This window comes from Mytilus californianus, unplaced genomic scaffold, assembly GCF_021869535.1.
Source record: "Mytilus californianus isolate M0D057914Y unplaced genomic scaffold, xbMytCali1.0.p SCAF_10, whole genome shotgun sequence".
NCBI classification, from domain to species: domain Eukaryota; kingdom Metazoa; phylum Mollusca; class Bivalvia; order Mytilida; family Mytilidae; genus Mytilus; species Mytilus californianus.
In genome coordinates, this window is record NW_026262582.1 from 8,937,316 (window position 1) to 9,081,494 (window position 144,179).

At 32.2% G+C, this 144,179-nt stretch overlaps 2 protein-coding genes and 2 long non-coding RNA genes across 7 annotated transcripts; 3 read left to right on the forward strand and 1 right to left on the reverse strand.

Annotated features, from left to right (window-relative positions):
- The first annotated feature begins 3,117 nt into the window (after positions 1 to 3,117).
- Positions 3,118 to 54,107, forward strand: LOC127717564 (A disintegrin and metalloproteinase with thrombospondin motifs 6-like). Of its 4 annotated transcripts, XM_052223253.1 has the most exons (20): positions 7,829 to 8,056; positions 9,202 to 9,407; positions 11,853 to 11,930; positions 15,038 to 15,203; positions 17,106 to 17,202; positions 23,353 to 23,431; positions 27,436 to 27,507; positions 29,491 to 29,642; positions 33,374 to 33,411; positions 34,203 to 34,308; positions 36,449 to 36,607; positions 40,287 to 40,431; positions 40,643 to 40,759; positions 41,088 to 41,139; positions 42,573 to 42,725; positions 42,956 to 43,069; positions 45,974 to 46,120; positions 46,340 to 46,476; positions 51,124 to 51,136; positions 53,170 to 53,305. In XM_052223253.1, coding segments are annotated over exons 1-20 (2,196 nt in total). In that variant the 5' UTR covers positions 7,829 to 7,893; the 3' UTR covers positions 53,172 to 53,305. The 4 variants fall into 4 exon arrangements, with proteins under 4 accessions (XP_052079211.1, XP_052079213.1, XP_052079209.1 ...); XM_052223251.1 differs by lacking the exons at positions 7,829 to 8,056; positions 51,124 to 51,136 and adding an exon at positions 3,118 to 3,377 and having other exon boundaries at positions 53,170 to 54,107; XM_052223249.1 differs by lacking the exon at positions 51,124 to 51,136 and having other exon boundaries at positions 7,835 to 8,056; positions 53,170 to 54,107.
- Positions 54,108 to 70,277: 16,170 nt separating this feature from the next.
- LOC127718666 (ankyrin repeat domain-containing protein 50-like) lies at positions 70,278 to 104,310 on the forward strand. The gene is made up of 6 exons (XM_052224718.1): positions 70,278 to 70,316; positions 70,905 to 70,997; positions 75,815 to 75,913; positions 97,634 to 97,732; positions 103,778 to 103,906; positions 104,290 to 104,310. Exons 1-6 carry the CDS (start codon positions 70,290 to 70,292, stop codon positions 104,308 to 104,310), a joined length of 468 nt encoding a protein of 155 aa, XP_052080678.1. The 5' UTR covers positions 70,278 to 70,289.
- On the reverse strand, positions 92,381 to 95,263 carry LOC127717565 (uncharacterized). The gene is made up of 3 exons (XR_007989234.1): positions 95,227 to 95,263; positions 93,172 to 93,248; positions 92,381 to 92,805 (listed from the first exon to the last, which is right to left on the reverse strand). It is a non-coding gene; the product is annotated as an uncharacterized LOC127717565 (long non-coding RNA).
- Positions 104,311 to 140,421: 36,111 nt separating the features above from the next.
- LOC127719039 (uncharacterized) lies at positions 140,422 to 143,394 on the forward strand. The gene is made up of 3 exons (XR_007990128.1): positions 140,422 to 140,657; positions 141,920 to 141,970; positions 143,127 to 143,394. It is a non-coding gene; the product is annotated as an uncharacterized LOC127719039 (long non-coding RNA).
- Positions 143,395 to 144,179: the final 785 nt, after the last annotated feature.

The window sequence follows — 144,179 nt, forward strand, 5'->3', positions numbered from 1 at the left end:
AGAATAGGTAAAACCTAGTATGTATAAAATAATCTTAAATTATTTGTATATAAAATTACATATCATTTTAAGTAAATCAACATTTTCTACACTAAAGACCCAACCCCAATATCTAGTAGCTTATTTTAATTCCTGTATGTTTTTATAAAACAGTATCAAAAGCCTTCCGAACGTCAACAAAACTGGCAAACATTTGCATTTCAGTATTTGTTTATGAGGCAGTTAAGTATGAACATATGGTCTGCCGTTCTAGCTTTCTTTGTAAATCCAATTTGACTATCATGTATAATACTATGTCCTGAAGACATCTGTCCAATCGTAAACATAAAATGTTTTCCAATTCCACTTGTTATTGCAATTCCTCTATAATTGTAAGGGTCACTTGCATCACATCTTCGGTAGCCAAGGGTTACGATCCAGTCCCTTTCTCTCCACCCGTAATACCGCCAAAGAAATATCCGTGCAGCACTAACACAAAGACTTATAATTAAATACTAATCAAACTAATTCTATAAACTAGTTCCACACGTGACAGTTTCTAAAAATAGAAATAGAAAAGAGAATATCCAAATATAACGGATTAGAAATATAGATTCTTACATTGATACCAGTGGATTATCGGATTTATCCAATCGAGATAGTTAAAATTTAAATATAATTTAACTATCGAGATTGGATAAATCCGATAATTCACGAGTAACTATGTAAGAATCTGTTTCTCTAATGATTAAAAAATACATTTTCATTTTTTGTTGAACCAAAACCCCCTTCGAGTGCCTTCCACATTTCACAAAGTTGTCAATTTCATTAACACCTGTTGGCATATTTTGAGCTGATAAAGGTTATGACCCTTAAATTCATCCAATCATCTTCTGAGATCACCGGCAACCACACGTTGATTAAATTTTTTTATACAATGAGTGCAGAAAGGTATAAATTGTCAAAGAATTAGAGAAATAAATTTATCTGCGAAGAGCAACATACCCGACTGTATTACACGTGACCTTCTGTTGTGTCAGTGTTACAACAGGTTCTAGTCGTTATACAGTCTGCTCCTTTGTAAGTCCGTAGAAGGTGCAGACTTATTAAAGTTATTGTCTGCTTAGCAATGAGGCATCATCAAAAGTATGCTATCACGGGCATGTTTTTTTTATGGAAATGATAATACAGCATGAACAACACGATGGGTGCCACATGTGGCGCACGATCTGCTCACCATTCCGGAGCACCTGGGATCACCCCCGGGTTTGGCGGTGTTCGTGCTGCACAGTCTTTATTTTTCTATGATGTGATTTGTGTACTGTTGTTTGTCATTTCGTCGTATTTTGTTTTTTGCCGTGGCATTGTCAATTTGTTTTCAACTTATGAGTTTGATTATCACTTTGGTATCTTTCGCCACCATTTTAAGCTTTCAGTTAGAAAAATGAAGCCTTCATACCTCACGAGTAAATTATCTTGTTGATAAAAACGCAAACAACGACCATCGATATGATCTTGATTTTGGGAAGGAGTCTTCAAATATTGTTTCAATCCGGATCGTTTCTTGATATGCGAGTAATTTAGAATCCATTGTGCAACACCCGAAGCTCTTTTCTGGGATAACTTTCACCGGCGAATTATTCGCAAATAATCAGTAAATAAATTTAAACAAGCACATGGTCATGAACCTATCCTCGTCAGTGATTGTCACTGTCACATCTTTATATATTTTTTTTTTCATTTTTTTTTTTCGGTGTTGATGGCAAATCTTTGAGGATCTTACATTGATTCCAAACTGTTTAGTCTTTTTGCGATTTAGTGCTGGACATATTGTACATCGATAGCTGTTTATTGGTGAAAAACCTATATACCTTTTGTTTTAGTTGATGTCTCTGTGACGTCTACTCTACAGTTCCTGCTATTCAAATGCAATATATGTTACACGTACCAAATTCAGGATGTTTTTTTTAGATAAAGTCTTTTCTATTTATGAACCTTTTTATCCTCCAATAATTAAAATTTTAACTCAATATTCGCTACAAATTTATCAGGACATTATAAACACATCCAAACCAATACGAAACGAGCACTTGACGATACAGGAAAAATAAATTTGTATCTTCCTATGACTCTTTATGTCATAGCAGTCTTATTTCTGAACTATTGATTTGTCAGGGAACAACAGTTTTCACTGTATGATGATATTCCCGTACCTAAAGAGTAAGGGTGGGTACCTTGATTTACCTCTGTTCGTCACCTACCTCGTCTGTATTTTACATGTGCGTCCGTCCGTCATATTATAAGTTGCATTTTGTCTCATCAACTACAGACGATGATCTCTAGAAATGTAACTACTTCTTTTGTACTTGAAATTAAATTAGCTATACGATATGTGATATAACTTAAATCTGACGAACATCTCCTTATTTTTCTACTATACATGCATTGATTTCCTTGGCCTCAATACGTCACTTATCGCCGTCACATATGCTCGGCAACAACAAAAGATATTAAAGTCAGGATATTCTGTTACAAGCTCTGACATTAGAAGCAATCAGTTTAAAGTACAGTATTTTAACAACTCATGAAGTTCAGTGATGAAGACTTTCTATGTTTACTTATTTTTTCAGTTCAAAAATGTGGTTTAGAAATATGCACTTGCAATGTCCGTCGGGCAAATCTGTGCTGAAAGAGAGGGGAGAGGTCCATTTTATATAAGTATCGTAATAAGTATGTATTAGCAAATGCTAGTGACATGCGTACTCTTTATATTTATCGTTACCAATAAATCTCTGAGGGGTGACTATGTGACGTTTTCCAAGGCAAAATGTCTTCCTTCCAAAAACATACCCTCTTTTTCTAGTAAGTGGAAGCCGAGATTCTCCGCCCTTCAGCACAGTCGACTAATCCGAAGACCCAAATATGTCACGTAATTGAATTGTTGCTATTTTTTTCTCGCAACAAATATATGCATGAAATATTGATGTTAAACATGAATCCCTCATTCTGTCGGTAATACACATTTGTAGCAGGCACTTCAGTGGTTGATACATTAAGATATTGACCGACATAAACACGTAAACAGAAGGCCACTCAGTATACTTTTAATATTGAATATTAATGAGTTTTTTTCCGTTTGCGTAATCCGATCCAGAATCGATGTGAGATAGTGTGTGTTGATCATGTGCTATAAATAGAAGCGTACAATGAAGTGCACGTGTAGAACTACTCTCTCTATAGAAATATTAATAGTATTTTCATTATGAACACCTTATTTTTGTATTCAATATGGATTTTTACAATATTAACGTCGATAAAATGTAAAGTGAAAGATAAACCACCTGATATATCAGATCAATATCGTAATTGGGACATAAATGATAATCCTGAAGTACAAAGTAAGTAATTTTTCTAGTTAATTGCAAAACTTATGTACTTGTAGTACTTAAAATAATAGGTAAAATTATGTGGGTGGTTATAAGCCATAGACTTTATCATACACATCCAACTGTGTATTATACATACAGGTTATGTTTATAATTATATATGTAATAAGTGTGTATTGAATATATTTGTATTCGTACTGATATAGTTCTTTGTCGCTAAGATTTATGATTTTATCGGATTTTGTTCATCATGTTTCTACAATTGATTTATTATTCTGCGATTTCAACATGTTCAATAATATTCTTATAGTTTTTTTTAAAAAAATACTTCTTCTCGTACACTATTTTATGTTCTTATTTTTTTCAATATTTTAAGGAAAAATAGTTTCATCCTATTATCATGATTATATCTAACTCATGCTTTGTTCACCACACTAAAAAAAGTTTGATTTTCTTTCTTTCTCTCTTTCTTTTCTCCTTCATCATGTTCATATTTTCTTTCTTTATATGTGATATTATTTACTCGTAAATATTTATTGCTTTCATTTACAAAAATGTAACGCAACCTTTATATAAATAAATTTTAAATTCAAACATATATAAACTATGTATACTAATAAAAGAAGTGTTTACAAGAACGTCTCTAGGTTACAAGAACGTCTCTAGGTTACAAGAACGTCTCTAGGTTACAAGAGCGCAACTATTAGCAATGCATTTTCCTTTTGGATACCAAAGGTGTTCAAAATTTTATTTTTTTAACATTGTTAAAGAATAAACAAATATAAAAAATGTATAGCAGTTCTAGTTGGTACTAAAGCAAAAACAAAAAATATATGGCATGTGGAAAGAGTGCCCTTAAATACAGTTATAATGGAAGCTTCCAATGTTTGCATTCAATAGAAAGGCAAGTTTTGAATGGCTCCTTAGTTGACAGGTTAATTTCTACATTTTAAAAAATATAAATGTAATTTCCCGGAATTTTTTTACCTTAACATGTGTTAAATGGATAAGCTTTACAAATAAAATATATTTCCAAATCTGTATTACCCAATCAGAAGTCTCACGCTATTTTATTCTAAGTACCGTAAATAATGCCAGTAATTAATAAGATTATTGCTTTCTTTCACCCAATCCAATAGTCTATAGACCAGCAGTTTTTTTTTGTTTTTTTTTGTCATTTGATGAATTCACTGTAAACATTCCACACATTTAGACTATACCAGTTAGACACTTCAAATGGCTACAAACATAATAGTACGGACTACAGGTGCTTGGGGAATGAACTCCCCCACGACCAACAGCACCATTCTGCATACTGAAGAAATTTAGAAATTTTATTGTGAATTAATTAAAAAAGAAAATAGCCAATCACCTGTGGTATGAACTTAAATAATGCTCGTTCTGCTTTTCTGGGGTATATTTAATTAAGTATAATTTGATTTCATTTTTTTTTTCTGTATACGGGGTCAAGGAGGGAACTTTTCAAGAATCGTGGGTATATTTGTTTAAATTTAATTTTATTCGATTTTTCGGTTTGGGGTTCTCTTGGGTTGTTTCATTGTTCACTAGAACTTTACACTTTTATTCGGTAAACCGCATACACTTATAAGTCAGTTTGAAATGACACAGTCATAGTTAAGTGAATCATACTTCTGTTAAATCGATTTTCTGGCAGTTACAACGTTTGATTTGTATTACAAAATATCTCTTTTTCCTGTAATACTGTAATATTTTGTTCTGTTGATGGTAGTAGGCAAATCTCCAATTATGTAATGTAGCATAAAAATGTAATATCAGCAGCCGTGATACGATTATATACAATGATATACGGTGATTTACTGCACGATTTGACAGCAGGTCAGATATTCATTTCGAGAGATCCGTAATAAGGTTTCAAAAGGAATTAAAATGTGTTCTTGTGTGTCTGTGTGTGTGCGTCAAAAGAGGCGGGATCAAGAAGGTTTTGGTACATTTGTACCTGATTTGACCAGTATTTTCGAATTTTACAAAAAAAAAAACCTCAAACACCGGCACCCCTCCTCTGAATCCCCCAATTGGTCGTCTAAAACTTGTACATCAGTATAACTGAATTTTTGTTTCTAAATAAAGTAATCACATAAAATGATAATAACTGAATGAGTTTAACTAAATTTAGTTTTGTATGGCTCCCAGTTAGTAAAATGCAAGTGTTATATTTTTTGTTGTTGTCCCGACTGCGATAGTAGACGGGCATTGTTTTTTCCGGTTTCTGGCTCTGCCTTACGTTCGTCCATCCGTTCCGTATCAGGTAGAAGTTTTGGTTAAAATAACGTGTTTAGTACTTATGCCAAATTATATATAATATATAATTCTTATTCCATGGTTTACTCAATATGGAAATGTGATAATGCGAGGGGGGCACGGTGTTCTGTTAACACGTATTCTTGATCTTTTTACTTTCATTTACTAGTATTTATTTCAATTGTTAGTCTCTGAGTTCAAACTTTATTTTTATCCTCCTCCCCAAGGACGAGTTACCTTTCTCAACGTGTTCTTCCCCCTTTCTTTCATTTTGACCATCAACATTGGGACTTTGAGATGTCCATCCCCTCCCCAGACGATAATGTCACATAATTAGTGGTCAAGGAAACACATTTAATGACTTTATAAACTTTTGTAATTCGTCATAACACTATGTGAATCAGAGCGAATACCGACATGTGAATCAGGGCGATAACATCAAATACAGACAATTACAATGAAACTAAATGATATACAAAAGCTTTACATATCGGAAAATACATAAATATTACATATACAAAGGGATGTATCCGGTTATCTGTACTTTTGTCATCTTATGATTCATCAGGAGAATATTAAAATGTTGTCATTTTCAGTTGCAGTAAAAATATCCATCCCTTCTGCTTTTTTGGCTAGATCATTCGCCGCTTGTAAAAATACCGTTGAAAATTCATGATGTGACGAAAGTCAACACATCTTGGCCACTCGATCACCCAAGGAGAATCCATGAGATTATATTTTATGTGAAAGACCGCATCGGTTGTATCTTGGTAGTGTGGGAGGTCATGGGTTCATTCTCTGATCGGGTCAAACCAAAATCTTGCACATATATATGTATATATGTAGGTAATTGCTGCCTCTATGTTAAGCACGCGGCATTTGGAAGTAACAACAAAGACTTGTCGACTTGGAGTTCGAGTAATAAAGGGTGACATGCCTTCCTATGTTCTGTTACGAACAAGCACGTTAATAATCCAGCTCAGTGATTCAGTCTTGTACAAAACAGGGCTTATATATAGATATAGGAAGATGTGGTATGAGTGCCAATGAGACAACTCTCAATCCAAGTTACAATTTATAAAAGTAAACCATTATAGGTCAAGGTACGGCCTTTATATTACATCAACATGTTCTCGTCCTGATATGCATGTAAAGTTGGCCACTGGACGTTAAATCAATTCATCCATCTGTAGTTGACAAGAGATGTTCCACTTGAAATCGAGTTCGATTGAACATCAACACAAATATGGACTAGGTAACGATCAATCTTTAATATTTTGAGAACAAGGGGAGGACACACGTGCGCTTTGTTCTGGCCAGTTGTTAGTTTTCAATTGTGGTTATATTTTGAAACGCTTAGAGCCAATCTAAATAATGTTAATGTGTCTTTCAAATGAATATGCTAGAAATATTTGCAACTGGAATTCAATCATGTATATGAGGTTTCGTACCTCAGTTATTTCAAGGTTAAATGCCAAAATTAATAGCATCTATATGAGTTGATAACGTGTTTAATTGTATTCTTCATATATTTTTGCACACTTTCAGTCCTGTGATAATTATTTATTTTATCTAAACTAAGAAAAGAATGATTAGATAGATACAAGTAGTGTGTAATCGTTGGTTATATGTTGATAGTGGTTACTGCTGCCGTGTGTTTGTCTTAAATATTGTTTAGCTTAGTTCTTCAATTATCAGATTTGTTTGTTCTCCAGGGATAAAAAAAATAAATTATAAACAAATATGTTCGTATAAACAGAATTTATCATCTTTTGACGTTTGTGGTGATGAATCATGTGAAGTAGTAGAGTTAAAGTTACTTAGAACTTTGACACAGGAGGATTGGCCAAAAACTGGGAGGGGTCATTTGATGTAGCCGTGTGATAGGAAAAGAAATAATAATTCAAAAATTATTTTCAAGTTATTCCATTATATATATTAAATTGAATTGAGCGGTACGAGTCCAACATAATGTAATTGATTATGATCTGAAAGTTAAACTTTCATTGATAAAAAAATAAAATATAGGAGACCTTGTAACAATAATTGTACGTTATTTGTTCATATTTATAGATTACCTTTATTTTACCTGTATTAGGTGAGAAAATCAGGTAACTCATATCTAAATGTCAAATTTCACGCTGTCTTGATTTACAATGTTTACAACGGCAATACACATTCAACCCTGGAGTCAGTCATCCGGAAAACAGCGCAATATCTATTGTACAAGATTATTTATTGAAGTCACATGATTATTATAAGTGTACTTACTCACTTCCTTATATTTTCAATATTTTACAAATGTAAGATGTTTCACTTGGAGTTCGTTTTATGTTATTTTATATGGATTTTCGGTGGTTACAATTGTTTCAAACAAACTGTTTTAAACCAGGATGTTAATTTCAACTCTGGTAAGTTGTTTATAAATGTACTAATTAAGATATATGGACAAAATAAATACGATAAAGGTCACTGTGCCTTTTCATTTGCTTGTAATTTTGGTAAAACAACAGCATATAGCAGTCGGCCTGCGAGTATCAAAGTGTAGTATACGGGGGAGAGGCTACGGAAGATAAAGAAAAAAAGTTAATCGTTTGATTACATAAAATAAGCAATTTTATTGATCAGTGCCATATACCTTTTGGAATATTCTGACCAAGAACGTGTATGTTTATATAATGCCTATGAATAATACTTAGGGTTAGCGGGAATTTTGGTTCAACCAACCTTTGTCAAAAAATTACATTTGTGAAAGTTTTCGAAAGAAACGACATGGTTAGAGGTCCACAGGGACACATAATGATTTTTTGGAGGGTCCCGAGATCTAGATTTTTCTTCTTGGTAAATTTTGATATTATATAAGAATTTTGCAGATGTAGAACTCAAAAGCTCTGATTGTTTGATTCGAAGATATTGTACATTGTAGCAATCTCTGTCCCTGCTCAACATCACTAATGACATAACATAGTTGTTGATCTAACGATGTAATTTGATTTGTTGAGAGAAAAAGATATCAAAAATATGCACAAGCTTTTCACATAATTGTTAATTGATCGATTGCTCACTGCTTAACGTCGCTCGCGTCAGCGCGAACCTACTATACTGCGCCAAGTTCCACATAGTTAAAACATGATAGGTAAAAATAATTTAGTAAGCGAGTATTTGAAATGTTTTGGTATACTATTTCGTAAGGGCTACGATCCATATACATTTAATATGAAAATGAGAAGATGTGGTATGATTGCCAATGAGACAATTCTTCACCACAGACCAAATGATGTAAAAGTTAGTAACTGTAGACCACCGTACGGCCTTCAACAATGAGCAACACTCACACCGCATATAAAGCTATACAAGGCCCCGAAATAAGTTTAATTACAATAGCAGCTATTTTTTGTCGATTTTTGAGAATTTCTGGAAGTTATGGCAAATCTAATTTCATCCAGACCATTGCACGTACGATTTATTTAGTTGTGGTATTATGGTGAAAAAAAAGACTAGGAAGGGATAGGATTTGATTACTACTTACTTAACATCCACTTCTTTCTGATTTCAGGTTCCATACGAGTAGAGTTATTAGATAACAATATATATAGACGTTCAGTTAGTTCTAAATACGATATCTCATTAAAATTTTCTCTCTCATCGAAACCTGTGATATTAAAATTACAACAAAATGCTCAACTGAATTCCAGAATTCCAGTGTACGTTTTTGCACAAAATGGCTCAATAATAAGAGAAGATTTACACACAGATTTACACGTAAGTATATATACACACATGCATACAAAAGCATAAAACTAACTGCAATATGATGTACTTTGTATGACATATGTGCATGCTTATATTTGGCAGTATAGAGCACAAATTTAACCCAAAAAAAATCCAGTTTTTATAGTCCGTTCACTTCGGTGAATTCAGCCTCGAAGGCAACAAGCAAGTAGATGGTGAAAATGATCAAAAAAGGATAAAATATTAAAACAAAAATTATACCCGAAAGGGAGCATCGAAGTGAGTGTATGAATTTAAAAAAATAATGTATTTTAACATGCATGAACTAATATATATTGTTAATCTTAAATATATAGAGTTTCTCTAGTACCCACTGGCGCTTCAAAGGAAAATACTAATTATGTAAATATACTTGTTAATATTAAAAGCTTATAACAATGTAAAAATACCGATGTATTTGCTAAATGATGAGAGGTCATGTCCATGTATCTACTTGAAAACACTTAATATATTACTTTGATCATTTAGTGTCTGGTGAATGAATGATAGTTTAAGCGTGTGCTTTTCGTTAGAAGTATGGTCAATTTCCCCTAAATGTGTACCACCCAATGGGATCAAGATACTAAAGATGATAAAACTAGTGTTTGAACATTTAAGATATATTGAATAATTTATTTTTAAAGAATTTTATGACAATTATCCATGCATTATGTATATCCATATTAGAATTAAAATGTTATTCAGCGCTTTATACACATTGCCGTTAAAAACAAGGATAAAAATTATTGTATTTACCCCCAATTTTACATCGAAACAAAGAACTCATAACAAAAATAGATTATTTAGTATACATAGATTTACTACCATAAATCAAAGTCTCACTCTACAAGCATTAGGAAATTAGCTCTAACCAAAACCATAGATGTATACATCTATGCCAAAACCAATATTTTATGAATCTTCTTCTACCAATACGCGGCCACCACAATCAACTTATTGATGGTGGCCGCGTATTGGTAGAAGAAGATTGATAAAATATTGGTTTTGGCATAGATGTATACATCTATGGTTTTGGTTAGAGCTAATTTCCTAATGCTTGTAGAGTGAGACTTTGATTGGTTTGCTTGCTGTGTTTGTATAAATGATTGCTCAAGCATTGTAATTAGAATTATCATCGGGGAAGTACTTGAACTTTATCAAAAGCTTTCAAAATTGTAAAGTTTGGCAATTTTGTCATTGAATAGTAGTTCCTGTATAATATCAAAATATCAAAAAGAAATATTACAGGCATGACGGGTATAGAAAACTTATTCCTGAAGGAATAAAGAGTTTATATAGGATATTTGTTCCTGTCGCCATAAACATGTTGATAAAGGGTATAGAATATTTGTTCCGATAGGAACAGATATCTTAGATTTTTTTTTATAACAAAGCTTCCAGAAGAACATCTGTTAGGAGGAAAAAATATACATAGACAACCTTTAGGCATTTTTATTGAGCGCAATGATATTATAGATTTAAGAACAAATTGAAGAAGTTTTCAAAAATTATCCTGGTTAGGTAGCTATAAATTCGGATGAAATTGACCTACCTATATTTTTGAAGTTTTCAGTGAATATATGTACAAGTCATGTATGTAAACTATTGACCTTTTCTTCTAGAACAGAGCAACAATTCAACAAATTAAACCATTTAAAGCATGTTTTGAAAAACATGTGTACCTTTCTCGTGATGTTCCTGATATTATGAAGTATCCCTAAACATTAATGATGCATGCAGAAACACCCATTATAGAGATTTTTCTTAAATCGACTTGGAAATGACGGGTGCTATATTAAAAAGTAAATTTCGACACCTCCACACCTCCGCAGCAACATTGGTTTTTTGAAGAGTTAAATAGTATTTCGTAGACCACTTCTTGTCTTTTTATAAAAGTTTTATCTGTAGTTCTGGTATCGTCAAACTTATGTATACTGTGTGTATATATATATAGGCAGAATTCAGTTAAATATTATCAAATATTTGGAGACAATATGTAATGGACCCCTCCCTAAAGCCATTTCACATGGCAGGGAAACATTATGTATCATTTATTTTTACATGTTATTGTGCATAAAGTGTCAAAGATTATCAATTTTATGTACTTTGTTAAAAAATGCTTTAGATTATTAACTCCGGAGCGTGGAATTCTGTCAATATAGTACTTCCGGAAATATTTGGAAAGAAAAAAAAAACGATTTGATAAATATTTTGCCAGGTTTACAGAGGAGTGGGTTCCGATAGGATAGTTAGTTGGATATTATGATTAGAGTTGGATTAAATTCTCTGAATTATGCAAATTAAGCGTGAATCCTTTCTACACAATTTAGCTATTTTGTTCGCAAATAACTGATTGATGTGATTTGAAATTTCCGTATGCTAATATAATTGTGTTCTTTATTTTCTTTATTAAATATTTTAACACATTATTTGCAGGATGTGAATTATTATTACGACACCTCCAATGGAGCCTCGTTCTACATTGAATCTATCGATGGCTTAAGGAGTCATATGGTACGTATACATACATTTAGATTGAAACACAGTGGTCATTCAAGGGGGTGACATGAACTATACGATAGATATGACCAATTAGAATTCAACACAAGGGTTTACTGGACATAGGAAAAATAACACCTTGAAAACCTTGTGGTGAGGTGAGTTTTCTTTTTAATGCCCCCACCGTAGCGGAGGGTCATTATGTTTTACCATTGTCCGTCTGTCCGTCCGTACGTACGTCCCAAAATTGGTTTCCGTTCTCTTACTTTAGTTTGCATCAACCAAATGTTATGAAACGTATACACAATACTTATTACGACAAAACACAGATCAAGTTTGAATTTTGGTGGCCTCACTTATACCGTTTTAGAGTTATGTGTCTTTACAAATGGAACTATCGCCGAATTTTTTCGTTTTTGTTTGTTTTTATTTTCGCGTGGAAAGGGTGTGCCTGACTGTGCCTGTGGGATGTATAAATATGCAGCCTCGTTTAATTTGGTGCTACATGTAGAAAAGGGTTGGGGTCCATGTATGTGGCATGATTCCTTACAATATCATTGGTCAATCGCAAATGAAGAACATGTCGGGTATACTCTTACTGCTGAAATTGAACAGGTGTCGAATTTTAGAAGCCCACCAAACTAAGCGAAAAAGACGTAGATTGAAGCAATACAGGTGATGCCAAAAACAGAAGTCTGTTAGATCTATCCAAAATCCTACATTATCTTTACATATGAGAATTTAAATCCCGTTAATGTTGCCCCTAGCATTACATGTATTTCCCGTCCTATAGCTTAACATTTTCTTACCTGAGGTATATACTATAGGACCTTGGAATATGATTTACAAACAATTCTGACACTACTTAATGTAAGCTATGGACCACTGAAAATTTGCTGGTACCAACTTTCCTAGAAATAAATACAAGAAACGAAAATTATGAAAATGACTTAATTTATATGACAATTAAACATATTTGGTTGCTGAGATCAGTAATATTAGATAGATTGTGGTAACTCCTTCCGGACACATTGTACTTATATAAAAATGGTCATTCTAATATCCTTGACCTTTGCAATGTATAATCTTGACCTTCGTTTCTGGTTTATTACTAGATATGGAGTTTTATAACAGTTTACATATATAAGTACTGCCATAAGGGGTATATACATGAATGACTATGGTTCACCTAAAAATCGTACGACAATGTGATTCATTCTGTAAACGTATTTTAAGTTGGCACCCTTTCAGCTACTTTATGTAGTATGCGATTTTGAGAAATGATAGATTTTTGGACCAAAACGTAGTTTACACCCTGCTGTTTTTAACATCATTGTCATGGTAATATGATAGTTAAAAGTAAGAATTCAAGAGGGTCTGCATGGATGGGGTTTACAGAATGGAGAATAATTGACAAAAGATGCTGAATAAAGTGTAAAAAATAAAGAATAGAGATAAAGAATAAAGGTATGAAGGACCCCCATATCTAGACCCTTAATCAGCGAGCTCATTTTCAAGGAATACGTTCGTTTTGCAAAATTTCTTTGCACTGAGACGGTTAAAACATGATAACGATGAATAGCAAATATGAACAAAATGAAAACTATTTTTACATAAGAATATAAAAGGATATCGTTGATTGATTTTTCTCAGAAAATAAAGATGAAACATGTGAGTCATTTTTTTGTTTCCTTATTAGTTGAATGCATACACAAAGAGGTAAAATTCCCGATGAATAAATTCTTATAAATTAAATTTCTATACGCCCTGCTTAAGGAAGTTAGTGCTTCCTCCCGCCCGTCCGTCCGCTTGTCTCTCTCGTATCTGGTTTATCTTTTGGCTAAATGTAGTTTACGATGAATTGGTCACATCAACTAGAAAGATAGTAATACGTCAATATGATGTGATTTTTTAAAACTAAATGGCAAACTTGATTTTAATACAGGTTTCTCTATTCTCTGAACCGGGTAATGTGAAAGTGCGACCAGGACAAGGTTTCGTATAGACAAATAGTTTTATCTTTATCTATTTAAAAAAAATTTAAAGTTTTTTTTTAACTGTGTACAAATAAATGTCACAAGTACAATGTCACAAGTACAATGTACAACATAAAATGTCTCTATTTGAAAAACATTTGATGCAGATAAATTGCATTTATTTATTTAAGCTTATCAAAAACTCACTAAAAGCTAGCTGTATTTGTTTAAATGAATTGTATTTCTTAATGTTTTCCTTAGTGGGGAAACCTGCCATTAATTTCCCGAATGTAAAACAAAAGTGATTTCATTTTACAAAACCCAATGGCTCACTAAAGAATGTTAAACTTACAAGAGTCTTTCAAATAGATATAAGAAGATGTGGTATGAGTGCCAATGAGACAAATCTCCATCCAAGTCAAAATTTATAAAAGTAAACCATTAAAGGTCAAAGTACGGTCTTCCTCACGGAGCCTTGGCTCATACCGAACAGCAAGCTATAAAGGGCCCTCTTTCAAATACCAATTATGTCCGATGTCTGTATTATCATCTCTGACAGATATTTTGCTCTTCATGATAGTTGGTGCTAATAGCAGAACTTTGCATAATAGTCTATATCTATAAATAGACTCGGGTCTTTTTATGGCTTTATATATTGTTAAAGACTGTATGTTAACCTCTATGGGTCTTTTATTTGTTGAATTGTTTGATTGCTGTCCCATCGAAGTATACCTAGCAACTCCTCTTATTAAGATTTTCAATGTTCATGACGAAAATGTTATATTTATTTTACAATTCTGCAGGATGACCGTCGCGGATCAAAATATGGAAAAGATCTTTTGTAGTAATAAATGTAGATTGAACTTTTAGCCATATACGTTTTTATTATACTAGTATAGTTAAATTGTAAGATAAAGTATTGATAAATATACTTGATTAACTGGTCTTTGTTTATAAAATAAAAACGGTTTTCTACCCCTAGACATACATTGTATGATTTGTCAAAACGCTTTGGAAGTTTTGGTTTTATATGCAATTCAACTTTGCATTTCTAACTGCTTGGATTCGAGCACCACCGATGAGTCCCCGCGTCTGGTGCCCTAAATTAAAAATCTTTTATCTTTGATGAGCTTCTTTTGCTTTCAGTATGGTACATTCCACTTAGAAAATGAGGAATACATCTTAGAGTTTAAAAACAATAATTCTTTTGTGACACATAAGGAGTCTCAACAGCCAAAGAGTATCTATCATTTTAAGATATGGAAAACGCCGTCACTGAAACATAAAAATCTGAAAGACCCAATATACACAAGTAAGTGATATAATGTAGAATGTATTAACTTATTTACATGTATACACCAAACGCCGCGTTTTAAAACACGATTGAAAGTTTATTACTAGTATTAAATTAAAGTTTGAACCGCTTTTGTTTTATACGTGTATTTTTATACGACCGCAAAATTTTTGCGGCCGTTTAATGGTATGACGTTGTCGTCGTCCACGTCGTCGTCGTCCGAAGACAATAACTTCATTATAAGTGTATGGATCTCTATGAAATCGTACCACAAGGTTCCATACCACAATAGGAAGGTTGGTATTGATATTGGGGGTTATGGCCCAAACCGTTTAGAAATTAGGGACAAACAAGGGGCAAAAAAACAGACAATAACTTGAGTATAAGTCTATGTATCGCAATGAAATAGTACCGCAAGGTTCCATATTTAAAAGGGAAGGTTGGGATTGATTTTGGGGGTTATGGCCCTGACTGTTTAGAAAAAGGGATCAAAAACAATACTTTTCTAATTGCTTATTTCTTGACTAATTTCAATGGGGTTCAATTCAAAATCTTGAATTCTTGGGGTTCTTTATTATGCTGAATTTAACCGTGTACATTGTATTTAGATTTTGAATTTTGGGTCCGTTTTTAAATTGATCCACAATGACATGATTGAGGTCCTAAGGGTCCAAAATTAAATTTAGAGCGATTTTAAACAAAAATTAAATTCTTAGTGTTCTTTGATATGCTGAATTTAAACATGTATTCAGATTTTAGATTTTAGGCCAGTTTTCAATTGGTCCAAATCGGGGTCCAAAATTACACTTTGTTTGATTTCATCAAAAAATCTAACCATGTACTTAGATTTTTGAATTTGGACCATAATAGGTAAATGTCCAATTTAAAATGTTTAAGTTCATAACTTATTTCTCTTCAAATTCTACGACTAGAAGAAATTATACAATCCTGGCTATGCTGATCTTGAATCGGACAAGGAACTTCCTTTGGTATAGTTATACTGCGTGCATCTCCACAACTATACGAGTTGGGAAATGGTTGCAATTATTGTTTTTATAGGGTGGTGGTTGAATATCATACAACTTCACAATATACAGGTAGTCGGTTGTTTTTAATCCATTTGGCGATATCGGAGGCAAAAGAAAAGGTAAAGGGGCTTTGCGGGAAAAACGTTAACCTGTATTCTGGAAATGGTCTTCTTGTTATTAGCTCTCATTTTCTTTTTGTTTATATCATGTTATATAGTCAACGGAATCTCGTGCTTTCTGTGACAATGCAAGCTTTATTTAAGGCTTTTCTATTTGGTTTTAGTGCATGCTAATCTTTGTCGGAGGCTAAATGATACCATGTAGATATTCGTTTCCGATAGTCGCATGAGCATAGTGTTTTGCTTTATTAAATGACACTCCACGTACATTCCTCTCATAGAGCTAGGCTTTTTTATTGAGGATAATTCACATGCCCTCTTATACATCGTCATCGCCACCTCCTTCGTCAATATTTCATTTAGTTATTTTTGAAATATGTCGATTTTCCTGCTATGCACCTGCTCTCGTGTCCGAATCTTATGATTATAATGCATAATAATTAGTTTTATAGTGATCACTAGCATATCAAGCTTTTGACTCCAATCTTAAGATTGCCATATTTTCTGGTGAAGGTCTTGTCACAGTGGTTCTCTCTGGATACTCTAGCTTCCACCACCGATAACAACTGCCGTAATGCTATATCCAAGTACTAAAAATGGCGTTAAAAACAATCAATCAATCAATCAATCAATCAGATCTTATACATATATATTTTCTGTGTTTACATGATCTCACTACAAAAAGTCTGTAACATTTCATGACCGCGATTTCTAAAAATGAATCAAAAACTAATCAATGAAGTATATGACGATGTTTTTATTTTAACTTTCAGATATTGAGAAAACCTTTCCAGAGCACCGCAGAAAGAAACGAGCACCTTCTTACAACGTAGAAGTACTATTTGTAGTGGATTATTCCATATATAAACAGTAAGTTATAACGACATTGTTTTGCCTGGTCGAAAGAGGTCTAAAACTTAATATTATAGGGTAATTGCATTACTTTTATACACTTATTGACTGGTTATGAGGGTAAAGGCAAGCTTGTTGTCCCTTAGAAATCAACTATTGGTCGAGGCGAGGTATCGAGAGGACAGCACATTTGCTATTATCCTCATAACCAGTCATTACATGTTTATTATACCGAAAAACACAACTTTCAAAGAAATCCAAATACACCATCTTGACAAACATACATGCACATGATGCACACACATTTTTAAGTCCTTAAATTTGTGTTATTTGAAAGTATCTAGTTTACAGTAATTAAAAGCAGGGATTCTGTGTTGAGAAGATACTGTTTTGTAAATATGCAACAAAAAGGGCACTTGTTGCCTGATGATGAAACTTTCATGCATACGATTGCCAGTAAAATCATATACTATTGTACGCTAACTTTCGGTTATGTTCTGTTCAAAAAATTACTTTGCTATGCGATATTATACATTTATTTCCCGTGCCGGAGGGAGATATGAAGATTTGTTCACCCAAGAATATTCATATTTCACAAGGGCTCTGCCCGAGGGAAATATGATTTTTCGAGGGTGAACAAATCTTCATATCTCCCGAGGCAAAGGGAAATGAATGTTTTATTCCACTGCCTATGCTTTGTTTACTATCAATACATTAAATATTATTTTGCATACATTTTTTTTCTTATCCGCTTGTTTTTGTAAGTCAAACTAAACACGACATACCCATTGATAAACAGTAAGGATCAAAATTTAATTATAAGATTTTTTGTTTTATCGTCTGAAATAAATTTGAACATGTTCATGAGTTTAGCTATCGCTATTTTAAGAAGAATAAGAAGTTCAAAACGTTATGTACATTAACCGCGCGTAACGTCGCACGAAGTAATCCCGACATTTCAGAGGGGAATATGATCCTCAGAATGGAATATGAAGATTTGTTCAATGACACGTGGGATAGTCTCAACCAATCAAATATTGATTAAACTATCAATATGTTTAAACAGTGGAATAATATAATTTATTTGTTATGCTATGAAGAATGATTACATTGTTCATGCTCATTTGAGTTTAGTTGACAGATTAAAACATTTCATTTGAACGGTTATAAGATGACAAAACTTTCTTGTGATGCTGTAATTCCTGATCAGGTCTACGTCATCATCATAGAATAATCTTTGCTTCTTCCTTTTCTTTTCTTCTTTTTATTTATAGTTCGTATAATATCCAAATAATTTGTTCCTTTACACGCATACTCATAATATTATTATTTTATATATAATCATATTGTATTACATGTATTTATGGGGAAGATTTACTTGTGTCTCACCATTTTGCTTAGATTTAGCAAGTACAATATGTTTAAACTTAATCCCTATAAGGTCAAATGGTTGTAGGAATGATTATTTGAAATATAGGGCACGTAATAGCCTGGTATACTTATGTTTTCTTTGAAGAAATATCTTCGGCTGTAGACACATTATTTACCCAGCGATATTGTGTTATAATTTTCTTTCTATACAATGTCCAGGATGGTAACAGTGTAACCTGGGACTATTATACTAACTGGGACTATTATACTAATTAGTATAATAGTCCCAGGTGTAACTGTATTCAGTTTTGCATCATATTCCTAATATCAAACATTACATTTTTTAAAAATTTATCATTTATGACATCCTGGTTGATAATCTTCAACAATAATAAACGTAATGCAATTGTCAAATGCATTCTTACACGTAAGTTATAGATAATAATATGGTGAATAATTTGTACGATTTAGTACTCTTTGACAGTTTCCTTTTCGCGTGCAAATCGATTTAATTTTTCGATGCATGTTGTTTATGTGGATTAACTTGTTTGTTTTAAGGCTGCGCTATCGACATGAGGGTCTGAATAGGGTTTACAAAATAGTGAATAATGGGCAAAACAAAAATTTAGAGAAAAATAGGACAAAAAAAAACATAGAATAGAGCATGATGGGGTGCTTTAATATAAAGAATAGAGAATAATGGACAAAAAATATAAAGAATAGAGAAAAATGTCAAAACAATTAAAGAATAGAGAAAAATGTCAACAAATTTAAAGAATACAAAAATGTAGGACCCCGCTCGCCATCCAGACCCTCCGACATGCTATTTAATCTTGATAAATTTCTCTGTGACATGCTGTTTGATGGCGATAAAACTTTTTTTGGTTATCTTATATTTGTGTATGCTATTGATCAAACTAAATTAACAGACAGTTAGATTGATAGGTGATAATGTACCAATATTTGATAAGGGCATCTGATATACGCACGGGTTGAAGGATATATAAGAATAACAACAGGGGTACAAGAGAGTGTGCCAAGGAGGTTCGGTGAGGCTATACAACCCTTTAAGATTTCAAAAGTAATCATTTAACTCGCTACATACTACTGTCATGTCCTTAGTCGGAAACCTCGTCAAAGTCGGCAAATACAGGATGTTTGAAAGGGGGGCGTAGTTCTTTAAACCTGACGAAAAACGTTGTTTGGACGATCTTATGGTAAAAATTATTTCCAATAAAAAAAGAGGGGGTTCGACCTCTAGGATAAAGACTGTGTACATTTGTACACGATATACCTAAATCCCATTGGAAGTTCATTATCTGAACTTATGATCAACACAAATGTTTACACTTTTCACATTTGTTTAATACACTATTAAGATTGAAAGATTGGCAAATGTTTCTTTAGATTTTGGTACCGGTAAATCAGTCATTAAATTCAGCAATTAAATAGTGATCTGTTATCAGTTATAAACACTGTTCATGATACTATAAAACATATTTAATATAGGATTAAACACCTTTTTAAAGGAATTTATTGGTGTATAAACTCGACCAATTCACTCACAAACAAATAAAAGTCCGAAGGACTTTTATGATAAGTTTGTGAGTGACTTGGTACAGTTTATGGTTCAGTGACTGCTTGAAAAAAAATTACAGTATTTTGTCATGTGAATTTCTCACTTACTAGTATTATGAGTAATAGGATAACTATATTTGGTATATGGGTTCCTTGCAACGTCTACATGTCCATCTGACAGGGTTAACCTGCCTCGACCTCAATTCATGGATCAGTGATCAAGGTTAAAGTTACGTGATTAGGTCCGTTTCTCGGATACTACAAGCAGCAGGTCAACTATATGTGGTGTATGGAATGATTGTAAGGGGTACTGGTGAACTTCCAAGTTATTTCAATAAGGGCTATGATGTTTATTGCAATTCATGCCTCATCCAGTAACATACACCCTTTAAAATAAAGGACGCATGCGCAGACCATCCGGTATCAGATGTTGCTGACGATTCATCTTGAATAGATAAAAAAAAATAGTTAATTATGTTAAATTTCTCTTAGTCTGTTCTTACGCTTTAACTCGTAGATATTTTTCAGGATGACTTTTCAACGGTATTTTTATATACTTTATAAATTTCTCTTAGTCTGTAATATTATCTGAAGTGCCCTAAAGATTGAATCGGTAGAGATTTACTTCAGTGTACGTGTTCTGTGTATTTGTTTATTAGGCGGAGTATTGGAAGCTTGCTTAGTATCTGTCAACATGTTCTCTTTATCTTCCCTCACTGTGATGACAAATTCTAGATGAATATCGTATCTTCATGCACGTCTTGCATATTTATCATATTTTACAACAAATTAAACAACACTTATCTCTAATGCACAACCGTTTTATTTAATGACACATGTTTACTGTTCTAAAAATATCGTGAGCTACTCTTAATAATAAAATTGAGAATGGAAATGGGGAATGTGTCAAAGAGACAACAACCCGACCATAGAACAGACAACAGCAGAAGGTCACCAACAGGTCTTCAATGCAGCGAGAAATTCCCGCACCCGGAGGCGTCCTTCAGCTGGCCCCTAAACAAATATATATACTAGTTCGGTGGTAATGAACGCCATACTAAACTCCAAATTGTACACAAGAAACTAAAATTAAAAATAATACAAGACTAACAAAGGCTAGAGGCTTCTGACTTGGGACAGGAATGTTATATAGTACTAAAATTTTTCAAACAAGAAAAGGTTAGCAGAACCGTTGGAAGAATAACCGAATTATTTCCTCGCGCATTTTACGTGCACGTTCATAAAGTCGCGTTTGCCGAAAAGGCATGGATGTCAGTTATATGTTTCATGGTCTTGTAAATTAAATATTGTTTTACACGTTTGACCTGTGTACTAAAATTTTTCAAACAAGAAAAGGTTAGCAGAACCGTTGGAAAAATAACCTAATTATTTCCTCGCGCATATTACGTGCACATTCATAAAGTCGCGTTTGCCGAGAAGGCATGGATGTCAGTTATATGTTTTATGGTCTTGTAAAATTAAATATTGTTTTACACGTTTGACCTGTACTACTGAATTAAAACACAATCTATCCATTGCCATCATTGTTGATCAGTCTGGCAAACATATAACGAAAGTTCCTTTTAAAGTATCAGACAGTTTACTTCAAACGGATTTAGTGTAGTGGTTTGATTGGTTAGTGTATTGTTTAACGTCCAGTGGCAGATATTTGATGCATATTCTAATGAGATTAAATTAATATTATTTTCAATTTGTACATTGTGCATGTAAGAGGGTCAGGATGGGGTCCTCATGTCTCTATTCTTTAGTTTTAGAGGCCGTTTTCCTCTTTTCCTTCTTTTAAAAAGTCATTTTACTCTATTCCTTATATTTCAGCACCCCATTAGTTTTTAATCTTCTTTTTTTTTGCCTATTTTACTATATTCTATATTTGTTAAGCCTTCATTCTCAATTCTGTAAATCCCCATCCAGAACCTAATGTAATTTCCACTAAGTCCGTCCGGGATGACGGTTAGTAAATTTAGACTGGGACTTCTAAAGACGATGTGTTGAATAGGACCAACAAGTTGGCCTTGCAGTATGTCACCTTGAGACCCATTAAAACAGTTGTTTCAACTGATTTTTTAACACAGAACGTGGTATTTTGTCTATACGAGGTAATGGATTTATCGACCCCGATCTGACCGGGCGGTGCTGCATGCATAATGATTCTACATCCCTAACAGACAAATGGACAACCCTTGCAGGGAAGCGTATGACACCGAATTGCGCCAATTTTGAAAATATAATTTTTATCATTTGTGCCAATTATTAATTTTTTATTTGCGCCAATTTCATTTGAACAGGTAAGATCTGATACATTTTAGATAATTACCGTTACTAAGGTTAACCCCATGTAGTAGGTAAGTGGTGTTTAATGAGAACATGTTCCTATTATACATGTATGCATATGTATTCACATACATGATGAGTTCGTTGATTTAAACACTTCTGTTATGACATGATGGATCTCTTACACACAGAAGAAAAACGGGGAAATAAGTCGATAATTTTCTTATTGAAATTCTTTAAGGAGGGTCTGGATTTGGGGGGGGGGGAGGGGAGTCCTTCAATTCTGTATTCTTTTAATTTTTATGTCCTTTATCCTCTATTCTTTATATATTAAGACCCCATTATTCTCTATTCTTTATTTTGTTTTGTCTGTTTTGTCTGTTTTTCTCTATTCTTTATATTTTTGCCCTTTATTCTGCACTTTTTACCCATTATTCTCTACTCTGTAGACCCTATCCAGACCCTCTTATAGGCATTACAACATTCTTAAATCCCACTTAGACCTGCCAGTTGTGAACAGGGGGCAGATGGCAGACGGAATGGATATTTGTGTTATAATATCAATAAATTCTGTACAACTTATATGTCTCATGACTTGTGTTTAACTGTCAATTGGCGAAAATGAAGTGCAGATTGACACAAAAGCAAAACAGGGAAGGAGTTAGGGTCAAACTCTCTTTTGGTGAAACTTATTAAACCCTGGAATGTTGTGTCCGAATAGTCCAAAATACAGTTTGAAGGCATCATCAAAACTTTTCTATGAAACTTTTACAAAAGCTTTGTTGAAATAGACATTGTACACGGACACATTAATTGTTTTTTAACCACGGGAAAGGCAACCATTTGGAAATATAAGTCAGTTCTGACTAGGCATGACTTGTTTCATTTGTGATCATTTGTAACTAACGTTTACATATTCTGTTTCAGTTGGTATGACAAAAATAGAGGATCCAGCGCTAAGGCTATCCATTCAATACGTCAGATATATGCCTTTGTTGTCAATGGAGTAAGTAAATTATTCATTTGAAAAATCATTAAACGGATGCTTTTAAATATTTTACTTATTTAAATAGATGAATTAATAAATCAATAAAAAAAAGGATTGATTGAAAAATAGAGGATCCAGTGCTAAAGCTATCCAGTCAATACGGCAGATATATGCCTTTGTTGTCAATGGAGTAAGTAAATTATTCATTTGAAAAATCATTAAATGGATGCTTTTAAAGATTTTGTTTATTTAAAAAGATGAATTAATAAATCAATAAAAAGAATTGATTGATAAATGCGGAAGAATATAAAAACGAAATGAATGGAAAAGAATAGATAAAAGTATATTGGTTCAAAGACAAAACATCCCTACATGTTCTTAACAAAGCAATATCATTTTTATTGCTGTTATTTATCTCATATTACAATTAGACATTCAACACGCAGGAAAAGCTCATAACTCATTACATGTTCAAGACAGACCAAAAGAACCGATTTGATCGCATTTTGCGGCTTGACGTCAACCACAATCAATCTGAGCAAACGAAGAACAAGTGCCGGTTAATTTAAGATATTTACAAACTACGAACATTAACAGGCAAATAAGCTGAAAATTAGAAATACTACTTGTTTACCCGTAAACCTCGTTGTAAAATACAAAAATGAAAATAAAACAATTAGACATATTAATATGCTACGTAATCTTCAAACTCAGATTTCTAGTAAGTAGAAGCAAAATAATTGAAATACATTTATTTTTTTTTTGTTATGATGGATACACGTTGAACCCATTTTGTTAGACATATTTACATGTATATATTATAAATTTTCATGTCCTTCCTTCCTTACCTACCCTACTTTACTTTTTATTGAGACCCAATCATTAAACTAAAGTCGATTGATGTGTAAGTGATGCGGGAGTGTTTTCCCTGTTGATAAAGCGGTTTCTACTTGTACTACGAATAAGGATAGTTTGAACCTCTTTTTCTGTTCTATTTTTTTAGCTCACCTGGCCAAAGGGTCAAGTGAGCTTTTTTCATCACTTGGCGTCCGTCGTCGCCTGTAAACTTTTACAAAAAATTTCTCCTCTGAAGCTACAAGGCCAAATTTAATCAAACTTGATCACAATCATCATTGGGGTATCAAGTTTGAAAAATGATCAGCAAGACAATATCTTCAAATTAGTCAACATGACTGAAATCGACTTATTGAAGTTATTGTCCTTTAACGACGATTTTTTTACATTTCACCCTATTTTTGCCTATTATCTTTTGAAATCTGTAATTAATAGATAGAAACTTTAAATAGCACAAATGATTGATCAGCAAGACAGATCTACAAATAAGCCATAATGGCCGAAATGTTCCGTCGACTCGTTATTGGAGTTATTGCCCTCTAAGAAAAAAATTTAACATGTTTTTTTTTTTGCATTTTTTGCTAATTATTTTTGAAAAGTATAATTATAGATAAAAAAAACTTTACAAAGGTAAAATCAGCAGCAGAAGATCTACAATTATGTCAACAAGATATTGTCAGTTAATTCTTTATAGATATTGTCAGTTAATTCTTTATAGATATTGTCAGTTAATTCTTTATAGATATTGTCAGTTAATTCTTTATAGAGTTATTTCCTTTAATGATGATTTTTACTCAAAAGTTGGCATTTGTTGAAGATGCAGGTGAGCAACACAGGCTCTTTATATCCTCAATATTTGATTTAACATGTTTTGATGTTAATATCTTATTTTATGTTTTATCCTGCAGGTTTGACTGTCTTGTATAACTGCTTGTAGTGTTTTTATACGCCCGTTTACGGGACGTATTATGGTATACCGTTGTCCGTCTGTCCGTCTGTCTGTCCGTCCGTCCGTCGTCAACATATCGGACATTAACACAAAAACGCTTCAACCAATTTGAATAAAACTTTGATGAATTGTTCATATCTATTGATGTGAGCTCCCTTTCGTTTTTTTATAAAATTTAGACTTTACGTTTCTGAGTTATGGGGTTTTATTCATTAAAAAAGAGGAGATTTTTCCAGTTTTCGGACAATACCTTTAAAGTGCTTTGAGCTGTTTTCATTGAACTTTGGTGACTGGTTTATATCAATTAAGATAACCTCCCTTTAGTGTTTCACAAATTTCTGATATGACATTGAGAAGTTATTGAACTTTATTTGTAAAAAATGCGACGGGCTTATCATGCGCTCATGGCGCAGCTGTTTATTTGTTCTTCCGTTTGTTTGTTCGTTCATCATAATACGTGTAATATTTGTATACGCAATTTGTTTTAAACCAGAGATTAGATTTCGCATAATCTTTATTATAAATTACCCAAAGGCATCGTGTACCTCAAATTTTATCTTTTGATTCAAATATAATTTAATTTTGGATGTAACACGTCTTCTGATTGGCTGAAAGTGTTTTGTCTATCAGCTCCTAGACATAATTTTGTCATGTGACCGCGACGTCATCAACGTTTTTATCATGATTTACTCCTTTTTAGAATTAAATTATAAGAAATGACTTTAATAATTTTCTGTCTATTCGAAATAACATAAAAAATGTGGTGCACACTTTTAAATAACCCGCTACGCGAGTTATTCAGTGTGCACCATATTTTTTATGTTATTTCTTCATAGACAGAAAAAATATTACAGTCATTCCTTAAGTGTTGTTTGGTTTTTTCATACTAAGACATGGCCTTTAATTGACATATTTGCAAAAGGGGATAGTTAAGTATGTTCCATACCATGATTAATAACTTCTCAAACGGCGACTTTTATTTAATTTTATGTTTCATTGATTTGTTTCTTACATAATGCCTCAGTATTCTATGTCAATCCCATTTAATTTGTTTATGCCCCCGCCGCAGCGGAGGGGTAATTAATTATTACCCGTGTCCGTCCTTCCGTCCGTTCGTCCGTTTCAAAACGAGTTTCTTTTCTCTAACTTTAGTTTTCCTCAACAACATTGTATGAAACTTATGCACAATGCTTATTACCACAAAACACAGATCAAGTTCGAATTTGGGTTGCGTCACTTTTACCGTTCTTGAGTTATGTCCCATTATAACGTCATATATAGATATAAGAAGATGTGGTATGAGTGCCAATGAGACAACTCTCCATCCAAGTCAAATTTATAAAAGTAAACCATTATAGGTCAAAGTACGGTCTTCAACACGGAGCCTTGGCTCACACCGAACAGCAAGCTATAAAGGGCCCCAAAAATTACTAGTGGAAAACCATTCAAACGGGAAAACCAACGGTCTAATCTATATAAAAAACGAGAAACGAGAAACACTCATGAACCACATCAACAAACGACAACTACTGAACATCAGATTCCTGACTTAGGACAGGTGCAAACAATTGCTACGGGTTTAAACGTTTTAATGGTACCAAACCTTATGCATATTATTTGGTCGGGGAGTGGTGTTGTTCCGCAGTAATACATGGAATTTACCATATACGTACATATAAGGAAGCTGAGTACTTATGATTTCCAAATTTCGTTGACTTTTGCAAACATTTAAACTCATCGACAAAACAATTCATGAACTCTTAGATTTTGCTACAAGAATGCACACTCATTTTGTTATGTTGCACATGTACCGTTGTCATAGTATAAAATAATGTGTTCATGGTATAGATTATACACTATAATTTGTAATCTGAGATATACATTTATATACCAAATTTTAATATGCTGGAGCCCAATTAAGGAATGCAAACAAAGTTTTGGATTTGTAGTAATTTATGTAAGGGTCTGGATGGGATTTCCAGAATACAAAATACGAGGTAAAACAAAAAAATAAAAGAGAAAAGTTGACACAGAAAATATTAAGAATAAGGAATAATTAGGTGCTAAAATAGAAAATGTGCTCAACAAAATAAAGAAAGAAAAAGTAGCCTTAAAAATAAAGAATACAGTTATAAATAAACCCCATCCAGACCCTAAGATATGATCTCCTTTGAAATTTATTTCTATATACATGTAGCTGTTTTTCATTGATTTACAGATGGATGGTAGATACAAATCTATGTCATCTAACTTTATTGGCATTGTTTTCGCCGGACTGATCGTTTCAAAGGTAAAGTATGAAATATATATATAGCATGACTGCGAATCACGACGAGGGAAGAACAAATATTTGCTTCCGCAAATTTGCAGATTAACATTGTTGTGCTGATATTTGTTTTTCAGCCGTGTATTACATTCACTGGTGATCAAATGCATGGATCTGTCGTAGAGTTGTCACTTGTTTAGACGTACGTATCAAATAATTATTTCTGTGACTGCATCTTACGATCCTTTACGATAGAAAATTTAGCTAATCTGCAATCAAATCCATTGAGCGATTGATTGTTGGTTGCTTAACGTCCAGTGGCAAATATTTCATGCATATTCAGGTCGAGAACAAATTAACAATAAATACAATAGGTAGGTTCTGTAATAGAGGCGTCCGGGATTAAGGTCGGAGAAATTTGGACTGCCACGGGAAATAAGGGTATATTGGATAGGGACAGAAATTTAGCCTTGCAACGGGTCACCTATGGACCCCTCAAAGAGTTGTTGCAAGGGTTCTTAACGTGCAAAGAGCGTGGCACTCTCTTTACACGAGGCATCGGATTTAACGTCCCCATTCTGACCGGACGTGGCTGCAAATTTGTACATCCCGCACAGCCAACGGACGCCCCACTTTGGCAAGGGTTTAACTGCCGGTCGGAGGAAGACCAATGGTGACCATACTTCTATTCCTCAGTCACCCTTGGGGGTCAATCAAATCCATCTTCATGCCTAATATATCATGTACTGTGTTACAACTCTAGATTCTACTGACGAGGAAAGGTAACACTAGTCCACTGAAAGCTGAATTTTAGTTCAGTCTAGGTGGCCAAGTGGTCTAGAGCGCTTGACACAGTGCAGATGGTGTTGTCTCGATATACCAATAGCATGTGTTCGAATCCCGTCGAGGGAAGAACAACAATTTGTTTCCTCAAATTTGCAGATTTAACATTGTTGTACTGATATTTACAGTAATTTTTAGACTAATTTGTATGTATATATATATATATATTCAATTTAGACTTGTATTTATATACAAATACACTCGTTAAATCGAGAGGATTACGGAAAATCCAGAAAATCCTGTTACATCGTCACTGTGGTAAACAAATTCAACAATGGTAACATTGACCATTTGTCATAACTTTGCTTAGAATAATATTATTGACGACATGAAATAAATATCTACACCACGTTTAAGAATACAAATTGAAGGTTCTGTCATGAGAATGTCTACGCTTTCTCAATGTTGTAGTGGGAGAATTAGTATTGTTGGTATTCGGCTCAGTATCAAGGCAGTGCTTCGGTACTGACATGATTTATAACAGAGTTATCTTAAATTATTCGTTATTAAATTAAATGAAATATGAAGTCACCAAAGTTCCAACTCCCTCCGGTAAGGTTGACCTCAGATACATTTGGTCATTTAGCTTCTAGCTTCTAGCGTATTCACGTATTTATATGTCTCAGCTTACTCATTTGAGGGTTTGGGCGTTCCTAGTGAATGCATATCCACGAAAGCACGCCGTCGTTCAAATTTGACAAAGAAGAAAAGGCAACATGGTAAAAATTATTCGTTTGAAGTCCTTTATACTGCATTGAAAAGGGCTACATTAATTTATCAAATATATTGATCTAAACTTACAATAAAATGTGCGTATATTTCGTAGACGAGATCAAAAATAAATAAAAGAAAGTGGTAGATGAATTCAATTTGGCAATGTACGTTACTGTAGCTATATATGTGATTTTTTTTCCAAAATTGAAAATAAGAAGATGTGATATAATTGCTAATGAGACAACACTCAACCAGAGACCAAATGACATAGAAGTTAACAACTATAGGTTACCGTAAGGCTTTCAACAATGAGCAAAACCCGTACTTTTTATGACAATATTTTATCATACCTTTTAGGACTTTGACGACAATTTAGAAACCATTTTCATTATTTTTTTACACAACCACTCCACCAAATAATATTAACGTATTGTTTTATTTACATTCCAGACGCCATCGGAATCAGAATGGACGGAATCATTAAAACAGACACACGAGACCCCAAATTTAGTGAATGCACACAAGGCATTGGAAAAGTTCCAAAAATGGGTACAGAAGCAAACCGATCTACCATCAAATGACCATGTGATGTTATTAACCAGGTAAAAACAAGTCATTAGTCATCTAATTTATCTACCATTCAATGACCACGTGATGTTATTAACCAGGTAAATACAACTCATTTGTCATATAATGTATCTACCATCCATTGACCACGTGATGTTATTAACCAGGTAAATACAACTCATCTGTCATATACTGTATCTACCATCAAATGACAACGTAAACCAGGTAAATACAACTCATCTGTTATACAATGTATCTACCATCCAATGACAACGTGGACCAGGTAAATACAACTCATATGTTATATAGTGTATCTACCATCCAATGACAACGTGAACCAGGTTAATACAACTCATCTGTTATATAATGTATCTACAAACCAATGACCACGTGAACCAGGTAAATACAACTCATTTATCATATAATGTATCTACCATCCAATGACCACGTGATGTTTTAACCAGGTAAATACAACTCATCTATTATATAATGTATCTAACATCCATTGACCACATGATGTTATAAACCAGGTAAGTACAACTCATCTGTTATAAAATGTATATATCATCCAATGACCAGGTGATTTAATTAACTAGGTAAATACAACTCATCTTTTATAACTGACTAACTGTGCACCACTTATTGCGGACCTGTTCCTTTGTTGTTATGAGATACAATTTATGACTAAAATCATCAAAGACCCATCGAAACAACATCTGATTCAAAAATGTTATAGCACTTGTAGATATTTAGATGATATATTTGCTCTCAATAATGACGACTGCAGTATGTAGACTAAAGAGATTTATCCTGCCGAACTGACATTAAATAAAGCTAATACTAACAATGAACACTGCCCTTTCCTGGATCTTGATATCTTTATCTTTAACGGGAAGCTTAATTCCAAAATTTATGATAAAAGAGATGATTTTTCATTTCCTATTGTTAATTATCCATTTTTAGATGGTGACGTTCCCTTGTCGCCATCTTATGGTGTTTATATATCTCAACTTGTTCGATTCGCTCGTGTATGTAACAACGTATTTGATTTCAACGAAAGAAATCTCTGTATTACTGAAAAATTATTACACCAGGGGTTTCGATATCACAAACTAGTCAAAACATTTACTAAATTTTATCATCGGTACAAGGACATCATTCGTAAATATAAATCAACATGCAGACATCTAATACGTTCAGGTATTTCACATCCAATATTTTATGGTAATTTTCTTTACAAAGCACACAAATGTCGGCATTCACCTCAAAAGCTAACCAAACCTTTAAACAGACTTATTCGGAAAGGATATAGTTACGATACTGTTGTCAAGTCATTAAGGATTGCATATTTTGGTATTAATATTGATTCACTCATAGGGTCTTTGCATCGGAAATAAACACATTTATTCTAAAACCAGTTGTTGGCATGATACGGGTTATGTTCTTCTCATATATTTTATGATGGTATGATACTAAACCCCTAACGGGAGGGATTGTACTTGATTTTCATATGATGAGGACATAATCTTTCAATCAGTTTAATTGAGGTCTGGAGCTGGCATGTCAGTAACTGCTAGTAGTCCTTTGTTCATTTATGTATCATTGTCATTTTGCTTAGTTTCTTTTGTTACCTATTTTGACATCCGATTCGGACTTCTTTTATACTGAGTTTTACTGTGCGTATTGCTATTTGTTTCTTTATTCTACAATAGCTAGATGTATAGGGGGAGGGTTGAGATCTCACAAAACATGTTTAACCCCGCCGTATTTTTGCGCCTGTCCCAAGTCAAGAGCCTCTGGCCTTTGTTAGTCTAGTATGTTTTTTGGTTTAAGTTCATTGATATGTTTTGGGGTTTAGTGTGACGTCCATTTCACTGAACTAGCACACAATTTGAGTTAGAGGCCAGCTGAGGACCACCTCCGGGTGCGGGATTTTCTCGCTGCATTGAAGACCCATTGGTGGCCTTCGGCTGTTGTCTGCTCTTTGGTCGGGTTGTTGTCTCTTTGACATATTCCCCATTTCCATTCTCAATTTAATATAATGTATCTACCATCCAATGACCACGTGATGGTATTAACCAGGTAAATACAACTCATCTGTCATATAATGAATCTACCGTCCAATGACCACGTGATGTTATTAACCAGGTGAATACAACTCATCTGTCATATAATGTATCTACCATCCAATAACCACGTGATGTTATTAACCAGGTAAATACAACTCATCTGTCATATAATGTATCTAGCATCCAATGACCACGTGAACCAGGTAAATACAACTAATCTGTTATATAATGTATCTACCAATCAATGACCACGTGAACCAATAAATACAACATATTTATCATATAATGTATCTACCATCCAATGACCACGTGATGTTATTAACCAGGTAAATACAACTCATCTGTTATATAATGTATCTACCATCCAATGATCACATGATGTTATTAACCAGGTAAATACAACTCATCTGTTATATTATGTATCTACCATTCAATGACCACGTGATGTTATTAACCAGGTAAATACAACTCATCTGTCATATAATGTATCTACCATCCAATGACCACGTGATGTTATTAACCAGGTAAATACAACTTATCTGTTATATAATAAATCTACCATTAAATGACTACGTGATGTTATTAAACAGGTAAATACAACTCATTTGTTATATAATGTATCTGTAATACAACTCATCAGTCAGAAATGAAGATAAAGAGAATTGCATATTGTCTAAACACTTTATATTGATTAAGACCATATGCTTACCTATACAAGTTACTGCAAGTCTCTATAGGATTTGCATATCTACGGTATGTTACCCGCTTGGTGCACACTTCGATGTACCATGTTGCCTAAACTACTTCTATAACCTATGTCGATTTCACTGTGATCTATTCATGCATGGGATTGTGGGATTCAAAGAAAATTAAAATTAAAAAAATACAGAACTGTTATTTCTGAATCCTATTATAATGCACAATTAAAAGAACTTTGAAAAATGTATAAAAGTAAAATTAAATAAAATCGCGCGAAAATTTCATGAGTGATCCTATCGCACATCATGGCAAAACAGTATGTAATTCCAATGAAAACACTGAAGCTGGATGGTATTCTGATATTTGTACGCTTCAAATTCAGAATTATAAGGATTAAACACATTTTTAGAGGTTATTGAGCCGCTTTACATAAAAGTCTAAATAAGTCATTTTGTAATCGCCCCAATTTACAAATCAATAACCTCTAGAAAAATCCGATTTTGGTGTTAGATTGCCTCATTCATACATATAAAGCCTCATCTGTAATACATTTAATATTGAAGACAAGTTATTTTGAATTTTAACACTCTTAATGAATGGTTTGCATGATGAGGGCATTTGTAATATATGCCTTATGATAGACAAGCTCTGTTGAGTTTCGACCCTCTTTATGAATGGTTTGCATGATAGGGGGCATTTGTAATTCATGGCTTATAATAGATAAGCTCTGTTGAGTTTCGACCCTCTTAACGAATGGTTTGCATGATGGGGGTATTTGTAATACTTATTGATAGACAAGTTCTGTTGAGTTACGACCCTCTTAACGAATGGTTTGCATGATGGGGGCATTTGTAATACTTATTGATAGACAAGTTCTGTTGAGTTTCGACCCTCTTAACGAATGGTTTGAATGATTGAGGCATTTGTAATACATGGCTTTTGATAGACAAGTTCTGTTGAGTATAATTAACAACTTTTGTCTTCTTTTTTCGTAACAGATATAGTCTGTCTAGTCTTCAGTCCTCATCTCTGCAAGGTAAGAATTGTCTTAGTTAGTAATTAAAGAATTCAAAAATTACACAGTCAGATAAAATCTCATTATGATTGAGCTAACCAATATCAATTAAAAATTTTATTACAAAAAGGTGGTTTATTTTGATGGGGTTTTTCAAAATTGTTAGTTTCATACCTGTTCGTCAGGTTTAATGTTCATGCTTTCCTTTTCCCTGTTACAGATCATTCTTAAAGATCAACTTAACGCATTGATAGAAATATTTGCTCGTTTTTATCTTGATCGAGAAATAAGCGAAAAATAACTTCCTACTTTTTTGGTCTTTTCTGTAAGTACCGTATTCCAACATTGGTTGAGCTGCTACATTTTGTTGTTTAAACTTTAGTATTTGTGATATGGTTATAATAGAAAAACAAAGGATATGGGGTATCCATCCATGACATAAAATCAGTACATGCACAGCAAAAAAAAAAACACACAAAAAGCAAAGGAGCAGCGCTTTTATTGCTGTTCTTCATGTGATATGGTTATGTATATTATTTTTGATTTTATACTATTTTATTGACAACCTTGTACCGTTTTACTTTTGCAGGAGACAACTTGGTACCGTTTTACTTTTGCAGGAGACAACCAGTCCTGGTACCGTTTTACTTTTGCAGGCGACAACCTGGTACCGTTTTACTTTTGCAGGATACAACCTAGTACCGTTTTACTTTAGCAGGAGACAACCTGGTACCGTTTTACTTTTGTAGGAGCCTTACACTGTGTCATGATGATGCTAACCCATTATTTTTTTATATTGGCCCATATTTAAGGTTATGCCTACGTCGGGGCCATATGTTCACAATCTAGTCAGTCTATAATGGAGGAGAGTGACGACTATAGTATGATTACAGTAGCTGCTCATGAACTTGGCCATAGGTAAATTTCTGTCTAGGAACTTGGTTGTAGGTATTATATGTAAAGATGGAGATAGATGCTATTTTTTGGGAGAAAATATATAAGATGAATGAGTTATAAGATTGATCTATAATGTGAGGTCAAATATGTTTTGGGTATGCTGATAAGATAAATTTTTGATAGTATGCTTTACGTTATATGTACATAAATAAAGATCATTCTTAAGCTTCTTGAATTCTTTAAGATGATTTGATATATTCAACACTTTGCATATTCAAGGTTTGCCAATTTCCATGATCTTACAAATAGTAATGATTTTAAGACGACCTCAAAATTTTTGCTGCTGTATAATGGTATGGCGATGTCGTCGTCCCAATTTGGTTTCCAGAAAATAGCTTGAATATAAATGTATGGATCCCTATGAACCTCTAACTCAAGGTTCCATACCAGAATAGAAAGATTGGGATTGATTTTGGGGGTTATGGTCCTAATTGTTTAGATTACGATCAAAAAAGAGGCAAAAAAAAAGCATTTTCCTTGTTTCAGGACAATAACTTGAGTATAAGTCAATGGATCTCTATGAAATTGAACCACAAGGTACAATACCTACAACAAAAGTTTGAGATTGATTTTGGGGGAAATTGCCCTAACTGTTTAGGAGTTAGAGGCCACAATAGGGACCAAAAACAATACTTTGCTAATACTTTGTATAAATTGTTTATTTCTTCACCAATTTCAATGGGATTTGAATTCTTGTATTTAGATTTTGGATTTTGGGCCTCATTTTCAAATTGATTCACACTGAGCTTCAAAGGGTCTAAACTTAAACTTTTGTTTTATTTCAACAAAAATTCAAAATCTTGGGTTTTTTTTGCTGTGCTGAATCCAACCGTGTTTTAAGATTTTTAATTTTGGGATCTGTTGTCAGATTGGTCCACTTAAAGGTAGAAAGGGTCCAAAATTAAATTTTATTTGATTTCAACAAAAAATGAAGTCTTTGGGTTCTTTAACATGTTTGATAAATTGAATCTGTATGTATTTAGATTTTTTTATTTCGGGCCCTTTTTATACGCCCGTTTACGGGACGTATTATGGTATACCATTGTCCGTCTGTCCGTCCGTCCGTCCGTCCGTCGTCAACATGTCGGACATTAACTCAAAAATGCTTTAACCAATTTGCATAAAACTTCGGATAATTGTTTATATCTATTGATGTGAGCTCCCTTTCGTTTTTTATCAAATTTAGATTTTACGTTTCCGAGTTATGGGGTTTTATTCAGTCAAAAAAGGGGGATTTTTCAGTTTTCGGACAATAAGTCAAGAATGCTTCCACCTTTCTTGCAAGAAATTGTAGTGAATTGTTTATATATATTGACATGAGCTCCCTTTGGATTTTTATAAATTTTAGATTTTACGTTTCCGAGTTACAGGGTTTTATTCATAAAAAAGGGGGGATTTTCCAGTTTTGGGACAAAAACTCACAAATGCTTTCAGCAATTCTTATGAAACTTTGGTGAATTGTTTGTATGTATTGATGTAAGCTCCCTTTAGAATTTTATAAATTTTACATTTTACATTTCTGAGTTATGGGGTTTTATTCATTAAAAAAAGGGATGATTTTCCAGTTTTCGGACAATAACTCAAAAATGCTGTCACCAATTCTCATGAAACTTTGGTGCATTGTTTATATCCATTGATGTAAGCTCCCTTTTTATTTTCATAAATTTCTAATATGACATTGAGAATTAATTGAACTTTATTTGTTTATAGTCTGACAACAGATTTATTAAGTATTGCACAACAGCAAGAAATCTTTAATTGAATATAAATTCAATTCATATAACCAATTTCAAGTTCTTTGACTACATTTATTCAGAAACCTATAATATGTCAAATATTTAATTACAATCCAAATTCAGACCTGAATCAAGCTTGAATATTGTGTCCATTTTTGCCCCAACTGTTCAGGGTTGGACCTCTGCGGGCTTATCTAGCTGCGCTCAGCGAAGCAGTTTATTGAAGTTTGTCAAAATCGGGCTCCAAACTTAAACTTTGATTTTACCAAAAAATGAATTCTTGTTCAGGGTTCGACTTCTGCGGTCGTATCAAGCTGAGCTCTGCGGAGCATTTTATTTAAAAAATTATGTATTTATAATTGTAGTCTTGGTGCTAGTCATGACGGAGAGGGGAATTCCTGTCGACTAGATGCTTACTTTATAATGGCTGCCACAAATCAACCAAGTATGGGAAATCCTAACCCCTGGAGATTTTCATCTTGTTCTGTAGACTACTTTCATCAAACGATTCGTCGACTTGATTCGTAAGTTTCATATTTGAAACACATGCTGCAAATGATTGACAAAAATCTGTTTACCTAGTACTTGTGATAGGAAAAAAGTAAGAAGGATAACTTGAAAAAGTTCACAAACCATAGTAGAAAGAAAGAATGCCATGGTCAAAAGAAAAAGAACATTACAAATAACATAGAAGAAAAATAAAACCCCACATAAAACCCCTGGGAATGAACCCAGGTAGCTAGTAACGGTAAACACAGCTTTTTTCAGAATTTGGTCTTCAATATGAGTTTATAGGTACAAAATGGATGAACCAATATTTGCATTTGGATGTCCTAATTTTATTGAGCTCAACCACATTTGAATGTTACTAATTTGAGTCGAAACTGTATCGACCAACTGTGAACTGATTTTATCAGTACATATCATCAAAGCTGATCAACAATAGCTCACAATTGTTCGCGTATAATACAGCCTCTCTCGACTACAATTTATCGTTGGTCTTCAGATTTCGCCTCAAAATCAACTACAAGTAAAGAAATGTCCAGTCTAGTTGGGGGTACAGAAGAGAATTGTCAAAACTGCACAATTAAACTTCAACCCATCTCACTCTAGTAGTCATTTTAACTCGGAAAGTGCACTATTGTGTGGTGAAGAATAAGTAAATAGTGACATTGCAATGATTCCCAAATATCACAACTATCCACCAGAGGCGACAGGAGGTGGATGAAATGAACTTTACAACTCTCCATCCAAGTAAGCATTTATAAAAGTAAACCAATATAGGTCAAAGTACGGTCTTCAACGCGGAGCCTTGGCTCACACCGAACAGCAAGCTATAAAGGGCCCAAAATGACCAGTGTAAAACCATTCAAACAGGAAAACCAACGGTCTAATCTATATAAAAAACGAGAAACGAGAAACACTTATGAACCACATCAACAAACGACAACCACTGAACATCAGGTTCCTGACTGAAGTTCATTATGCGGTGTAGCAGTGACTTATTATACCCCATGCAAGGAGTTGCGGAGGGTATAATGTTTTTTACCCGTCCGTCAGTCCGTCAGTCAGTCAGTCCTGTTTCTTGTCATCGCAACTCCTCTCAAACCACACAACAGAATTTCACGAAACCTTTTTAGATAATAAGGACATACTATGTAGTTGTGCATATTGACAGGAAATTGCGATTCAATTCTTTTTCTAGGAGTTACGCCCCTTTGAACTTAATTACTCTAATGTACTACTGCAACAGTTTGTCATCGCAACTCCTCTCAAACCACACAACAGAATTTTATAAAACCTTTTCAGATAATAAGGACATACTACGTAGATGTGCATACCGACAGAAATTACGATTCAATTTTTTTCCAGGAGTTACGCCCCTTTGAACTTATTTGCCCAATATACTACTGCAACCTTTTGTCATCGCAACTCCTCTCAAACCACAAAACAAAATTTCATGAAACCTTTTCAGATAAGAAGGACATACTACGTAGATGTGCATATTGACAGGAAATTACGATTCAATTTTTTTCCAGGAGTTACGCCCCTTTGAACTTATTTGCCCAATATACTACTGCAACCTTTTGTCTTCGCAACTCCTCTCAAACCACACAACAGAATTTCATGAAACCTTTTCAGATAATAAGGACATACTACGTAGATGTGCATATCGACAGGAAATTACGATTCATTTTTTTTCCAGGAGTTACGCCCCTTTGAAATTATTTGCCCAATATACTACTGCAACCTTTTGTCATAGCAACTCCTCTCAAACCACACAACAGAATTTCATGAAACCTTTTCAGATAAGAAGGACATACTACGTAGATGTGCATTTCGACAGGAAATTACGATTCAATTTTTTTTCCAATGAGTTACGCCCCTTTGAACTTATTTGCCCAATATACTACTGCAACCTTTTGTCATCGCAACTCCTCTCAAACCACACAACAGAATTTCATGAAACCTTTTCAGATAATAAGGACATACTACGTAGATGTGCATTTCGACAGGAAATTACGATTCATTTTTTTCCCGGAGTTACGCCCCTTTGAACTTATTTGCCCAATATACTACTGCAACCTTTTGTCATTGCAACTCCTCTCAAACCACACAACAGAATTTCATGAAACCTTTTCAGATAATAAGGACATACTATGTAGATGTGCATATTGACAGGAAATTATGATTCAATCTTTTTTTCTGATACAATTTTTTTTTCTTACACTTATTTTATTTCTCCAATAACAATGTGGGGACGTGGGGCGCGCTCACTAGGGTTCTTTAATTGTTTGAGGAATACACAATATCAAGTTGTCAGGAAACTTTTACTAAAAAAGGTGTTGTCGTTCATAGCAAGTAAAGATTGATAAGTGAGGAAGTATTATTATACCCCCGCTTTAAAAAAGAGGGGGTATACTGTTTTACCTCTGTCTGTCCGTCAGTCTGTTCATCCATCCATTCGTCAGTCCGTCCATCCGTCCCATGAATATTTTTCGTCGCATCTTTCTCAGGAACTACATTACAAGGATTTCTGAAATTTGTTTTTATTGTTTATATTAGTCAGCTAAACCGTGTGATGTGTTTTCAGATTCATTACTCAACAACTTCCTGTTTACCTTATACTTTAAGCGGGCGGGGGTATCACAAGTTTGTGCAGTAGCTCACAGATTCACTTGTTTTCTTTCAAATCTGTTATTTTACCAATTGGGTCCCATTCCTGATTGTGACATTTCGATTGAGTATGGATACGCAAGGTTGGTGATGCATGGATAGCAGCAGACTCTTACTCGGTCTCGATCTTTTTGAGATCAGACTATTCTCTCAGTTTTTAACCGGATTTTCGAAGGAAAAATCGGTTGTTGATTTGGGGATGTACGGCAGGCGGGCGGGCGGGCGGTCGTCTGCCAAACAGTGTCCCATTGTTTGTTACTTTAGTTTGTCTTTTTAAAAATGTATGAGATTTGAACATTGGTAAACTTATGTTGTCTATATTTCTAGATGCTGTTTTCTGACAAAAAAATGCAATTTCATTTGTGGGGAACTCATTTTTTTTTATTGATTATAGTTGTCGAAGTTCATGTACATCACTACTTAGTAAGTTTGTACGTTTTCTACATTACCAGATATATTTTTTGACAAGGAAAAACAGAAATAATAAGTGTGATTCGAATGGATAGTTTCATTCTTGTGTGGTACATGTACAAGTAGGAAACCTTACAGATGAATACATAGTAGAACACGTGTTGTGCTCGATAAAGCTCATATTCCAGAATTATAAAGACATTATATGTTGCAGAGATGCGATGATTTTGTAAATTTTAGATTGAAAACATTTAATTTTTCGAACGTAACTTTTACGAACAGGGTAATAAGGATATATGAATGATGAGTTCTAAGAGATGTTTCGATGATACACTGACGAATAACCAGAGGAAAGGCATCTTTATTTCTGTTCTTACCTGAAAATCCCCAAGAATTAGAAACATCTGCAAAAAACATATAATAAACCATGAATTTATCAATTTTTAACTTTATTTAAAATTGACTTATTCCTCTAAATATTCCCATTCGTTATATATCTTACATAATTCGTTATATATCTTACATAAAATAAAATTGGACAAGTAGCCCATCAAAAGTCAGAGAGGAAATTTTCACAAAAATAGGTCGTTATTGGTTTAAGACTCTATATTACAGGAAAAGGAAAAACTGTTTAACGTCTTTTGGACCTCAATACAACCCTAATGAAATAGTGCCATATTTGTCGAAGTTACCAGGAGAGCTATACACAGCGGATGAGCAATGCCAGAGTAGAAATGGGGACAAGTCATCGTTATGTAGGGTAAGAAATATCAGTTTCTGTGCCATGATTCATTGTAAATCTGATTTGTGATGAAAAATTCAGGTCTACTCTAAATAATTTTATGATTTCCTTTTAATACTGAAATGTTATTGAAAGCATTACCTAAGACAAAATTTCCAAAGAGACAAAGTTGTGAATGAAATACCTTACAATTGTGTATAATTAGGGGACAATTGTTATGTATTTGTAGGAACAATACAAGGGTGATTACAGACAGATGTGCGGATTGATGTGGTGTCGTGATGATAAAACTCAAGGATGCAATAGTATGGTGCCAGCTGATGGGACACTATGTGACAGCAAACATGTAAGAATAATGTTTAAACTTAACATGGATCAATAATGTTCAGCCTAACTGTTTCGTTTTAATGACTCTTGTGAAGTAGTATCAAATCAAAATTGCACAAGAACCCAAGAAAGGGTCGTGTAGGATGTCTTATGATCCTTCTCTAACATCAGAACACATTGCTGTAAGAGCAAAATATTATCCAAAAGAATAAGTCTCCACGGAATAAAAGCTGAAATTGATCCAAAAGGCATGTGAGCTTGTTTGCTAAAGCCCCCTAATTATATAAGAAGAAACAAATATTTTTGGGTATTTTTTTTTAATGTCTGTATGCTTTTATACTTTACAGTGGTGCAGGAATGGTGTATGTACTTACTCAAGTGCAGCAGCTTCAACACCAGGTATGTTTACAAAGAACAATATAGTTAAAGATAATGGTATAAAATGATACTGTCATTGTTCCTTTATGTTTAGTAGTAAAACGCGAATATATTAAATCAGTAGACACATTGTGATAATTACATGATTTAATCGAAATGATCAAGGTATTCAAGTAACACTTTATATATATATATATATATATATCCAGCTACTAACACTGTTATAATTTTTTTTATTGAAATTTGTCTTTATTACAAAAAGTGTAACCTTCTGTTTTGTGTTGCTAATTAACGATTGTTTGGCTATGCGGGAATTTTAGATACTTTATGCATTCATTTCTAATTTGATTATAAATGATCGATACATTTGTGAACAAAGTTATCATGAGAATATGCAAGGCTAAAAAGCCCTTGCAACAATTGTACTTAATATTATTTATTTAGCTGAATGCGTAGCCATTGCTGCATCTTATGTATGATTACATTGTCACGTCTTAGTTGGAAAATTGACTTGCGATAGAAAATATTGATCCTGCTTTCAAAATGATGTGCCGCCTTTTATTTTTTTTTTCTTAGACTGGTCATTTTGTTGGTAGCTGTATTGTTCAGGGTTTTATGTTTTACAATGTTAAGTTTTTCGACATATGCCTAGGACAGGCAAAGGAGCTCCATTTGTTTGTAGTTGTTGTGCTAGTCAGACTGGTGTAACTCCAAGCAAATTTATATTTGTGAACGCCCAAAAATCACATTGTGTTGGATGTGAATAACCTGATTAAAATTATGAGAGAGAAATCTGCAAATAAGAAAGGATAAAAGTGAAATATCAGAAATAAATGTGTAAGATATTTGAAATTGAGGCGAACTTTTAATAATTGTAATCTTCAGAAACATAAATTGCTTTACAGTCATTCACATTTCTATTGTCACAATATAAATTATCAACATATTCTTTTTGACAGGAAAATAAAGCATGGAATGTTTGGTGCTTGTTCACTCTTTCCCCCAAAAATATTTACTTGCATGTGATCTCGGTATCATATGTTTTTCTATTAAAAATATCTAATCAAAATAAAAAATTAATGCGCGCATTTATCAATACAAATCACAAAATCGATCACAAAATCGTAACTTATTAATGGTATGAAAAACAATCTGTTAGATTATATATATTTATGGAACGGAAGTGCGACTTTAAACTTGAGCTGAACACAGCCACATGTTTTCGTATGTAAAGTTACATTGTTTTAATGTCACCTACAAAGGGAAAGAAAAAAAGATTTGCTATATTATGTTTGGAGCCCTCTTCTTGATTTCTTTCCACCACAATCATCAGCAGACCTAAACGTAATGACTTATGTTGAACGCAATGAAATGAAAAATGCGTTTTAGTCCATTAAATCAGATCCAATTTCATGCTGGGCAGATTCTTGAAATTATTATTTTTATAATTACAGCAAGGTGTGCTCATGGTGATTTTGTGGGTTCTATGGATCATCTTGGTAACACATGTCCACAAATTGTGGCGAAGGACAAAACAGAATGCTACAGAGACAGAATTGGAATATCATGTTGTGCATCGTGTGCTAAAGTGTCATCCGGAGTTACAGGTAAACTATCTAAAAGATTGATTTATCATGACTTTTCAAAGGCACCATCAATTTTCTATTGAGCAAATTATCTTTTTAATATTGACATTATTAACATCTATTATTTTATTTTTCTCGAAGGATGTAGGGATAAAACAGAAAAAAATAAGAGCTATATGACTAAGAATAACTAGATCCTTTCAATTATTTTTAGAAAACTTTTCGATTTAAATTGAATATATACTTTTCAGAAACAATTACAAGAAAGCGTCCTAGGTATCGACGAACCACTGTCAAACAAAATTACTTGCCGCCAACGACACCTTTAAAGGGTTTAATCTTGACAACAACAGAATATAACAAGGGTTTAAACTTTTACTGAATTATCTTACTTTGCTTTTCATAAGATACCTCGAAATCACGTTTTGCTGCAGATGTATCAAATTATAGCCCTGCTTATGAAAATTAGTCTTCTCACCAATCTGTTTCAAATAATCGTCTCTTGAAAGTAGGGAAATATGGTCATGCCCTTTAAACACCTTTATCCCACCGGAGCATGGTCGCCTATAATGTGACTGTTTCTGGTAAAGGTTCTCGACCGGTTCAAGCCAAATATATTGAAATATATATGTACTTACGTGTTTACTTCACAACACTAGATATTAATTTCATTATACAAATAGAGCAAGGAATGGTCATCTCGAGGACAGAGTTAAGTGTCTTAGTAGACATTTTTATCTTTTGGCGGCTTATCTAAAATATTCCTAAGTAAGGACAATATTATAATCTTGCTGAATATGTATTATATATTTGCGACAAGTTGTTATCAAGCTAGCTACTTGTACCAATCGATCATTAATAAAATGCAATTAAATGTGTTTCGTTTATTTGTAGCATAAATCAGGCCGGTAGTTATCTATTTGAATTGTTAAATATTTTGTCCTTTCAAAGTTTTTATAGCTCACTCCACGGTATGAGTTTTCCATTGTCGAAGGCCATTCGGTGACCTGTATTTGTTCACATCCTCGTTGTTTTGTCACCATTGGCTAGTTGACTCATTGGTAATTATACCACATCTCTTTATTTTCATATGAATTTCAACTGTGAATTGCATTATCCCGTGGTTGACTTTCAACAATGAATTTAATAAAATCAGTTTTTATGACATGCTTGTTGACAATTGTGAAATCTACAAATATATTTTTTGATTTTAAACAAACTCTTATTCTATAACTGTGCATTTCTTTCGGTGTTTTTTTCTTCTTTTCAACCTAAATACACACAACAGAAAACCTAAAACCAAAAGTATCAGGCAAAGACAACTCAAAACAAACATACAACATGTGTAATATAAGACAAGAAAATACTATTGAAACCTTACATTTGGACACATGGAATTAAAACGGTAATTTAACGTATCATTAATGAATAATGTTTATAATCTTGTTCGTGCTTATAGGTGAAAAAGGAATTGTTAATTGACTTTTAAACATAATTTGTTTGTCACTCAGAAAAATTTAGTGTCCGGATTGTTATTTTTTTCTTCAAATAAAAATGTATTTTGTTTCTAAAACTTGTGTCTTAAATTTCCTGCATTGTATCTTTTTCTGAAAATACTTACTCTAGATATCTTCAGCATTTTGTTGTTCACCTGAACTTCAGTACTTTTTGCAGAAAAAGTAAACGCTGTTTATGCTTATTGTATATGAAAACATCAACGAATATTATTTATATTGATATGGCAGTTAAAATTCTTGCCTCCTAGAATGTTGCTGTATATTTAGTAAATAAGTATCAATATATCATAAAAAATCAGTTTATTAACATATATTTTAATCATGAAAAAAATTTGTTTTTAGATATGCAACCTTTCTTTTTTGGTTTGAATATGATAGTTTATGGCAATTATGAAAACTCATATGGAATGACAATAATAGTACAAATTGTACTGCACAAGATGATCATGATGATCATGTTGTAAAATAAACAAACATTATACGCAAACAATATGCCATGTTTATGTAATCCCCGTTTATGCCTAAGTGCTCAATATTCAAAACCAATAGTTAACATGTCCATGCTTGAAACACAATTTAATCCAATGATCAAATATTGCAAATTATTATGGCACCATAATCTCAAACTTTTAACTCCAGAAAAAATCATTCATAAATAGTGGTATCAGTCAGGAGTATTAATAAGGAATGTGACCAGTTTTCAGACCCAATTTCATTAACACACTAACCGCGCCACATTATGTATGTGCCTGTGCCAAGCCAGGATCCTGTAATTCAGTGGTTGTCGTTTGTTGCTGTATATCATATTCGTATTTCGTTCATAATATTTTAGATGAATCAGGCTGTTAGTTTTGTCGTTTTTTGTTTGTTTTAAGTTTGTCATTTCATGGACTTTTATAGCTGACTTTGCGGTATGGATTTTGCTCCCTGTTGAAGGCTGCTCCTTTTTGAAGGCCATACGGTTACCTATAGTTGTTAACTTCTATGTCAATTGATCTCTGGTGGAGAATTGTCTCGTTGACAATTATACCACATCTTCTTATTTGCATATTGAATAGCAAGAATGTCCTGGGCCCCATTATTAGAACTAGTCGTTTTGGCTGATTTGAGTAATCAGAATACTAACATGTTAAGATTTACTTTTAGGACATCGCTGTATTGGTCTCCCAGTTTACAATAAGAATACTAACGTGTTAATATTGACACGTAGGATATTGCTGCATTGGTCTCCCAGTTTACAATTAGAATACTTACATGTATAGATTTAAACCTAGGACATCGCTGCATTAGTCTCCCAGTTTACAATTAGAATTATGTTTATTTGTTTGCTGCAAGTTATTATAAGAAAGAGATATAAACAAGAATAGCATTACTTGTAAGATTTAGGACCAAATTGATGTGGCGTCCATGAATAAGTAGAAAGACTAATATGGTGAGTCTAAGGACCCCAATTGCATTTACTTAATCACAGAAAGACTACAATGGTCAGTATTACATCAAATTTCATTGACCGTCATGAATTCTTGAATAGCAACAATGACTGTCATGGCAGGAAATCAGACCAAATTGCACTGACCAAATTAAAACCCTGGTCCAAATTGTACTGGTCAAATTATAACCCCTGTTTACTCTGATGTGTTTTTATTACTTCAGTAGCAGAAGTTAGAAATTGAGGTTTTTTATAAGATCTGTTTCAACACTTTCGTTAAATTTACATTATCTAACGTATTTTATATGCTTGTTCTTACTTAGGGTGCTTATACGGAGACAGAATACCTTCTTCACTTTGCAACAAAACCGCCTGTCCTTACTACACAAAAGATGAGCTAAGTCATTGCTGTAAGACATGTTCTGCATATTTTAATGTTCCAGATCCAAAAAGCCTTCCAACAGAATCAGGTATGTCTGATATAAGTAAAGACTCTCCTACCTACAAGTAAACCATTTTGTATTATCAGGATTATCAATGAATTTGAAAATTATTGAGCGAAATGTTTTACTCAAATTTTTTTCATACTGAAAGTAAACAGATTAACAGCTGAGTGTGATGGAAAAGGCATTAAAAATTGAAAACAGATTTATACATGTATGATATTTATTGTATTATTGTTTTTGTAGATGGTACTACAGAGATACTTATAGGAGTATCAGTTGCCATCGTGATAATAGCTGTTATTTGTGGAATTTATATAAACAGGAGAGGAGGTTACTCTGGTGCAAGACATAAAATTCCATTAAAAGGGAGATCAGTTCAGGTAATGAATATAGTCCAAGAACTAGTCAGTGACCATTGTCCATGTAGTCACTATATGCACACAGTTATAAGTCACCGACTCAAAAGCAAATCAATAAATCAATCAGTCAATCTTGCATTTCATTTAAATTAAGAGAATAATTAATGAAATTTAATAACGAAACTCTGGACATGTGTAAACCTAAAATGAGAGGCGGATTTCAACTTTTATTTTTATATATTCAGACTTTTCAGGTAAACTTTTGGACAATCTAAATATGAAACACAAAATACTACTACGAGAGGTGTATGTCCTGTTTTCTTTATTTTCATAAAAGACCCGTAGATATTTGATACTCGTAGACTCTTACAGAAACATTTGTAGTTCATGTTTTTGGTAATGTACTCAGCATGAAACGTTTATGTTTGGATAATTTAGTGTTATACTATACATGTACCATTCGTCCCGGAGGAAGTTCTTCCATTTTACAGTATTGACATGCTTACAATTTAAATGAAACACTATAAGTGTAAAGTTCAATAATGTAAAGTCAACATTACCTCGGAGATGCCTATGGCTTAGTGATGCCAGATTAAAAGTGTACTACAAGAACATTTTTATACGACCGCAAAAAAATTTTGAGGTCGTATATTGGTATGACGTTGGCGTCGTCGTCGTCGTCGTCGTCGTCGTCGTTGTCCGGCGTCGTCGTCCGAATACACAATGGTTTTCGCACTCTAACTTTAGTTTAAGTGAATGGATCTCTATGAAATTTTACCATAAGGTTCAATACCACAATAGGAAGGTGGGGATTGATTTTGGGGGTTATGGTACCAACAGTTAAGGAATTAGGGGCCAAAAAGGGGCCGAAAATAAGCATTTTTGTAACTTCCAGACATAACTTGTGTGTTAGCATATGGATCTCTTTGACATTGTACCACAAGATTCCATATCACAAAGGGTCAATGCTGGGATTGATTTTGGGGTTAATTGCCTCAAAATTTTAGGAATAAGGGGCCAAAAGGGGGCAAAAAACAAGCATTTTTCTAGTTTCATGACAATAACTTGTGTGTAAGTGTATGGATCTTTCTGAAATTTTACTACAAGGTTCCATTTCACAAAGGGAAAGCTGGAATTGAGTGTTGTGGTAATTGCCCAAAACGTTTAGTAATAAGGGGCCTAAAAAGGGGTTTAAAATAAGCATTTTTTAGTTTCTAGACAATAACTTGTGTTCAAGTGTATGGATCTCTCTAAAATTGTATTACAAGGTACCATACCACAAAGGCAAGGCTGTTATTGAGCTTGGTTTGGGGGGAAAGGGGGGTGGGGGTGATGAATTATAAGGGGGGCGGGGTCAAAAAAGGGGTAATTTTTTTTTTTCCTTTTTTTTTTGTTTAAAATTTACATTTTAAGTTAGTTATTTTTTATCACGAAGAGAAAGTAGGAATTGAGTTTTGGGGTTAATTGCTCAAACATTTATGAATAAGGGGCCAAATATTGGTCAAAAATAAGGATTTTTTTAGTTTGCAACAAAAACTTGTGTTCAAGTGTATGGATCTCTGTGAAATTGTATTGCAATGTACCATACCACAAATTGAAGGTTGTGATTGAGGTGGGGGATGATGAATCAAAAGGGGGTTGAAAAAATGTGTGGGAGGTAGGATTTTTTTTTTTCCTTTTTTTTTCTTTAAAATTTTCCATTTAAAGATGGTTGTTTCAGATTTATATAAGAAAGAAAATAATAATGATACGGTTATATATCATGAGGAATTGAAATTTAAAATTATGTATATTGGAAATTTAGGTTACATTGGAAAGTAATAATTGGCTTTGGGGGGGGGGGGGGGGTTATGGCTCTAATGTTTAAGGAATAAGGGGAAAAAAGGTTAAAAAACAAGGGTTTCCATTTTAATAGACAAATAATTGAGTAAAGAACATTATTTAAAAGCAGTGTAAGGTTGGTAATTCAAACTCATTTAAATATCTCATCTACACTGCTTTTAAATTATGTAAATTGGAAATTTGCCAATAACTTTATTGTTAATAAATGCATTGGAAATTTGCCAACAATTTTAGTGTAATAAACTTCATTGGAAATTTGCCAATATAAAATTTTGCTGATGAAGGTTTTTTGTTTACCTTTAGCCTTGTCTATGAAGTCATTTTCTATTTTTATAGCCTTATGATGTAGTTGAATTATTTAATACTTTTATGATGTGTTTAAATGGGGTTTTATCATGTTTATGGTTGCAAATTTATTGTTTTAGTATAATAAACTCCATTTAAAATTTGCCAATAAAAAAAATTTTTGTTTATTTTTAGCATGATTATGATGTCATTTTCTATTTTACTTTTATGGTTGCAAAGAAATTTTTATTTTTAGATATTACTGTTAAATGATGCTGATTAAGGTTTTTGCTATGTTTAGCCATGACTATGATGTCATTTTCTATTTTAATATCTGTTATGATGTATTTAAATGGGCTTTTATGGTTACAAAGGAATTTTATTTTTAGATATTACTATAAAATGTTGCTGATGCTGATTAAGGATTTTGTTTATTTTTAGCCATGACTATGATGTCATTTTCTATTTTAATACCTTTATGATGTAATTTCCATTTTTAGCTCACCTGACCTGAAAGGTCAAGTGAGCTTTTCTCATCACTTGGCGTCCGTCGTCCGTCGTCCGTAAACTTTTACAAAAATCTTCTCCTCTGAAACTACTGGGCCAAATGCACCCAAACTTAAACACAATCATCATTCAAGTATCTAGTTTAAAAAATGTGTCCGATGACCCCGCCTGCCAACCAACATGGCTGACATGGCTAAAAATAGAACATAGGGGTAAAAATGCAGTTTTTGGCTTATATCTCTAAAACTAAAGCATTTAGAGCAAATCTGACAGGGTAAAAATGTTCATCAGGTTAAGATCTATCTGCCCTGAAATTTTCAGATGAATCGGACAACCCATTGTTGGGTTGCTGCCCCTGAATTGGTAATTTTAAGGAAATTTTGCTGTTTTTGGTTATTATCTTGAATATTATTATAGATAGAGATAAACTGTAAACAGCAATAATGTTCAGCAAAGTAAGATCTACAAATAAGTCAACTTGACCAAAATGGTCAGTTGACCCCTTAAGGAGTTATTGCCCTTTATAGTCAATTTTTAACCATTTTTTCGTAAATTTTTATCATTTTTTACAAAAATCTTCTCCTCTGAAACTACTAAGACAAATTTAACCAAACTTGCCCACAATCATCATTAGGGTATCTAGTTTAAAAAATGTGTCCGATGACCCCGCCCGCGAACCAAGATGGCCGACATGGCTAAAAAATAGTACATAGGGTAAAATGCAGTTTTTGGCTCATATCTCTAAAACCGAAGCATTTAGAGAAAATCTGATGATGATAAAATTGTTCATTAGGTCAAGATCTATCTGCCCTGAAATTTTCAGACCAATCAGGCAACACGTTGTTGGGTTGCTGCCCCTGAATTGGTAATTTTAAGAAAATTTTGCAGCTTTTGGTTATTATCTTGAATATTATTATAGATAGAGATAAACTGTAAACAGCAATAATGTACAGCAAAGTTAGATCTACAAATAAGTCAACATGACAAAAATTTTCAATTGACCCCTTAAGGAGTTATTGCCCTTTATAGTCAATTTTTTTTACAATTTTCATAAATTTTGTAAATTTTTGTAAATTTTTACAAAATATTTTCCACTGTAACTACCGGCCAAGTTCATTATAGATAGAGATAATAGTAAGGAGCAAGAATGTTCAGTAAAGTAAGATCTACAAACACATCACCATCACCATCACCAAAACACAATTTTGTCATGAATCCATCTAGTTCCTTTGTTTAATATGCACATAGACCAAGGTGAGCGACACAGGCTCTTTAGAGCCTCTAGTTAGATATTCCTGTTAAATGATGCTGATTAAGGGTTTTTTGCTATGTTTAGCCATGACTATGATGTCATTATCTATTTTAATATCTTTATGATGTATTTAAATGGGCTTTTATGGTTACAAAGGAATTTTATTTTTAGATATTACTTTAAATGTTGCTGATTAAGGATTTTTGTTTATTTTTAGCCATGACTATGATGTCACTTTCTATTTTAATACCTTTATGATGTAGTTAAATGGGCTCCCATGTATTTAGATTTTTGATTATTTATACATGTTACCAAATTGGTCCACATTGAACAAAAACGGTCCAAATTTCAACTTTATTACATTACATCAAACATTGAATTCTACATATTCTTTGATATATTGAAATTAACAAACAATTTAGTTTATGGATATTCCACCATAATAGGTAAATTAAATTTTTTCCAGTTCTTACACCACATTCATCCTGTGTCAGAAACCTATGCTGTGTCAAATATTTAATGACAATCCAAAGTCATAGCTGTATCAAGCTTGAATTTTGTGTCCATACTTGCCCCAACTGTTCAGGGTTCGACCTCTGCGGTCGTATCAAGCTGCGCCCCAGCGAAGCATTTTATTTTTATTGAAATTCACTGTAGATAATTGTAATGAAAGAATAATCATTATTTATTTTACTCTGGCCTTTTGACCATTGTTTGGCTTTAATATCTTAGGCCCTAGATACCTTATTCAATTTAATTACCTTATCAATTATTCATTTTAGGACTATTCATATTGTAAGATATCTGGCAATAGATATGTCAAAAACATTTCTCATCCGTAGCATGCTTCTCAATGAACATTCAACTCTCAGATGGAAAACAAAGTTTTCTTTCGTTTATTTAACTTGCTTAAGATAATGTTTCCTAATAACAGTCTCATATAAGCACTGATAATTCAGAATTGCACTTCCCATCTCTTTTTATCTGGGTCAAATATGTATGAATGGTCAATGTTGACAAGCTAAATCTTAACATCACAAATATCAACCTGGAATAACTCAAAGCTTTTTCAGAGCTAGTGTCCCTAATTCTAAAAACAGCATGCTAATCCGTCAATATTGTACATATCTTAAATTTGCATTTTTCAAAAGACTTTTCCTTCCTGCTATTATTATATTTCCCTACTCTCTGAATGGATTCTATTAATCATTTTATAGTTGAATGTAAATGGTCTAGCAGGTAACCTTTCATCCTTTTCAATTCACTGAAATAATATAGATAAACAACCGTCAAATTATATGGTATAAATGTTAAGTTCCTGTATTAAAATCTTTTGTCTTGTCCCTAGCAGTTATGAAGTAAAGAGTGGCACAAGATGACTACTGGTTTCACGATTATTGACAACTGAATTCAATCATTTAGAAAATTGGATGAAGTCAAAATTCCGAGAGATGTTTTTTTCTTCTTCTTGAAAACAGCAGATTTCTTTAATTTGAATTGAATTGAATTAGGCAAAACACGGTGCACAGATAAGCGTAAAGTTTTTACCAAATGACTATGTCTTTCTACTTGATATTGAAGAAAATGAGGAATAGTAATCTTGCAATCAAAAGATAGAAACTTCTACCATATGCATATCCTTTTTCAAAACTTGGCTAAAATTTGTGTTAATTTATCACTAACGGTACTGGTTATTTGACAAAAACACTCAGTATTGTTGTAATATTTTTGTAGAATCGGTTTAATCTCAATTCGGCGTTGGTCAAATAATATTAGAATTCATTTAAACTGACAGATATTTTTTTTTGTTCAAACTTATGATTTTTTTGAGAATATTGTAATACTGACAATATTTCTAGGCACATTAACTCTTGTAAAACTGAATTAACATTATTGCATTGCTTCTTATTTACTAAAAGTAAATTTTTATTTCTGTAACTTAATATTGGCAAAACTGTATACGTAGATGGGCAAAAAAAAATAAATACTTGATATTGATATTCATGAATATTGATTATTACCAAGACATATCATATCTATTCAAATGCTTCATACATGTCGTTGTCAGATTGAAAAGAAGCAAACATTGTCGTTCAACATTGACTCCCAGTTCAGTTATACCGATTATGTTTGACAGTGCTTGTCAGAGGCAACATTCAAGTGGTACCTTGAGTAAATGTGAGATTGAGATATGCCATAGAATAAGTTTTTCCATCGGGATTACTTTCATAGGGGTTGATGAACTGCTGAACAAAGGGCTTTTAATGGCTCTCTTAAATAAATCTCTTGATTTGTATTCGTCATTAGCAATACGTATGGTATAACTAGTAGAGACAGAGAACATGCTCTTTGTGATGTTATTTTTTAAACTATATGTCATACATTTTAGCGGTTCTCTGAACATGGAAATGTGATATTGATTGTTAAGTTTAGCATTGTGGTTTACCATGAAGTGGTGGTCACATTAACCTAAAATTTATTATATGTTCATTATGATGCGACCTTTGTACGATATGCCTAATGAGGATTTTGACTAAGATTTCGCAGCTGATTGATATAAATATCACAGTGTCTGCAGGGCATTTATATATATGATTTTGGGCAATTCACAATTCCTGTTCATAGTTGAGCATACTGAACTCTTTGAATATTCGAGAAAATTATTATTATTGGAACGTTTTTATTAATTTAATTGCTTAAATGAAAACATTGTTAAATTTCCTGAATTCACAATATTCTGGTATTTGCATGACAATTGAAGGTGTATATTAATCGATTATGTATCTAACATTGCTTATGAATAATATCAACATTTTGTTCTGTTACAGGAGACACATTCAAGGCCATCTAAACCTCCTCTTCGAAAGCCTTTATCTTCAATTTCTAATGGGGATCAAAATAGTAATTCCACGAAGCATCTTATCTCTCTTCCGACTTTAAATAGCCATACAAATGTAAATTTGAAATCAAATCTTCATAAGTCTGCTTCTGGCAACAAAAGTGATAGTCGTACTGTGAATGGAAATGTTAAAACATCAGAACTTCGACCACCGTCGAAATTTAGTGCCAAAAACAATTCAGAACAATCTTGTTTACAGAACCGAAACCCTATAAATAAACAAAAAAGGGATCAAAATCTGAAGAAACCAAAAACTTCATTATCTGAAGATAGTATATTGCTTTCTCCAAAACATAAACAGAACAATATAGACAAAACTGAATTAAAGTCTGAAATTTCTATCAAAGACAGAATTGCTGCCTTGAGTGGTAATGCTGAAAGTTCAAATGCACGTGCCGACTGCGTTCCAAAAATTAAGGTTAATTTAAGCAACGACCGACCCAAAACAAATGCAAAACCAAAGACAGTTTTTACAAAATCTGAACCTGAAGATACAAAAATAGATAACAAATTTAATAAAACGCCATTGCGTCCTCCGGGGAGAAGTGGAGTCGAAAAGTCACCTTCACATTTGACTCAAAAGGGAGATACAGATTTTGTCACCAAATCAGGTAAATTCCAATCACGACCGCCATTCGGAAAAACTGGTGGAGCTTACGAGAGTTCTGATGGTAGTTCTGGAAAAACGTCTGTAGACTGCAATGAACCTTCCCAAGTACCGCAATATAAACCGATCGTTTATGGAAAACAGAAAAGTAATACAAAAAATGTAAATGCATAATTACATGTGGTTTAATTTATTTATTTATTATCTTGAATTCTGTTATTATTTTATACCGATATTCAAGAAACAAGAATTTGAACTTTTGTGCTAACGACTTATGAATATAGTGAAAGTGTTTAGTTTTTGATCAACAATCATGTAGAGGGATGTAAAGGCAATGATCACATTGTATTTAGAGTTTGTTAAATGACGGAACTACTTTCCTATTTTAACGTTTCGTTTACAGATACTTAAAATAGAAACACAAACGAATGTGTAAAATATGTAATAATGTTAAAGTCGTTTGAGAAAAATTCTCTCAGCCTATGCATTATAAAAGAGGGGCAAAAAATACCAAAGGGATATTCAAACAAAAGCCTATGCATTATAAAAGAGGGGCAAAAAATACCAAAGGGATATTCAAACAAAACGTCTTTCAGCCTCTGCATACTTAGTAACATGTAATGCTTCCAACGCCTGATAAATGAGAATATAATATTTCATTCATTTTAATTGAAGTCTGCAGCTTGCATGTAAGTAACTGCTAGTAGTCGTTTATTCAACATTGGCTAGAGGTATAGGGGAGAGCTGAGATCTCACAAAACATGTTTAACCCCGCCGCATTTTTGCCCCTGTCCCAAATCAGGAACCTCTGACCTTTGTTAGTCTTGTATGTTTTTTTAATTTTGATTCATTTATATGTTTCGGAGTTTAGAGTGGCGTCCATTATCGCTGAACTAGAAAACATTATTGTAAGGGGGCAGCTGAATCCCGCTTCCCGGTGTGAGATTTTCTCGCTGTGTTGAAGACCCATTGGTGGCCTGGTATCCGGTCGTTCCGTCCCCAAACCGATCTGGCCCCAAGTCGATCCTGCCCAAAGTCGATCCGTCCCAAGTCGATCCGGCCCACGTCGATCCGTCCCTACGTCGATCCGGCCCCATAATAAAATATGAATAAACTATATTGACTTTGGAGGATTTTGTGACAAATTTTAACAGTATAAATGGAATTTGTAAAAAGTATCGTTGATGGATGAAAACAGGTAAGTGAAGTATTGGAGTACCAGTCAAAGAATTATTTTACATCGATACGAAAATGAGTGTGATTGTGTCTGTTTGTGTAGCAGCTTCAACATATTTTAATATGAAGTTATTCTCCATGATAACTTTGAATGTCATGGCGATTTTTATTTTATTTAATTCACACACAGAATAGCTAAATAAATATTTACAGTCCAATGGAACCTATAAAATTTAACTCATCATAATGACTTGTTTAATCAAATCATTAGTCTATAATTGGTTTGTTTATTCAACAATTGTCTAATGAATGTGAACAAAGGTAATGCCACTTGTAATCACTTAATTCAATCAAATCCTGATTGATTAAAGTTACGTAATCAACAAGGTCTTTATAGTTTGATCTTTTGTTTGGTGTTATGTGTTATAATAATTAATTGTATTTTTTTAAGGTAACATCAGAGGCTTCTATAATACATTTTTTTTTGTAATATCGAATATAGTCAATATATTTTTTTAAAGTTGACAATATTTTGAATAGTTGTGTGTAGATAAAAAAGACAAGTTATATGAGTATCCATTATTCTTTATTGCAAGATAATAACAAAATAATTACACTGAATGCACATTTTCACTCTCTAAAATATAATATCAGCATTACTATAATATAACAATAAATTCATACGCACTAACAAACACACTATCTCTGACACTCACATAAATATATATAACTCTTAAATCATTTGCACTAACAGTTACACTGTCACTTACATAATATAAAAGGGGTCACACTTGCAGCACTACAATAACATATACAGTAACTATCATACGCAGTACGTATACATATATAATATATATCCATTAATCTTGAAAACTTGTATTGAAAACATAATCAACATAGTTGTTTTAAACTCATCTGAAGAAAATATTTGTCAAAGGTCAATTTTTTTTTACTGTACACCTTTTACATTATAATAAAATTCATAAACATTTATGAATTACAATTAATATATATCTTTAGTTTTATTCCTTATAAATATATTTTTTTATTGGGCCGGATCGACTTTAAATATGGGCCGGATCGACGTTGGGCCGGATCGACGTGGGACGGATCGACTTGGGCCGGATCGACGTGGGGCCGGATCGACATGAAAGCGGTGGCCTTCGGCTGTTTTCTGCTCTTTGGTCGGGTTATTGTCTCTTTGGCACATTCCCCGTTTCCATTCTCAATTATATTATGAACAAGCGAGATTCGAAAGTTGATTTGAGTTTTCGACTTATATATTTAGAAATTATATAAAAAAAACGTGATAATTGTGGACAAATTTTCACTTGCAAGATTGTATCCCTTGGAATAAGTTTAAAATCGAGAACCATCAAAATGTTCTTGTATATATTTATTAAATCGTGTTTTAGGGCAAATTCCACGTCCAATCGAGACAGGGGGTCAAAATCGGGTAACTTGACAGGTTATATTGAATTGAAAAGTTGATGATGATTCAACGGTTATACGATAATTTAATATTAGTTACAAAACACATGCGTAGTTTATAATTTATATGTGCTATTTTGATAAACCCGTTCGTCCGCAGGACGCGATCTTCTTTACAGTCATTAAGTCCTGTCATTATTAAAATTGTCCTTCAGGTACATTTCCAGTTGCAAATATATTTTCTTCTGTGCTGTTTAGTGATGATACGTAGACAAATTGGAGACTGGAATCATATAATATCATCTATAGAAAATTCGACGTTCTATTTTCTCATTACTCTATAAATGAACAACACCAACAAGAGTTATGTTTTTTTTTGTCCCACTTAAGAGCAACCCAGGGCTACCAACAGCAAGCATGTTAGTTAAAAGGAAACTGTTCATTGGACATCAGTTATACTGAATCTTCTTTGTTGTCATTGTTTTCGATCCTGTGAAGAAAGTCTCGTAATCGAGACAAAGCGATCCCACATTTCATCGTTGTTGACGTCGACAATCTGTTCAGTCTGTGGTTTAATTTTTCAATAACATCAATAGTTTTGTCGTTCATGAAATAAACATCACGTAACTTGAACCGTTGTCATGATAAAAAAAAGTGTCCAGATCAAAAATTTAAAAAATAGTTTTCGTTTTTCATTTTCGGTATTTTACTATAAATGGAGTTATTTTATTTTAGAAGCTAACATTTAGTTTATTGTTAAGTTTTTCAGACATCAATAATTTTGTCAAACCTTAAGGGAATTTTATAATGGATCGCTATGAAATTGAACCACAAGGTTCCATACCAAAAAAGTAAGGTTGGGATTGATTTTGGGGGTTTTGGCCCTACCCGTTTAGGAAAATGGGACCAAAAACAATACTTTTCTAATACTTTGTATAAATTGCTTAATCCTGAACAATTTCAATGGAAATTAATTCAAAGTTTTGAGTTCTTTGGTTCTTGAATATACTGAATCTAACTGTTTATTTAGATTTTGGATTTTGGGCCCGTTTTTAAAGGCAGCGCCTTTAATGGTATCAGACAATAGCCATTGCGTTTCCACGCGGAGGAATACGTCATCATAAACATCCCGTAAAGTGGTATTCTTTCTTCGTCTGTTTGTGATATGCTGTGTTTTTTATTGTAATTCATTGATTCTGGGCAGTAAAGAATCGAGCGTTGTTTTTTGTTCACTGAACTATGCCTAGTTGCCACATGTCAATTATAACTCAGCGCCATCATTTAAAAAAAGGTACATAAAAAAATAATCAACCATATAAGAAGCATAAATAAGATAACATAACAATGGTTGTCAGCAAGCATCTTATATATTTTGGTACTGAAATGATTTATTTCAAACCTTTCTTCCATTTAAAAAATTAAATGTAAATTATTAAGAATCTTAGGTTTCAAATCCGTAGTCAAAACTGACCTAAAATGGATTTGGCAATTATTTTTAGGTTCTTTTTTTTTCTGTCATATAATAGTTCTTTCTATTCTTATACATGCTTGGTTAGCTTCAAACTATTCGGCTTTGTGCGTTCCTGAGGAAGGTATATCCAGAAAAGCGCTTCAGACGTATGAAATTTATAAAGTGTTGTTTTCATTTTTACAGCCATTGGTCGATACGGCTGCTGGTGGACTATCAGTCCCCGGATGTATCACCAGCACAGTAGTCAGTTCTTCGATACTGACAGGACTGATGAAAGGCATCTCTTTTTGACCTGCCATTATTTGTATTGACATTTTTATAGTTTCTGTTTTGAAATTTGAATTACCGGAAATAAGTTTAAAGCCTCATTTTAAGTGAGGAATAAATCATGTTTTCTATACCTTTTTTAGTAGATACCTCTTATATATCCATTTTCATAATTAATTATATATGTTTTACATATATCAGTGCATGTACAAACGTTAAATAAATTCATACACGTTGTCATTTTTATACGACCGCAAAAAATTTTGGTATGCCGTTGGCGTCGTCGTCGTCGTCGTCGTCGGCGTCGTCGTCGTCCGAAGACACATTGGTTTTCGCACTCTTACTTTAGTTTAAGTGAATGGATCTCTATGAAATTTTACCATAAGATTCAATACCACAAAAGGAAGGTTGGGATTGATTTTGGGGGTTATGGTACCAACAGTTAAGGAATTAGGGGCCGAAAAAGGGCCAGAAATAATCATTTTTGTAACTTCCCGACATAACTTGTGTGTTAGTGTATGGATCTCTCTGACATTGTACCACAAGGTTCCATATCAGAAAGGGAATGCTGGGATTGATTTTGGGGGTAATTGCCTCAAAAGTTTAGGAATTAGGGGCCAAAAAAAGGGCAAAAAACAAGCATTTTTCAAGTTTCATGACAATAACTTGTGTGTTAGTGTATGGATCTTTCTGAAATTGTACTACAAGGTTCCATATCACATAGGAAAAGCTGGAATTGAGTTTGGGGGTATTGCCCAAAACGTTTAGGAATTTGGTGCCGAAAAGGGGCAAAAAATAAGCATTTTTCTAGTTTTCAGACAATAACTTGTGTTCAAGTGTATGGATCTCTCTGAAATTGTACTGCAAGGTGCCATACCAAAAAGGGAATGCTGGGATTGATTTTGGGGGTAATTGTCTCAAAACTTTTGGAATTAAGGGCCAAAAAGGGGAAAAACAAGCATTTTTCTAGTTTTAGGACAATAACTTGTGTGTAAGTGTATGGATCTTTATGAAATTGTACTACAAGGTTTCATATCACATAGAGAAAGCTGGGTTTGAGTCTGGGGGTAATTGCCCTAAACTTTTAGGAATAAGGGGCCAAAAAAGGGCCAAAAATAAGCATTTGTCTAGTTTCCAGACAATAACTTGTGTTCAAGTGTATGGATCTCTCTGAAATTGTACTGCAAGGTACCATACCACAAAGGGAAGGCTGGGATTGATTTTGGGGGTAATTGCCTCAAAATTTTAGGAATTAGGGGCCAAAAAGGGGCAAAAAACAAGCATTTTTCTAGTTTCAGGACAATAACTTGTGTGTAAGTGTATGGATCTTTATGAAATTGTACTACAAGGTTCCATATCACAAAGGGAAAGCTGGGTTTGAGTTTGGGGGTAATTGCCCTAAACATTTAGGAATTTGGGGCCCAAAACGGGGCCTTAAAACAAGCATTTTTCTAGTTTCCAGACAATAACTTGTGTTCAAGTGTATGGATTTCTCTGAAATTGTATTGCAAGGTACCATACCACAAAGGGAAGGCTGGGATTGAGTTTAGGGGTGATGAATCATAAGGGGGTTCAAAAATTTGGGGGAGGGATTCTTTTTTCCTTTTTTTCCTTTTTTTTTCTTTAAAATTTTCCATTTTTAATTGGTTATTTCTGATTCATATATAAAAGCAAATAATAATGATATGGTTTGAATAGGTAAATTAAAATTTTTTTAAGTTCTTAGACCACATTAATTCTGTGTCAGAAACCTACGCTGTGTCAAATATTTAATCACAATCCAAATTCAGTGCTGTATCAAGCTTGAATGTTGTGTCCATACTTGCCCAAACTGTTCAGAGTTCAACCTCTGCGGTCGTATCAAGCTGCGCCCAGCGGAGCATTTTATTACTTCTTCGTGAAAGGAAAAAAATACTTATATAATGAAAAATGAGATTACATTCATTGCATTTTATTTCAACTGTTAAATAATTTATCTTTGTTTGTTTGTAAACTATTTCAAAATGTAAAAGGATATATAAAATAATAGATTGAGGAAAGAAAGATATATAATAATAACGTATGACTAAATCAACATTTAGTCAATCTAAAATTCAAATTCAAATTACGAATTAACGGAACATAAAACAAGTAGCGTTTGTGTCGATGTAGTCATGTTAACCTGAATATAATTACAAGTAGTATATATACACTTTAATAGGAATGTACGACCTTTTTATGGCGCTTTACCTTCATACTTAGATGTTTGATGTTTATTGTCATTTAAATATTCGTGTTTTATTTTGTTTATAATTACTTAAGAAAATTCATATTATGGTTAGATTTACCTTTTAAATACTTGCTATCGTCATCCAATCTTTGAATGAAAAAAATAATTTAGTGAATAGTACGAAACGTAGGCTTTATTTTCATTATAGAAAAAAACTAATGAAATGGCTATGTATCATATAACTTTGAATATGTCTAATATAGGCTGATATACTTGTGAAAGGTAACATTAGACAAATGTGTGATCAAATATAGTATTTGTAAGTTTATATTTCTATATGTTAGGGGTAAAATCAAGAAGCAACGTTATTATAATGGTTACTACTTAAGTTATGGATAAAGGCAACAGAAGTATACCGTTGTTCGAAATTCATAAATCGATTGAGAAAAAAACAAATCCGGGTTACAAACTAAAACTGAGGGAAATGGAATTGGAATCTAAGTCTAAAACAAAATGGCCTCGAGTTAACTGCCTTGTTGTTTTGAATTATGGTAAGTTAAATAAGGAATTGTATCAGAGTTGATATATTCGACCAAAACAAGGTAAGACAAGCATAGTAGTGTTAATTATGTGTTATAAAATAGAAAATTGAAGTGAGGTAAAAATACACAAAAATATAGATAAAAACTCATAAAAGATGCCAGACTTTTAATTTTGTATTTCAGACGCGAGTTTCGTCGACAAAAGACTCATCAGCTACACTCGAATCAATACGTTAAAAGACCAAAATCGAGTACGAAGTTGACCAGCATTGAGGATCCAAAAGGTTTTGCCAATCTAACTAAGCTAATGTATTCTTGGAATAAAAATTCTTTTTCGAATGATTCATAGTTATGTAAACAATTAATTTATAAAATGATATATATTAAGTATATATAATGTCAACACACACGTTCTGAGTACTGCAGTTGCAGTAGAAACACATATTAGTTACACAGAACTTGATTCATTATATCTGAACCAAGCACAAACACTAAGACATAAAAAAACGAACAAAAATAAACAAAGAACCGATCTAAGAGAATTAGCCATTCCCGGAAATAAGTTAAAAGCCTTATTTTACCGTAGGAATAAATCATGTTTGCTATACCCATTTTAGTAGATAAATCTTAAATATCCATTTTCAGGATTGCCTCATACATGTTATACATATATCTGTACATGAACAACCGTTAAATGAATTCATACAAGTAGTAGTGATGTTCCCTTCTTGAATGGAAAAAAATATAATTATATATGAAAAATATATTCAGATTACATATATTGTATTTTAATTGTACTGTTAAATGATTTTTCGTTGTTTATTTGTAAACTATTTCAAAATATAATAGGATATAAAAAATAATAGATTAAAGAAAGAAAAAAATTAAGTTGCTTATTTTAATAACGTATAGCTATATCAATTTATAGTCAATCTAAAATTCCAGTTCAATTACGAATTAACGGAACAAGACATTTAACCGTAAAATTAGTAACGTTTGTGTCGATATAGTCATGTTTACCTGAATATAATAACAAGTGGTATTTACACATTTTGATGAAATTGTACGATTTCTGTATGGTGCTTACCTTCATATTTAGATGTTTAAATGTATATTATCATTTAAATAATCGTGTTCTGTTTTGTTAATAATTTCTTCAGAAAATTCATATTATGATTAGATTTACCTTTTAGATAATTGCTTTCTTCATCCAATCTCAATATAATGAATGGTACGAATTGTAGGCTGTATTTGCATTTGAGAAAAAACCTGTTGAAGTTGCTATATATCGTATCTCTGTGAATATAGGCTAGTGTGTTTGAGGAAAATACACATCAGACACCAATGTGATCAAATCTAGTATTTGTATATATGCGAGGGGAAAATTAAAGATGCATTGTTAATATTAACTGTACGACACACAAGTAATACTTCAATGAATTATTCAATATGTAAAATTTCTCTCTTTACGTTACACAAATTGTCAATCACTAAATTAGAATATCATTCCATCAATAAATCAATCAACTGATCAATCACTACCCCTTACCACCGACCAATCAACAGAAAAGCATGTTTATTTGTCTTGTCGGGGCCTTTTATAGCCGACTATACGGCATGGGTCTTTCTCGCTTCCACTTCATTTGCACTTTGATGGATAATTGTCTCATTGGCAATCATATCACATCTTCTTATTTTTATATTAATTTGAGCAATGATGGAATGGCTTTCATGAACAATTGTTTGCTAAATCAACTATTTGATTCAATATTTGTTCTAAATCTTTTGTGAGCAATGTTATAAAATCCATTAATGTACAGTCAATAAAAAAATTAATACTTTTGAGATTATCCCTAAGTCAAATGGTTCCACTCTGGACTCTCGAACCACCCTCAATTGTCAACGTTAATCATTTTTCTTAAATATCTGAAAAAAACGAAATACATGTTAATTTTCTATTTGAAAACATTTATGTACGTTTCGGCAATAAAGTGAATCGACAAGTTGAAGGTATACCTATGTGCACCAATTGCGCCCCTTTAATAGCAGAATTGTTCTTGTACTGTTAGGAATTACAGTGTGTGGCCAAACTTAGCAAAGACCCATTTAAATTGCATTTAAGTGATTAATTCAACAACACTTACTGTTATCTTGATGATATTTTTTTCATTATATAATCAAGAATTTTCTAAATATACTGCCGTAATTTACTCCAAGGAACTTACTTTTAATAAATCAGTTATAAACGGTAACAACGGTTATTTCCTATCCGTAGAAATTTCAGCTTTACACGGGAAACTCTACACAAAAATGTTCAACAAAACGGACGATTTTTTTTTTCTCTATTGTTAATTTTCCTTTTTCGGATATTGATGTTCCTTTGGCACCATGCTCCTTTGTTTATATATCACAACTCGTTCGCTATGCCTGTGTCTGTAGTGACGTTTTGGATTTCAATGAACTTTACCTATGTAGTACTGGCAAACTATCAAGTCAAGGATTTCGTTACCACAAATCTTTTTAAATCTTTCGTAAATTTCTACATAGATACACAGATTTGGTCTGGTTCTACCTGTGGAACGCTTATTTCGAACGCGGCAGCACAACCTAATTTATAAGGAGATACTGTTACCGGGCCCAGGAATTTAGATGCGATCCGGGTAAACTTATCGATCCTTTTAAACAACTTAATCTAGAAGGTTACCAATTAAACACTGGGATTGGATCTTTCAATGTGTTTTTGTTTTGGTATAAATATTGATTTGGTTATCAGTAAATTAAAACCTAACTTATATTATTGTTATATGCATATACTATGAACATTCACGGTTCTACAATTTTTCGATACCTGTATTTTGGCATTGCACAAGGTCAAGTTTTTCTCTGACTGTTAATGACGCCTTTACACTAAATCCATTGGATGTTGGATGTGTACTGATTGATAGTTTAGTCATAGAAACATGCTTTTTTATGAGTTGTTTTTGGCTTTAAACTATACACTTTCTTTTCAAGCTTATTTAACATGTTCAAGTTTAATGTAAGAATTTTTAAAAAATTGCAAAGTATTTTTTACTACAGGATTACAATTGTTTATTCGTTTCAAAATCACAAATTATCTTGTCTTATTATAAATTTCTAGCATGAAGAGATATTTCTCGTATCAATCTCTAGCGTCCTGAAATGAAATTGCTACTTTGTCATTGTCTATCTGTTAGGTCATGAATGACTTTCAAAGATGAAAACGATGTATATTTTTCCATGGCAACGGAAATACGCGATGTCTTCAATAAGATAAACACAACAATAACAATTTTCACCCAAAATTTATTTTTGTCAACTTTTATTACATTCTGAAGCGTACACAAAAATTTCTGAAGTTAAAGTGTGACGCCGGAACCGGACATATGACGTCATACTGGTACATACAAACGACTAGATTTACGAGTCGTGGAATTTTCTATTTAACACACAAATGATAATAAAATTGAGAATGGAAATGGGGAATGTGTCAAAGAGACAACAACCCGACCATAAAACAGACAACAGCAGAAGGTCACCAACAGGTTTTCAACGCAGCGAGAAATTCCCGCACCCGGAGGCGTCCTTCAGCTGGCCCCTAAACAAATATATATACTAGCCCAGTGATAATGAACGCCACACTAAACTCCAAATTGTACACAAGAAACTAAAATTAAAAATAATACAAGACTAACAAAGGCTAGAGGCTCCTGACTTGGGACAGGCGCAAAAATGCGGCGGGGTTAAACATGTTTATGAGATCTCAACCCTCCCCCTATACCTATGCCAATGTAGAAAAGTAAACGCATAACAATACGCACATTAAAATTCAGTTCAAGAGAAGTCCGAGTCTGATGTATGAAGATGTAACCAAAGAAAATAAACAAAATGACAATAATACATAAATAACAACAGACTACTAGCAGTTAACTGACATGCCAGCTCCAGACTTCAATTAAACTGATTGAAAGATCATGTCTTCATCATATGAATATCAGGCACAATCCTTCCCGTTAGGGGTTTAGTATCATACTATCATAACATATATGAGAAGAACATAACCCGTGTCATGCCAACAACTGGTTTTTAAATAAATGTGTTTAGTGCCGATGTAAAGACCCTATAAGTGAATCAATATTAACGCCAAAATATGCAATCTTTAATGACCTGACAACAGTATCGTAACTATATCCCTTCTTAATAAGTCTATTTAAAGGTTTTGTTAGCTTCAGAGGTGAATACTGACATTTTTGTGCTTTATAAAGAATATTTCCATAAAAAATTGGATGTGAAATACCTGAACGTATAAGAAGTCAGCATGTTGAGCTATGTTTACGAATGACGTCCTTATACCGATGATAAAATTTAGTAAATGTTTTGACTAGTTTGTGATATCGAAAACCCTGGTGTAATAATTTTTCAGTAATACATAAATTTCTCTCGTTAAAATCTAAAACATTGTTACATACACGAGCGAATCGTACAAGTTGAGATATATAAACACCGTAAGATGGTGACAAGGGAACGTCACCATCTAAAAATGGATAATTAACGATAGGAAATGTAATATCATCTCTTTTATCATATATTTTAGTATTAAGCTTTCCATTAATGATATAGATATCAAGATCGAGGAAAGGGCAGTGGTCCTTGTTAGTATTAGCTTTATTTAAAGTAAGTTCAACAGGATAAATTTCTTTAGTATACATACTGAAGTCGTCATTATTGAGAGCCAAAATATCATCCAAATATCTAAAAGTATTATTAAATTTGTGTATCAGATGTTGTTTCGATGGGTCTTTGCTGATTTTTGTCATAAATTGTAACTCATAGCAATACAAAAAAAGGTCCGCAATAAGTGGTGCACAGTTAGTCCCCATTGTAATTCCGATAACCTGACGATATACGGAATCTCCAAAGCGAACAAAAATGTTATCTAGTAAAAATTCAAGGGCATATATAGTATCAAAGCATGTCCAATTGACATAGTTTTTTTGTTTATTGCTACTAAAAAATGACCTAAAAGAGTTTGAACATATATATTCACATTCTGACTTTTTAAATGCCCATTTAATTAGGTGTGTGAATTTTTTCTTAATGAGAATGTGAGGCAATGTGGTATATAGGGTAGAAAAATCAAAACTTTGAACAGATTCAAAATCACCAATATATGCATGTAATTTATCAAGTACTTCCAACGAGTTCTTGACACTCCAAAAGTAATTAATTCCACTATTTTCGAAGGCCTTATTTGAACAATTTATTATCAGGTTTTTGATTGTACCAAGTGTACTGGTAAGAAGAATAGACAATTTAGTAGTGGAACAATGGCTTGAAGACGAAATAAATCTATATTTGTAAGGTGTTTTGTGTAGCTTCGGAAGCCAATACATAGTTATGACTTTCATTGTATTTGGTTCTGCTTGTAAAGCGGTAGCTAAAAGTTTATGTTTGTTACAGATGTCGTTTTCTGAAAATGGAGTCAGTTGGAATGTTGGTGAATTGGTGATTTCTTTTTTCAGAACCTCAATGTAAAATTTACGTCAAACAATAATAATATTATTAGCAGCTTTATCGGCCGGGACAAAAACAAATTCCTTGGCTAGTTCTTTTAGTTTATGTTTGATACGAGAAATAGGTTTATTGTGATTATTGTTAAGAGTAAAATGTTCTTTAAAATGTTGAATACGTATATCAACTATGTTCATTACTGAATTAAAAAAAGAGTCCAAAGATTTTTTGTCAGCTTTTTCCCGTTTTATCCATTTCAAACAGTAAGTATGGAGTGAGTCGTGGATGATATTACGACACTCATTCCAATTAATAATTGACGGGGGACGATATTTAGGTCCTTTACTGAGGAATGATTTTAACTCTCGGTCTTGAACGATGTTAAGATCTCCTGTTATAACATGGGAAATGGGTCCATAAATGTATTCGGAATTACTGCAATTACATGAAGTAGGTGTATTTTCACTGATATTAACATTTTTACACAATTGGCTAAAATTATACACAAATTTCCGGGTAGATATCTTGTAAATATAACAAATAAGAGGGAGCTCAGTATTATCAAAATATCCCGGAATTTGTTCTTTAACAGAATGGTCGTTAAAAATACCGGCAATATTTACAAAATCAAAACCTTTATTGACATACTTTATTTTAATAAACTGTTATTTATGATCTTCAGGGCGATCAATTTTGGGAAACAGTTTAGAATAACAATATGCCATTATAATTTGAACGATTTCATACTTAGGACTGCTATATGAAATTGTGTTGCAATCCTCTAAAATTTTATTTAACTTATTAACCGGTAATGAACAGAGCTTTGTTAACAGATAATGTCTGCCGTTGTTTTTTGAAATAGAAATTAGGTCCGAAATATTGGTATGATTGGTCCGAAATTTTCTTTGATTGCGATTTTTTCTACGACCATGAGAACGGTTTTTACGAACAGTTTTAGAAACTATATCCAAAATGTTAACAGAATCGATTCTTGATATATTACCAATTCCCATGATATTATCATTAAGACCGAGAGGGTAAACTGTCTGTAATTTTTTAATCCAATTTAATTCAATTATTTTCCGTGATCTTACAAACTTTGAATGAGATTCACCAGGCTGCTTATTTACTACTTCTAAAGGTTGAACTGCTAAATATTTAATAGGATGATTGTGCTTCTTAAGGTGTTGACAAATGATACTTTTGAATTTATTGGGTCTTTTAAAACGATACAGATGTTCTTGAGTGCGTTTAGATAAATATCGTCCAGTTTCACCTACGTACTGAATATCGCATCCCGGTTTGTTTCATGTGAGTGAATAAATAATACTGTTTGTTTTTCAAGTTCTATCAGTTTCAAAATTTAAAGAAAATGTGCGACCATTAAACATGGACCTTACCGTATTGTTGGTGGAAAGACGGGGACATGTAAGTCATTTTTTGGCATGACACTTATCGATAGAAGGGTAACCACGATTTTTATTGTTAAAAATGTTAGCGATGGTAGTATTTTTAGATAAGCGATTTTGAAGATTGAGACGTGTAGATACCCTTTGAACGAGTTTAGTATTTAATATTTTTCCATTTCTAAGCTTCATATTTGTTTTTTGTTTGTGAATTATATTAGAAAGGAGCAACGACTGGCGTCCAGAATATGAACCAGCATACAATGAATTAAATTATGTAAAAATGATAAATCTGTTCGGCTAAAGATGTCAAACGCTATCCGTATTAATTACCCAAAAAAGAAAGGGTATATCAGGGTAGCGACTGACGTCTGACTAAATAGTAGAATGGGGCTGAATATTGAAATACTACTTTGTTTATCATAAGATAAATAGGTTTAACAACTCTTGAGAACTGGATATGATTTGATATACAATCTTGTTATTCAATTTCAAATAGTTATTATAAACTCACCAACGTTTAGTTTATTAATATATAGAAACTGAATACCTCATTTGTTTATCAATCGATATCCGATTTCCACTCGTTTGAATTAGTTTTTCTGAAACAGGTTGTATAGAGTGATAGGGGTGTCTGTAAGTCCGCCTTTTCCGTTCCTCTGTTGTGGCTACTGTTCATGACCCGTTTGGCAGAATTGTGTAAAACTTTCAAATGATATTACTCACATAATTTACTTTTTTTTTAAATTTTGCTTTTAAGTTATGTTTAAGAGGTGTACTTTGTCATATTCCAACACTAAAACAAACATGTCTATCTACTTAACCTTTAACCATTTTTTACGAAACATTCTGCGTATCTAGGCTATAAAATGCAACTGTGTACCTGAACTTTTTTTCACGATTTATTTATTAGGTTTCACTAAGCAAATCTTTGATTATACAGGGGCGGGGATATCACTGTGTGTGGTTTCTTCGCAGCAACTCTAATTTACCTCTATTATTATCCTTATTTTATGAACTGGTTTCTTCGTTAATTTTCTTAAAGATTTTTATACGATTGTTGCAAGTGACTTTTATTTGAATACGACAAACACATTAAAATTCTCCGTAGAAAATGAAGTTTACCATTCATGTTCATACATGCCATTCCATCACAAGATATCGAAAATTTAAACCTTTCATATAATTTTTGTATTCATTAGGGACACATCTCTTTCATGATTAAATATATTTTCATCGCTTCTCTATCATAACCGTATTTACTATATTGACAACAAACAGTCCCCACCAACCCGAGATGCATTTCATGATAATCTGATTTTTATGTACTTGTATATACAATATGCAAGACATTTACACTATTCGGTGATAACTTAGAGCAAACTTGACCTAAGATGAATTTGGCTATTCCTTTCGGAAACTTGTTGTCGTATAGCCCTCGAGTTGTTGGGTATTATATAAAAGATTTGCTTTCAAAATGTTTTGTGTTCCCAGTGAAAGTATAAAATAAAGAGCTGCGTACGCACCATTTGATTCTAATGCCATTACATTGTTTACCAAGACACGGGTGTTAATTTTTAAATCAGTCGTACCATTGGTTTTTTTTTCTTCTTATGAACTTATATGTGCCAAATGTTGGTACCTTTGTTTGATTGTTTGTTGGCTTCTATATTGTCTATTTGCCTGGTGCAAATGTGGTCATTAGTAAAAAAAAAAACAGTTGATTTGAATAAAAAGTAATAGATCATAATTTCAGGATAAAACGTGAAAAGGACACATATTATGTATGGTTTATCCAAGCAAGGTGACCACTATCATAAAGTAAATACAACATGTAAATATAAAAAAAATACATTCCAGAATTATTTTTGAAATAAATATGAACGATAGTTCTTATAAAATGCTTTAGAAAATTGGATACAAAATGGAATGACCGGACATTTTTATTTGTTATGATACTAAAACAAAACACCAGATTCTGTATATTCCTTTATCAATTTAGAATACATGATATATCCCTGATTGGTATGGCTAAGTTTAAATTGTTTTCAATTAATTAATATTCTGGTGGTTTTTCTCAATATTATTATAACATAACAAAGTTCTCTTTATATAAATAAGGATGAAACCACTTTGCATATGTTACTAAAATATGTATTCCAAATTTTTACAATGAAAGATGAAACAAAACTCTAATACTTTATAAAGTGTATAACTTGTATTTAAATGTACGTTTCAATTTTATTACAAATTCCATATATACATGTACATCATGGTACATATATGAGTGAAAAATCAGGAAACTCAAGAAAACATTCATATAAGTTCTTTATTCAATTCCTTTTAAACATAAATATGTCATGATTATAAGTAGTATGTTTTCTGTTATTTACAGGTATTCAAAGACCAATATGGAAGATATAGAACGTCTAAATAGGGTAATGTATAACAAGAATAATAACATTAACATGACAAAAATTTAACAAAAGTATCTTTGCTAAAAATCAATATTTACTTTTACATTTCAAGAAATTATTACGGGATGATATAAGTTATGCCTTTCTTAAAGTACGCTTTTTCTTTTTTGAATGTTGACGACAAAATATAAGTCCAAGAATATAGATCGTGACCAGCATAAAAGGGAAAACATGCCAACACTTCGTCTGAATTCTTAACATGCTACTAAGTATTGTCTATCTAGCCTTCCGTATATCGTTGAAACATGCATTATCGTTAATTAACGATTGACTCTATACGACATTTAGTGAATGGCAGAAGTATTAAGAATAATTCTTCGACGTCAAAATCTTAAGAAAAAAGAATACCTTTTTTAATTAGCGATGTAAAAAAATAACGTAAATGAGCATTTATTTAACAAAATAAGTTCATCATAGTTTGTGCTATTCATTGTCATATTTAAACTACAAAAAAGACTTAGTACTGACAGAAGATGAATGTAAGGATTACGGATGTAAAAAAATATACGTTATGTATCAACAACTAAAATTGATTATTTGTTCTGACAGAAACTCATACATGCTGCCATAAATACGTCTGTTAACGAAGTGAAGAAATATCTACATTTAGGTGCTGATGTTAATTGCACATATGTCGACTCGGTAAGTTACATCTTTAACAATAAAGGGCTAATGCTAGTTGACATTACTTGTTTCAACATACCGAAGAGTTTAGTACATATAACGGGTATTTGTTTTCCGGACATTATATTTTCTGTTTACACTCGTTTTCTGTTCACCTCCATCGCACGATAATGTTACAATGAATACGAAGTTACAGTATCTTTCGAGTATTTAAATTTCGTAAATCAATTTTGAATTGAAATAGCAAAAAGATGAGTAAATTGCGTGAACCCATAAAGATTAAGATCAAAAGCGGCATAGTAAGCGTGTCCTGATAAGCATCATTCCTTCCTAAGTGAATCCATACTCAATCAAAGTTGTAATTAGTGAATCCATACTAAATCAAAGTTGTAATCACTGAATCCATATAGGTAAAATCTATTAACATGCTAAAGACTATTACACCATTGCTATTCTCGTGATTCAAAACAAAGATCGTTTGCATTGGTCAACAAATTCGTGTCGGTGAATCTTGTATCATTTAAATTTTAATCGCGATTCCTCATAATACTTCTCTGGCAGTTTTGTCATCATGAGCACAATAATTTTGATAAAGTCAATCGTCAATATATCTGAGCGTCTAATCAAACTCATGGTGCTATTTACGTCTTTTTAAGAAGGTTTTAAACTATTTTCGCTTTGTGTGTTCGATATGGAAGAAATAAAACTCAAGATGGACTAAGCGAAACATATCGCGAATATAAATTCAACATCCACATCGCAGATATTTGTTAACTGCTAATTTTCTTATCGAAACACTATAAAATTTTTGAGTAAATGCACATAAAACTTCTACTTATAATGATGGTAATAATGTTACAACAATAGTAATACTAGTAACTATATTTAAAATAATAATCAAAACAAAAAACCCATTATAATAGTAGAAATAATAAAAAAAGCAACATGTTTTATGTTTCCTTAATACTCAACATTTTAGAGAAACTACAAGTCTGTCTGATTAATTAACCCGAAGCTAGCCAGGATATGGTGTCATAAAACTGCAATAAAAATAAACGTACTTTGATAAAATGTGCATAATATATCTCGGCGAGCACTATTTTTATGGAATGAAAATTATTTAAGTTTAAATTCTTGGAAATGTGCACAAGGAAAATTAACAAACGTAGAGAGAAATCGAAAATGTATAAAAAAAGTATTAACAAAAATACCTTCAGCTCCAAGGTACATTCAAAAAGGTACCCGATAAAAAAAATTGGTAAGGGTTCCGCTGAACCCAGTGTCTCGCCTACTTTTGCTGTTAATCGCAGGCTCAACAAAAATGAGGAAAAAAAAATAAAATTGTCCAAGTTTGGTAAAAATCCAGGATAATTTTTGAATCTAATAAATGTTTTAAAAACTTAAACTGCAGACTGTATGTAATGTTGACTGGAAGAAAAACTAAGTCCATTTATAAGTAAAATACGGAAAAAATGGAACAAAATTTTATCAAAATTTCCTTCTAGATACTAGCTTTTGATCATAAACAAGCTTCTGCCCATATGTGGTACAAATCCAGGATAGTTTAAGAAAGTTGTTAAAATTTTAAAAACTTTAACCACAGAGTGAATGTAATGTTAACTGGCAGAAAAACTAAGTCAATTTATAAGTAAAATACGGATAAAATGGAATTTTTTTTTTAACAAAATTTACTTCTGGATACTATCTTATGATCATAAACAAGCTTCTTTTCAAATTTGGTAGAAATCCAGGATAGTTTAAGAAATTTATTAAAATTTGAAAAACTTTAACCACAGAGTGAATGTAATGTTTCCTGGCAGAAAAACTAAGTCCATTTATAAGTAAAATACGGAAAAAACGGAATTTTTTTTTACAAAATTTGCTTTTGAATATAATCTTATGATCATTAACAAGTTTCTGTCCAAGTTTGGTAGAAATCCAGGATAGTTTAAGAAAGTTATTAAAATTTCAAAAACTTTAACCACAGAGTGAATATTTGTGGACGCCGACGGAATGTAGGATCGCTATGTCTCGCTTTTTCGACAAAAGTCGAAGGCTCGACAAAAATCAAACGCTCGACTATATCATCCAGAGGAACGAATTCAAACAACTGTCATATTCATGACTTGGTACAGTCATTTACCGAAGAAAATGATGGGTTAAACCTGGTTAATAGCTAGCTAAACTTCTCACTTGTATGACAGTTGTTGATATACAGTCATTATTACGGTTTAAATGATAACATCATGAGACATTACAAATATATATAACCTACCTATTTGATATTATTGACCTTGTAGCCACATGAAACTAAACTCACGGGAAATACTGTATTCAGTATACCTATTAATCACAATGAGAGCACATCTCATTGACTTTCTGATAGTCTTAAAGATTTTAAAGTTTTGTTTTCAAAAACAAAAAAGATTGAAAACTCATTTACACGATCTGTGCACATTTATGACCAATCTGACTGTTTGCAAACTCTTTTGGGGTATACATATGGGACAAAGATCACAGACGGATTTTTTGGAAGTCAAAACATGTAAAAAGAATATATGATTCATGCCAAAAAAGGAAAAATCCTAAGTGTTTGAATGATTGAAATTTTGATAAGCCGTATATTTTCCAAAATTGACCGTAATATTGATATTGAATGCAAGTACACGAATTAGGAAAATCAATTAAACATATAGATTTCGAAAATACGATTGAAAATTTACCTATGGGTTATTAAGTTGATCTACTACACAATGTTATAAAGATATTGACCTGAAATTAAGCAACGATCTACATTTTAATAAAATAGGATAATACATAGAAGTTGAATCGTTAACATAGTAACTGTAACTCTACGTAACCTTGAACTTATATGCAAATGGAGTTAAATGTTTTTTTAGTGTTCTAAATATACTATCATGCATCTACTTTTAGTACGCTCGTTCAACTGAATCAGCCTCAAACATGAGTTGCAGCTGATTTTTTATAATACATTATGATATATTTTTCCTGCTCTTAATTGTAATATATGTTGTAAAAATTGTTTATTTTCTTTTCCAGTTTTGATAATGATTATTTTTTTTTCAAATATAATCATGTGATGATACGAACTATATCTAAAAGGGAAGGAATTTCCGCCTTTGAAATAAAAATATGCATTGGTTAGATCTATGTGAGCAAAAAACATATTACTTGTTTTGATATACAGTGGATTGATTCACATGGGTTTGAGCTGTGTTCAGCAATATTTGCAAAATATCCCTTTCTTTTCTACCTAAGGTAACAAATGACACGCTACCACTAGTCTTTTTAACGTTTCATATATAATTTTCTTCACCATTTTGCACCAAAAAAATCTATTCTCCTTGTTCACATTACCTTTCTAAATGACGTTTTGTCGATGAACGATTGTGTTCAGAAATTTGAGCAAGTTTATTTACTATCGTTATTTCCCATAGCGGTAGTTGGCGTCTCCAGATGTTATCATTAACTATATCTACTCAGCTAGATACTAGTATACCCTTTGGGACGAAACCTCCACAAGCAGTGACATCGGCCAGGTTGTTATAAAAACTCATCAAAGATAAGTCTACTTTAAAAATATCAATGATCTATATATAGATTCACGAACAAATCAAATACTTTCAGAGAACGTATGTATTAATAATAAATCCCAATGCAGTGATTTACTTTGTCGTTCTTTGAAATAGATTCTCAAACTAGGGTCAAAACACTAGAAGTTCTCTTTAATCTACAAATTTTGTGGAATAAAAAAATCGTAGAAAAATAACTTCTTCAAGAACGACTGCACTGAACATTGATACCGTACACCACAGTGCATTGTGTTTCTTATTTACATTCAAAGAATAAAATTAGTGTTGTATTTCAAGCAAGTAAATATAAACTAACAGCCGACTTGTTTTGGTCCTTTAGACAACTTTACTTCTAATACAATTAAGAAACTCATTATTTATTGTGATAATAATTTACATCATACGCAAATAGTATTATTTACTATCTTTACTGAAGAGTTTTAATAACTTTCTAAAAGTCTATGATAAAATTCGTTCCTTTAATGGTCCATAAATCTCGTCTAAATTTGAAAGTTTACATATTAATATAAACTATACAATTTTAAAGACATTTTTCATTTCAATGCATAATTTGTTAACATTATAGATTTATTCTTACAATATAAATATTATCAGACAATTTGCAGTAATTAAAATATTCGATTTATAAATTATAAATAATGATATATCATACAAGTGTTGGCTAACATATTTATATAATAAACATAAACTTTAGACGATTATATTACACCATTCCGCTATGTGAAATTTGTATTGCATCATTGCATTTACTTCAGTCCCATACAGTACATAAAAACTGTCGTCGTTGTTCCAGTCATAGGTAGGTCATGACGTACACACAAGAACTCAATGAAAAATTAACCTAATGTGAATAAGAGACTGGGGTGAAACGTTTGAACATAGTTCTTGTCAAATAGTGACATTGAAGTTAATTATTGTTAATTTATGTAATTATATGTCCTTGATTGACAGAATAGGTAAAGTAATGGTTGTCATTGACAACATATTTGACAAACTCTGAACGGGCCCTTATAATTAATGAAGATCAATTTAGAAGTCCTTTAAAAAATGAAAGCAGCTATAAATCAAGTGTTCATAGCATTGGACCTAACTGTCACAATATTGTAAAAAGCTATTAGTAATTTTTTTCAATCTTATAAGCACATCACATCAATTCAGAACATATGGTGGCTAACCTTTTCAACAACAAATATATTTCTAATTATTATAATTATATTATAGGGTGACACAGCGTTACAATTAGCATGCTGCTGTAACAGAGTGGACATTGTTCAAATGTTACTTGAATATGGTTGTAATTTAAACCACCGAAACAAACAGGTAAGAGGTACACTCAGTTTGTATCAGTAAACTTACATTCCTTTGATGACAAATCATGTCTCACATAAACAAAGAAGTTTTTGTCATTTAATATAAAGATTATTTCCCGACATTATTGAAGCTGTCATTATAGATTAATACAACAACGTGCGTTTCATTGTTAACTAAACTGTGACCAAGAAAAGACTTAAGGACAAGGTGTTAACAAATTTAGTTTACCATAACATTCACAAATGTGAGATACCTAACGCATGGAAAGCAATAAATTTGACAGACATATAACAAAATATATATGTAAAATATTTTAATGTTTTGTTAAAGTTTAGAACATTAAGCAAACCAGAACAAAATGAAAAATTGCATGACTGTTCGATCTGAAGTAAGTATAATAAAAAATGATAAACAAATCAAAAACACAAAGTACAGAACTGAGAGGCAGGGGGGATTTTACAGGCACTGTGAGCTATTTCTAACAAGTCTAAGTCCGTTGTTTCCTAATAAATAGACTATATTTTCTAAGACATAGCCATCAATCTCAATCAGTACACCTTCAACTAATTCCATGACGATTAAAAGCCGTACGTCGTTTGATAGAAACATGTCATTGTGTAATATCAAAATATAAGTCTCAGCAGGACGCATGACGGCAATAGCAATGTATATCTAGTTACGTTTCAGACTTTTGAAAATAAAATCCATTTTTGTACCGATATATACAACTTCAGAGATTTTGATAATATAACAATGTTGAATTGATAACCATTGTAATACATTTATTCAAAGATTCGGTCAGTTTACATGGATCGCGTCTGAATTGATAACTTTTTATCAGCATCTGCAAAAGAAGGATGTGATATTCCTTTTGCAATTATATAAAAAAATTTACACACACAGTTGTTTAACAGCGTTTACATTACAAATTGTACAAATGTTTCAGCTTTTTTTAATGCTATATTGGCAAAGTCCGACTTGCGACATAATCTTAACTTTACTTAAAGGGAGTCGGAACAGTTGCATATTATATTAATTTTGCTATTTTTAGATATCTGTTGTAGATCGAAATAAGTTTTATGGAAAATCAAAACATTATTCAATGATTACAGTGCCTGTTTGGGACACATGTCATAATTGTCTCTCACATTTGACAAATGTCTAAAGTTGAATGAGTTGTTGTACAAGGCAAAATAAATTTCATTTACTGACCTTTATTTTCCTGGAAAAGAGAGGCGAAAGATACGAAAGGGACATTCAAACTCATAAGTCGAAAATGAATAAAAAACGCTATGGCGAAAATGAAGAAAAGACTAAAAGACAAACAACAGTATACAAAACACAACACAGAACACTAAATACTGAACAACACGAACCCCACCGAAAATAGCGGATTGGTAATTGACTTTTATGTAACCATAAAACATCACCAAATTCATAAACCTTAAGTCATATAATCCTCTAACCCAGTAGCTTTACCGAATGTGAAATTTTGAAAAATAAACAAGTTGAACTGTCTTTCTTAATTATTTCCCCGGAAAAGTTTAACACCGTTCTTCTACTACACTCTGAATGCTGAGTAAAATAACTAAACATTCCGGCAAAAACTATCGATTTGTATTTTGTTTCATTTTTTAACGACAAAATATTCTTATATCTAATTCGTTTGGTAATTCTATGCGTAAGTGTAAATCATGCAACTGTTTTGTCCTGTAGACGTCACCTTCAAGAGTCTTGATGTTCTATTCTTATTGAAGATGCGATATCTTAAAAGTCATCATTCGTCCACAGCAATTGTCAATATATTAAAATTCTGTAAAATGATGCCTTTGCTATTAGTTTAATTTGGACACAGAAAAGTAATATGTGCTATCCTATGACGATAAAAGCATCACCTAAATATATATTTGTAGTAAAACTCGCAACGCGCATCTAGTGCTGCAGACAAATGAGTACCGTTAACGTTATTGCAACTTATTTGAATAGACAGTTCATCCATATGTGCATCAATGTCACTAAGCAAAGTATATTAAGGTTGAGACTGTATACAAAATGCTTAAAAGGTAGAAGATTTTGATCTGTTTCTTTTTTTATTGAGAGTGGTATATGGTATTATGTTGACATTTTTACATGATATAATATATGCCTCTCAATTTGCACTCACATCTCGCAAATTCACCAATCCTATGAAAAATGAGAATCACTCCAAAAGGTTTTCATATTTTTTTATGTTTCACTTACCAACACATGTAACAGGTGAAAATCATAAAGAGGCTTCTCCTTTACTACCAGATCAGTAAATGAACATGTATTTGATATCTACTGTGGAAAATATGAACATATATAATCTCTTTTTATACTTTTTATTGTGTATAAAGATTTTTCAACTTTTTATAGTGTATTTCATTTCATTGTTTATATATCATTGTATTACAAATAAAAAAGTTTAACAAAAATACTGAACTCTAATACAAATTCAAAAAAGGGGGAGTCCATACAAACCGACAATATCAAGAACTATCAATCAACGGAACAAATGAAAAACACCTGTCATATTCCTGACTTTGTACAGGCATTCACCGAAGAGAATGTTGGGTTAAACAGGTAGCTAAACCTCTCACTTGTATGACAGTTTGTTAATAGAAAGAACATAATTCGAGTTCCTAGTTAACTATCGAAAATAGGATATGTGTAAGTTTTATAACCATGAATCCACTCATGAATCACCCTTTTGAAATCAGCGATTTTCCTGAAACTTATCATAACTATTCAATTTGGAGGATTAACTTGGAAAAAATCTACGTCAGCCATGGTTACCATAGTAATAAGATCAATTGGTTTTCTCGTATATAAGGGCATTTGAAAGTTAAAAGAACATACTTTGCAACTATTCGGTGGGAATCAATATTTTATTTAAAAGTGTTTGATAACATTTTAAAAAAGTCCAAAGCAGTAGGGGTAATTTGTCATTGAATTTAAAAAAAAGGCAAATCATTTTAATTAACAAAGACCAAATTGAATGTGAATATTGACCATGTTATTAAACATATAAAACGCAGTGATATAGAGAATGAATATAGCATGAATGTTGAGCATTAAGTATCTTCAATATGACTGGATAATGACCTTTACCTTAATTTAAAATCTATTTGAAGAGTTCTGTCAGGAATAGTCAAAGTTTGAAGCATACAAAATATTGATATATAGGTATCTAGCAACCATACATAATTTGATTCGTCATAGTATGATCAAAATATAGACCTAGTTTAAAGGTAAAGGGTTAATTTTGTCACTAAAATCCTAAGCAGCTATATATGTATAGTGCAAAATAATACAGCAACCATATATTTTTTATTACTGAAGTTAAAACTTAAGAAATGTGAGATCAAACATGCAGTTTTTTAATTCAATAAGAATTCCCTTGGGAAAATAAGCATTGTTTTTACCGGTCGATTAAATTTTTCTATATTTGTTCACTTGTATAGAATCCAGAAGAAGTAAGTGACCTAAGATTCGCACAAATAAGAAAAGGTTTGTTTACAAATGCAAATCTTGTTTTTACGACAGTTCCGTAAAAAGAGCAATGTTTGCCCAGAAAAGAAAGATCCAAAGTAGACAGAACAACCAAGGGACGATCATTTGATATCTGGGATGGGGTTCGGCAAGATATTTTTTTAAGTGGAATATTCATTTTTATCAGTTATTAAGCCATTTAGTTTCACTTTGCTTTTCCGCAAATAAAAGAATCGATTTTTAACACAGCTATTTGATAAATTCTGTAGGCAAATATCCAAGTGAAATTAAATAGTTAAAATCAGAAATGAAAATTTTCATTATAGAAGATTACAAATGGCAAAGATGGCATACTTGGATTTATTAAATCTGTCTATGATAATTTAAAGTGCAATACCGGTCCATAATTTAAGGTCTTTGTGTATACCTACTTAAACAGAACTCATAGTACGGAACTACGTGATTTAATGATTCGTTGAAATTAAAGTGAAATAATCGCCATACAGCCAGTTTTGGCATTGTACAAATCATTTTGAATCTAGGAGGTGCATACACATAGAATTCATAGAAAAACAATTCAGGGAATCAACCTTTTCACCCCCCCCCTCAAATTTTTAAATAAATAGAATTACCACTCCGTATCCAAAAATAACATCTCTGTACTCAATAAGTAGCTAATACGTTTATTTGGATGATTATTTCCATGACTTATGCATTCATTTACTTTTTTATATTTTAGCTATTTTTTAATCTTTTAGTTTCATTGTGTGTTTTGCAAAATTTGCAGGACATCATTTTCTTGTATATCTTGTTTTGGTACTTTCAGTTCTTGCCTATCTTTGATAGTGTTCAGCAAAAAAAATTAAACTGTTATGCCTTCTGTACAGGTTGCTGTGCAATGATATCTTCAGTGGTGCTTATTTTCGTATTTGTCAATTACAATTCACTTTAATCATTTCCAAGATGGAAATTCTGAATAATCATAGGTCTGTTCTATCTTTGGAATTTCAACAAATGATGAAAAACTGGATCTTTAGTCACTGTATTGGATACATAAATTACATAAGTGTGCTAAAAATTTTATCAGCAATCAAGCGGTGGCGTGAATCAGATATGGATACTAAAAAACCCAGAGCTGTTAGAGAATATACCATCCAAGATTCTGTCATCTACAATAGTATTAAAACATTTGACTTTTCTACACTTTAATCAAGTATCCCTCATTCCAAACTTAAAGACAAATTGAAAGAGTTGGTCCTGTTTTGTTTCATAAAAAGAATGGCCGACGTAGATACCAGTAGTTTGTCTTAGGACGGGATAACTCGTACTTTGTAACTCTAATTCAAACAACGAATTCTTTAAATTTGACATTCTCAAGATGCTTGATTTCTTGCTTGGGAACATATTTGTTACGGTTAAAGAACCTTTTTTTTCAACAAAAATGCTGCATTCCCATGGGAATCAACCAAGCTTTTATTCTTGCCGACTTACCCCTTTATTTATATAAGGCTGGCTTTATATAGGAGCTTCTTAGGAAGAATGAAAATCGCGATATAGATAACGTCCTCTCACTAAATAATTCAATGTTTGGTGACTATGTTTAATGGGTCTATCTAATCGAATTTGCAATAAAGGATACAACAGATACAGTTAAGTCTGCCTCATATCTTGACTTACATCTAGACATTGATAATGAGGGTCGGTTGAGAATAAAACTAAGACAAAAGATATGATTTCAGCTTCCCCATGGTAAACTTTCAATTTCTTTGTAGCAACATTCTAGCAGCACCTGCATATGAAGTATTTAAATCCCCGTTGAAATGTTATTCCTGGGCTTGCGTTTCCTATCATGATTTACTTGATAGAGTTGCTGTTCACAAGGAAGCTTTTAAACCAAGAATTCCAAGTGGTGAAGTTAAAATCATACCTTCGAAAGTTTTACGGACACCATCACGAGTTGGTTGATCATTATGGAATTTCTGTTTTACAGATGACGACGAATATGTTCCATTCGTCGTAACCACAACGAACCTTTTTTTTATATACTTGAACACTTCAGTTTACACTATGAGGAATAGTTTTTCTCTCCCTATTGTTAATTTTTCGTTGTTGGACGGGATTTTCTTTTGGCTCCAACTTAGGGTGTCTTTATATCCCAATTAGTTCGTTGTGCCTTTGTCTCTTGTGATGTTTATGATTTTAATGAACGTTATCTATGTAAAACTGCTAAATTATTCTTAAAAAAAATTACATTACCACAATTTATATTAATATGAATTCTGCCACAGATACGAAAACTTGGATTGAAGTTTGATAGAAAAAAGTTGGCTATCGAGCTCGAAAATTTAGATACGATGCGGGTAAAGTTATCGATCCTTTAAATAAATTTATTTGTAAAGGTTATCAATTTTACACTATAATTGGCTTTAGATCTTTGAATATTATTTTTATCGGTATAAATATTAGTTTTGTTATCCATTTTATCAATAAATTACAACCCAACTAAATATTCTTGTTAAACACATATGAACATTCAAGGTCCTATATTCTTTCGATACCTATATATTTGCATTGCACAAAGTACTGATTTTCTCTGACTGTTAACAATGGTTTATGACGTCTTCATACTAAATTTATTAGATGTTGCTTTAATTCATTGGATGCTTAATATGTGCCGATTGATATAAGATACATGATTTTTATATATGTTGCTATTGGCTGTGAACAAATTTTTAGTAAGTGTGAGTACTTTCAGATCTGTACTTTTGTCTTCAGTGTTTTAGCTAGCTACAAAACCAGGTTGAATACACCATTTTCTACATAAGTAAATGCCTGTACCAATTCAGGAATATGACATTTGTTTTCCATTCGTTTTATGTGGTTGATCTTTTTATTTTGCCATTTACAATGCAATACAATGATTTTCGCTTTTTGTTGTGTATCATACTTGTTTTTCGTTCATTGTTTTGTACATTAATCAGGCCGTTGCTTTTCTCGTTTGAATTGTTGTACACTTTCGAGGCCTTTAATAGCTTGATATGCAGTATAGGTTTTGCTCATGTTCTTATGTTCATATACATGTGTTATTAAATGGTTATTTATTAATCAAAGCTCGACTATATTACACATTTCGCATTATAATCCCCCCAAATTAAATATAGTTGCGCTTTCTGGTTCCCTCCATACCTCCATACCCTAACACATTTTATGGCTTTTTTTGTTGAGCGCTGTCCACATTTTGGGAGAAGCACACTTAAACTTAAGAACGTTCCTTCACAAACACTCGTTGATAAATGCTTTTGAATGTATACGGCTTGTGATAGACAATTTACTGACCCGACAGCATTTTTACTGGCCAGTACCATCAGGCTGGTGAAGACTTTGACACAAGTATACATTGGCATGTGGCCTTGTCACTTAGCAATAATCAATGTGTGTTGTAATTGGATGATACTAAGAAGTTTCACAGCAGAGAATGTCTTGAAATTGTCTTCATTTTGCGGATCTTTTGACAAAATTTTGTATTGATAATGTTAAATATATTTTGCTTGCAGAGTACATATATCATGCACATAATTTTGAAACTAATGTTTCCACGTAATCAATGTTCTTTAAGAATAACCAATTGGAGCATATAATATAATAACATTACAGATATTAAAACAAATGTACGTAGTAAACCAGTCAATAAAGGCCATTGTATAGACTTCATAATTTTGAAAACACATATAAACATATTTAAAGTGAAAGTTTGTGATCTTTTCTCTGTTTCTACATTAACATATAATATACATTTGAATGCAATCATAAAATAGATCGGCACAATAAATGATCCTTGTGTAACTAATCTAAGAAACAGTATGGTACAGAACTTCACTATTTATATTAATATATTAATGAATCAAGTACAATGGAAAAAAAGAAATCTGATACTAGTTGAATACGCCCGTCGTTTTAGACAAGCTTTCAGATAGGACGTAAGTTGGTATACCATAATCCGCATGTCTATCCATCTGTCCGTCAGTCACACACTTCGAACGATAACTAGTATTTGCCTTTATCAGTTGTTATGAAATTTTACCACAACCATGGAATTGATAACACATGTGAAAGAGGCATGCTTTAGATTTTATTTTGTTGTTGTTTTGTCTTTAAAAATTATTATCCATGCCATTATATAGATAGTTTCTCAAAGTTTACATTATTATAGAGATTAATAAGAAGAAGCTCCCTGTCGGTGTTTAACGTGTCCTGATTTGTCGTTCTAAAGTTTCAGGCCTCTAATTGTTAGACCTAAGTAAATGTTTCACATTTTGTACCATAACTTGAGTTTGCTTGGATTGATTTACTTTTGGTTTGTCATTCCAGAGTTACATGTCATATTTGAAGCACTATATATGCACACCATAAGTTGTCCTCACGCCTGCATTCCGCAGAGCCATTTTATTTACTTCTGATAAAATGCCTTTCAAATATTTTATTTTATTCTTGCAACAATTTCAATATGCATTATACGGGCGTATCCTGCATGCGCTCTTGGCGTAGCTGCTTATTTTATTTATTTTCAGTATGACGAGTCAACTGAATAATCTGTCAATTCGACCTAAGCAGCATCTTGACAAGTTGGCCTAAACATTTGACATACCAATTTAAATGTAAGAAGTGTTGAAAAATTTCTTTTTTGTTGTCTTCTATTTAGTGTCCATCTTTGAAAACGTTTTCGTCAATCATTTTATGGTGTTCTGTTTTTATGATATAAAAAATACACAGATATGTGATAACGCTAGTATGGTTGTCAAAGAGACAACTATTCGCCATATACGAACTAACGAGGTTGTTCTCAATTACATATTACCCTACGGTTTTAAACAATATTAGTTACACAGTGTGTTAATGACCTTTTGAGATATTTGGGGCCAGTAAGTAGCATATGGAACCAGAGCGAGCTATATTGAATGTACTGATCCCGTATGTATCGAATAAAGACACTAGCATATAGTGTAACGAATTTATATTACCCACTATGGAGATTTATATGTAGTTAAAAAAATATTAATAAATATCTTGCAGATGATATTTTAGTGATCAATATGACCCATTAAAGCAAAATGTTATGTCTGGTGGACTTTTAAAGTGTCTTCAATATTAAGAACCTACTTGCACTGGTGAATTCAAAAACAAATTTCATTAATAAAAAATTTGATATCAAAGAACTACTACTATCTGTGTATCTAAAATAAGCCACGCTCATTGACCGTTTATTATAATAAAACATTCTCAATTACATAATATTACATATACACGGTTCCCATATGCTTTTGGAAGTTTATTGGGAGTAAGATCATGAACAAAACTTATACTAAGCTAAAACAAAAAGGCCTGTGCATGACAAAATTTGGAGCAATTTAAAAGAGAAAACCAGCGACCTGATGTATGTTAAACAAAAATAACAATTGGTCCAAGGACACAGTTATCGTCCTTTGGTTTTCGTTGTCTACTAATATAGTCCCTAGTGTGAACAGTGTATAACTTGCATTTTTTTTTTATACACTTTCCCAATTTATTTCTTGATATTTTATGCATGAAATACTAAGTAAGGGGATAAAATTACATGTTAAAAAAATTTGGGTGCTGAATCTTTGTTAAGTAGTGATTTGGTCCAGTTAAAAAAGGTCAAAAATTAGAATGTCTGAAGCTGTCAAACTGAATTTTAGCCCCCCTTAACACAGAATTGTCAATATTTTGAGTTAGAGCTGGTACAAGTTTCTATAATTTTGATATTATTTGTATCAATAGTAGTACACTACACAGTAAAAATCTTTTCGAGATAGAGCAGGTGCGATTTTTTTAATTTGAATTTACTGTCTAAAAGAAATGCACTACGAAATAACTGTGTTCTCGGGCCTAAGAGATGAATTCCGTAAATGTAGATTCTGTACTTTGGCAACTTTCCTGAATGGTTTGCTGGTTTCAATTTGTCAAACTGAATAAAAGTAAAGGATTTACATCTTTGTTTGACAGAAATTCTGTTAAAATGTCCCGTTTTTGCATTATACGGCTAAAATAAGCATTTTAAAGCAGTTTCCATTTTATGTCTAAGAGCCATGCTGACTTTCTATCTGACAGCTTTTTATGTTCCTGATATTTGTGTTTCTATGCTTAAATCAAATTTAATTAACCATTTGTGAACTCTGAATTTAGAGAAAAGTAGATTATCACAGAAAAAATGTGCAGAATATTTGTATTTATGTCCCTGGTTAAACGGTCTGTTTGATGTATGTGAAATGTGAAGAGCTTTGTACATAAAATCTGTAATCCATCACAAACATTTCACTAAATCTGTAAAAAAAAATCACTTTACAATGATCAGTACACCCTGTTCATTTCATATGCTACCATAATTTTCTTCTTTAGGATAGTAAGTTGTTCAAATATATGCCAATTGAGACTAAAACTACATGCAAGTTTTCCATTGAAAAGTGAAAAACTGGTCATCAGACCATACTGTCTGCAAAAAAGGTTGAATTCAAGAGTCCTTTTGCAATTAGACTTCTTGTATCATGACATCTTAGCATAGAAATGAGCAAAAAGTAACAAATTTCCATTTCTTATAGCCTCTGTGTGCATTTTTATATGTAAATATGGGCTACGGCCTAAATTGACTCTAAATAATTCTCAGTCTTACATGGCCTAAGACCATTTTATACTCATGTGGTATGCTTTTTGTAACTTTTCTTTACATTTAAAGTACATTTAATATATATGGAAGAATAATGTATGGTTTAAAAACTTCAAAAACTTCAAATTGGTTGAAAAAAATGCATGTTTATGTAAGGCTTCCCTTAATTCGAAAATCTCTATTTTCAGACACAGGCTCATATAAATTCGACTTTTGAATAACTGTGATACATCTGATAAATCAAATGAGTGTTCCGTTGCTTTTAATACTTATTATATTATATTCAAGAGTATTTAAAAAGCAAATTTTTGCAATATTTAAATTTTTTAGGCCAAAATCTTGACAGTTGAAAATATTTGATTTAAACGTCAAAAATAAACATCCAAATTTCAATATTAAAATGGCCCTAGTTTCTATAATATATATCCTATGGCCATGAAACTTGGCCAACTATCTTATAATTCCCTAGGCTTAGGTCATGCAAAGTTTTATAAAAATTGGTCAAGTCTTTCTATCCTATTAGGTCCAAGGACACAGTTATCGTCCTTTGGTTTTCGTTGTCTACTAATATAGTCCCTAGTGTGAACAGTGTATAACTTGCATTTTTTTTTATACACTTTCCCAATTTATTTCTTGATATTTTATGCATGAAATATTAAGTAAGGGGATGAAATTACATGTTAAAAAAATTTGGGTGCTGAATCTTTATGTTAAGTAGTGATTTGGTCCAGTTAAAAAAGGTCAAAAATTAGAATGTCTGAAGCTGTCAAACTGAATTTTAGCCCCCCTTAACACAGAATTGTCAATATTGTGAGTTAGAGCTGGTACAAGTTTCTATAATTTTGATATTATTTGTATCAATAGTAGTACACTTCACAGTAAAAATCTTTTCGAGATAGAGCAGGTGCGATTTTTTTAATTTGAATTTACTGTCTAAAAGAAATGCACTACGAAATAACTGTGTTCTCGGGCCAATTCTGGCATACAGCAACGGATACAATTATGTCACACAGCAAGCAATTACAGTTAAATTAATACAGTGTACAGTATTTATTTACACAACTGTATAGAAGAAACTGTCGCTCTTTATCAAATGAAACTGTATATAACAGGTTTATATCTTTAATGACTTCATTTTAAACTATTATTAGTAAACAGATAAGAATATATGGTATGATTGCCAATGAGACAACTATCCACCAAATTCAAATGAAGTGGATGTAAGTAAATATAGGCAACCGCACGGCCTTCACCAATAAATAAAACCCATACCGTAAAGTCGGCTATAAAAAGCCCCGACATGAAAAATATGAAATAATTCAATTAAAAAAACTAACGACCTAACTTATAACAAAACAATTTGCAAAAACCAATTATGACAGACATGAACCAACGACAACCACTGAACAACAGGCTTCTGACTTGGGACAGGCACATGCAGAATGTGGCAGGGTTAAACTAGTTTGCTTGCGCTAAATCCTACCTTAACCTGGGACAGTGGTGTAACAGTCCAACATGAGAATAAACTATAAAGTCAGTTGAAAAGGCTAACATCATCTGATCGACACAAAGCAGAAAACATCTAAAGATTTGAGAGTACTTGCAGCTACTGACAGCTAGTTCATAGCTAATAACAAAATAAACATATCATGTATCCAAGACTAAAATTTCAATCAGTACACATCCAGTGGATTTTGTGTAAAGACGTCAATAACAGTTAGAGAAAACCCATGACCCTGTGTAATGCCAAAATATAGGTATCGACAGATTGTAGTACCGTGAATGTGGATACGTTATTACCAATAATATGTAGTATGGTTTTGATTTACTGTTAGCAAAATCAATATTTATATTGACAAAAAGAATATTCAAAGATCCAAATGCAACGTTGAATTGGTAACATTTTAGAATCAGTTTAATTAAAGGATTAATATGTTTACTCGGGTCGTTTTCTAAATTTCTGGGCTCGGTAAACAACATTCCCATAAAAATTAGGATGTGCTTTTCCGTTTGAAATAACTTTTCTACAGGTACATCTAAACTTGCAAACTAAATATGGCAGAATTTAGTTAAGGTTTTAAGTAATTTGTGTAAACGAAATCCCTGGCTTAATAATTTACCAGTAATTCATAGATTACGTTCATTGAGATCCAAAATGTCACTACAGACACGGGCATAGTGAAAGAGTTGTGATTTATAAACACCGTTAGACGGTGCCATAGCAACATCACCGTCGAACAAAAGGACAATTAATGATAGGAAAAGTAAAATAGTCCCCTTTGTCGTAAATTTTTGTGAATAGTTTCTCGTATAAAACAGAAATGTCTAAATCTAGAAATGGACAGTTATTGCTGTTTATGTTTGATTTATTCAAAGTGAGTTCCTTAAGGTAGTTTTCGGCAGTATATTTAGAGAATTCTTTATTAATTAACGAAAAAAAATCATCAAGATAACAGTACGTGCTGTTGAAATTATCAATTAAATCGAATTTAAACGGGTCTTTACTGAGTTTAGCCATAAACTAAGATTATAACAGTCCGATGAGATCAATTTTATCAGAACATAAACTTCTTTGAAAGATGTTCGCCGGTAAAACATATAAGTTCCCAAAGTAACAAAGCCTCAATATGGGTATTTCTCTATGATATTAAAGATTATAAGTCGTTTTGTAGCTTTAATTATCTTTCATAAGGAGAATTCTTTAAATCTGATGTATAGAATCGGCACTTTAGGGTAAATCGCCTATTAGGAGTCAAGTGACAATTTCAGCAATGATTTATTTGTCTTGGTTATTTTTGGATTTATAGTCTCTTTCTTTTGATAAGGATATTCAAGATAAATAAATGCTTAATTTTATGAGAATTAATAATTCAGGGGCAATAAATCAAAATAGGTTTTGAATGTATCTTATGAAAAATCAAGATGATCGGTACTTTCTGCCAGTTTTGTTCTGACTGTTCCAATTTTGATGATATATATCAAAACTGTAGTTTTACCTTTATGTACTAGTTCACAGGTACTGATCATGTTTTCCGGCTGATAGTTAGTAATGAGGATCTCAGTAGTGGGACATGCAATACGCAACACTGCTTCAAATGTAAAAAAACATACAATTTCGCGGCTCAAAAGGGAAATTTTCTTTGAATTTTGTTTTAAGGATTTATGACAACGACGACCGACCAGTTATTGATTAAGCTTGCATATCCCTGAACAACTAGGTGAGCTAAAGAGGAATATTCTTTGAATCCAGACAATTTAAAAAGATTTTGAGTACATTTAACGAAGTTGTACTACTGATACCTGATTTTGATGAACGCAAAACATATACAAATTGATGTATTTTTCCCAGATAGGGGTCTTCGGAAAAATTATCCAATCGAATATGAAGGCTAGTAATTGATCATCGGACACTGAATTCATGTTGGTTTATGATCAACCATTTGACTTGGAAGTGGGAAGAGGACAAGATGAATGTGCTAAACTGAAAATAAATTATATTGACCAAACAACACGAACAATAAAACGAATAATATGCCCCACGAACTGCAGGAAATTAATACAAATTAGAAAAAAATTTATTGCGGCAAAGATTCAAACGTTCGATGTTGACATTTATCAGTTCCAGGTTGACATGTCTCACTTCCAGGTTGACATTTCTCTGTTCCAAGTTTATATTTCTCTGGATTGACATTTGTAAAATTGGAAGTGTGCAGTGTCAACTTGGAATAAAGAAAATTCATAATGAAAATACAAATGAAAAAAAAAGGAATGTTCTGACTTGACTTTCGTACATTCTTATAAAGGTGTTTGCAGTGACAAAATGTACAATCTATCGCATATAAACCAGTGATTCTGCCCTTGTCCTACAACTTGATATTGTTTTTGTGAACATTTGAATTTTGAGTGAAAAACACTGGTATTATGTAATAGTATAAAGGCACTCCATAAAGCGGCTTGTAATGGTAAAGATCAAAAGCCTGAAGCTTTTACTTGATAGATACAGTATCTATTAACCAGATTGTAAATCACAATTGTTAAAGTAGTGGTATATTTTTTTGTTAATTACCATTTATCAAAACATAAGAATGTAACTATCTCTCTCTCTCTCTCTCTGTATGCGTGACACTGAAGATTACCAATTATATTTATACACGTGTATTGATTGTATTCATCATATAATGACAAATAGAGATAAGGAACAGTAAAATTTAAAGTGGTTTAGTTGCACTATCAATAAAATGCCAATGATGTTTCATATGGCAAATATTGCACATAGAAAAAGCGTTGAGTACGTTGTATCATTGATCAGAAGGTTTTTCACGTCGAATTAAACTAAGTTGAAATATAGATACATTCAAACATTTAGATATTGATGTCTTTTCAAATTTAAGACAAGGATTTGTATAGTGAGAAGGATTGGAATCTCGCGGTATATCGACACTTCTCGCGTATCGTGAGATGTTGCGTACTCGCCACTATAAATTTATACGCGCCTGTTAGTAAATATCCGGTTGAATAGCGTGTATTGCAAGATAATCATTTCTGACTTGTTTGTTGTTAGGTTTAGTTTGTTTTAGCATCTTTGATCAATATTTTGTTTTAATTCGCAAAGATATCACGATTCCTTCTGAGTATGTCATATTGAGGACCTCTCTCAAGCCGGAAAATAAACTTTGATAGTCGTTTACATTTGGCAGTTGCCGAAAATTATCGTAATTATGTTGTTGTTTTTCTTGTGATCGTAATTTGAGTAGCCCAACACATCTTTATGATACTAGTAATAGCTGTTTAAGATAACCCCAAAGAGAAGGTCAAAACAATTATTTATTTTCGCAGCTTGTCTTTGTCCTTTCTTCTTGTATATGAAACTGACCCAACTACCACAAGAGTCTTCAAGAATAGTCAGTCTCCATACAATATCTGTATGTTGATTTTTTTATCATAGTTAAGTTATGAATAAATTAAACAGAATCAATATACATGAAAGGTCCGCAATAAATGAGAAATGAAATGAATTCATTGATTTTCAAGAACTCTCGTCTGTTCAAACTGCAAATACATGAGTGTAAACTGGAACTATAGAGGTTTGAGTTCATTGAAGGGCTGGCAGGAAGTTAAAAATAAGTTCATGATTATAAACAACAGTAAAATAGAAAGTGAAAAGATATGGAGTAAATGTACATGTACATGGGACTAAATCGCACACAATACACAGAAAACATAGAAAATTATCAATGAACATGGCTTTTATTCCTGTTCTTCATCTTGACAGTTGATGTAGGGTCTTCAACAATGAACATATCATTCATACCCTAAAATCAATGGTTGTACCCATGGCAAGTACAAGTAAATTTCCCTTGTGAAAAACATGAGTAACACAAGCAACTAACAGCATTTTACGAATAACTTTGATGGGTTATCTGCTTATTGTGTCATACACCCTACTCATAATTTGTTTCACATTTTCACGTTGTGGCCTTTTAGAGCCAACTATACAATATGGGTTTTTCTCATTGTTGAAGGCTGTACAGTTGCCTATAATTGCTTACATCTACTTCATTTGAATTTGATGGATAGTTGTCTCATTGGCATTCATACATCTCCTTATTTTTATATTGGTAAAGATTTGACATTTTTTATTACAATGTAGCATTAAGAGCATATATAAGTGGACAATCATTTCATTTTTAGGGAGTAAGGCAGGAGGATTTCTCTTGGACAGATTATTCACAAATAGTCAATATTATTTCATTTTTATCTGTTGCTCAGATTGTTTATGTCACATAGCTTCATTTTCACTTTTTTACATAATTTTTCATGCTTAATGTGAGGTAGAAATGCAGCAGCTTATTCATTTTCATCTTGAACGGGCAACATTATTTCTTCTACTAATTCTCACCAAGCTAAAATATTCATTCCCACATCACCCCACCTTCATCCCATTGACCCAATAAATCCATTGGTTATCCACTTTCAAAAAGTACCTACATTGTACCTAGAAAACCTATCTTAGTGAACACTGACCTGTCTTCGTTTACATTCTTGTCCTTTGATCTCCTGATAGTTGTCTTAATAGCAATCGTACCACATCTCCTTATTTTTATACCCACATGAAATATTTTTTTACATTCCTTATGAACCAATGCAAGCATGAAAGACCAAAAAATGGAACATTGTTACAAACTAAACTATCCGGGAACAATTAACCACAGAAATGCTGGTACCTGCTATGACATGTATGAAGACATCATGTATTCTGGATGTCTTGTAATAAAAGAGGTTCGTTCTTGCTGACAAATTTTATTCACACACACAAAGCAATATTAAAACATGTTAATTTTCCAAGTCCTTTTTTAATTCCATTCATGACACTATTTGAATAAATATATAGTCACTGGTTGGATTTTACATATTGATAATGGTGATTTCATACTCTGGTTAACTTCCGTCTTAAGTTTGTCACCGGAGCTGACACAATTTGTATTTGATTTTTTGGTACATAAAGTACGTTGTATCCTCTGCGACGTGTACATGTACATCATAGAAAATACATTCTACAAATGTATGTCTTCTAGAGGCTTGGTTTGATGCCTTTCCCTGTATTGCATGTAGTATGAGTGATCATTTTGTAAGTCACAATATGGTGTTATTTCTTGCACTTTCACCACAAAGAAACATATACATGTATATCTCCTTTAACTTTGGTATCCTGAAAATAAACATTTTTTTTTGTAAGACTAAAATACATAAAATATAATTAGGGTTTCCCTGACATTTTCCATATTATAAAATTATAATTTGAATCCATTTAATTTCAAAGCAAATAAAATAAAACATTACATGTAAAACAAATTTACAAATTAAAAACGAATAAGAGTCTAAAAATTACATTTTGTGGCAGTACTAGTACTAGTGCTGAAAGCTGTCCGAGCTGGCTAGAATTCAACTAAGAATTTCTGTAAAAAATATTAAGAGATGTGGCACACTGGTATGATTCTTGCACAAATTCTGAATATAATGATTTTAAAGTAATTCTGGTATCAGTATTATTTTATATATTTAATAATGTAGTTACCTGATTATTATCCACAGCCATAACCAACTATTGTCTTCAGAGAGAAGAACTATTAAAACACAAAATATCTTTTACATCTGAAAGTGAAAAACTTAATGAAAATATGATGCTAAACAATTATACACAGTAACTGAAATTTTATTACTTATGTATCAAGAGTAAGCTACTCTCCTAGCTGTCCATATATAAAAGCTAAATAATTATTTTTTATCAAATAACATTTAGAAAATTTTGCAGTAACTTAAAAACGAATAATTGGGCACTCGTCACTGCTGGGTTATGTATAATCTGTTACTGTTTAAACCAAGTAAACAGATGTAATTTACATGTTCACTATAATAATGCTGGGATATGTATTTTATTGAAATTAATCCAGTTATCGTGGGTTTTATGGTATACATATATATATATATATATGAACATTAACAAAATAACACAGTTCATAATACATCACAAAAATAATAAAATACAAGACATGAATTTATGTAGAATATGGAGTCTGGTCAGAAAAAGTTCAGAATTTTAAAGTCCGCATTTGCACATTATGCATCATATACAAGTACATAACCGGTTGATTGTATTGGGGGTAACAAGGATTAATTATGTACTTTAGTAGACATGAAGCCATCCCAAGAATATCAAATGTTTGACCATGACAACATAAAATTTTTGACTATAATTTTCTTTATATTTCAAATGATGAACCCAGACGCCCAAGTGTCCTGACAATACATGTATGAAGAGTTTTTAGTAGTGAGCTGAGAGTTTATAACTGCTCCTTAATGAAGTGCCTAATTTTACTTTCAAATTTTCCATACATGTACATGTGAATGGACCGTTCTTTTCTTTTTTGGTTTTTGTTTATGAGTGTTAAGAGATTTTGTGTATTGTGGAACACTTTTTGACAACAAAGCCTGAAAAATAGTCTTTCATAAAATTTCTTTTTATTCATTTGGGCAGTTTAGCCTGAGAAAAATTATACTGGTCTGGGACGAGCGCTTGTGATTTATCCTGAAGACGGCAATATATATTTTTTATTTCATTAACTGAATTAGTCGGACTGAAATCGTACCCTTATCCCCCACACTTTTAAGCACATATATACACATATACAAATGTAACTAATCTCCTGTTATCTTTGGTACAGGCCTGAGGTATACCAAAAAATTGGAGAGATAGACAGTCTTAATATATGATCATATATGATAGTAAGAACACGCCTTTAACTTGTAAATTAATAGTGTCCCTATATTTTCACTTTATACTACTGCCAAAATATGCTATGACCTATGACAGTAGCCTATGTGCAGTATGACTGTATGATATACGCAGTTGATGTGGTGAACGTAAGCAGGGTTCTGTAAACCCTTGAAGGCATAAAGTAATTTCCCACTAGTACATTTTCATATCAATTGTAAAGGAAAAAGCAATACCTTTCGGTGTAAATGTCCATGAAACGACAGATGCAAACTAGGGACTACAGGAAGTTTATTTGTGTTAATTTGGTCCCGCCCATAATAACGACTTTTGGATGCATCTAGTAACCGAAGCGGTATTTTGAAAATATGATAATAGCACACGTTATCATTTTGCAAGCTAAATGTTTTAGAAAGTACAACAAATAAACTATGATAAATTGATATAATTACGTTTTAGTGTTGAAATCGACCGATTGTGGCACTTTATTGATATTTTATCAGTCCACCCTTTTTGCACGATTTTTGACGGTTGGTCTGAAATAACCATTTAAATAACAACAACGAAAGCTTCTTACACTATATAGTTTATAATATGCACGCACCACACACATTTATTTCATATAATTCAAGTTTCTCAACACAAATCCTTATTATGAAGGAGGAGATTGAGATTAAAGTTGTAGTTTGGACCGCCTATTTGGGCGGGATTATTACGATGACCAACAGATAAAATGCATAGTATATTTAGATGCAGACAATGTGTTTTGTAAAGATATAAACTGTTTTTTGAATCAGAACTGTCATAAACTTACACTTAAAAGTATCACATCATGTAATTTTGTTATATTATACTTACAAAACGCCGAGTTTATCTGGAAATGACATAAATTCAATTTTTAATGGTGGACGAAAAACGACTAACGAGATGCATCACGGTAAATCTAACAAAATCTCATCATACTCAGCTTATTTCAATACAGGCAATGCAAATAGTCCACGAGATTCCAATCCGTCTCACTATACAAATCCTTGATTAAGATTATATATTTATTTGTAATTGCTTATTTAATCTATATGTGCATTTTCATTTTCAACTTGTTTTGTTCTTTTGAATTTTTTGGTATGATTGTCAATGAGACAACTCTCCACAAGAGACCAAATAACACAGAAATTGACAGCCTTCAACAATGAGCAAAACCCATATTGCATAGACAACAAACGACAACCACTGAAGTACAGGCTCCTGACTTCGGACAGGCACATACAGAATGTGGCGGGTTCAACTAGTTAAATGGGGCCAAGTCCTCCCCCTTACCTGGGACAGTTGTGCAAGAACATAAAACGAGAACACACTATACAAAATAATAAACGAAAAACAAATATGATAAACAGCAACAAACAACAATCACCACTCAAGTACAGGCTCCTGACTTGGGACAGGCACATTTAGAATATGCCGGGGTAAAACTAGTTTGAAGGCATCAACCCTCCCCCTAACCTGAGACAGTGGTGTAACAGTTCTAAAATAAGAACAAACTATAAAAATCAGTTGAAAAGAGCTTAACTCATCCGATGGATACAAAGCAGAAATATACAGACAGGACGTGGCAGGGTATTTATACATCCCCACAACAAAAAGACACCAAGTACAGATCTGAGAGTACTCGCAGTTACTGACAGCTAGTTCAAAGCAAATAACAATTAATAAAACAATCATGCATCTAAGACTGAAGTGCTACCTTAACTCACTGAATTCGTAAAAAATAGATTCACCATAGATACCAGGATTACAAAAACAAAATATTCTTAAAAATGAAATTTTCTAAAAATAGAAATAACGGTGTCTTGTTTATTGACTGTTAGTAAGTATTTCCCGAGATTGGGAGGATGCATTGTTTTATACTGAAAGCCTATATGTTGCTAAATAAAAACATTGTCCAAGTGATACGATATATATGTGGTCAGTAAATTCAATATCGTATAAGGTCACTAGCAGACTGTGTAACGAATTTATCTTACCGACTATCTTAACATATTGCATTTAGACTAGTGGCATATCACAGTGATCAAGTCTTCAATATTATGAACATACTTCCATTGGTCTATACAAAAACAAATGCCAACAATAACCACTTGTTAGCTTTACTGTGTTTTCTGCATTTATTTCCAGTCGTTCATCATCAATTTCTTCATCTGTTGGATGGATGAAACGTTTGAGATTTTTCTTCAACGTCATGTTGTTTTTACAAATTGACGTAACACTGCTACTAACCCAATCTTAAAATAAAACACGCCAACTAACCCCATTTTAAATATAGAGGTCTCCACGCGGTCGTTTTTAACCAATCATTATCTTAGAAATGCATAGGAGGTAAAATAAAAGCGTGTATTACCTGTATAATTATACTGATACACCGCTTTTATATACTAGATGAATTATAATATCATGGATTATTTCTGTTTTTCGTAATTTAGTTTTTTTATAGTTAGGTTAAAAGAAATAGTGTATTTTGTCATTTTATAAAACTCTTGTCATGTTTCCCGATTCATATAATTTTATTTGTTTATCAGTAATAACCGTACGAAGATATATAAAGGACAAATCATTTACTAACACAAATTGAATAAACCTTATAATAAAAATAAACGTCTTGATTATATCAATGTACATCTTAGTAGATGAATAAAACATTTTTTTTTTAGATATGTCAATTTTGACATTTGTAGGACGTCAAAATGATGTTCAAATTGTTACGCTTACATTACGTCAACGTAATATCATGATAATTCGTCTGCTATAATTTTTTTATATATAATTTCAAAGAATTGAACAATTTTTTTATATTTAAAATTTCAGGGACAGAATATAAGTCCTGATTATCATTCCTCCTTTAAGTGTTAGATAAAGTAAGTTTTTTTCAGGATTTCTTAATTTAATGTTGGGAAAAATTCCGGTACATTCGAATTTCGAATTCTTTGTAAAATATAAAACATAATTATTGATATTTTATCTGTCTGGCGCTTTCTGTACTGTATTTACCTTAACCCAGAACGCTCAAGTCAAAGTATTTGAAAGAATAGGGTGCATAAGCGTCGAAAAACGTGACGAACTTCATGCCCAAAATGGACCTTAAATTATAGCCATATCCATCTTCGGTTAGCTTGATTTAGAGTTTCTAAATAACTAATCAATTTATTAACGAACAATTTCTTCTTCTATAACAATAAAACATTATTTGAATATATTTCTTTTGGTATTTCAGGGTAAAACAGCATTGCATTGCGCGGCAGAATTTGCTACTACTGACATCATCAAAGTATTAATTGAGTATGGCTGCAAACCTGATCAGATAGATAACTCGGTAATATATGTGTTATGTTCACACAATTTGAGTAATGTTCGGTTTTTAATGTTCCTCAATTTTGTTTTTGATTTGTTCTCCCAAATATTTTGATTGAAGTGCGACTAATGAGACGTTTTTGTTTTCGAGACACTCTTCTGGCCTTCCAAGCTATAAACCTGTATCCATTGTGAGTTGTTTCAAACACTGGGTCAAAACCACTGATGGTGAAAGGTTTGTCCCAGATGGTATCACCAGCAGAATAGTCAACACTTTTGTTTGCCATGAAATAATATGTTTGTTTAATTTATTTGTGCATTTTCATTTTCAACTTGTTATTTTCTTTTGAATTTTGTTATGTGGTTTCTCATGATTATAACCTTAGTTTCCAATCTTCCTTTTTTGCTTCAATTGGGTTTGAATATTGCTGAATTATTTGAGCAATATAAATAACCACATAATGTTTCTGATTTAAAAAAGAAAAAAAAATGCAAAGGTTGCATTAAAAATCATTTATCCAATCAAACACACCAAATAGCATCAGCAGGGCTATAAAACGACGAATAGAAAACCATCAAAAACAAAACATACACAAATAACTTGAGATAGCATTGCATGAATATCACCCTAATCTGGTTATGAACTCAAATGTTCCGGAAGAGTAAGCAGTTACTACTCCACTTGTGTCACTCATCGTGTTAAATATTCAAATAAAGGTATACACAATAAAGAAAGAAAGGCGCATTCAGACTTCAAAAGATACATGTTCCTAAGTAAAACACAACATACATTTGTCACATTGTTTATTTTCCAATAAGCTGTTTTGTTAGCATCATTTAACTTTGATCCATTAAAATTTGTTTTAGTTGTTCGTTTTTTTTTTCTTGCTGTTGGCAAAGGTTTATTAAAAAAATAATAAAAGCAATTACCAAAAAAAAAAATTAGAAAATACAGATCGAAGCCAACACTAGTATGTCTAATATACTTCTTTTAACAACTTGAGCATGTTGCGTCATAAATCCGATTACCATAGGCGTTTAACAATTAATTCTTGAATTAAGTTTAAATAATCGTCCGATTTGAATGTCACATATGATCTTTCAAAACTGTATTCACATGTTCGTCATCGTATTTCTTTAATTCGATGGCTTTCGAAATGTTTGCATATTCAAAGTCATGGAAAGAACGCCAAAATATACCGAAGTAAATTCCTATTTCCTTTTAAGTTTTGGTAATGTGTATTAATTTGATTTTGATTTCGATAGAAACAAGGGTCACATCGAAAACACCTTTTTGCTTTATGTTTGCTTTTGATAAAGTTGCAAAATGGATAGAGATCCACCGTGGGTTTGGCTACAAATGTAAATGGTCTGAATTTTACTTGATATTACTCGACCCAATCTTAACCATACTCGACTGTACTGATTTGTACTTGACCCTTATCTTTGCCATTGAGAAAAGTCTTAACAATTACTCGATTAGTATTAAACAGTCTTAACCCATTCTAGACCTGTACTCGACCAGTTCTCGACCTATTTTTTTCAGTCTGAATCATACTCAACCAAAGGTCTGAACAATACTCCACCAGTCTGAACCATACTTGACCAAATAACCTCTACTTTGTTTTTAAATTTTAACTGACATGACACCAACCACATTTAAGAAAAGATATGTTTACAGAATTTTACATCCTTACATAATTGTCACATTTATCAAATCTAGATAGTCAAATTATCTAATTTTTAAATTTTAATTTTTGGTAAAACAAAAGATTGAAAAACACACCTGTACTGAGTGTAATAAAACCTTATTAAGATGCTTTTTGTTTGCCATGTGTTTTTTTTAACAAAAATTAATCATAGTTAATTCACCTAAATTCTTGAATAAAAATGACATTAGGTTTCATGGTTACATTCAATAGATATATAACTATCTTTTTTAACTTACCTGACAACAGCCAAAAAATCCCTGCAATTGTTTAACCTTATATCAGAAAGTTATCTCTTCATATTATAATTTATATATATATATGTATCTAGTAGGGATAAATTAAGAAATGATTACAATTTTTCTTCTGATCAGGGGTAAACTATAAAGTAATACCTCTGCTTGGGGCAAACTTATTTAAAATAGCGCACCTGGTCAGTATGTAATGCATTCTAAACATCATCCTGTAAAACTTCATAAGGACTTTTGAATTCCCTAGACAAATACATGAGTTTAAAGAAAAAAAGAATATTATTTTTACCTGTAAAACACACCTGTACTGAGGTAAATTTAACCTAATTAAGGTGCTTCTTGTATGTCATGTCTTTAATTTTGACAAAATTTAATTAATCAACCTAAATTTTTATTGAAGCTTTGATAGACAATTTCTTTTATAAAAGGTTTTCAAGGATTGCTATGGAAGTTCTATAATATTAGATTCTTGGTGTTACAAAACAAGTGTGTCAGATTTTAAATTTATTAAGTTGCTGTATATACAAAAAAGTGTGTTATTTACTAAACTTGACTGACACCATAAATTTAGAATGTAGGACAGAAAGTCAAAGGACAAAAAGTCATGGACAAAAAGTCACGGACAAAAAGTCATAAGACAAAAGGTCACAATTCTGTTCAAGATTATTTTTCTTTAAATTAGAAAATGCTTATTTTTAAAAAACATTTTTGTATTTATCTTGAACTATAATATATAAAGCAATTTTGTAAACAAAAAAGTATTCTAAAAAATTCAATAATGATCAAATAATTGTTAAGAAAACAATTAGTCAAAGTTGCTTGGTACTTTTGAAATGGCTTCATGGTGCCAAGAAATATATCCTTAGTATGATTTAAATTAGATATATCTTCATTTATCAACACTTATGAACAATTTCCTTAACTGTAACATTAATAAATGTCATAAAAAGAAATTATTTCAAGATCTTTCTCTTATATATTCAAATAAATATAAACAAATTATTTGTTACTTTCGTCCTGTGACTTTTTGTTCTATCTATTTTTTCACTTTCTGTCCTTTGACTTTCTGTCCGTTAACCTAATTTTTACCAGGTTTAAGATAGTGTATAAAATTTTCCAGTACCTTAAAATATATCTGAAACATTCAAAAAGTTTTGAATAACATTGAAGAAATTTTATTAATAGAAGGAAGTTGTATTAATCTAAATGTTATATTAAATACATTTTGGATTTCACATTGTTGTTCTAATTACTAAGCCATTGGAAATAACTAAAAATAGTTCCTAAATTGATGAAATACAATAGATAGATACAGTAATAGGTCTAGGTTGGTTAAAACTTGGTCGAGTATGGTTCAGACTAGGTCGAGTATGTTTCACACTAGGTCGAGCATGGTTCAGACACTTATAAAATGGTTAAGTACTGGTCGAGTAAAGGTCGAAAACAAGTTCAGACTGTTAAGTATGGTTCAGACTAAAGTCGAATAATACCAAGTAAGTTTCAGACCAATTCAGATTGGTCGAGTAAAAAACAGTACAGTCGAGTACAGATAAAGGCCATATCAGACTTTTACTGGTTTGTAGTGAGTGGTGTTAACCCCTGAGTCAATTAATTGTAAAACACTAATTGTTTTATAATGACCTTAATAACGATTGTGTTACCCTCACCAGATTCTTTGAACACGATTGTGTCTTCATTTTTCGCTTGTTTAAAAGATTCATTATCCTTTTTAGAACGTTTTTGTTTTACATTAGTCAGTATAATATATGATGTTGCATCATTTTTGGCAGTTATTGTTATAATCTATATTTTAATCTCTATTTCATGTATGGAAATTCTTTTTCTTTTGACTACAGATTTGTTGTTGTTTTAGAGGCTTTCCCCCAAGAGTTGAAAAGAATCAGCATTTACCAACAATCGTTTTATCTTAAAAAGGTCGGGTTTGTTCAAAAGTTTTCCTAGATATAATGTTCAAACTCATAAATTCGTAAGGTGTTTCTTTTAGAAATATATGAATTCGGGTTTGCTGGAATTTGATGCGACTGTCATACAAGTGAGATGTTTAGCGCTATAAAACCAGGTTCAATCTACCATTTTCTACATAAGAAAATACCTGTACCAAGGCAGGTATATGACATATGTTGTCTATTCGTTTGATGTGTTTGTGCTTTTGATTTTGCCATTTGGTTTGGGACTTTCCGTTTTGAATTTTTTCTCGGAGTTAAGTATTTTTGTGATTTAACTTTTTGCTTAAATATGATTCTAGTTCCTCTGTATTAATTCAAATGATTGAATTTGAAGCGGAAATCCATAGGTTTTCATTGTCTATGAGTTTGGCGGAAATAGCTTTCGTAGTCTTACAAATAAAATAATTCGTAAATCCTGCACTAATTGAGTAATTTTTAAACTAGAAAACCTTCATCTGACTTTTTGTAACTGCTAAATGTCTCCTCATAGAATGCTTAGACCTTAAAGCTTATTTCCGTCTGTGTGCACTTGTTTCAGCAGAAATATTCCACTTCGTAACTATTCTGTTATCATTCGCATAATTTCTGTACGTTTTCTTTGAGATTGTCTAAACACATATCAGATTGTTTTCCATCATATTTTTTAAACTAAGCTTTATTGTACGAACTTCAGAGAATAGTGGGCTATCAAAGGACCCGACATGAATAATGTGAAACAATGTACCTCTTTAGATTTTTTTTCCTCGCTGCATTTTTTTTTCTATTTTATACTTTCTTTGTTTACCTTCATAGTTATATAAATTACTATGCATTGCCACATAACAATGATAAGACCATTCATTTATCTTGTGGTCAGAGATTAACAACTGGACATTTGATATTAACAGATGATTGAAAGATTAGCTCCTCTCATATGCTCTTTTATATTAAGTATTTGCCATGTGCTTTTATTTTCCTATTTGATTATTAAATTACTCCCACTTGTGACATGATAATGACTGGGATTTTTACAACGTGTTCAGATTGATACATTTTAAAAAATAATGTAAAAGAAAAATATTTCACTAACAATCATTATAAGACTGTAGTGCTACCTTAACTTACTGAAGTCGTACAAAAATAAATTCACCATAGATACCAGGATTACAAATACAAAATATTCTTAAACATGAAATTTTCTAAAAATAGAAATAATGGTGTCATTTTTTATGGACTGTTAGTAAGTATTCCCCGAGATTGTGACAATGCAACGTTTTATACTAAAAGTCTATATGCTGCCAAATATAAGGGTGTATTACCTGTCAAATTATACTTTACAACGTTTTATATAAATGACATATATATACAATATCATGGATTTTTCTGTGATTTTTGTAGTTAGGTCAAAAGAAATAGTGTCATCTTTCATTTTAATGGACTTTTTAATGTTTCCCGTTTCAGATCTATTCATTTTTGTTATCAATAATATCCTTACGAACAAACCGTTTACTTGCTTGTATCGGTGCAAATCTTACATCTTATCTAAATGGATAAAACAGTTTATATTTATAGAATAGGTCATTTATGGTAACTATGACATTTGTATGACGTCTATATGATGTTCAAAGTGCTACTCTTAAATTACTCAAATGTAACATCATGCTCATTCGTTTACATTAATCATGTAATATATAATTTTAAAGACTTACAATTTCATTCAATTTGAAATATCAGGGACAGAATATAAGTCCTGACTAATATTCCTCCTATCTGATGTTAGTTAAAGTAATTGTTTTTGGGCTTTCTAAATTAAATATTGGAGAAAAGAATACAGGATATTTATGTTTCGAAAATTCTTTGTAATTTATGAAAAAAGAATTATTCATATTTTTCTGTCTGAAGCGCTTTTCTGGGTTTACATTCACCAGGAACCCTCAAGGCCAAATATTTGAAAGCATAGGGTGTATTAATGTCAAAACTCGGGACGAGCTCTATGACATAAGTGGACCAAACAATCTAGCTAAAATTTATCTTTGGTTAATTTTTCCTGAGGAAATTGGATTCTAAGTTTCCAAATAATTTCTTAATTTATAATTGGACAATTTCTTGATCCTAAACAATAAACACTTATTCTAATATATTTTTTTTTTTTGCATTTCAGGGTAAAACAGCATTGCTTTACGCTGCACATTTTGGTAACGCTGACACCATCAACGTATTACTTGAGCATGGCTGTAAACCTGATCAGAAAGATAATCTTGTAATACAAGTGACATATAAAAATAAGAAGGTGTGGTATGATTGCCAATAAGACAACTATCCACCGAAGTCCAAATGAAGTGGATGAAAGCAATTATAGGTAACTGTACTACCTTTATCAATTAGAAAAACCTATACCGTATAGATATGTTCATTTACTTTAAATGAACAATTTCTAAAATATTGAATCATTTGAAACAGCTAGATTTTTTAGCTTAATAGACAGTATTAGACATATTTCAGACAATTTTTGAGAATTTTTCGCTTTTTTTATGCATTTCAATTTTGTCTTTTATTTATTCCTCCAACTATTTTGATTAAAGTGCGACTAATGAATATTTTGTTATCGAGATGCGCATCTGGCTTCAAAATTATAAGCCTGGTATCCTAAATGAGTTTTTTTTTTAAAACTAGGTCGATGCCACTGGTGGATGACGTTATGTCCCAGATAGTATCACCAGCCGAATAGTCCACCCATTAGTGTTGCCATGTGCTATCATATATATTGATGTGTTTATTTACTTTAAATTTGTTGTTTATAAAATGCTGGACTTGTCGCAACGCCAAGTTTTTTTTCTAAGTTTAAACATATTTTAATTACACAAAGAAAAATGGATTAGACACAAGTTACCCATACTCATGACGTCCGCTCCGAATTACAATGTATAACAATACCATGTTGCTATGAGTATGCAATATTTCAAACAATACAATACTTTACGAGTCTAGCTATTGAAAAAGGATTACAAAAATGATAACTGAAAAATTGATAAAGATGATGATTTGAAAGTACCGCAAATACACTTTTCAGTACCATATGAAAAGATATATTTTAAATCTGTTGATAAATTATAATGCATGTTTGATTATCTGGACGTATCGTTCATACGCGAAGTTCGAATGACCAGATGTTACCCGGTTTTTGGTGGGGTTCGTGTTCTTTAGTCTTAAGTTTTCTTTGTTGGGTTTTGTGTAGTGTTTGTCTTTTCGTCGTTTCCATTTTTAGCCATGATTTTGTCAATATTAAAATAAGAAGATGAGGTATGATTGTCAATGAGACAACTATCCACCAAAGTTCAAATAAAGTGGATGTAAGCAATTATAGGCAACCGTATAGCCTTATACTATAAGAAAACCCCATACCATATAGTCGGCTATAAAAGGCCTCGACATAAATAAATATGAAACAATTCAATTGAGAAAACTAACAGCCAAATTTATAACTCAACAATTTATGAAAAACAAATATGACCGACATGAACCAACGACAACCACTGAACTACAAGCTTCTGACTTGGGACAAGCACATCAAGAATGTGGCGGGTTTATACATGTTTGTGAGCGCTCAAACCTGTTATTTCAGAGGCTTTTCTCTATGAGTTTTTAATACACAATCGATTTTCTCTTTTGATAATCGGGTTTGTTAACCTTTGAAATTGAAGTAAAACTCTCATATTTGCATACGAATTTTCAAATTGTTTATGATGAAATCTTTAAATAATGTTTAAACGCATAAAAGTTTGGTCATAAGGTACTTAGCTCTACTGTTTACACTAAATCTCTTGAAATGTTTGTTTCTTGTGGGAGTAGATTAGCATGGGTTTGCCTAAATATGATTCTAAATCCTCTGTATTAATTGAAGTGTTTGAATTTGAGGCAGAAATCCGTAGGTTTGTACTGTTTATGTATTTGTCGGAAATAGCTTTGTGTTTCTAGGAACACATTGTTTGTAAATACTGTTGAATTTTGAAGCTTGAATACCTACGTCCGACAATTTGAGAGTACTTTATGTCTCCTCTTAGGACTTGTAGACTTTAAAGTTTATTTCCTACTTGGTGCACTTATGGTGGATAATTTTACATACATATTCCGCTTGTTTTTGGGTTTATATTTCTTATGGTATCATTTCGAATAATTTCATTCGTTTTCTGCATGATTACCTTAACCCCAGTTTATTTGTTTTGAAAAAATCCATCTATGCATCATATTGTTCAAATTGAGCTTTATACACGGACCAGTTCAAACAAGGAGTTCAAATTTATCTTACTCACTGAATTGTTTCTGAATAACGGTGTCATTTTTGTACAGTTGGGTGCTGACCAAGCATTACATGTTAACAGGCGGACAAAGTTAACGCGGCGTTCACTCACGTGCACTTCATGCGTTTTCTTTTACGTTTACCTCCGCGTTAACGTGAAAATGGTGCGTCATCTAATTTTGTTGGACGTAAACCCAGTATGCGCGTTAACACTCTATACAAAATAAGTCAGACGAGAGAGAAATTTCTAATTTAAAACCACTAATTCATTGATCATAAATTACTGATAAATCTGTCAGTATCTAATTAAGTAGCCACACTTTACATGGATTATATTTCATATTATGACCGCCATCTTTAAGGATAGGTTTTCCCTCTAGATATATTTATCTCCAAATGTAAGATGATATATTTATAGTCACAAAACAAAAACAAAAGATTCTGAAAAAAATGGTTTCCTGAAGATGAACTTAATTAAGGTAGGAATTTATAATTTAATCCAATTGTCAATACTTTAAATTTTCTGTTTTTACAAAAATATATATTAATGGGTCATTATAATGTAACGATATCTGCATATATATATATATTTATACATACATTTTGTATGTAATATGACATATTTATTAAAACAATTTGAATACATGTATGATTTCAACGAGTATACATTGATATCCTCCAATATCTTCCTTAACTTATTAATACTCTTCTTAAAAAGATAGATTTTTACATCATTATTTGTTAGTTTTGAATTGTAGAAATATGTTCACATTTAAAGACTTGTAAACCTGTAAAAAATAAGGAATTACAAATAATTTACTATACATTGACCAGTTCTACAACTTCATAAACGAAAGAGTAACTTTAGATGATAATTGTAAAATAAATCGATCAAATTTTGTAAAGGAGTTAAAACGACACAAAGAAGGCATTAAATCCCTGAGTCATGGTAATGCCATTACTATTTCTTCAGCAGTCAGCTTCATTTTCAGTCACTTTGATGACTACCGAATTTGTCATGAAATTGGACGTCAATTATTAAATACAGCATTAACAGCCAGTCAACAGAGCAAACTAAAAGACTGTTTTCTTTGTATGAAGCCATATCTGAATTTGACAAGACGGAAATAACTTTTAAACTGAACGAGAGGTGGGAATTATATGATACAAATTTCTGTATTCCGTCCATTTAAAACACTTACAGAACCGATTTTTCAGATTTTCAATGGAAAAAAAATAATTATTTGTTTTCGAAAATTATTACAGTATATATGTTGCATCTAATGAAGACCATTTTGAAACTGCATTAAAACAGAAATGGGAGACATTTGAAAATTTAAAGAAAATTACTTCAATGTCAAGGAACTTTGAAAAACTAACTAAAAGTACTATTAAAGCAAGAAAATTAAGACAAAAGGTATACGAACATCATCAAAACATCTTGGTATGGACAAGAAAGAAACATTTTCCTGCTGTCATTGAGTCTCAACTGATGAAAAAGTTTGATGCCATTAATCCAGACATAACATTTGCACCTGTATGTTTTGACACACCTCAATCTATTGAGACAAACTCAGTTATGATAATTTTTTCTTCTATAAAATTTGAAAAATATGAAGAATACACTAAGATTACCACAAAGGTTCTGCAGAATAAGCATCACCTAAATGCTAGTCAAAGCACCTTCTTGTCACCAGAGACACTTTAAATGGTAAAAGACAGATGTCCAAACAACGGAATTGCACGATTTCATTTGAGGGACGAGTTGCATCATTCAAATATTTCAGTCGGCCAGACAGTCGTTTGATGGAAATGAATTCAATGAACGTGATGCCTGATTTAATCAAATTGTGTTTTGGTAAATAAACTCATCAAAGATACAAGGATTGAAATGTTATATTTACACTAGACGCGCGTTTCGTCTACAAAAGACTCATCAGTGACGATCGAATTAAAAAATATTAAAAAGGCCAAATAAAGTACGAAGTTGAAGAGCATTGAGGACCAAAAATTCCTAAACACCAGACGCGCGTTTAGTCTACAAAAGACTCATCAGTGACGATCGAATTAAAAAATATTAAAAAAGGCCAAATAAAGTACGAAGTTGAAGAGCATTGAGGACTAAAAATTCCTAAACCACTATATTTTCATAACTTTGAATTATTGCAAGAATGGTTTCTAGAGATATTCCACTTGATATACAAATTATTCTGGACAAGTTTATTGATAGAGACTCCCTTTACAGCAGTGGCAACAAGATAGCCTTTTTGCTATCAAAAATGGAAAGGTTTAATGGAGCCTATGACATACTTCTCAATACTTTAAACAATAACTTTATTGGTATACTCCAACAGCATGAACAGGCCAACACCGATGAACTAACAATGCATTTTCAAAGCATAACAACAGTATTTCCCATCGCTAGTAATACAGGTATCTGTACGAGTTTGGTGAATGCAGAAAGAAAGATGAAGGAAAAAGCAACAGACGACCTGTGTTATTACAATACGTGCATGTACTTAAAGAAATTTCCCTTTCATTATCAAACAGCTACAGGTAAAGCAGAAAAGTTAGTAAACCTTGGAGACTGCCACTTCATTCTGATAATGAATAACCTAGTTCGTATGACTTTCTGTTCAGAAACCTAATCCTGGAGAAAATCGATTAGGACAACTTTGTACACTGCCTTTTACCATGCAAGGTTTACCAAAAGACAGTTTAATAACAGATACATGGCATACTAAAGACTGCTGAAGATTGATTGATTGATTGGTTGATTGATTGATTGATTGATTGATTGATTGATTGGTGTTTAACGCCACTTTTAACACTATTGTGCTATTTCTTGGCGGTCAGTTTTTATTGGTTGAGGAAGCCGGAGTGCCCGGAGAGAACCACCGACCTTCTGTAGGAAAACTGACAATCCTAGTCAATTGAGATTGGAGTCGAGTGCACCTGCGGGATTCGAACTCACAACCTCAGTGCTGACTGGTTAGTGATACAGTAGTTGGACTACTTAGACCAGTCGGCCATCGAGACCCCCATACCGAGATACATGGCATACTAAAGACTGCTTAAGAGATCGGAAATGTCAGTGCAAAAAAAGATATTAAACTGCAAAAGAAAGATTTTGATAATGCATTAGTATCCTCAACAAACGAAGAGACAGTTTAGTGGGAAAGATTTTAGAAGCTGTTGACATGGGTTAGTGTACCATTATGGAAAACTAAGAACAAGTATGTTTGGTATATAAAAATAGACATGTTTTGTAGTTATCAATTGAACTCAAGAAAACCTAGACAAAGGATAAGAAATTGTTATAAAAGTCAGTTTTCAATAATGGACCAAAGACATACTGAAGTGCAAACTGTATATCAGAGCCACAAGACATCATATACTGGACAAGAATAACAATAAAATGATGTGTAGGGCATATATATATACACTTTAGTCTGCTTATACGGATTGATTGTTGCTTGCCTAATGTTCAGTGGAAAATATTCATGCATATTCAGGAAGAAGAATTACTAGCAATATTGATAAAAGAATAAGAAAAAAGGTAGCATCTTGGTGTGGTTTTTGATTATTATTTAGAGATGCAGTTACACCCTAAATCGCTTTCTAATTAAAGGCAAACTGACAATTATGAAATAGGTATTGAGTGAAGTTCACCCAAATACTGTTCTCTCACTTAAGTTCTTACCATCAACTTAGGACTTTTTTTACATTGTTTCAGCAAATTTTGAATCTCTACAACAAAGTATAGATCTGAATTGGGCAGTAGAGGACAGTTTATCAGATTTGTTTCTGTTTATCACTTCTAATAATCCTATTAACAAGGTGCTATTGTAATGATTTTATAAGATATTAGAAACTAGAAAGACCAATTGGTATACCAGAATATTCTTAATTGACAATTATAAAACAAAGGAGAATAGGTAAAGTGCACTACGTGTAAACAGTAAAACGTGATGCACACTTGCTAATCGATTTGCGGTTGTTAAGAGCCACAATAAATCGACAGTCTAATAGTGATTAAGGTAATTACTATAAGAAATGTATTTTGCACTGAAATTTGTATCTTGAATCATTTCCCCTTTCAACAGGACTAGTTAAAAACATGTCAGATTAAACCTGGAAAGAAATAGTACTATATTGTTTTCCATATCATGAAAGATTAAAATTGTATGCATATTTTTTCTTTTTCAGTCTGAACTTCTATTAAACAAGGATGAATAGGAACAAGAATACACCAATGATGACCTTTCAAAACATGCAAAGAACACAAGTTTGAAAAGGAAGATTATGAAGATAACCTGGATTCTTTGGTCCAAACAGCAAATCTTTTGTATCAAACTTCAGAATTACTGTCTAATGACATTAATATGATTGGATTCGCAACAAATTGATTTAGAAGACTCATTTAGTCATCTGCACATCGAGTCAGATGACACCGAATCATAATTCCTGCATTAGACAGTGCAAGTTGTATATCATCACCAAGTCATTCTTCCTCACAAGGATCTACTGTTTTAAAAACCTTTTGATTTGAGAAGTACAATGTCCATCCTCTTCTTTGCAGACATTCATCACCAGCAACTGGAAGAGATGATGACATTCTCAAGCTTAGAGAAATTCTTAATGATGTGTTAATAAAAACTGAACCTATTAACATGTCAAATGAAGGAAAGGATAGAGTTTTGTTTGGACCAGACAACAAAATTGGGGCAAAACTATTACAGCTTCTCTCTCAAGACAGCAAATATGGCCACTTTTTACCAATTCTTCATTTACGCAAGTCAAAAATATATGCACTTTTCAGTGCCTACAAAGATGCTGGTTTATTGCATCTTCTCATGTACATGTGTGATGATGAAAAGAAGGAATGAACAAATCTTATATCAATGGAACATATTGATGTTGCTACCAGATTTGTTAGACGGTTGTCACTTTCCTTTCAAGTAGCATTTCTGTGTCGCTTCCTTCAAGTATTGAGGACAAAGATACTGAGTCTGTCCTGGATATGCTGAAAAGTGGTCAATTTTCATTGGAGACATGGCACAATTAACTAAGTGAATTTATGGACGCTAGGGGTTAAAAAACGCAACGGTTAGATTGAACATGGAAATGACGCAGCATTGTGATGAAGTTGTTGCAGTTTATTTTGCAGAACATTTAGGAGGATGTGATGGATACAATCTACTCTAAGGTGCCAAAAAATCATCATTATTTTGTTTTTTGTTTTTAAATTGTGTATCTTCATATGGTCCATTTGTGTACAACTGCTACTTGAGCATTTTAGTGCAGGCCATTTTCAACAGTGTATGAAGAAAACACTGTATTCAACACCAATTGGCAATACTTCAACCAATTTTTCCAGTGAAACAAAGAAGGAAATGGATCATCATGATGTTCTACGCGGATTTAGAACTGGTTCTACACTGCCTGCTGTTACAAGCAGAATGTCTTTGATAGATTCATTAAATGAAACGCATCACAGAAGGAAAAATGACAGAGAGAAAAGCTATGATAATGGACCAAATGAAACCAATCAATCAGATGTTGAATTGACATTGACAGAAGTTGATCTGAACCACATCATACCAATAGCCTCATTGTTATTACGTAGAGGTGGCTTAAACTTAAAAGAAAACTCAATGTCTAAAAATGTTTACAGTACTGAAAAGTCGTTTCTTCAACCTGCAATTTTAGATGAAATCACATGATGTGTTGGAAAGTATCTCGTAAAACAATTCCTAGTAAACAATCATCTGTTAAGGATGAAAACAGATGACATGCCTGACATAAGAAATTTCAAGGGGCCTCAAACACTTTTATCAAAAGCCAAAAGGAGCAAAAGCATTACCTTATAGCGAACATCAGAAAAAGCAACAACAAAAACAAAATCAGAAAGAGAACTAAAAAGAAGAGAATAGGAATAAGACTCTTAAGAAGGAAAACCAAATGGCTGACTTAATGAGTTCTGAGATAACCTGGACCTCTAGCCCGGGAAAATATTGAACATTTGTCAGGAAACCATAAAAGACAATTAAATGAAACGCCAGAGAAAGGGAAGCGAAAGAAAAAAATGCTTACATCAACGCCATCTAAGACTAATAATTCACCTAAATAAATGTATTTAAAGCTGACAGTTGTTGACACTGTGAAACTGACTTTATTAAAATACAATATAAAAATAAGGAGATGTGATATGATTGCCAACGAGACAACTATCCACCAAAATCCAAATGAAGCAATTATAGGCAACCGTACAGCCTTAAACAATGATAATGCTTATTTGTAATGAAGAAGATAATCTATTTCTCTTTTTATTTAAAGAACGTGCAAAATTCTTGTGTATATTTTAGAAAAAACCATTTTTCATAAAAGTAAATGCAAAATTCTTGTGTATATTTAAAACAAAACCATTTTTATTGAAGTAAATGTAAAGTTCATGTGTAAGTTTTAGGCAAATTCGATCAGATATTAGAAACAAATTGGTTTATTTCATTTGCTATCATTTTTCTCTTTTTTTTTGTTTTCTGATTTTCCATTTTCACTGAAGTTATTATTTATTTTAGTGTTTCAAATACCTGCGATAAGATTTTTTGCTTTATTGTAAAGATATTCAGCTACTTTTTATTTTAAATGTTTGGTATGATTGTCAGTTAACATTTTTTTGTAAATCATTGATGCTATAAAGTTTTTTTTTTAAAGGTATGATCTTTTTTAAAATACATATATATAGTTTTCTGTTAAACTGTTGGAAATATATATAATATAGGTTTATATTTCACATTCACCTTTTAAACCTGAACTAAAAAGGTTTATTTTAAATTCAGAGATAATTTTTCATCTTTTAAAACCCCCCTTTTTTCTGTTATATGTTGTATTGTGAAGAAAATATCTGATTCAGAGGTAGAAATCTATTTTGATCTCTGATCATGTTTCATTGAATGATGCTGTGTATCTAGCAGCATGGGGTTAATATGAATGACATGTTAATTTGAAGTTATGCAGTTGACTGATACAAATACTGATAAGGTGCCTAGTCAAAACGACAATGGTTCACTGGCTTATTTTAGAGAGTGTTAACTCAGTTTGTCATGGTATCCTGGATACATTGACTAATCATATCACATGACTTGCTACGTAAAAATGCTCAGCTGTACGTTTTCAACAAATATATATATTAACAATTACAATGCATGATATGACACGTATCTAATTAATTGAACATTAAAAACTGTACATAGGTAAAACCCAAAAAACATTCTTCTGGAAGCGTTAAACCTTTTTTAATTTATTTACGTCAGTGGACATGGATTTCAAAATAAATTTCATGGTCCGAAAATTTTCAGATTCATGATATTTCTTGAAGCCTGACCAAGAATAATTTGCCTTTAAGAATGTTGTCAACAGATGACCACTTACTCCTGATGCTATCTTAAATATTATGTTCGCATGTACATACAGTTTTGCATTAGGGGTACATGTATTTAATTTTGGCCTTTTTTGTTTTCAAAAATTTGTGTAAAGCGATAGTCATGCAATTGAAGATAACACTTGTATTTTAATATTCTTGTATTTACCTGATAACTGATTACTTTTTATACCTACGAATGGATTGTTTGACATGGAAGGGAAGGAATTTTAGTTCAAAATTGAAAAATTCTTTGTCGGCATCAATATAAGGTGCCAATATTTCCTCTTTTTTTTATAATATTCTTGTACTGGCACAATAATACAGTACTAGTACTTTTTATACCTTAAGATAGATTGTCAGACATAAAAGTGAAGGAATTAAGGTTTCAAATTGCTGAATTTGAAGTAATTTTCTATAAATGGCGCCACTATTTTCCCTTTTTCCTGATTATTCTGTACCGGCGTCAAAATTTTATTCTTTGGGTGCATCTGTATAGATTATTTTACAAAAATTGAGAGCTCTATAAGTCTATGGTTACTTATAGTTATCTCGATAACAATAAAAGTGAAAATATTTCTTTTTATTAGGTCTGTCTTCTTTTCTGTGGAAAGACCTATTGATTGTGTTCTGCTTATTAGGTCACTCCACTTTTCCGTGCAAAGACCTATTGATTTTGTTCTGATTATTTTTTTTTTCTTCCGCAACTTTTATTTCTTGCGAGGATATTTTATTTCGCAAGATGTCGCTTAGATATTTGGTATATGATATCGAACAGTTTCTACGCGTTAGAAACTGACACCATTTAACCGAAAACTTTTCCCTGTTAGAGTTATCTCCCAAAACACTGTTTTTCTTGTTATTGCTACTCCTTCGCAACCGTAAAAGAAACCGACAAATTTATTTTTCCAAAGTGCTCGTTGTATCCTTAGGTTGTCAAACAATATTTGATAGAAGCGATCCGAAGACTCCATATGAAAGTTATTCCCCCTTCTGTATTTGATATAAGTGAAAAGTAATATTTACTCTTAAATCATAAGTGCTAGGGAACTAGGGTCTTTTGATTTGAGGTCCTTGGTCCATCAAAATGCAAATAAGAGTGTATAAGTGCCGAAACACGTCACTAGCTTTGAGTCCAAAGGTTTAGAAAAAAAAATAACAAATAATAGCAAAATCCATCTAATGTCAACTTTGCGTGAAGAAGTTGGAACCTTAGTTTCTAAATAATTTCTTAATTCATAAACGGATATTTTCTTGTTCGTGGACAATTTAAATGTAAATCTTTTTTTGTATTTCAGGGAAATACAGCATTGCATTGCGCTGCAGAATATCATAACATTGAAGCCATAAAAGTTTTATTTACGTATGGCTGTAAACCTGACCAGAAAGATAACATGGTAATACTAGTGATGTGTTTATTTAATTTAAATTAGCTATTTATAAAATGTTAAATTATTTGAAACACTTAATAGGTGTCTCTGTAAAACAAACTATGGTACGTAATGCTATTGAACATTGTCTCTTTATTGTTTTCCAACTATTTTGAGCTCCACTGATGAATCTTATAGAATTGAGAAGCACGTGTGGCCTACCAAATAATAAGACTGGTACACGTATGTTTTGGTCCGAATAGTTTCAACAGCCAAATAATCCGCACTTTTGTGTTGCCATGAAGATCTTTGGTATGTTTACTTAGAAATTACTGTTTATAAAGTGCTGTCAAACATCAAATAGACTTAAGAAGATGTGGTATGAGTGCCAATGAGACAACTCTCCATCCAAGTCACAATTTGCCATTATAGGTCAAAGTACGGCCTTCAACACGGAGATTTGGCTCACACCGAACATCAAGCTTTAAAGGGCCCCAAAAAATGACTAGTGTAAAACCATTCAAATAGGAAAACCAACGGTCTAATCTATATAAAAAACGAGAAACACTTATTAACCACATTAACAAACGACAACCACTGAACTAAAGGTTCCTAACTTAGGACAGGTGCAAAACAATGCAGCGGATTTAAACGTTTTAACAGGCGCCAACCTTCACCCTAACCTGAAACAATAGTGTACATCACAACATAGAAAAACACACTATAGAATATCAATTGAAATGGCTTAACTCAATCAAAAGACATATTAACAAAAACAAGTAAACATACACTGAACGAATAAATTTGATCTATGACACAATGTAAAAGTATTTGTTCTACTTCAAGCATAGGTTACATTTAGACGCTGTTCCAATCGATCAGTTCATCACGTCAAGATGAAAAAGAAATATTGTTCTAGCGTACGATTAAGACTTGATCCGATCACGTTCAAATATTCTGATGTAAAACGGGTGACACTTTTTCTGTTTTTATCAGGGGTTGTTCCACCTTTATGAAAAACATTGACAAAGCTTGGAAAATGTTCTTTTGTGGTTTTTTAATGTAATATTGAATGTCTATTTCATCAAAAAGCGTATACAAATTTACAATTTATAAGTTTTTATTATTTTTCTTTTCGATAGATTTTTTAACATTTTGTTGGTTTTTTTTCAAAGGAAAGACTTAGTCACCGAAAAAAGTTATAAAAATCTTTGCAATCGTGCTTTCTGGCTGTCTAATATTTATTTAATTATTCATTCCATTATTTCATCTGTAAAGATGTTGATTAGTAATATATCTGAAAAATGTTCCTAAACAAATTTTCGTCTATGCGATTCGATATGAACTTAAAAGATCTACTTCAAAAAGGGATTTTGTTTAACCATTGCTACATATTTTTAAATCTTTCATATTTTCGTTATGGGAAAACACTGTTTTGGGATTTGTTTACAAATGTACGAATTCCAAAAAGTATTATCAAACCACTTCGCCCTACTTTTAAATAATGTAAAATAAATGTTCTTAGCCAATTATTTGTCAAGTGAAATATATTCTAAGTATCGGATTTACTTTCTTTTTTAAACTTCTGACAAATGTTTGGTGAAAGGCATTTACATTGCAATAAAGGGAATATCTGAGCAGTCAATCGAAATGGATTGTCACACATTATCTTAATAATAATAAATAACCACGGCTCACAGTGCAAGGCAATTGGACGTTTTATCCTTGGAAGTTGAATGAAATATCATACGTCCATGTTTTATCATACTTAAGAATAAACCTAAAAGTTGAATATTATCTCTATTTTAAATAAACGTTATCAATGCAACAAGAATACAAGCATATTTTCTTACCATCAATTAGTTTGAGCAAGAACTAATGCAAGAATAAATTATATCATGGAAAAATATAAAATGGCATAAGTCAAAATACGATTGATTAAAAGAAAATGTATGATTATAAATCTAGTGTAGCAGATTTGTCTTTCATTGCACCAGTTTTGCCTTTAAAAACACTTCTTTTTTTTCGAAATTTACCAAAGACCTATGAAATAACGTAACGAACTGACGTGTATTAATAACCGGGAGCAGTTTATAACATTTTCATTTCGATAAAAACATATGCAAATAAAGTAAATTAAAGGTATTTGTATCATACTGTTGCATTCAAAAGTCTTTAACTATAGAAATAAATTGCTTGTATTACATCGATCGTAAAATTAACGTCCAGTGTCAAGTACAATGTATTACACATCGATGACCACTTAGATGATCAACTGATACTTCAGAAAATAAGTTAGATTAAGTTCAAATGCAGTTCATTTGACTGTCCCTCTGGTATCTTTCGTCCCTCTTTCATTACGCTACAATTTTAACCTATTTTTGTATTTTTAAGTTGAAATACCACCAAATCATAGTACGTCACATCCGGTTTCATACGAAAAATGGTCGAAAAAATATTTCCTTGTATTTGACAGTTGTAGGAAATTAATCCTACATTTCATTGCAGTAAAACAATTCTGAGTCATACACATATATCTGTGGTGTTTCAAAGCACCATTCTTTTTTTATTTGCTGTTTTCATAAAATATTCTGGAAACTTGAGGTTACATGGTTAGTAAAGCTTGTAAACAGGAATGAAAGGGATCGAAATTTGATTGGTTAACTTCAAGGGATGGTTATTAGCTTATATGCAATGAAATGTTATGTGAAATTTTGTCTGTAGGACTGGACAGGATAAAAGTTTACTCGTGCTAAGTATTTCTTTATTTAAAACAAAGATAAATTCTGCACATTTCGTTTTAAAAGTGCAAATTTTACAAAGACTAATAAGGGAAAAACAATGGTGGTATTACACCTTAAACATTTATGTCGAGGATAGACGAATGACGTGGATATGCATTACTTTGTTCTAGCAAAATACGGTGATTATATGTCGGCATAAGGTCATGTCTATCAGAAAAGATTTTTGTGAATCCGAGCCAAATTGACCTATGTTCCTACTTTACCCAGTTTTTGGTGGGGATCGTGTTGCTTAGTCTTCAGTTTTCTATGTTGTGTCATCTGTACTAGTACTATTATTTGTCTGTTTGTCTTTTTATTTTTGGCCAAGGCGTTATCAGTGTGTTTTCGATCTATGAGTTTGTCTGTCCTTCTGGTATCTTTCGTCCCTCTTTTACTCATAAATAATGCGTGCTTGTGGAAAAGAAGTAAATTTCAATCTCAAATGAGTGTGCTGGATTGTTGAATTTCCCGCAATCGGGGAGAGAAAGCTGCCAAGCTAATTGTTAGATAGAGTATTTCAAACATTATTTTCTTAAGACAGAAACATTTATTCGTTAATCTGAACATAGAACTAATAAATTTGATCATGGTCTGTAAATGTTAGCACATACAATTAATCCATTTCTTTGACGTCAATCTTTTGTTCTTACTGTAGATTTTTTTTTTTAAATCCACTGACCATTGTGTTAACTTAAGATAACTTATATTATAACTTTTAACTTTTTACTTACGATATTTTATCCTCTCAAAAACGAATTTCATAATAAGGGTCCGAACTCGCGCGTATTTTCATCGTTAATCATTCCTGTTTTCAGTCTACCACTATACCACCTTAATTGTGAATACATATCAATAAACTGGATTTCTGTCTCATTGATAATTAGCTTCTGCAATCTATGAAATATGTATTAAGTCTTGGTTTGTTCATGTCCTTTTCATTTTTTTTTCTATTTTGGGTGTTATTTTTTTAAGGAAGATTATGTTCTACATTTGAACTGTCTGGAGTATAAATATATAGCAATATCACAATATAAAAGACAATAGAAAATAAATAAATAAAACCTTTTCTTTAAAATAATAAAAAAAAAAAGAATTTATTCCGGATGTCAGGTTTGCACATTGGTCGATTTTAAACATCGTTATAAAGACCTGAACCTTTATACAATTGTGGCTTTAACACAATAGTTGTAACCACTATAAAATCAAGGAATTGTATATATCAGTACAATTCCTTGATTTAATAAACATTTATATGCCCATTACACTTGTCATTTTTAACGTACAAGGACTTTCAATTTTCTTTTTCATTATAGCAAATACTTACTGATGGTTTTAGATTGACAATATTATCATGCTATCAAGCAATTTTTCTGTGTTTGATTATAAATGGTCCAAATATACATCACGTCAACATTAAACGGACTCTTATTTAAATAAAGTGTGATATAAAAGCCACGACCGTAAAACTACTTAGGAATCTTTAACAGTAAAAAACACAAACAAAATCGTCGCCATTATATGAAAAGGGAATATATAATACCTCTAAAATTAAAACAATATTTTGGTAGCGAAAAAAATTACGATGAAAAAATTCCATTGCGGGTACAAGGTTTGAACTCCGTACTGTGAATTTCACCGTTATGACTTTCGTTACCAACGACGATCACTGCTGTGAACAGCTTGATTGAAATTTTATAAAATCAACATAATTATACATTGTTTGTACATCTGTAGCAGGAGCAATTCTGTTGGGGATTCGGGAATGCCTACCACAGATAGTACTAGCTTATTGACTAATTGACGATGGATGTCATATGCAATAACGCTAAAATAATCTAAACATAATAAAACGGAAACAGTTTAAACAATATTGATATAAAATTGTTCAAATAAAACCTTTAGCAGATAATTTTCTTTGTTTTGGAAAGCAACTTGAAATGTACCAACAATAAACGGTATATGTGTGGCATTTGCACTATCCTGTTGGATTAGGAATGGTACGGCTAATTGGTAGCCAGCCCTCATACTACTTACTTATTTGCTAAATACTGTATATATCAATTTCAAAGGTTCTAAATTTTGGTAATTAAATTTTTTAACTTTTCAAAAAAAGATAAATAAATTCTGTATATTAATATTTGTCTTTTTAAATAAATCATAAATACCAAAATCAATTCAATTTAAGAAATTTGTAAATACTAAACATTAAATGAAAAATTTATTAACCAATATGAAATTTGGTGTTAAAAAGGGGAGCTAACACCCCATTTTTGTTATACTAAACTTATGTTAACTTGTCGTTTGTCTAAATATAGATGTGAACGGTGTGAATATAATCATTTCCAACTATTATAGAATAAAAAAGACAAAATATGAAATTATCTTTATGAAATTTCGTCAAAACGTAAAACAGACAGTCGTTTTACTAGAAATGGGTTAAACTAGAAAATTAATAAGAACTAGTGGATTCGAAAACAATAATAAACTTGCGACTACTTCTTATCAATTCTCTAATACAGAAAAAATATCATGAGAACTTTTTCAGGCAATCTGTTAAAAACTGCGTTGCATGTCAGTATAAACACATGTTCATAGTAAATTATAAGCACGTAGTAGTCAATCATGCATTGTAAGGCGTTAATTGGATTGGTCAATGACCCAGATAAAATTGAATTGAGTATTATGTAAACAAATAATTATATTGGCGGGAACATTAGTATGCTAACTCATGCATACCTGTATAAAGTAATGTACCCGACCTGTTAAAAGTAGCTGGATTAGTTGCTGCAGATTTTGAAACTTATGATAAACCATTGAGCAAAATTAAATTTTTCTTAAAGATGAAATTTAAACAGATATCACATGGCGTCTACACAAAAAGGTCTTGAATAAACTATTTTTCTACTTCAGACAGTTCAAAATTATTTCTTTATAGCCAGAAAAGATCTGAGATAAAAATATTTGACCATTTATTTGAGGAATCAAATTGTAAAACCCGACAGTTAATCTCTGAAACGTGAAGATATATAAATATACCCAGAAACCAAAGGTTATGTAAATTTGTAATAAACTTAATGATTTAAAGAATTTTTTCTAGATGGCAAACTAACTTCAACTTTAATTGTAACAGTTGTTTTTTTTACAAATCTAGCTTACTCCAATTTAGACAGTTCTTTAAGTGGTGCGAGGAAGCTGTTCAATCTTTAAGGTGTCTTTTTGGAATATTGGAATTTTTTCAGTTCGTTAACAGTACAAACACTTTGTTGCAATTAACGCATTTACATAATAGGGAAAGGTGTAATACAAATATCATATTGCATTTATCTACACGTATTTTAAAAAAATGACAAGTGACGAGTCTTGCATAAGACAGCTACCTTACAAGATACACATCACCTTGAAATACGATTCCTCTGGTCTGTCATTTTCATATATATCACAAACGTTTTGTTCACCTGAATTTTAAACTTAGAATCCCCCTTTACAGTTTATTTGATTCAATAAATATCAAAACCGGCCCCTTCGAATCATGAAAACTTTTCTTTTTTTATTACAAAAGTTAACTCCTCATTTTGAATTAGATTGTATCACAATTACAATGGGTTTTTGTTTCTTTAAGAATGAATATTTACCCGTTTTGAAGCATAAACGATTTTAGAAATCAAAAACATTTGTTCTTCGAGTTTTAGAATTTATCCGATCTGGTATTTCAAATCTTTACATATTTAGAAGTCACAAATTGTAACAACAGCATTTTAAGGGATTAATTATTTCAGTTGCTTGTAATCTAATGCACCGATCACTTGGTCATTTCACTCGACACATATATTTAGTTTTTTGAAACGGGTGAATTTCTAAAACTACTAAATTAAAAATCAGTTTGAAAAAATAAACAATAATAGAATCTGAAGCGTGATAAGATTCTTATTTTTGTCTGTTTTTTATATATATATATATAATTTATCAGTTTAAAACACAGCCGAATGTAAAAGGTGTACCCGACTTACTTCTTTGGCATATTTCTTTGATTTATATCAAGATACAATTGTCTTCGAAAAAAAATTATTTGACAACGCATGTTCAAGTTGAAAAATTATAGTTGCACCTTACTCAGACCAGGTAATGTATTTCTTGTCTTTTATTACTAGGATGCATGGATTCTAGGAAGGGTCCTCATGTATGATTTAACGTCATTGCTCACATTTTTTTAAAATAAATATTTGACGTTAAACTATAGCTATGACAAATTATTCAGATAAACCGGTATTGAGTTTTAGGATCGTGTCGCTCAGTCTTTAGCTTTTCTATATTGTGTTTTGTCAACTGTTGGTCATTTTCTTTTCTTATTTTTTTGCCATGGCGATGTCAGTTTTTTTTCGAATTATGAGTTTGAATGTCCTTTTGGTATGTTTCACATCTCCTATAGTTGTATACCCAACCTATGATAATAGAGAATAAACTATTTTCTGGTCTGAACATTCGTCTGGATATCCACCCCTTATCAAATTTAAAAGTTGTAAACATATTTACCAAATTGGGGTTGTGACCCGAATTAAGTGGCTCGCTTAACATAGAAATGTTTTACTGTGAGGGGACACACTTAACACATGACATAGGCAAAATCTTGTTGTTCCTATTTTGCTTTATTCTGGAAAATGCCCAACTAAGGTGTGCTTTAACTACACAACAATACTCAGAAATACTGCACAGTTCAAAAGTGTTCTTGTCTTTCAATTACAACATAGTTAATCAATTAACAACTTGTACAAACTTTCCGAAATATGAAATAAAAAACATGTTGTAAAAGTGTAAGGGACAAGAGAAAGGCTCCGTCCTTAAACTGGGAACCTTTTTTGAAATTTTTTATTCTTAAATCAGTGTCTTCTTGTGTGAGTCTAATTTCTAAGGAATAGGGTAAGTTTAGTTTTGGTTAGTTGTGTTAAATGAAATTTAATAAGACTTTTTAAATATTTAGTCATGTTCAGTGACTATTTTGGGACCGAGTGTAATGAGGATTATATCTCAAGTATGTGCCTGAACAGGAAAAATAAATAAGATGCAACTTAATTGACCTCGGTAAGATGCGGCATGTTCGCCGAACACATTTTAAAAATGGAAAGAGGGGTAAATAAGAAGAATATTACGTTTTCCGTTTTACTTTGCTCTATTAACTTCGACACAACTTTCTTCACTTAATTTTCCAAGTCTATTCTTGAAAGGAGGACAACACATAAGTTATACTCAACAACTCTTGAAATTGTGATTTGTCATAGACCAACATGGACCAAACACTGTGGGTTAATACTTTCATGTATTTGTTGTTATAAAAGGTGTTTAGCATTATTTCAATCTACTTCTCTGGATAAGCGAGAGAAAAAAAACCACATAAATGATTCATAAGATATATTTGATATTAAAATTGAAGGTAGTTCATTTAAGTTATGATTTATCTTCTTGTTGCTGCTAACACTTTGAATAATTGCTTTACTTGCAGAAAGAGCTGAATTCCATGAAAAAACATTATCTAAAAAGTTTTGATTTTATTTTTATATCATATATACATGATACGCGGATACAACAAATAGACACATTTTCAAATTGTATGCTGTACAAAGACTTTGTTGCAATCAACACATATAAATAATAGGATGTTACAAGGATTATATTGCATTTATCTACAAATTTTGACAATGGACAAGTGTTTCCCATCAACCATGTCAACCTTGAAAAGTTGTCTAATCGAACTTATTACATTGAATTTGTTATAAATTATATTTCAATTCAAGACAAATAGAAGTGTGTGGAAAGTGCATGGAAATTATAAGTATAACGCCAAAGAATTATTCATGTCCGACGGTATATTTGCACAAAAAACAAATGAAATATTGCACAATTTTTAATGGAAATATCGTTTTTTTTTCTCAAGGGGAGAACAGCATTGCATGTAGCTGCAGCAACAACAAATGTGAATCCAGAAATCCTTCGAATTTTACTAGACAGTGGATGTAATCCGGACGAAAAAGATAAACAGGTAAAACGAGTTTAACTTTTACCTTCTATTCTTAAATTAGTAAAACATAGTGTAATGCGATTATTCATTACGATAGATATTTTGCTTCAAATAAAAAATAAAAAATAAAATAGTTCATGTAAATATCAATTCATGAACTATATTACAATATTAAGTATATATATAAGAAAGATGTGAAAATATGATAAAAATATTAAACAACTGTCTGATATACATTGTTCGCTGTGAACTAAAAAACCTGGCTCAAACTGGTCAATGAATTGTTAATGCTAATATATAAGCATGGAAAGTCTTTCAAGTCAGGTAAAAACATGTCTACAAATTGAATTTCATTTCAACATTGCAGCTCTTGTGGCATAAAGTATCGAATAAAACAAATTAAAAACTTTTATTTCAAATGAAAAATATCTTTTCAAGTAGTATACCGATTTTCAAATCCAATCAATCCATCAAAATTACATATCATGATAAAACACGATAAAAGGAGCGAAACCTGGTACGTCGACAGGATAAGCATTTCCCGCATCACCCGTCGTACGTATCCACACCCAGTGAAAATTTTACAATCGGGAATAGGACACAATCTGCAGATTAACAGATCAGACGACGATTCTGGTGTCTAAAGATCTAATACTGAGACAACGTGTCGCTTGGAACATTATAGACACATCGGTCAACCAGTTCGTGTCTGTGACTGTAAAACTTATCTGTTTGAAACAGTTTTATGTCAGGAAAACATCTCTAGTAATGAAGTCCGTGCAGTTTGAGTATGTACGGACATAACGTAAAAATTGAGATAAGAATACGCCATACGATGAGGCATAGGGTATATAACTTCGGAATAAGTGAAAGAATTGACATCTGGAAAGATGAAAGCATTACGTTGGTCAAGATTCTAGTTTGAAATTGCTCTTCTCTATCAATATCGAAGATAATATTATGATATGGTTCACATCTTCTAATTGTTGGTAGTTTCATCACTGTTAGAACCATTTCACTGAATTATTATACATTATTGTACAGGGCCCAGTAGAAGCCCGCCGCCGGGTGCGATATTTTCAGATGTTATCATCTATATAATAGCAATATGCAAAACTCAACTTATTCATTACAGATTAAAAATCGAAATAAATTTGTTTTTCTTTGTTTAACCATAAACATTTATTTGAGTTACGTACATTTGGGGTATGTGTAATTCGGAAGATAGGCCTATAATGTAGCTTTTTCTTCATATCCTCATTCATTAATGTAAAACTGGATATGAATGACGGTGAAACTTTTTCACATACATGATTACATTTTCGTGGTGCGATTCAATGTTCCGTAATTTATAAACCATCATAGTGAACTGTGTAATTCGGCTTTAGGTTGCAGTTCTGTAAATAAAGACACTGCAATTTCCCATAGGAACTCCCTCTGCGGCTAAAACTATGCCACTTTTACTAGGAAGTTTCGTGAAAAATTATATCCCAGAACGGAAAATTGATATGCACTACTATTAAATTCAAAGGTCAAAATATAGGGCTGTGCGGCATATTTTCAATATTTATATGCCCTGAACTTCTAAGAGTTTAAACTTATACTAAAATTCTATACTACCCCTACCTCCACTTTTGGACCTCCTAAGAATTAAATTTTAGGCCCTACCATTTTTTTCTATACTGGTAACATTACCAAGATATGTCTCTATGAGATGAAACACAGAGATCATATCTGGGAACCAGTACGTTAAAAAAATTAACATATCTATGAATATTATATATCTCCACAAAAGGGGCGTAGCTTGTGAAACATATTTATTTACAAAGTGCAACTTTTGACGAGAACAATCTTTACTTCACAGAATAAAAGTTCTATGCAAATATTTTATAACTCCAAGGTTTTTCATTTTAATTGTATAGTTATCTGCTCTTAAAAAAAAACATTAAAGCTCTGTCATTTATTTTCATATAGAACCTTGTCCAATATCAAATATAATTATTTTTACATTTTATAGTAGTGTTCCTTACTTTGAGGTCATTTTGGATTATTGACAAGTTTAAGCGTATTAGCTGCTATTTTGTTTTCAAAAATCACTTTACTTTTTATATTCTATGATACATATCGTAGCAGATGGCGTATGGAAAGGCTCATCTTTCAACTTCCACATAGGAAAAAACTGTCGTCTTTGAAAACAAATCTGTAAAATATGAAGAAAATGTTACAATAGGAAATATCAATAAGAAAACGTTGAAACACGTTTACACATTGTATATAGCATATTGTCCTTGAAATGTTGAACCAGTACAGTTATTTATACTTAATACACCGCTGAATACATCTATATACATTGGTTTGATTGCTTGAGGAAAATATAGAGTACATATAAAAATGATGCAGGTCCTCTGCCAAAATGAAGTTTATATAAGGCTTCCAACTCAGATCCTCATATACATTTGTTTTACTTTTTAAAATGCACTTCAGAATATGTATGTTGATATCGAGAAACTAGAACATTTAAGTATATGTCATCAGTCGATGACAAACTGTCTCGACCACAAATTAACAGGCATACAAGACCAAATGTACACTTTAGAACAGATCTGGTTTCATCGGGATATTTTGGTTTGACGTATTTTGCTATGTATGACTAGTAAAGAGGAAATTAGTTGTTTCATGAATTTTTATGTCAGATCCCTTACTTGCAGTACATTTCATTACCGATTGCCGTCCAGATTCTCAAAACTTTAGTGAAACTTTTCAAGCTGGTTGAAGCTGTGCACCTTCCATTATGCGGTTTGGTTAAACATATCATTCCAAAATATTTGGGTTTTCTATTAGATATTTTCAAAATGCTTTTGAGAGGCAAGTAAACATAAGATATGTATTTGTTTTGAGAAAATAGTATCCCCAATATACAATAACAACAAGTAAGAAGGATTAACTGCATATCGCCATCTTGGATTATAAAATAGCAGTACAAAGTTTGTTTAGATCTTTGCTTGTATCTGCAAAGTTTGAGACAGAATGACAATTAATTTGTAATACTGTTTATCCAAATAAAGAAAAATACATTATTTATCGTTTTATTAAGACTGCTTTTACAAATCTTTCAACTGAGCTATATAAAGGGAGATAATTATTTTAGTAAAATTTGTATCAAGGAAAGTGAATGAAATTTTCTACTTGTAGCAAAAAAACAATTTCGGTGATCATATCTTGTGTTTTTTTTAAATTTTAGTTCATTTATATGTTTCGGAGTATAGTGTGGCGTTCACTTCGCTGAACAAGTATACATTGTTGTTAAGGGTCAGCTGAAGCCTGCCTCCAGGTGCGGTATTTTCTCGCTGTGTTGACGACCCGTTGGTTTCCCTTGGGCTGTTTTCTGCTGTTTGGTCGGGTTGTTATCTCTTTGACACATTCACTGTTTCTATTCTCAATTCTATTTGGAATCTTTTGTCGTAAACTCAAAGTATATCAGTCGAGATTGGTGTCAATAATTATGAAACACATTTTACACCATTGACTTAAATACTTATGATGACAGATATTTTTGATACTTAATTTTCAATACAACAATTGTTACATTGTTGTTTAGGGCCAACTGAAGCCCGCCTTCCGGGTGCGTTATTTTCTTACTGCGTTGAAGACCCATTGGTGGTCTTGAGCTGTTTTCTGCTGTTTGGTCGGGTTGTTGTCTCTTTGACATATTCCGGGTTTCCATTCTCAATTCTATTTGGAATCACTTGTCGTAAACTCAATATATAACAGTCCAGACTAGTGTCAATAATTATAAAACACATTTTACACCGTTGACTAAACTACTTATAATGACAGGTATCTTCGATTTTATTTTCAACACAACAGCTGATCCGTGCAGATCTGTAAAATAATTGTGGGTTTGATGATAAAAGTATGAGACTTTTCACAACTGTGAACATGTATATGGTTGTCAATTTAAGCTATGGATCCACTGTGAAAAATCCAAAATAGCGGAAAGTTTCAAGATGGCGGACAGTTGCTGTAAATTACACAAATTTGTTATAAGTTATATCACTATTTGGACTATTCATTATGGTGGACATTTTCAAAATGGCCGCCAACAAGTGAAATGCACAAAATGTAAACTTTGATGAAAACTTCAACTTTTTTTTTCTATCAAATTGTACATTCCAAACACATATACACACGAACGTATTTACACATCAGCAGATGTCCAAATATATCTCTCATTTATAGTATAGGCTATCTAGTCTCTGTCGCATTTCCCAACACATTTACACATTGCTGTACATAACAGCATGGCCTTCACTCATTTGCATCGTCCACGACATCAATGTTCAATTTTATTAGCTCATTACAACAGGCTGAATCTTGTTGCAAGGATGTCCAATAGGGTATCCACATCTGTGATTTGTCTGTCATCCCCATTGACTTGGAGAAGCACCTTTACCCCAACAAAGGCTTGCCATGTAAACTGCTCGTTTTGTGTGTTCTAGTAAAGCAGATTCAGATGAAGGAATGTTGTCTATTGCCCTTCCTTTCCTGGTAAATAGATCTTTCCGTGTGTCGTTCACCTTCATACATTTACTTGTTTTATCGTACATCAGTATGACATATCGCTCTTTCTGAAGCATAAAATTAGAAAAAAACATTAGTTGGTACGGTTCTACTTAATATTTCAAACACAGGTGTTACCTCTCCAAAAGAAGTCCATGTATCCCATGTAGTTTTCTCGCCCTTGTAAGCAAACGACGAGACTTGATCACAACATGTAAAGGAGTGAAAGAACAAAAGTCCCCGTGACCCTAATGGTCCAAGACTATTGGCGATGTCATGCACGGCTATATATCTGAAATTTTTGCCAACTCCAAAAGCAATCCAAGATTCATTTACATCAATTTCATGAACAACAAAAATTGCAATAACTCCTACATCCGTATCAATAGTCCGCAATATAGCTCGATTTAATCCTTCTTCTACAGCATCATAAATATGTAGCATCATCCGTGTATCTGCTGTTTCGTGTGTGCACGGTGATAATTAACTTTTATCTTTAGGTTGTCGGCAAACAACATCAATTCCTTTCGTAGTTATCACCTGTTTCTGTTCATCATACCCTGTTTCGGAAGCTATTAATTGTTCAGCTAAATATGTGACCAACTCAGTTTTATTGTCATTGATCAGGACCCTAAGAAATGCCTCCCAGTTTCCAGTTACTCTTGAATCAGGCAGGACACGTCTTCTCAAACATTTTCGTCTTTTACATCTCGTTGAGGCTTTCAAACTATTTGAAAAGTACTCATCCCAAACAACATCAAGCCGACTGACAAAACGCAACTGATCATGTATATAAGGCATGAAAACATCTTTGAAATAGTCTTGAAATATCTAACTTCCACGGGTTTTCAACATATTGACGATTGTTGCGCCATCTATGACCAAAATATCTGCATTTGGTGCTTCCTTGTGCAGCACTGTCAATCTTTACAATTGAACTAACAGGTAAGATTTTGATCCTAGACGCATTTCTCCAAACTGTGAGAGAGCTGGAGGATATGATTGGTTTTCATGCCAAAAGAATTCATCTAAGTCACAATGTTGTACTTGGCATGAAACATACAATTGTGAAAACAAAGAACAGTTTTGTTTCAAAGATGTTATCTGCTGTTTGTCTTTTGTCTTGATTTTGGTTGTTGTCGACTGAACAGCAATAGCTTGTTTTGCTTAATTGGTACAAAGTGGGACTTTGACTTATTTTCAAGTAATTCAGTTACAAACTGATGGTATAGTTCTCTTCCAAGATTTTCTTTATTTTTAATAGTCTCCGAGACACGTGGATCAAAAATGCCTCGTGTATCTAAAATCAACAAATCCATACTTTGCTCCTGAAAAGGATTTCCCATTTCTTCAAAAACGGCACACAAATCTTTTACCTGCTTTTAGAAAGCTGTTTGTTTACGTTGTATTTGTTCATGATGTCGAACATCATGTCCTTTATCTTGATCTCGTTTGATCCATTCTGGTGAAGATTGAAATTCATTGATTACTCTGGCCATTTCCGGTCCAGACACCATCCAACTCTGAAGTTGTGCCATATTTTCAGTCAAGCCAATCGCCAAACCTTCTACAGTTTATTATTCTGTTCTTGTGCTTGGTCTTTAACAATTGACGAAAATTTAGTATGAGATTTAGGCAACACAAACTTGCCATTGCCAAATTCTGTTGCAACACTTGGGACTCTATTGTTCAATGCCATCATATCCCGTACGTGTACTTGAAGCCACCTTGCATAATTTCGATGGTCTAAAGCAAAGAACCAAGGAATAATCTGCGACATAGAATCACTTGACATACTTGAAGTTACCTTCTCTTAATGATCTAACAGCAGAATGTCCAACTCAAATCTTAATGTTAAAGACCAGCAGTGATCAAGTGGACTTTCTCTGAGCTCACGCCATTCCTCAAAAGAAACAGCAGTATCTTCGGGGTTGCGTTCTTCCACAAACAGCCTGTATGATCGTTGAATAAGAATGTACAGTGCACTTGTAGTTACCTTATGGGCATGTCTTGTTCTTGAAACATGAAAAGCTCTCAAAAACGAATCTGCTGTTCCTTATGATGCTATGATCGCTTGCCTCAAGGCACTAGTCCAACCACTATTGTCTAACCAATCGCATATGGTTTTCAGCGCTGCTATTTCTATGTGAAGACCTCCAAACAGGACTACTATATGTTCTTTTGAAAATCTGTGTGGCCAATTCCACTGTACCGATTTCGCAAGTGTATAGAGAGGTTGATCACAAGTGATCACTAGTATATGTCCAGGATTTAAAAATTGAACACATTGTTTGGCTATATTCATTGAATGTCTAATCATTGCTATATATTTAGCTTCTTCCTGAAACATGGGTTACAGGGAACTGATATCTAAAGGTGCGTTGATATATGCAGTGGCTTTAGTAGCGTGGAAAGCTGCCAAGGAATATTCTTCAATGTCATCTGCATCAATCTTGTTATTCACATGATGAAGCCACCTGTAACATTATGTTGTTAACTATATATTGTGTTAGTAGTAAGAAGCGTAAAGTTTTCTAATGTTCATGTTTGCATACAGAAAAGTAAACATGCAATTGACAAGGCAAATGTGTAGATAATGAGTGTTAATATCTTATGAGACGTGAACAGTTCAAGCATGGTTATAAATGTACAAAGCATATGGTAAGTATTATTGATATATGTATATAGTTTTCTTAAGGTAATTATTATTGATATAAGTACCTAGTTTTCTAAAGGTAGGAATTATTAATGTATGTATATAGTACTAGAATTACAAATGTAAGTATTGATATAGTTATAGCAACAATACTACACGTTGCGTTAACGTATACTGTTATGGAAATAGCAGAATCTATACTATTTGTTCAAACATTTCAAAGCACAACAGGCTAATGACTAACCTACCAAACTCAATGAAATTACAGCTACAATTATAGTTGTATATTGCTACTCTTCAAAGCAGGTATCATATTTTGGTTCTCAAACAGACATTTGTCTTTCAGTATACGTCTGAAAATAAGAACATACCTGTACTCTTAATTCAAGGCACCTGGTATCTATGTACCATCACTAATCATCGGACCATGAACCGTTGGTATTTCTGTTGGAAGAACAACATCAGGGACGATTGTATAAGTTTCTGGTAAAGGTTTCAGGTTTTCCCTCTTTGATGATGTGGCATCAATTGGTATGGTTAATCTCTCCACATCATCATTTCCTGGAGCCGGATGCTAAAAAGGTGAAATGACAGTGCCATGTTAAGATCCTTGAGAAGTTGTCGAACTCGGGTTTGCACAATTTCATCAACTGCTGCAGTTGTAAACACAACATTCCGAGATTTTGCGGGACACACCATATTTTCAATATTGAATGCTTCACAGATGGAGTTGCCAAGTGCAGTAGATAAATGTATAATGGTGTCATAGGATAATGATAAACCTAAAAAGTACATTTTATCAATTAAAACTCGTTTTTTTTTCATTTCAACATGCAGCAGAAGGCCCAAATATGTTGGGAGAGGTGGTTTTCGTTCAGTTGAATGGAACACTGTGGATGAATCCTTTCTTCTGCGAATAGAGGAATTAAACTAAAGCAGCTGTGAAATAGTCAGTTTCGTCTGTGCTTCAATAGAATTGCTTAACTGCATTTTAATATATGGTCCACTAAGGATAATTCCGACTAATGATTTTAATGATTGTAGAACAGAGTTTTGTTGACAACCGGTTTCAAAGGTTCCTTTGAACGTAAGTTGCATTGCCATCATGCCCTTTTGTACTATCTGTGCAGCTTTAGACAGTATCATTGCCTCATTGTCGTAGTTTGATTTGGTTGCCTGTTTGATAACAGCAATAACATCATTGTTGAATAGAAGCACGTCTCTTCCTTGCTTATGGGCCTGCAAGTCCGGGATTGCTGCACGAACTCGGTTTTTCAGATCTGTAGAATGCACTCTTCCAGATGTTTTTAATCCAAACTGTTCTATGCTAGAGGTATATATCATCGTTAAATCTGATAATTTGAATACTGAATTGACATCAGAGTCTATGCGTGATTCTTCTATGTACAATACGAGCTCCGCAAGAACGAAACAATGGATACGGTTATCTGACCTTCATCACTAACCTTTTGTGGTCTTGCTCTATTATATAAATTCGTCAGGCACCTAACATGATAAATTGCTTCTTGGGAAATCATGTCTCCAGCGCTTACTTTTGCCAAAACTACTGTATTTTTCAAGTCGAGTTCACATTTACGTACATGTTTGTCTATTTCAAACGTAGATACTTTGTGTAGATCTCCTGAAAATTCACTACAGCAGAAAAAATCTTCGGTCATTGTCATTGTTTGCAGAGTCAACACTTTGTCGTGCTATTTTACTTGTAGTCCCAACCTGCTCACCACTCTCTCCTTTTCGCTTCTTCTTTTCATGCCTTTCAATCTTTAACTCTGAAAATTTATTTTTGCATATTTTGTGCAAGTTTAGAGCCAAACCTTTTTCGTCAGTGAAATTGTCTAATCTAATTGGAATCGAGAACCAGTCAATAAGTTGACATTTTTCTAAAATTGTATTTTTAACGTTTTCCTACTTCTACGTCAAATCTTTTACTATTAGCGGGACAATCTAAATTTTCTGTAGTCTGATCTTGGCAAGGTATACATTCTTTCCAATCAAAGCCGGCTGATACAAAAGATGATGATGGTAATTCAGGATCTACAATTTTGCACCTTTTTGACATTGTTTACACTATAAGTTTATTTCTCAAAATATACAGCTACAAATACACCAATACCTAAAATGACAAAACAAATCTTTGTTCATAATGTCAATCATATTTAATACTTTTATTATAATTATCAACTATTTTGGACCAAAACGAAACATTTGGTAATTTCTATAAGTCATATTTGTTTATTTTGATATTTGATGGTGGCCATCTTGAAAAAGCCGCCATTTAGAAATTTCAAGTTGGTCCATAGCTAATATTGTTATGAATACCCATCCCTACTACCATGCTAAATGTGATGCTTTAATGATCAAACCCACAATTATTTCACCAATCTGCCGGACTATGTCAAATGTTTCGTTAAAAGGTTTAGGACTCACACCCACCTTCTTATCTATATCTAAAACCAATAATACACGTATGCAAGTAAACAAATGAAAGGGCTTAGCATATGTAGCATTAAAAGACGTCGATGAATTTTCTTTATTTCGGATACCAAATATGACAAAACTCTAGGACCTAAATAAGTACCTAAAATTGTAGGATTTTGCAGATGTTCCATCTACTTAACTTTGATTCGTAGAGTTAACGATTATTCCCATCAGGGTTAAAGATTATAAATCGGTTTATCTTACGGACTGTGTCAATCGTAAGAGCAAACATTCAAATTATTTTCTAGAATTTCTTAAATCAAAAACATTAAATGGCACAACGCTATCAAAACGACCGTTTTCACAGTCGATGAAAACAACTACGCTTTCAGTTGTACAATAGATGCAGAGGTTATAGGATGTCACATACCACAGTTTGTTGTCAATTGGTGACATATTCAGGTTGAAATTACCCTACTAGATATTAGATCGTTATCAGCAACTTTAATTTGGTCAACTAAACAAATTGTATTCACTTGCATTACATGTAAAGAAAGCAAAACAACTTAAAAAAAAACAGACGTTACAAGATATTAAGACTAGCTTACGAACAAGAAGCACACCAAGTAATAAAACAAAGAAGTGAGTAAAAAGTTATGGAAGAATATGCATATATTGCTTTGCATACAATTCCTCATGTGATCCTATAGTAATTATACATGCAATAAACAAAATATGCAGAAGGACATCAAGCATCTTCGTTAAACATATATTTCAACAGTGAAATACTACATGCAATAATAAGACTAGCCAATCTGTTATTCTGACTAGGCGTTTTGCTAACACGCAATCCAATGTTCACAGTAGGTCTTCTTTAAGTCATAAAAATTTATCGACCAAGGAGTTACATTTTAGGATATAACAATTATACAATATTGAAGAAGGCTACATTTTTGTAAGTTGCTAGTTTTCTATCTTTGTTTACTTTTCATTATAGGGCAATACTCCTTTAGATATAATGGAAAAGGTGGGAAGTCGATATTACGAAGAAGAAAACATAAGATCAAGGACAATTTTGAGGGTAAGCAAATTCGATTATTTTTTATAAAGGTTATACTTCCAAGTTTATAGTTTATAAACTCGAACAGTTATCTCATAAACTAAAAGGCAATAACAAGACGTTATGTTTATTTCTTGTGAGTCAAAATCGTATTTTACACTTCAATGAACCGTATTAAAACACATTTAATGCCAATAAAAATTTAAAATAAGAACTCAAAAAATAGATTCAACTTACAGCGTTTTGTATCAAAAAGACTTCAAATTAGTTGTGAATTTTAACTTCAAATTGAGTATCAACTGGCGTTAATGGTCAGGTTATCTTGTTCCTTGTACACACACACATTTTACACGAATACAATTATTTATTAAATTTGGACCATCATCTTAATAATTATTTTCATAATGACAATTTGGCAGCAAATTGTTATATTGTTCTTTACTTTAAACTAGTATTCCTCATGCTCCATTGAATTTTCGACTACATCTGCTCATTGAACAGTGCTTCTTCCACGAAAACAAAAATCACACATTCATTAATTGAGGTCATGTTATATCGTACTTGCGTGTTTGCGTCTTCCATATCCCAGTGAATTTGAAATTAGGCTTACTAACAAAACTAGCAGGTCTGCCTCATGTCTTGATATGTATCTTTATATGGATTCAGATAGACGGCTTCAAACTAAAATCTATGACAATTGTTATATAAATCATAGTATGTTATATATATTTTCTTTATTTTTGGACACACTAGAAAAAAGGCTTTGTGAATTTATGAATTTCCCAAAGCATTGCCTGTGAAAATGGAAAATGAAACTATTTTACCATTATTGTATACATCATTACGGCAGTACGATTTTATTGATAGTTTTCAGTTGTCACCTGATTGTATGTTTATCTTATTCTTCTAACCCGTTTGCATAACCTGTCTTCATTCACTGTTTTTTTGGTAGAGTTTGTGTAACAAAATAAGTTATCTATGTAATGTTATGTTTTTGTAGTTTCTCTTTTCGGCTATGTGGTTGCGTTTTCCCTTTTCATATTCTTTTCGATTGTACCCTTGGTATCTTATCTCTATTTTTATCCGTGTCCCCGGCCAAATGGCTTTTTTTCCAGTTTATGGTGCATCTTTGAAATTCATATTTGCTAGTAGTTTCATTTTACATTCATGCAATACTCTCAGTTTTTATTTGTGGGCCTTGATTTTATTCTCTTAAGCGAATAATGAGAGTTGAACATCGGTAAATTACTGTTGCATTAATGTATGTTCGTGAAAAAAAAAAAAATTTCTTTTTAAATTTATCCATCGAAAAGTAAGATAAAAAAACAAATCCAAAGAAAATTCAAAACGAAAAGTCCCTTATCAGATGGCAAATTCAAAAGCTCACACACACATCAAACGAATGGACAACAACTGTTATATTCCTTACTTGGTACAGGCATTTCCTCTTATGGAAAATTGTGGATTAAACCTGGTTTTATAGCTAGATAAACCTCTCACTTATATGACAGTCGCATATAATTCCATTATATTGACAACAATATTTGATTTATTTCTACTTAGGTTTAGGGAAATTTAAATCTTCTCGTTTGTCAACGATTCTAGTACTGAGGTGACCGCTTATGTCAAATTCGAAGTATAAGTCTAAAAAATGAAATGGAGGAATGCGTGTCATTTTTTTTATTTATAGTTCTGGAGGATATATTAATGAAACCCAATGAGAAAAGTTTTGATTTTTCTTTTTCTAAAATCAAGTTTATTGCACTATATGCTGTTATAAAAATACCACGTTTACAGCATTTGACAGGGTACCCCTGTGAGGTTAGTTTTGCTGAAAAAACAGGGAGATTGTTCAGTAAATAATAATCAATTGTTAGATTTACATTCTATGTCTACAAAAGATTACTACAGATTTTATTTCCCGGAAACATTACATTCATGGACTGATTTGACTTTGTATACGTTAGTTGACCTGGTTATGACCCTGTTGATCAACGATCACGCCATGGAGGCAATTTGACAAAGCTATTTTCATTGTAATTTATATGTACGTGGTTGTGAATTGAAGGGTTTACATACTTTTTGTTAATTTTAATTATGTAATTTAAGGAAAGTAGCTAGTTAAGATAAATAGGGTTTAATATTTTATCATCGAACATGATCATCACGAAGTCCACAACATGTGGTCGAAGGATCAATTAGGGATGGATAAGCCATTGTAACTGAACCCACATATATTTGCTGTAAAAATATAACATATAACATATATATGCATAAAACAATGATTATATATACAGGCTTATTTCTTTCAAAATTTTACCATGTTTACCACCTGTTAGTATCGAAATATTAAAATAGTTCAAAAAATATTTTTTGAACATGGCATATACATCAATATTTGTAGTTTTATCATTTGAAATGTGAGTGCACTTATGGATGGAAAATGAAATGATTGTTATCAAAAGATTTATATCATAATAACTGCTGTCCCAGATTTTATAACCTACATTAAGATTTCTGAACGTTAGGATATGATGACCAATTTTAATTTTATTTAACAGTGTTTTGACTTTTTCCCAAAAGGCTTTAAAGTATTGACATTCCAGAAAAAACTGTTTATAATCTTCCGTTTGATTACACATGTCATATTTACAATTATCTTTTATCTTCCATTGAAAAAGCAGTTGTTTACAAGGACGGATTTGATGCAACAATTTCCATTTAAATATTTTTAATCTGTTATCTTTTAAATAAATAAATACAAATTTGATTGATTTAATTGGGATTAAAGAATTTAAATGTGGTACACTTTTCCATTTTAAAAAACCTGGAGGCATGTCTTCATTTCTAGTATTATTAACGTGTGTATATATCTGTTTTGTTTCCATTACTTGTAAACATATTTACAGTAATGGAAAATTACCACCTGATACTAGGAGTCTGTTGTTCAGTCGTTGTCGTTTGTTGGTGTGGTTCATAATAAAGGCAAGAGTAGTATACCGCTGTTCAATAGTCATAAGTCGGAAAGCGAAAAACAAACCCGGGTCACAAACCAATATCATAAGTAAAACATAAGTAATATCATAAGTAAAACAATAAAAATATCATAAGTGTTTCTCGTTTCTCGTATTTTATATAGATTAGACAGTTGGTTTTCCTATTTGAATTATTTACGCTAGTCATTTTGGGGCAGTTATAGTATGCTGTTCGGTGTGAGCCAAGGATCCGTGTTTAAGGTCGTACTTTGACCTATAATTGTTTACTTTTATACATTGTGACTTGGATGGAGAGTTGTCTCATTGGTACTCATACCACATCTTCTTATTTATATCTTCATTTTTCCTTTGTCTTAATGCATAGTTTAAGTTTATTTTTTACTTTTGATTTTATTCATTTATCTGATTTAAGTACCTTTAGCTATTCATCTGGTATAGCATATTTTAGTTTTAAAATTTTAAACATTAGATAGGATTTTTAGGATACTTTATTAGATATTATATCTTGGGAGATGTTACCATTCTGGTCAATAATATCATTAATATATATAATCCCTTCTTTTATCCATTTTATAAAAACTGAATACTTTCCTTGAAACTTTATCATTTTGTTTCCCCATAAGATTTGTTGTCTTATGTTTTTAAAATTCAAACTAATTTTGACATTAGTTCAATTTTGTACTTTGAACCAGGACTTTACAATTTCTAAATAGAGTTTTGGTAAAATTTTATGTAAGTTTTGTATTGATTAAATAGTGTCCGGTTTCATGTAAAGTAACATGAAATCACCACCAAATTTATTTAAGGAAAATGTCGGAATCACTTTCCAGTTAGCAAAATTATCTGCTGTTAGTCTTTATACCCACACTCTTTGCAGTGCAGTTATATAATTGTCTATATCTGTCATCTTAAGACCTCCATCAGTCGTATCTTTGCTTAATATCGTTCGTTTTACTTTTTCTTGTTTACACTTCCATATAAAATTGTAAATAAGGGTTTTAAACTCTTGAATAAATTCATGTTGTAGGTTTGTTACTGAAGCTAGATATGTAAGGTTTTGTATAATAAGAGATTTTACAATTATTGTTATTTTACCTATCATTGTAAGATTTCTCTTTTTCCAGTTGCTTATTAATTTTGCACATTTTTGTATTATTTTTTCAGTATTCAGCTTACCACATTCAGCTCGATTAGTTCCAAAATAAACTCCTAGACTTTTAATTGGTCTTTTATTCCATACAATATTTTCAAACTTATCTTTACAATGTTTAAATTTCCCTAACCAAATGCCCTCTGTTTTTGATCTGTTTAGTTTTAAACCTGATAGTGTTCTTAAGATTTCAATGTTATTAAGAGTGTGACGTACTTCATTTTTCTAAAAAGGAAAAATGTTTGGATTTTTAATTGAAAGAACATCATCAATATATCTTAATGTGCAATTAAATGATTAGGCTTCTTTGATCATCTTGTTTTTGACAAGTGTCTAAAGGAACTCCGAATACGACTCATATGAACATAAGAAGATGTTGACGCACAGTTCGTTTCCATAGGAATTGTGAAAATTTGTTGAAAAAGTCTACCTCCAAATTCAACAAATATGTTGTCAGTAAGAAACTCCAGCATACTGATCACTGTTTCTTCGTGTAAAATGTTTTACCATTTTGTTCACTTTTAACTAAATATGCCGTATGTTATTCCAAAGCAATACATTTATAGCGTATACTACCATTTTTATATTTAAAAGTATTTCTTTTATACGATTTTTCAATTTTTTCAATAACACTTCAGTAGAGTATTTTCCATAGATTTAAGTTTTGAAATTGAATTGTTTTTGTCGTCCAATAAAATTTCCTCCTTTTATATATATTTTAAATGTAGAAATAAAATAGCTCACATCAGTGCGAAAATTGTATTCAAATTTGTAAACTTTGAAGAAAACTTCAATAATTCATCAAAACTCAGGTTTAAGTATTACACAGTGAGAGGACATGGAAAAGTGAATAACGTATGTGTGTAATCAACTCCTCCTACAGGTGTCAACTAAGATCCCTTAAATTTCACAAGAAGATTGCACATAAGTTTAAGCTATGCACATGCTATTATGGAGTTGTTTGAGGAAATTTTTCTCATTTTTCCCAGACTTTGGAACATATAGCCCTTTTCAGCGAAATTCAACGTTTCCTACAATTTTCAACTTATCCTGAAGACTTAAAGAAATAAATAAAAGGGGTTCAAAATTCCATGGTAACAACATTGAACATTAAATCATTCCCAGGATAATGTTTTTATTCAAGGTAATACTTACGATATTGTTACTAGTTTAAGTAGTTTAGACACTATTATAAATTTCAATTATTACCTATTAGCTGAAGGGGTTCCATATTCCACAGTTAGGGGGTAAAAATACCATAGTTCAGGTAAAATGATGAAACTTCTTTTCCAGCATGTTTTAATCAACCACAATTGTATTAGAGTATTTTTACTATATAGAGTATTTCGTATAACTATGATGATTAGAAAATCTGACACTTACAGAGGGTTAAATTTGCCATTGTAGGGGTATTTAAATACCATAGTTTAATAAAGATGTATACAAAATAAAGAAATCCCGATTTCTATTTTTTTAAGGAATATGAAGAATATTTGCAGATGGGTAAGTTTTCTATTTGTGTGTTATAGTTGTGTTATTTCCCTTCTACTTACTGAATTGTTATATTTCCATACAGTGATGTCGACCAACACTAAGAGAATTGAATGTTCGGAATTTGCATGTGTTACATTAAACTTGTTATGTTTTTAAATCAAAATAACACTTTTTTTTATATTACTAATATAATGGACTACAACACAAACGAGCCTTTTTACAACTCCACCAGTATTCCTGTACTCGCGTCATATTTTATTGATGATTGTTACACGAGAAAATGCTATTCTATTTAGGACCTGAAACTGTTCTGCTATCGTCAAAGTTGTTCCTTGACTGTTTAGAGTGCTTGTCTTATTTCCTTTTCATTATATTTCAACGATTAAAGTAACACGTTTCTATCATTTTGAACAGTCTTGCCCAAAAGTATTTTTTACTTGCGCTACTTGCGTTGTGTGATTAGTCAAATTCGAGAATTTAACATAACTTGAGAGACATACATTTTTTTATCAACTGTATATAATTGTAAAATTACAATTTCATAGGTTTACCCATAGAGGTTAAACATCTCGACAAGCACTCAGCAAAAGTTTTTGCAAGTTTATTAGAGGAAGAAGGATACAATCATTATGAAGCTCGTGTTATGTTAGCCGGAGAGCAAGGAACTGGTAAAACTACTATTGCAAGATATCTTGTTGGTAAAGGACCGACTAAAATCAAAATATCGACTGATGGAATTGACTTATATAATGCTTTGTCCTTTATCGACCGTGAGACTAAAGAATGGATGCACGGTAAACAAGGTAATGTTTTTCTCCAAATAATGAGATATCCAGTTAGGTAAAATTTGTAAACATAGACTCATTTTCTATGTGAACTGCGGCCATAAATAGTGAGAGAAAAAAATACTCATGAATACATATCACGCTCAAAGTATTACGTCCTCCCCCCTTTTTTTCTCGTTAAAAAGAGTTTTGAATAATTTAAACACGTAGAAGTGAGAGTTGTTTCTCATATATTTCAGTGATCTTGAAATTAACAATACTACAAAGTTCTTTAATTTTACTTTTAGTTATATTAAGGATATCCTGTTACAATCAAGCTAGTAAGATTAAGGAAACGACCGAAACTATCATCATATCTTGATCTTGATCATAAAATAATAGATTTTGAATTAACGTCAAAACCACAGTTACCCAATGACACATATATGTTAAAACAAAATATATCTATAAAGGTTAACATACGTTCTTTAATAACGCTGTGGTTTTATTTTTATTTAAACCATTTCGTTCCGACTTGTTGAGGTTGAACGCTTGTCAAATGAAACCGGTGAACGTTCGACATCACAATTGTCCGAATCCAGGTGCATAATGTTTGTTTATGAAACAAAAATTGTCTGTGTGCGGTAGTTGTCTGTAGTTGTCGGCATGAAGATTAAAAAAGGAATGCATATCAAACAAACAAATAACGGGAATTAAATAAGTACACAATCCGTGGAAACTTGATGAATTCGACCTTACATTTTTTTCAAATTTTTATGCCTTTTTTCAAAATATTTCGTTTTTCCAGTACCGTGACCCAAATTTTTTATTTTCTTATTTTATTTCATATTTTAGCAATATATCGTTATCATTTGTCTCTGATGAGATGATAATATCAATAATTATGATAACATAATTTCTACTAGTAACACTATTTACAAAAAAAAACAATCTTTATGTGATACTGACTTTTTATAAAATACTAAACTGTCAATAACTAATAGTCCTTTTTTCAATGTTCTATGAAAATAGATGGCATTTCATATTTAAAACCAAGTCGGTGACACTATGTAGTTAATGTTAATGGCTAATTATCTATCTATTACCTAGCTTAAGTGAAAATAAAATTAGATATTATTGGTAGATCTCAAAAGAATGATTTGTTTTTAATGGTGCTATTTTTATAATAAGGTATACTTTTATTATTTTGACGTAATGATAGAATACATATTACATGTATTACTTACACGACAACAACATTCAAAGAAATATTATAATTCTTTTTTAATCATTTTCTAAAGGTTTTACATTATCAGAAGTAGTAATCAGTAGATCTTTACGACAACGTAAAGGTAAGTCATCAAACATGAACGACAAAGATATATAAAGACCGGGGACACAGTTATCGTCCTTTGTTTTTTTGTTGTCTACAAAAGAGTCCCTAGTATGGACAGTGTATTACTTGCAAAATTTTTTCATACACCTTCCAAATTAATTTCCTTATATTTTATGCATAACATGGTTAGTAGAGGAATGAAATTACATGTAAAAAAATATAAGGCATGACTTTTTAGGTAAAGTAGTGATTTGATCCAGTTTGAGAAGGTCGAAAATTAGTATGTCTTAATTCAAACTGAAATACACATGTAGACCCCCTTAACATAAAATTGTCCATATTTTGAGTTAGAACCGATAGACTTATCTATAATGTTGATATAATTTGTCCCAAAAGTAGTACACTACACTGTAAAATCTTTTTTGATAGAGTAGGTGTTATCTTTTTAATTTGCATTTTTAGTCTAAAACAAATGCACTATGCAATAAATGTGTTCTCAGGCCAGCTGAATGACCGAGGGGAGCATATGTCTGATACACAAATTCAACAAGAATTCATAAACAAAACTTTGACGAAAGATAAAACTTTGGCGGAATAATAATCAGAACAAAATCAAAAGGTCAAATATACGAATTCGTGAATGACAAAAGAGAATCCTCTTATTCATTTATGGCTATAAAAAATAAGAGCTATCTACCATTTGAAAATAAAGCTTACAAACGTGGAATAGAATGTATGTTACACGATTTATATTAATTTCTGGCATCATATATAATAAATCTTCCGGAAATATCTGCTCCAGATTGAAAGTCGAAAAATATCCTTCGTTTAGAAGAGTATTGATTGCATTCTTGATTATTAGTTGACAAAATAACGTGTGTTCTGATCTGATACCATTCATTATAAAAACAAATATTTCGAACAATGCATCTTTTAAACTAACCAAAAGACTTGTATTAACCTAATCACCCCAATCGTGTAGCTGAAAAAGGTGCTAGTTTTCATGAGTTTTTTTTTATTAATTTTCAATGATTAAATGATTCTTAAGTATAAAGCGATATTGTTAATAAATATATATTGTTTTATGATTTTATTAGATATTATGTTGAAAGTATTCGATATATATTTTTTCATTTACGTATCAAAAATAGTTTTGCACTTATCATTATCAGGAGAAGTCATCACTAGTTCTTTGTCACAAATTGCAGACACGTCGACTAGCATCAAATTGGACGGTAAGGTGACAGATCGAGATGAAAAAAGTACTGATAGGCTAGCTCGTCAAGACTTAACATCTGAAAATCTGTTATCTTCAACTGCAGATTCAGCCCATTGCATAACATTTATGTCATTGTAGGAAACAACCCTCGCAAATGATCTGGATATAATTGATAGAAAAGATGTGGAACATGCATTGCTGGTTCACAGTTAAATCATTGTCGTGACGTCAGCCGATTCATCTACTGTGGATTCTTTTTCTAGAATCAACACTTCCTAAATCTTTCGCTTAAATGGACTCACCAAATCATATTATATTGTTTCCTTTGTGTGCCTAATTTCATTAAGTATGAATTGGCCAATTTACTGATTCCTGTTCACTAATGTAACTTATTTAAAAACTTACCTTTAATTTTTGTAATTTTTATATGCTTTCACCGGGAATCGAACCCCTTCATTGAAATCTGTTAGGTGTTACTGACATCAACACATCGACGAAACCTCTCGGCTACCAATGGGTTGCAATTTAAATGTCTAGTTTATATATATGAATGAACATATGATACACATCGGTACAACGGACACACAGGGCTTGTACCTTTATGTATACATAATAGACAATCGTATGATATAAATTGGTAGCCACGAGGTTAACCTAGTTAATATCAATGAGTTAAAGAGTCAAATTAAAGGTAGAAACTTGTACGGTTTCGGTTCGAATCCCTGTATTCTCTTTGTTGTCCCTATTCTTTAGTTTTCTGTTTTTCTTATTGTGTATGCTACTGTGGATATTTTTGTAATAATAGCGGGTTTCCCCGTTTATTTTTGGATGATTAGTGGCTATTTCACATAATTGAAAAGAAAATGATTACATTCAATTTGTCCATTTTTGTTTTATAAATATAAAATTGAGAATAGAAATTGGGAATGTGTCAAAGAGACAACAACCCGACCAAAGAGCAGAAAACAGCCGAACGCCACCAATCGGTCTTCAACACAACGAGAAA

Excerpts from the sequence above, each read along its gene's own strand:
- LOC127717564 (XM_052223249.1), top strand. The coding sequence starts at position 7,894 with ATGATTATTATAAGTGTACTTACTCACTTCCTTATATTTTCAATATTT. Across the intron at positions 33,412-34,202 it reads TCAGTCCTCATCTCTGCAAG|GTTATGCCTACGTCGGGGCC; the intron begins GTAAGAATTGTC and ends CCCATATTTAAG. Across the intron at positions 43,070-45,973 it reads AACAACAGAATATAACAAGG|GGTGCTTATACGGAGACAGA; the intron begins GTTTAAACTTTT and ends GTTCTTACTTAG.
- LOC127718666 (XM_052224718.1), top strand. The coding sequence starts at position 70,290 with ATGGAAGATATAGAACGTCTAAATAGG. Across the intron at positions 97,733-103,777 it reads CTGATCAGATAGATAACTCG|GGTAAAACAGCATTGCTTTA; the intron begins GTAATATATGTG and ends TTTGCATTTCAG. Across the intron at positions 103,907-104,289 it reads TGACATATAAAAATAAGAAG|GTCGATGCCACTGGTGGATG; the intron begins GTGTGGTATGAT and ends TTTTAAAACTAG.